Source organism: Panthera onca, chromosome C2, assembly GCF_046562875.1.
Source record: "Panthera onca isolate mPanOnc1 chromosome C2, mPanOnc1 haplotype 2, whole genome shotgun sequence".
NCBI classification, from domain to species: domain Eukaryota; kingdom Metazoa; phylum Chordata; class Mammalia; order Carnivora; family Felidae; genus Panthera; species Panthera onca.
In genome coordinates, this window is record NC_138347.1 from 151,967,123 (window position 1) to 152,111,301 (window position 144,179).

At 44.2% G+C, this 144,179-nt stretch overlaps 1 protein-coding gene and 1 pseudogene across 3 annotated transcripts; both read left to right on the forward strand.

The window, feature by feature from the left end:
• The first annotated feature begins 21,974 nt into the window (after window positions 1-21,974).
• Window positions 21,975-115,567, forward strand: SCN10A (sodium voltage-gated channel alpha subunit 10). Of its 3 annotated transcripts, none has more exons than XM_078432478.2 (27): window positions 21,975-22,244; window positions 23,489-23,616; window positions 26,640-26,720; window positions 46,809-46,937; window positions 47,519-47,610; window positions 49,631-49,822; window positions 50,248-50,314; window positions 53,732-53,873; window positions 54,018-54,215; window positions 54,930-55,100; window positions 58,364-58,657; window positions 61,038-61,149; window positions 71,128-71,366; window positions 73,960-74,133; window positions 85,223-85,582; window positions 87,094-87,567; window positions 88,920-89,060; window positions 90,705-90,828; window positions 91,872-92,026; window positions 95,111-95,284; window positions 99,258-99,380; window positions 100,951-101,235; window positions 101,978-102,031; window positions 102,897-103,034; window positions 105,141-105,245; window positions 110,275-110,545; window positions 113,858-115,567. In XM_078432478.2, exons 1-27 carry the CDS (start codon window positions 21,975-21,977, stop codon window positions 115,069-115,071), a joined length of 5,907 nt encoding a protein of 1,968 aa, XP_078288604.1. In that variant the 3' UTR covers window positions 115,072-115,567. The 3 variants fall into 3 exon arrangements, with proteins under 3 accessions (XP_078288604.1, XP_078288605.1, XP_078288606.1); XM_078432479.2 differs by having other exon boundaries at window positions 88,923-89,060; XM_078432480.2 differs by lacking the exon at window positions 58,364-58,657.
• Window positions 115,568-117,295: 1,728 nt separating this feature from the next.
• On the forward strand, window positions 117,296-119,093 carry LOC144612837 (disabled homolog 2 pseudogene; annotated as a pseudogene).
• Window positions 119,094-144,179: the final 25,086 nt, after the last annotated feature.

Sequence of the window (144,179 nt, forward strand, 5' to 3'; positions counted from 1 at the left end):
CCTTGAGCCCTCCTCCTTGTCTTCATGCTTTGCATGGCTGGGGGTCACTGGTGAAGCCTCTCAACCTCTCTCAGCCCAGTTTTCCCACATATAAAATAGAGATAATTTGATCCACCAGACATCCATCAGGTACCATTATTCAAAAGTAAGGTATAAGCTATTAAGCCCTTTTGTGGATAAGAGATGGTTACTACAGCAGGCTAAGACCATAATCTGTATTCCAAAGAATTAGATAAATGCATGCGTGGCAAATAGATGATGGATTAAAAGGAACAATTCCTTTTAAGTCTTAGCTTGGTGCCTCTCTAGGCAGGCATGGTGCCAGCGGCTGGAGACTGGAGGGACTCCCAGCATCACAGAAGGGTTCCACGTTGGCTCACTGCACACCTAGCGTGAGGCATGCTGAATATGCACGGACACGCACAGAGAGAACTTCTAAGGGCGATGAACACAAGACATACACCTACAAGACGTGGAGGGAGGTTGTAACTTATTGGGGAAGAAGACTTTCAGGGATGTCTTCACTAGGAACCTTCAGCCCAGGGACTATCCTAAAAAGGTCCCTAGGATAAAGTACGGGAAGAGAAGGTTGGGTAAAAGGAAGTGAGATGGGTCTGCATCACCAAAGAATTCTTCAGTTGTTTGGAGAAGAAGAAATCTTTGCAAAGTGTATTGCTTCCTGGAAAATTATTCTTTTCCTTTAATATGCTAAGAGTGTCCTGAACCCCTCCTTCCAACAGCTGGGGGTGTGTGTGTGTGTGTGTGTGTGTGTGTGTGTTGGGGCGGCTCCCTCACAACCGACGAGCAAGCCTCCAATTCTAGCTGTGTGTCCTACAGGGCAGCTCAGTTCTGACAGTAACTGGGGTTGGCAGAAGATTCCACAGCTCAGGGGTTAGACCCTCAAAACTGACGTTAAATAACAAAAATTCAACAGAATAAATTACGAGATCTAATTGGCTTTATTCCCACAATTCATGAGTAGGGCAGCATCCCGTCTCACAAACAGAAAGGATCTCCACTGAGCTGTAGAGAAGGAAAGGTTTTTAAAGGCAACAAGGGGGGCAGAAAATGGAAGATATTAGCAAAGAATGCATTGTTTCAGGCAAGGTCGCCTTCCTAAGGGGAGCAGGTGCCTCGGATTATCGCCCTAGTGCTCACCAGGTAATTCGTGTTGACGGGCTAAAGTTTACAGTCCCGGGGGATGGAGGCTACAATGAGGTTAGGTGTTAAATCCCTGCCTGCTGATATGGGATTTAGCAAAAATGACTCCCTTGTGGGCCTGCTGTCTCCTTTTTAACACTGTCCTCTGCTTCAGATGCCAATTGCGAACCCAGGTCGTCGCCTGTGCTTCTGACGGACCAGCTACCACGCAGAGGTTCCCATGAGCCCCTGCTTGCTAGAGCGGCTCACAGAATTCAGGAAAACAGTTCACTCACTAGATTACCGGCTTATTATAAAAGGCTATAACTCAGGAAGAGCCAGATGGAAGAGGGGCATAGGGCAGGGTACGTGGAGGCAGCAAAAAGCATGGGGCTCCCTAGCATGCCGCTCTCCCCCAATCTCTACGTGTTCACCAACCCCAAAGCCCCCCAACCTCGTCCTTTTGGGTTTTATGGAGACTTCATTACATAGGCGCACTTGATTAGATCACTGGCCATTAAATCACTGGTGACTGGTTCAACTTCTAGTAGCCCTCCCTTCCCTGGAGGTCGGGGGGTGGGACAGAGATTCCCACCCTCCACTCACTGATGGGTCCTCTTGGCAGCCAGTTCCCACCCTTGTGGGGTTCCAAAAGGTACCTCATTAACATCGTGAGAGACTCTCATCACAGGAAACTCCAAGCGTTTCAGGAGCTCTGTGCCAGACCCAGAGGCGAAGACCATGTATGCATTTCTTATAAAAGACAGCACCACATACGTGTTTGTTCATTTTTTTTTTCTGCAATTTTTGTTTTTGTTTTCATGAGAAACTCGAGCCTACTTCCGCGAAGATAACTTTTGACCTGAGGTTTAATGATTGAAATTACTGGCCCAGTGGTAGTTCTCTGGCACAAACACCATAGTATTTCAACTTCCTCTTCGTTAATTTTTTTAATCGTTTATTTTCTACTTCCCCTTCTAGAATGTAAGCTCCATGAGAGAGGAACTCCACCTTTCCATTTTTGTATCCTCAGCACTTGGCTTAGGCATGGCATAGGTTCTTCGTAAGCACTAGTTAAGTAAGTAAGTAGGGAAGGTAGACATTACACAAATATCTTGAAGAAGTGCTTTACATGCTCAGTCATATAAACAGTTCATTCCCTTTACTTTTTCCTGTTGTAACTGGTTGCACAGTACAATCCTGCCATAATGCCTTAAGCGAGGCCCAAAAAGTCCATTCGTGTAGGATGTGTGATGCATTATCATGAGGCTCATGAAGTGATGGGGGTGAGCCAGCTGCTAAGAATGAGAACTGATCACCCGTTGCTGCCTGAATTTGCATTATTATGGCTATGTCATCACAAGACACATTGTCATGGTCATTAGCAGAACTATTTGTTCAGTATCTCTGTCCCACGCTAAACTGTGGGTTCTTGGCACATAGACAGCTCTCAATAAAAATGTGTTGAATGAATGAAAGAATGAATTCATGTGAGGGCATAACATGAGCATCCACCCTGGTTTGGAGAGTCAGGGAATGTATTCTCAAGGGAGCGATGTTTAGTTTGAGGAGTGAAGGATAACCAAATATTAGTAACAAAAGGAGAAGGGAGGAAATTAAATGCAAGGAAACAAGAGTGAACATCATCTTCAAGGACTCTGAGTTGGAAGGTAGCGTGGTGTATTCAAGCATCTGAAAGCAGCCCAATATCCCTGGGGCACAAGGATGGGGTGAGTGGGCCATTGTCACCACTAAGATTACAGGGAGCTCACAAGCTATATCTGGGATCTGGGACTTCATTGTAACAACAATGGCCCGCGTTCATGGGTTTTCTGCAGAGGTGATTTCTGATCAAATGTCTGTGGCACAGAATATTCTAGCTGCTGTATGGAGAGTGTATTGGAGAGTGGGAAGTGGCAATGGGGAAACTGAGGCCCAGAGAAATCAGGTGACTTGTCCAAAGACACAACACTTCTCTGGCATCAACCCCAGGGCTGCTTCCCTCAAGGGTGCCACTCTGAGAACACCGAAGATGATCTCCCATGGTGATGACAGGGTCTAACACACAGCCCCGGGAGCTCAGGGAGCATCCCTTGACTGCAAGGATCCCCTTCTCTCAGGCCAGCATTCCCAGAAGCCCCTTTTTCCCACCCACCAGACCAGGACTTGTGGAGCAGAGATCCTGGGAGCTGGAGCTCTAAACGTGCTCTCTAAAATTGTCTTAGGGACACCTGGGTGGCTTAGTCGGTTGAGCGTCCACTTTCAGCCCAGGTCATGTTCTTGCAGTTTGTGAGTTTGAGTCCCGCATTGGGGCTTTCAGCTGTCAGCATAGAGTACGCTTTGGATCCTCTGTCTCCCTTTCTCTCTGCCCCTCCCCAACTCTCTCTCAAAATAAATAAATAAATAAATAAACATTTAGGGGAGACTGGGTGGCTCAGTTGGTTGAGAATCCAACTTTGGCTCAGGTCATGATCTCACGGTTCATGAGTTCGAGCCCCATGTTGGCCTCTGTGCTGACAGCTCAGAGCCTGGAACCTGCTTCGGATTCTGTGTCTCCTTCTCTCTCTGCCCCTCCCCCGCTTACACTCCGTCGCTCTCTGTCTCTCAAAAATGAATAAAAACGTTTAAAAAAATTTTTAAAGAAATAAACATTTAAAATGAATGAATGAATGAATGAATGAATAAATAATAGTGTTTTAAGTTACCATGCTTATTGTGAAAAAAATAACAAAAAGTTACTAATACAAAGTAAATCACTCCTAATTCCACTATACATATACAAACAAATAAACTTTTGGTGTCTTGCCTCCCAGACAATATTTTCTACAGATAGCTACAATATTTGTTCACAAAGCTAGGATCACGACAGTGTCATAATCCACTTTTCATGTAACAGCCTTTGCATGAGCACCACATTTTAAAAACCTTTTGTTAGAGAAATTCAAGCATAGTCCAGACTGGAGAGAATAGTGTGGTAAATCCTTGCCTACTCCAATTCCACAATTATCTACTCATGGCCAGTCTTGTTTCATTTTCACCCCCCTCTTCCCCCCCCCCCCCCACCGCCTTAGATTATTATTTAGCAAATCCCAGGTAACATGTCATTCTACCTATAAATACAGTTGACGCTTGATCAACACAGGTTTGAACTTAGTGGGTCCACTTCTACACAGATTTTTTTTTATAAATACAGTACAGTACTGTAAATGTATTTTTCTCTCCCTTATGATTTTCTTGATAACATTTTCTTTTCTCTAGCTTCCTTTATTTTAAGAATAGAGTATATAACATATATAACATACAAAATGCATGTGCAGGCCTATTTATGTTATCGAGAAGGCTTCAGGCCAACAGTAGGCTATTAGCAGTTAAATTTGGGGGGACTGAAAAATTTTATGTAGCTCTTCACCTTCAGGAAGGGGTGTCAAAGTACCCCCAACCCCCCAATTGTTCAAGGATCAACTGTATTTCAGAAGCATTGCCTTTGGAGGCACTTCAGATGCCATTGCTTGGATGGACCACAAGGAGAAGCATCTTTTTTTCTTTTTTTTTTTAGTTTATTTATTTGACAGAGACAGAGAGAGAGCACGAGAGAGAGCAGGGGAGGGGCAGAGAGAGAGGGAGAGAGAGAGAGAGAGAGAGAGAGAATCCCAAGCAGGCTCCTCACTGTCAGCGCAGAGCCCGATGCAGGGCTCAATCGCACGAACCGTGCGATCAGGAGCCCAAATCAAGAGTCAGAAGCTGGACGGACTGAGCCGCCCAGGCACCCCCAGAAGAAGCGACTTGAGGAGACTGCAGCGGGCAGGGGGCAAGGAAGCTCTGTCCTCCCTCCCCACCTTCCCATGGAGTTGTCCAGACCCTACACCTCCACCCTTTCTACTGAGCTCTGCCTTAGAGCAGGGGTGTTCCCCCTCCTCTGCCTGACCCTTTGAAAGAGAGGTCAGCATTTCATAAGATATGAATCCTGACTTGAAGAAGCTGCTTTTTGTTTGATTTGGGAGATTTTGAGTAAATGGAGTTGTAATACGATAAAGCATCCAGCCAGTTAGTTTTCTGCAGTACAAACTGGGCATTGAGGGACAATCCCCATGCTGGCCCACAGTGAGCCAGGCAGCCACAGTGGGGTCACCATGGGCTGCGACCTTCTGTCTCACCTCCCCCTCCCTCTTGGCCCCATCGCCACGAGCCTGGGTTATTTTCTCCGGCTCTTTTCTTTAAGCGAACCTGAGGTTTGAGACCTTTTCTATCATTTCATTTCAAACTCTTGTTTCACACGACCTGGTCTATTACTGAGGATGCATGAAGAATATGAAAATTACTCAAATGCTTTTTTCAATTAAATGTCTCCAAAATGCAAAAAAAAAAAAAAATGTTTTTTTCTTTTAGGTTTCAGTCGGGGAAGGGGAAACAACATTTTGATAAACGTGAACGTTTGTTCTGGAACAAGGACCTAGAGACGAGGAAGGCACCATAGGAATGGGTGCAGCTCTGCTCTCTGGGGTCAGTGGTGGGAACCAGTGGGTCGGGCTCTCCCGGGCAGCCTCGTTCTGGGCCGGTAGTCTGGCGTGCATGCCGGAGGCTTCGTTATCTAAGTGCAGCCTCTTCGCTGCCTCGGGTTTCAGCGTTTCCCATGAGACCATTTAAAATCACATTTGTTACTTTACCATCTAATCACACATAAGCTTCTCCCCACGCCCCCGCCCCCGCCCTGCTTCCGTCGGAGGAGTGCACTTTCTGGGGCACCGGCAGCCAGGGTGGGACTCCTGACGGGAAATGGGAATGCCACCCAGGGAAGCATGACTCCTCGCAGTTCCCTGAACATCAGGGAGGTTCCTACCAGACGGGCCGGAGCACCTTAACTGAAGGCACAAACAAGTCTAAGTCTTTGCAGAGCAGGGGGGTCTCCGACCCGCTTCCCCTGCCAGAGCCGCTCACTAGCCTCTCTGCAGAACAGACACAAGACGGAGTCTCTTCTTCTCGCTCCGCCCGAATGTTGACCTGAACTTGTGTTCCAGGAGCTCATGGATTCCAGGGGAGGCGAGCTGGGCTAGAGGAGAGGATCTCTTACCCAGAAGACAAGCGAGATTGAGCCAGCAAAGGTTTGGCTGTGGGACTCGGGGGCCAGTCTATGGCTAATGGTGTAAAGATACATGCGCGGGGTGGTGTGGGAAGAATGATAGGTTTTATCCATGAGCCAAGATTGAAGCATGTTTGTGGGCTGTTTGAATATACGACCTTCCCCAAACACCCGCAGTTCTTAGGAAACTAGTATTATTATTCTGTTGCTATAGAAGACTTCCATGTTTCCCTTCCTCTGAAGGATAAGGGGAAAAAATTATAGCCAGATCCAAAAGCTAGCAAGCTCTACATGACAGATCAGTGTCAAGTTTATGTTCTTCGAAGAGTCACACTCACATAAAGAGATGTCTTATCAGCAGGTGTGATTTCAGAAATTTTACCAAAGCTGAGGTAACAGAGGCCATATATCCTAGAAGTATTGATGAAAATGTTATAGCTAAATAAAAATGGGCATAGAAAGCAGAGAACCCATAGTCCTCAGATAGGAGATGATACACTCCTTCAGAGATGAGTTTTGCCTCACACATGAGGCAAAAGTACTCTCATTAGAAAAGTGGATAAGGTTGAATGCAGTGGTTTCCCCTCTGGTCCAATATCAGAATATTGGAGAATGTTTTAGGGACAGACTCCCGACCCCACTCTAGGCATGCTGAATATGAATGTCCAGGGGTGACAGCCAGGTATCTACGGTTTTTTTCAATGCTTTCCAGAAAATTCCAGTGGACAACAAGGTTGAGGGGCACCTGTTTTGAGATATTTTGATGAAAAAAGACAGACCCAGGGGACCGAGAGTATTTTCTAACCTGCAGGGAGCATTTATACATGAACAGAAAGGTGGCAACAGGTTGGACCTAAGTCATCTATTCTTTGTTTTTAGCCCAACTTTGAAATCCAGAGGAATGATTCATTGAAATATTTCTGTGGTTCTGGCTTTGCTTGGCCCTTTCCCCCCATAGCTGAAGTGCACTTAGTGTAAATTGACTCCTGATCATGATTTTGCTCTTTGAGTTTACCTGATAGGCTCAATGCCAGAAAAAGAAAAGTCGGCTATGAGTTTTTAAATGTAGCTTGAGTCACCTTTACTGGCCGTGCAAAGTGAAGCAGGTAGAGTAAACTGCACATAAGTATTTTGAGTAGCAGAAGCCAAAAGGTTGGACTTTCTAGCCACATGGTGTGGGAAGAAGGCAGAATGACGCAGAGAAATGAATTGCTTTTAGTCTGATGGAAAAATTTGTTTTGAAATGGCATAAAGTTGGTTTGAAATGTTAGGAAGATTTTAGAGTGGTCTTAAAAAGCAATTTCCTACTTCCCTGTCCACTCACTTAGCAGTCAACTAATGTTGATTACAACAATAATAATAATAATGAACAAGCATTGAAGGTGAACACCAGAACATATATGCAAAAAGCTGGTTTGGAGAAAATCATCATCAGAAGGAAATGGAAAAAGATGCTGAGGGTGTTCTGTAATGGTAAATGGTGGATAAAGAGTCTTTCCCAAATAAATATTGCCGAGGAAATGCTATTCTAGGGGGAGAAAAAAAATAGTCATCGCCGACTCTGGGCAGGTGCATGGTCATGCATTCCCTTGTATCAGAAGCCTACCAGGTCAAGAAGATTCCTGAGACCCCGGCTCCATTAAGAGCTGTAGCCCCATGCTTGCCATTCATTCTCCTTCCCTCAGAGCAGACTGGTCCTAGGGTTCCACATACAAACCAATACTATGAGCTTGGAGTTGATGCTTCCTGAGCCCATGGAAGATGCAGTTTCCCTTCTCCCTTTGGAGCCACTGTGTCCTTTCTCATACATTCTTCACCCTTTCTGCATAGTCACTCCCTGCCCAGACCTTCCCGTCCTTCAAAGTCTGGAGAGCCTCCATTCTCTCACAAGACCCTGTGCTCTCTCTCTCTTCTCTGCCCCGGCATCATCTCTTTATTTATGTTAGTGTGTATGAGCCTGTCTCCCATTACAGTGGTGCCTTCTGTTGGTGCCTGCCCCCTCCCAGACTGTGAACTCATGAGTGGCAGGGGCTCGGCCTGCTTGATTCTTATACCTCCATCAAAACTTTGTACATGATAGCAGTTCAGTAAGTGCTTCCTGAATAAAAATCATGGCTTGGCGTCCTGGATCATGTGGGAAGGAGATTCAAATATGACAGACAGCACCTTGTCTCACCTCCCCTTTCAAACAAATGTGGTCCCTTCCTTCCCCACTGGCATCGATTCTGAGAGGCTCAGAACTCTGTCCTGAGGGAGGATGTCACTCTGGTCCATCATGCTCGTGAGAGCCCATGGTCACTCTCCTTGGCTTGCCACTTGCTACTGTGCTTTTCCCTGGCTCTCCGAAGACAACTAGAGCCATGTTTTATGAGCTGGTTCAGAAGAATAGGAAGAGGTGACAGCGGCCGCTACCAGGCGTAAAGGGACAAAGAGCGCAGGCCTGGGGGCTGGACCGGGCTTTAGTCAACATTCCAGCTTTTCTATTTATTAACATGTTGGACCACTCTCCCCCAATCTTTTGGTTTCCTCAACTGCAAAATGGCCATACTAATACCGATTTCACAAGACAATTGTGAGGTTGAAACCAGGGGATGTGTGAAGGGTTCAGCCCAGCCAGTTAGCTACTATTCCCATTATTATTTAGTCTGATGCCCTCATTTTATAAAGAAACTTGGAGTCCTAGAGTTTCAGTTTCAGTGAGTTGGTCAAGGTCACATAGCTGGTTATGGGGACAAGAAGCAAGAACCCTGGTCCCCTGCCCAGGGTGAGAAGCGTTCCCTCCCCCACCCCCTAGGCCCACCCTGCACACCGTATGGCACTGACTCCTGGGTGAAAGAGGAAGGCCATGTGGGAGAGGCCTTGTTCACATTCTGTAGGAAGGGGCCGAGGCACCCAACGTGAATTCCGTGAACTTAACCTTGCATTAGGTTAAGTTCGTAGGGGACAGTCGTAGGGGAAAGGAGGTGGAGCGAGTTGTGATCTTATTGTTTTTATTAGTTGTTGTTATTATTATTTTGAGGTGTTTTCAAAGCCAACCAGCAGGACAAATCAGAGGATCCTTCAGGGAGGGCTTGAATAGCAGCTGGGTTTTAGAGAAATGGAGAAGAGGGGGGAAGTTGCTGTGCCCTGGGTGTGGTGACATGGGCAAAGGCTCAGAGACACCTAGAAAGTGCTGGCGTCGATGACAGAAGTCACAATAGTGGTCATCTCCAGGTGGGACCTGGATAGCCACTGGGAAGGCATCAAACTCTAAATTTAAGGTCAGTGGAACTCACTTATTTTGTATATGTATATTCTCCTTCTATTTAAAAAATCACCAGTAGTGTCAATCCCCAAGAATAATCAGCGTTCATATTTTTATTTTTTACCTTCTGGGATAGAAGACATAAGAGTAACAACTTAGATATCCAATAGGCTATGACCTTGGCTAAGCTAGCTTCAGGGCTTTAGTGCCTTACCTGTGGAAACGGGTTAATAATAGGATACATTTCCTATGATGCTGTGAAGATTAAGTGATACGACGTATGTAAAATACCCAGCATCCTCTACAGACTGTATATATGCAGCCCCACATATGACAGCAAACAAGAAAATGTATTTATTAATAGGACAGTCACCTTTTTTGGTTCAATTTTTAAACAGGTGAAGTTGTGACTACTTTTTTTTTTAAGTGCTGGCTGGCTCAGTGGGTGACCATAGGTCAAGCGTGGGTCAGCGTCATTCAGAGGCTGCATTCAGAGTGCCTCAGAGCTTGTCAGCAGGCAGGCACTGATCCGGGTGCTCAGAAAATATTAGCTTATTCTTGGCTCCGTGCCCAGCTGCAACCAAGTGAGCAGAGAGGGCTCAGCATGTCCTGCCCTTGGTTCAGTGCTCGTCCAACACGGCTCTATGTCTCCTGCTTCAAGTGATTCCAATCCCAGCTTTGTGGGAAATCAGGATGAGGGCAGGAGAAAGGGAATCCTGAGACGACTGACAGCATTGATGCTGGAACGTGGAAAACACTGGAAAATCTGGGTTAGTGTCCCAGCCCTGCCTTTTTCTAACTGAAGTCCTTGAACAATACCCATTGTCCACCAGGACTGTAGATTCTTCATCTGTGGATTGGAGATAGCCATCTAGTAGTTTGCACAGTGGCGACTTAAACCCAGATAGTCTGGTTCCAGAATCCAAGAGTGTAACCGTTACACTCTGTTGCCACACTTTACCTCGATTTCTTGACCAGTGGAAAATATTTTGTTGTGTTGGGGGAGACAGGTGATAAGTGCAAAAACGTGTACAGATGTGTAAAAAAAAAAAAAGGCAGAGGACCAGGTATTAGATGCAACCACACAATGCATTTTGAAAACTCTGAAACATAAGCATATGCTCCATGATCTGAAAAATGTGACTATTTCACTGAGTCCCTACTTTTCCTTAATGATGACATTTCATGCTGTACATGGTGCCAGACACTAGGGACACAGAGCTGTGGACGGAAGAAATTTTGCTTCTGCCCTCACAGGACTGACAATCTAGTGGGGCAGACAGATATTGAATAAACACACAAATAAATATAATTATAAACTGTGACAGCATCAGGAAAGAACAGGATTCTCTGGGGGATCATCCTGCAGGCTCCTAATTTAGAAAGGCAAGATTGAGGAAGGCATCTCCGAGGAAGTGACATTTAAGTGGTGGCCTAAAAGGAGATACGTTGTTTTTGTCATAATTTGCCTTTTGGAAGCAGAGTTTCGGGACCACGTCACAATGTGATTTGTAGACAAAAGATGATTCCTTCAATGTTGGGAGCTGGGCAGCCGCGCTGGAGTTTCTGAGTACACTTTGCTTTCCTGGAATAAACCGATGGGCTGCATTATGTTGGTTGGCATTTATATAATATTCACAGTGCTCTTGCCTTAGACCTTGTCCAAAACCCATTTCTACCTGTCAGAATTGGCATGGTTTTTCTTTAGAAACTTAGCAAAGAAAAAGCGGGATTATTGTTCATGAGAAACATATTTGGCTCTAAAGTAATTAATGTTTAAGAAGATTAACAGCATAGAATTGCTTCATGAAAAAGGCCTCAAATAGGTGCCTCTGCCTTTAGCAGGTGTTCAATCAAGGCCAGAAAGTGCCCCAGAGGGAGCATTCAGCATACCCAGTGGGCGTACATTTGCATATTCTTCAGGGTTCCAGACCCAGAGGGTACTTATGCCTCTCAAGCTAGAGCATGTGGATCCATATTGCAAAATATACAGTCATAAAGACACTGTACAAACAACTTCCTCCAGGAAGGCTTCACTGAGCTTCTCTTACTGTTTCGGCCCCTCCCTTCTTCACTTTGAGTCACTTGTCTTTATTGCTTAAAAATCCATGGTCAGAACCACATAATGTAGCCCTTATTTATTTTTCTAATTATTTCCTAGTCAGGAAGGTTTCTTTTCTCCCCGAGAAGACTCAAAGGCCTCCAAAACAGGAAACATGGCTTCAGTATAACCCCAGACCAGTCCCCTCATTGTACAGATGAACAGTATGAAATGCAGAGAGAGAAGATACCCAAAGGCTGAACATGGCTCATTACAGACCTGTGGCTGGGACTCCAGTCTTCTGACTTCTGCCCACTGCTCTTCCCTCTACACCACACCATCTTCCATGACACTTGATAGTGCTAAATGCACAGTAAGCCCTTAGCAATTACTGAGAGTGAGAGAATTTCTGAATATTTGACAGAATGAGGAAGAGCTCAGTGCTCCTGACTCACCCTGCAACCTCCGGCAGGCTCAGCTGGGCACTTCCAGGCTGTGGCAGTTTGAAGGGAGAAGCCTCTGAAACTTACAGGCACAAGGTCCTGTTCATATTTGAATGTAGCCAAGAGAACACAGTTCTGTTGCTTCTCCTTCCCTCAGGAGGCAAGAATCAGAACAAATATGAAGGGTAATTGTCTTATCCCTCCAGGAGTTGCAACCAGAAGGCAATTGAACAGGGAGGGAGAAATGCTGGTGCCAGGTCATGATCAAACCCAGTGCTGTTGCTGCAAAGCCAATCCATCTTCGTGGAACCTACCTAGTCTTTCATTAAACAGAATCTTAGTTTCCTCACAAAATCAGAATCAGAACAAGTCACAGCCGTAGCATTACTTCCAGATTCCTGAGGCAACAGAGCTCACAAAGGACACCTGAGAGCACTTCCTCATCTTTCGCTATGGTGATTGCTTCTCAGAGATCAAACAAACAAACAAAACATACTCAACATGAGAAAGCAAGTCGGCAGAAGGACCAAGGGCAAACTCAGGTCTCCTCATGCCCCAGTCATAGTTGTTTCCATTGCATCACAAGGACTTTCTCTTAGTGAATGTCCTTGAATTCTCCTCCAGTCATCTTTCCCCCCATTTCAGTTTTCTTGCATCCATGTACAGCTCCAGGATTCTTTTTCTATACCAAAGAAGCTCAGTCATTGGACAGTGGGAACAATCTTTTTTACACTAAGATCAAATCAGGTACACTGACAACAGAAACTCTTGACTGAACAATCATAGGTCATATTCATCATGCTCCTCTAAAATATTTTTCTCTGAGAGCCACCCTCACTCGTGTATTCCTCTACTCAACAAATATTTATCAAATGCTTAAATGTGTCATATTAACCTAAGTGCCAGGGATACAGCAGGGGGAAATAGACATGGTCCTTGGCATCAGGGAGCTTACTTTCTACCATAGGAGCAGACACTGAGCAGGTCATTACTGAAATAAATGAAAGTACAGGCTTCCATACAAATGAATGACAAAGCAAACTAGTCTAGTCTGGAGGGCAAGGAAAGAATGCTATGAGGGAGTCATACTTAAACTAAACTGAAGGAAAAATAGAAGCCAGTCAGGGGAAAGAGATAGAAAAAGCATTATTGAGAGAAAAAAAATGTGTTTGAAGCTACCAAAGCAAAAAGGAACTCAATGAATTTGAGTAAGTGAAAGAAAACCAGGGTGACTATGAGGGAAAAGCAAGGAAAGAAGTGATATAGATGAAGAGATGGGCAGGGACCAGATCTTGCCAAGACTTATGTGTCATGTGAATGAATTTAGGCATTGTCTGAAGAGCTTGGGAAGCCTTTGAAAGGTATAATCAGAGGGATGATATGATCAGATTTACATATTAAAAGTATTATGTTTGTTGGTACACATATAGGTAAAACAGAATATGTGGAGAGACCCATTAATAAGCAAGCATAGAAGCCAGATAAGAGATGACTGAGGCTCGGTGATTGAGGCCTATATGGACAGTGAGGGGGAGGGAGAGTTTATGAGTTTATGATGTAAGCAACCATAAAGGTACTTATTTAATAAAACATGGAACAGGGAAGAAGCCAATTTAGATGAAGGAACTAGAAACACAAAAGCAAAAACAGGCAGATAGTCAGGTCTGGGACAGAAGAGATGTCTGAGTGGAAGTTAAAAGCATGGAGATAAGATTCCCACGAGAGGGAGTGTAGGTGGAGTCTAGGACAGACCCCAGAGAAGCTCAGTATTTAGTAGCCAGATAGAAAAGAAGCCTTCCATGATGTCTCAGATGGGACAGAGAGAGAAGATTTCAAGAAAAACGGAATGGCCAACTGTGTCAAATCTCACTGAGAAGTGAAGTAAGTAGAGATGCAGAAGTTTGGATTTGGCATCCCCGAGGTGATTTACAACTTAGTAAGAGCTTTGATGAAAGGGGCTGGGAGAGACATATTAGAGCGTATTGAGGAGTAATGACATGTATGAAAGGGTGCATTTGTCATGTACGCCCTTTGCGATATCATGTCAGTCATCTAGTTAAATCTGATGCTGATTTCCAGCCTCCCTAAAAATATTAATTGACTGTCCAAATTCTACTGTCCATCAGGACTTTACAAATGGCAAAGAATTATCTATATGATGATTTCAGTATTCTGGTTGAATCAAGCTTACACCTTATCCTTAAAAAATCTTTAGCTTACTTAAATAGACTTGGGCAAAATTAAGCCACAGTTTTAAAAATCATAAGAACTGCCTGGCCAGACCACGTCCCTGAAGGTGAACATGAATTCTGAAGGTCTGTTAGTGACATATTCTGATAGGATCCTGTTAAATAGGACAGGAATTCTGTTGGGGGAGAGAATAAGAATAGGGAAAAGGAAGTAGATTCTACATGTTTTAAATAAATAAAAATTTTTATCTGCAGCATAAACCCCCTTCAAATTATTGAGTCTATTGTAATTTGTATTACTTCATTAAATAAACACTTTTATTTGGGACAGCAGAACCATATTCAAAAGTATTCACACATTAAAGGTGGAAATAGAGAAATAAAGTAACAACATTATGAGTTCCTTATACTGCTTAATTGTAAATGATCTCCCAGCTTATTTCATTTATATGCTGAGAGCTAGTGGCGTGGAATTGAAATAAGCTAAGTGGCTATTGGTTATTGAATAGCATGTGTAATGGGAAATATTAAAGTCTATATTGTGCATTTGCACAGCACTTAGCTTACAAAATGCTTTCACATACATTTGATTCTCCCGACAACAGTGTCGGATTAGCAGGGCAGATGTTATCATCACCAGCTTTCAAATCATAGAAATGAGAGTCAGACAATCAAAAGACTTAGTTAGTGTCAGAACTAAAGCTTTCTGTCTCCAAGCCTAGTGCTATTTTGACAAAACCACACTACCTCCCTGGGTCTCTTGAATAATTATAACTTGACTTGAAGTCTCTAAAGCTGACTCAATCCACCATCCTGAGTTTCTAAGTCCACAACACTCCCAGACTATGTGATGAGGAACTTGTTTTCTTCCTTAGTGATGAAAATCTTTTTTCCTCTTTCTAATCCCATTTTCAATGGGTTGGAGGAGATGGCAGGGAGGTAAGGATCCTTTATAAAGGAATATTTTCCTCCTCTTTAACTTCATTTGGATATTCATTCTGGTGAGCAGAGATGTTTTGATTAAATGTCTTTTGGACACTTTCTTCCCCAAACTCCTAGATTTCTTTCTTCCTTTAATTATTCCTTTCTTCCATTTTAGCTCCAACAGAAACTCGTTTACTCTCAGCACTTCAGCCTGGCACACTCATTCAGCATTACAAACATATCAGTTATTCACCAAGCTTCACAGAAAATCATTCCCACTCAGCTTTCACCCATCCCCACCCGTCTGGTTTAGCACCACAGACAGCTAAAGACCATACTAGACACAGCCTTGCTCTTTCAGAACCACGGACAGTACACGTACTTTCCCCTCTTCTGTGAATACATTTGTTGTACTCCATCCCTGGACAGTAGATTAACCAGCTATTATCTCTGAATTATTTGGAAGTAAATTATGTTCAGCAAGGGTTTCCATAACTCCAGTCCATTAGCACCAGGGGCAACTCAGGACTATTCAGTTTCAAAGATGGTTTAGTGATATTTTCCTGGTGCCATGGATACCTGAGGCTCAATCTTTGACTACTGGGCAGTGGCATAAGTACTTCAAATTCTATCTTTTCCCTGGACAACTTGCTCACATGTCCAGTGCCCTGTTTCTCCAATCAGGTGCCTAATGATCAAACATTTCAGGGCAATGGATTTCTCAGATAGGCACATGCCAGTATCACTGCTGATCTAAAATGCTGAAATCTCAGGGACTTTTCTAAGACTTGAATGGTTAGGTGGCCACATCCACCTAAACAGAGATTGAATTCCATGCTCCCATTGTCATAGATAGTCCAGAAATCATCCCAGTGCCAAAGCTAGCTTGGTGTCTCATTCCATGAATTAGAGAGCCTGACCACACTCTCAGCACCATGTGCAACAACAGTTTCACACAGATGTTTCAGTATCTTGGCTACTATTTCTCACCACCAGCTCATCATATTCCCAATCCAGTGCCATGAAAGGTCCAACTACATTCTCAGTCTTAGTGACATCCTGACAACATGCTTGCTATTCCATCAGGCAGGCAAGTGAGGGCAACAAAACCTGGATAAGTTCATTATCATGGCCCTGCTCTTTGGGTACCTCATGTAATAATAGTTTATCCAAGTTTCAGTTACACCCATATCACAACTACTCTCTTTCAACAACACAAACAATCTAGTCATATCCTCTGCACTTCATGATGCTTATTCACTTTCTCTGACTAAAACCATTCCCATTACTAGAACAAAACTCAACAGTTCTTAGAACTTTTCTTCGTGTTATTTCTACAACACCAGTATTTTCTTGTTCTTCTTCCTTTTTGGCTGGAGCATCTCTATAATGTTCAGTGCTTCTCTGCCCCCATAGCCTTCCAGGTTCCAGCCTTAATTTTTCTCCTCTCACCTTGGATAACAAATTTTATCCAAATAAGAGTGGATTTTAGGAAAGCTTTCAGTTGTTACTGAGCAGACAACCTATTTTTCCCCCAGCAACATGGGAAATGGTTAGTTTCTACCCACTTTGGTCTCATAGTTTAAGTACTGGTGCTTGTTTTCCCAAAACTCAGTTCTGCTGCAGATGAAAATCTCTAGCAATGTTCTGTAAATATCTGATACCCGTTCAGGATCCTTTGAGTTCATTCACTCATGTATTCCACAAATGTTTGTTGATCATCTAGTATGTGCACTGTTCTCAGTGTTAAGGGTTCGTTAACCAAACATACAGAATCCATATTTTCAGGAAGGAAAAATTCTAGTTTAAGGAGATAGTAAATATATCAAAATGTTAATATTAGTTATAAGTACTATGAGGAGAAGTGAAGGGAGGTAAAGGGATGGAAAGTGGCCAAAGGTTGTTGTTTGGGAAAGAATGGTCAGGGAAGGCTTCCCCAACAGGTGATGTTTGAAGGAGCCATGTGTTTACAAATGGGAAGAAAATGCCAGGCAGAAAGAATAGCAAGTCCAAACACCTTGAGACAAGAGCATGCTTGGTGTGTCCAATAAACACCAGGTGTTTATGACACTAGGTGGTCTATGGGCCTGGGTTTCAGTGAGCAAGGGAGATAATGATATGAGGGGAGCTCAGAGATGAAGTTTATGGAAACACACTTCAAAGGATCACTCGTATTGCTTCCAAAAGTGTAGACCGCAAAGATTTGAGAGGATCCTAGCAGTGAGACATGTTGAGAAAATATAATAGCCGCCCAAGAAAGACATGACAATGGTTTGGGCTATGGAGGTAGCAGTGGAAGTGGGTAATAGTGTTTGAACTATGGAGATAGCAGTGGTGGTGAGTGATAGTGCTTGGACCATTGCAGTAGTCATGGAGATGAATGATAGTGGTTTGGACTGTGGAGGTAGCAGTGGCTGTGATGAGAAATAGACAGCTGTACTTCACATGTAAGGTCATTGGTTTTCTGATCATCCAAATGTGAGATTTGAGAGAGAGGAAGTGAAGTGATACATAATTCCAAAGTATCAAGACTCGGGGTTTGAGCCACTGGTAGGATGAAGTTTCAATTTACTGAAATAAACTTGACAAAGAGAAGAGCACATTTGGAGTAAGGTTATCAATAATTAGGCTTTATACATCTATCAAAAATCCTTGTGAGGGGCTACGAGTGGATAACTAAATATAACAATTTAGAATGTAGGTGAAAAGCTGGAGATATAAATTTAGGTTTATGTTTCAAATGTGACTCCAGACTTCCCATGATGTCATTGTAACTTCAGTCTTTTCCGTAAAGTCTCTCTCTAGGAAGCTGGCCTAAGTTGGCTGAGACCCAGAGCTATATTTAAGCCCCCAAAGGTCTATAGTTTTTTCATTGTTGTATCCCTGGAGTTGAAAACAATGTCTGGCATAAGGGAGGAAGACTTGCAGGAGAAAAACATGTAAAGAAGAAACCCTAAGCTTCCATTTTGGAAAAATGGTTACACAATTTATTGAGATAGGGCACACAGGAAGAGGAAAAGTGGGGGTGGAGAGAAGATTGAGAGATCATGGGGGAAAATGACTTTGAGGTGTCTCTGGAGCATTCAAAGGGATATGTCAAAGGCATTGAATTAGTAGGTCCAGAGTTCAGAAGGTCCAGACTTAGGACATACATGAAAATGATAATTTTGGTTGTATATAGATAAATGAGAGGAACCATAAGCAGTGTGAGATGCAATCAGAAGATGCAATCCTACATTGATACTTTCACCTGGAAAAAGTATAATTATCTGTACGCTATACATCATATCTGCCATGCAGAGGCAAAAGCTACATTAATGGGGAAAATCCTCCATTGTATTTTAAGAGCATCAGTGAGCTACATAACACAAAGGGGCTGCTCTAAGGCCCCTTGAAAACTTCATCAAATCTGAATGCATTCAGATCAACCTATACCTCTATTAAGTCCAGAGCCCTCCAATGATTCCCCAATCAGTAGGATTCCAGAACTGCTCCAGCCAGTGGGACCCATCCCAGAAACAGAAGAGCACTGGGTATGGAATCAAAAGACTCAGAGACAAGCTTGTTTAGTCCAATAATATCTTTATAACCTATAGTATTCACTGGTTATTAATTGTCTTGTATGTAAGAAAATGCTTTCTACTTACTCTTTAGGACTTCTGTGGGGATTAAAAGAGATAATTGTGTCCACTTTTGGTGTTGCTGTAGGCTGATAACTCAAGTAGTTCTTCTCATGAGGTTCAGCTATCTTTGTGGGCAACTCAGACTTGCTGCATGACTATAGAAACATCTGTTCTACTAATAACAACAGAAACTGGAAGAAAGAACCCTCTGTCCTGTTAAGATGTTCTAATACCCAATCCCAATGTGTGTGTGTGTGTGTGTGTGTGCACGCACGTGTGTGTGTGTGTGTGTTTTAGGAGGTCCCCCACTCCACCAAGGTGCAATTCTCCAGACACCAGATGTGTGTTCTATAGTTCAACTCAATTCTGACACTATCTACCTGAAGATAACACCAGATCTCACAGTTTAAGAGCTCAGTTTTATAAGACTGCCCCTTGCTCACATACACAAAACTTCAGATGCGAATTGCAAGCCCAGGTTGTTTCCTATGCTTCTGAACAACTGGCTATAAATCAGAGGTTTCCATGACCTCCTCCTTGAATTTGGTTAATTTGCTAGAACATCTCACAGAACTCAGAGAAACATTATACTTACAGATTACAGGTTTATTATAAATATAAATAAATAAATATAACTAAATAAATATAAATAAATATAAATATATAAATATATAAATATATATATATATATATATATATATATATATATATATATATGTGTGTGTATATATATATATATATATATAAAACTCAGGGACAGCCAGACGGAGGAGATGCATAGGGCAGTGTATAGGAAAATAATGCAGAGTTTTCATGTCCTCTCTGAGGTCATCTCTCTCCCCAAATCTCCATGTGTTCACAAACCCAGAAGCTCTCCAAATTCTGTTTTGTTCTTTCATGTTCTTATAAAGGCTTTATTATATAGGCATGATTGATTAAACCATTGGCCATTGGTTATTGAACTCAACCTCCCTGGGAGTCAGAGGTGAGGTGGGGAGCTGAAAGCTTCAATCCTTTAATGGTTGGTCCCACTGGCAATCAGCCCCCATCCTTAGGTGAGTTTCAAAAGGCACCTCATTAACATACACAAGACATCAATTAGGAAATTCTAAAGGTTTTAAGAGCTCTGTGCTAGAAATGGGACAACGACCAAATACATATTTCTTATTATAAACCACATCACACCTGCCCTATCCTCTATCATCTCAAGGAGACCCTCATTTGTACCCTTATTTATATCCACCTCCATTTAGCAGCCCTGAGTCTGCTCGCCCGCCTAGACCATAGGTCTTGGCTAAAGACCAACCAGGTATTTCGATCACCAGTGAAATGACAAATGTGAAACACCCATTATCAATTCAATCACCTTTGGTTGACTTTGTTTCTTCTTAGAAACTGCTTACTCACCACAGCTCAGAAATCTGAGTTAAGATGCCTTTATGGCCCATCCAGAAGAGATCCGGTGGGTCCTTTTGTAGCCTAGAAATCCCAGATACAAGGCAAATACCTACAGAAGCTTAACCCTCGGAAACAACCAAATTCCACTCTTGTTCCTGTCCCTTGAGTACGAGCTCCCTGAAATTTCTGGCCAGTGGTTGCCCTAATTCTGATAACAGAAGGGTGGAGGTCCCAAGGACTCAACAAAACCTGTGAGGAGTCAGTTTCTTAGGATGGTCACTCAACAATAACACCCAGCCACTTGATGCCAGGTCACTTCTTGCCTAATACACTCAACACTGGCTTCTGACTTGCCTCCAGAATCCAGGAAGACTTTCCTCTAGACTGTAGAGCTGTTGGAGCAGGTCATCAAATCCTACCCTGATCTTGTAGCCCTGACCTTCGCTCCATCTCATGTCCACAGTTGCACTGGCTTCCATTGCCTCTCAAAGATAGAACACCTTCAACAGCTTCAGCTATGAGCTTATCAAATGCAGCTCCTAGATCTCACCTTAGACCTATTGAATGAGAATCTTTGCATGTAGAGTCCAACAATCTGTATCTTAACTCACGCTCCCTATGACAATGATGCAGCTGGTACAGCACCATACTGTGCCCTGGCATTTGAAGATCACTGCACTAGAGCAGGTGGCAAAGCGAGATTATCCACAGAGCCGATGGTGACTGCAGAGGACTAAGAGGATGGATGACTCTTGCAGGACTTTCAGATCTAGCTTCCCTAGAGTAAGTAGAAAGAATGCCACATACACTGCTCTACCCATCTGTGATGGCAAACATTCTGTTTGCTTCCAGACTAGTGCTAGTGGTGGCAAGCTTCCTGAGAACATCGCAGCCCATAGAAAACCTAGTCATTGGAGTACCTTTCAGGCTTTGTATGGACCGTGGTGGACCAGAGTCCCAAAGATCCTGTCTGGCAGCATTAGAGATCGTGTATTAGATCAGGATTTTACCAACTTATGGGGCCATACGACAGTTTTAAAATCATCATGACCTATTAAGTCATCGATAGGCTATCAGGGGATGTGGGTGCACTTAGATTAAAACAAACGGCAAAAAATGGGCCCATGAATCAATCATTTGAAGAAATAAGCAAACTCTTATTCATATGATTTTTTCAAAGAAGAAAAAAGTGTTTAGGAAAATTAAATCTTGTGATTTATTAAGAACAGAAAAAAATACAAATATGCTGCCAAGCTTAGAGCATTCAGCTGAGAGCACACTCTCAGCTGGCAAATGCAGCCATGTGCCAAGGAGCTGGGCTTTCTTCTCTCTCTTGCTGTCACATCTAGGAATGGTTGTCCCTTCTTAAAAGCACCCAGTGCATAACAAAAGGACAATAAAACATGCTAATGCCTTCCATACTTTTAAACAAATGCTTCTCAAAGGGGGAACTTTTTACTAGCATTATTTTTGCCACAGATCACATGAGCCAGTCTTTAATGAATGCAGGAGAGTGCCTACTGCTCAGTGGTGATAGAAACAAGAAGAGAGGGCAGTATGGCTAAATCATGCAGTGGTGATGGTGGCAGTGGTGGTGGTGTTACAAAAGACGAAGGAGTAATGCTTTATAAGCTCATGGAGGGCATAGCTTGATCCTGAGATGCCTGGAGGAGGATGGAATAAACAGTCTCCCAAGAGTTCCACAGGGCAGTAAGGCTCTGGGGAGAGCTCTGTGTGAGTTACTGAGGAAGGAACTGGGTCAGGAGGCTGTTCTAGCAACAAAGTGTCAGTTAGGAAAGAACTGGAGGGAGAGGGCCAGTGGGCAGGCTGTTACCTCTCTGTGGTGATATCCACTCTCATAAGAGTATAAATTCTTCCTGAAAAAGAATGAGAAGATGGCATTCCCCTTTGGGTCCCTGGAAACTACCAACTTCCGTCGATTCACTCCAGAGTCCCTGGTGGAGATTGAAAAGCGAATTACTGCCAAGCAGGCAGCAAAGAAAGCCAAAGATAAGCACAGAGAGCAGAAGGACCAAGAAGAGAAGCCTCGGCCCCAGCTAGACTTGAAAGCTTGCAACCAGCTGCCCAAGTTCTATGGTGATCTCCCTGCAGAGCTGGTTGGGGAGCCCCTGGAGGATCTGGACCCCTTCTACAGCACACACCGGGTAAGGGTGACTGGCTTGAAAGGCTGTTCTCAGTTCTAGGAGAGGAAGCCTCTGCCCCACTCAGCCTAGGGAGTTCTCCTGCACCTGGATGATGTGGCTATCAGCTAGACTCAGTTAATGACAAATATACCCAACTCATCTCTTTGACACTCTTTGCATCTTTATAATATTTATGGGAGAGGCTAATTAAACTCAAATCCTCAAAAGCAACAATTGCTGTAAATTTTTCAGAGGAAGCTGGCTATTCTCTTGGATGACCACTGGCCTAGGATCTCCTGTTGGGTCTCTTTGCAAGTGGGGAGCAGAGATCCTGAGGTTGCAGGTGGGGGTAGAGTATGGAAGGGTAACAGAAATTAGGATGGTTTAAACCAGTGGTCCTCAAAGTATTATCTCAGAACGCCTGGGGTTCCCAAAACTGTTTCAGTGGGTTCGGGGGTAACACACACACACACACACACACACACACTCACACACGCAGTATAAGCAAAAGGGTATAAACAGTAACAAAAACTCCTTGGGGTCCTCAATAATTTTTGAGAGTGTTAAAGGGTCCTGAAATCAAAACATTTGAGAACCACTAGTTTAAGTAAGAGCTGGTTCATGACAATTTCCCTGTTTGTATTGTGTCTTAGATGTTCCACACAGCCAAAAAAAAAAAAAAAAAAAAATGTGTGCATGTTTGGGAGTTGAGGGACATGAGTTAGCCATCTCAAATATGATCTACAGAGAAAATAAAAAGGCACTGGAATGTCTTTCTCCCTCTTCTCATGGGCCAAGAGCCCTTACCTTCCCAGATGCTCACAGGGAACCAGTGGAGGGTTTCAAAAGCAAGACCTAGAAAATGGAGAGTAGAGGGAGTACCCCAGCACCAGGGATGATCCACTGATCAGAAGAGGAATGTAATGCAGCCAGACCCACCTTCCTGCTGCCAGAATCCTGGCTGTGGGCCTGATGCATCCTACCAGCCCCAGGTCAGCTGCCTGCCCATTGGGCACTATTAATGGGCTCATCCTGATGCACAGTCATCCATGGGGACTGGGGTCTTGCTAGGAAGGTGAGGATATGGCTCTTTATCCCCGATCCCTTCTAACTCTACCCTTCCACTTGGCTCTCCACTGATGGATGCATGGTTCCCAGAACCCTTCTTGCTCACAAGCCCGAGATGACAACATGCATGCTTAAAAACCTGGTTGTGTGAAGACCATGCTTCTCACTGTAGGTCCTTCTGCTTTGTTTTGTTGTAGACGTTTATGGTGCTGAACAAAGGGAGGACCATTTCTCGGTTTAGTGCAACTCGGGCCCTGTGGTTATTCAGTCCTTTCAACCTGATCAGAAGAACAGCCATCAAAGTGTCTGTCCACTCATATCCTTTGCACTGTTGCTTCTTCCACATGATTCCTTTTAGAATCAGGCTTTGCCCAGTGTCCAGTACCTTCTTCAGAGGTTAGCAGTCGAGGTTTTCTCTAATTGAATCCTGAAACAATGAAATCATTAAATTGGAAGGAAAAAGTGTTTGTGGCTTTAATGTGTTCAATAGCAGTCCCAAGACAGAGGAGGTGCTCATGCAAGCCACAGGTGGGTTTGGGTTCACCTAAACTAGTTGGGACACACCTATGCACGCACGACCCCAAAAATGTCCTGCTTATGAAGGAGCTTTGCTGATGCAAAGCCAGGCACATTTTTGCCATATGAGGCCTGCTCGTCTCACGACATAATAACCAGTCAGAAGAATAACCAGTCTTTGGGCAGATGAGATAAGCATGGGTTGTTACTCTGTGCCTTAGCCGTGCTGGGAAGTGGCTGTTTATTGGGCAAAAAAACAAGACCTGCCAGAGGACAAAGAGGACAGACCACAGTGGGTGGAGCATAGATTGTCTCAGGGGGACCACATTGGTCATGGGGCACGGCCAACATCCCAAGCTACCCCAAACTGCAAGCAGGTTAAAAAGGTCAGTAGACCAAAAAAATGTCAGTAGTCCAAGGTTCATGTCACTGGGGAATATGGTAATGGTTAGAGACAAATCAGTCAAATGTCTGTGTTTTATTAACTGCTTTTAGGGAGCTCCAGAATCTGCCTTCAGTTTTTGGTTTATTTTGTTTTGTTTCTCAAGGCAAGCCAAACTAGGTCAAAAAAGAGACTTTGGCTCGGTTTCCAAGGATCTTCCCTGGTGACTGTCCAAATTGGAAGTTCCTAATGACAAATTCAGCCCTGGCTTCCAGGAGGTTGATTTGCAAGAACAGCCTTGCCTCAGCTGCCTGACAGATGGTAACCAGCCTCTTCTTGGGAGACTCCAGTAAAAGGAGCTCTCTCCCTGCCATTCTGGGGCAGCTTGCTGGATTGCTGGACAGCGCTCAGCCAGCGGGTAACTGGCAAGGACTCCTCTCAGTGTGAAACTTTGCTGCTCCGTGTACTTGCATTATATTTTCTTTGCCTTTGTGGCCACGTGGTGGGAGTTATATTTTCTTAATTCAGTCTTGGATTTTCTGGTCCTATATAAGGATATGTAATGGTAACAGTAGGCTGCCATTTGCTAAATACCTCCTAAGCATCATCACGGTCACAGGTACAGAAACCTTTGAAGAAGGGACTAGCATCCCCATTTTACAGATGATGCAACTATTATTCAAAGGCATTAAATAAATTGTCCAAGGTCACACAGCCAGTTAAGAGGTCCAGCCTGCATCCTGCCTAGAACAGTATCAGCGATAAGTAAGTAGGCAGTTAATGGAAATGAACTGAGGTAATTTATTCGCTCAGTATGTCGTCTCTACTTGGGTGTTTTTTTTTAAATACATATCCAATTACATAAAAACTACAAATAAAGAAAAACGGCAAATATACAAACTCCTCTCCACGCATCCTGGTTGAGTTACATCTTAATCAGCTGTAAGAAACAGCTAATTAGAAATAAAATCCCTTTAAAGAGCCAAGTGACCAGTGCATATTCTTTTCATCTTGAGGTTTGATGAATCAAAATTGCTGGATGGAGTCATAGCTGGACAGAAAAGCCGTTGAGAGTCTCCTTCTCGCAAAAGCCTGCATTTGTATATTTAAATCTTATGAACTTGGTAGCTGCACTCCCAAAAGATATTCTTCAAGCTATGGAATTCTCCATGTCTTATTATTAATATCTCACCAAAACTGTAATTCTAATCAAATTTTCTATGCATGTTTCCACAAGTAACGTTATACCTAATACATTACTTTTAAAGGTTTGTGGAGTTGGAGATACAATTTTAATTTAATCCTTGGGTTAACATTTTCCCCCCATGTGAACACATTTCTTAATTTAATTGCAAGTCAACAGGAAAATATGGTTTAATTAGCAGAATTTCCCTTTTCAGAATAGATGTGTTCCTAAGTAACTGTAAAACAGGGCACATTAAAGACATTTACAGAAAACTAAAATAGCTTTAAATACTTCTGCTCAAACTGAAATGATGAAAGATGAGTCGTTCACTCTCTCTGTAGGTCAAGCTTATCTTTGGGCTTTGTTTTTCTTTAGGAAGTAATTGTTAGGAACCCACGCTAGTCCTGAGAAAAAATGTCCAACGGGAGAAATTGATCTCTGGGTTTTCTCTACCAACCTTTCTTTCCATCTATTTACCCCTTTCCACTCGCCTTCCTCACTATCTCCTTCCCTTTGTGGTAGTCCCTTGGTGCAACCTCGAAAATTCTTCTCTCTGTTTATACAGAGTTGTCTACCACAGCTTGATTCCATCTGGAATTTTCTCCTGGAAATTTCCTCTCTGGAATTTTCTCCTGGATCCAGCATTTTCCTTCCTGTGCCTGCCCCCACCATTCCTAGCCAGAGGTCTGTTTCCTCAGTGTGACTGATCTCAGCTAAGTCAGGAAAACAATCTGACTGAATTAATTCCCATGAAAGCTGGTAACCCTCCCTTTACCTCTGACTTCTTAGGAGTATTTTCTTTATCTTTTGGGAAAAAAGAGGCATTGGCTGGATGTAATTCCAGAATATATTGTAGAGTGAAATGAAGGTGTCTGGGCAGCAGGCCATTTTGGAGAAAGGATTCTTGTTTCCTTCCTTCTTGCTCAGGGTTCTGTTATCAAACAATCTGAGGTCACATCTCAGCACCATGGTTGACTGGCTGTATGACCTAGGAAAAATTATTTAAGCTTTTTCAGCCCATTCTCTTAGTTCCAACATGTAGATAGAATAGCTCCCTATAGGTTCAGTTGTATTAGAAATAATGTGGATGAAGTAGCCAGCCCAGGATAGGCACTCAGTAAATGCCAGCACTTGCTATGTGACAAGGCCATAAAGCTGATCCTAGCTAAAAGCTATGAATTTAGTAGTTCAGTGTCAAGGTGATCATGGATGATGTCAGAGAAACATGGTGACTCTCAGCTTTTCCTTAACGCAGCCCTCTCAGGTGGTTCAGTTTATTTATTACGGTCACTATTTTGGTCAATTGTGTGGGCATGACCCAAACCGAGCTTCCAGAGAGAATTGAGTAAGTAGATTTGCTGTCACTGTCCTTCCTGTGCCTCCTCTTTCTGTCCTCTTTGTCTCTTCCTTCACTTGGTGGCTTTTTTTCTTGTCTTTTTCCTGCTGGTCTCGTTTGAGTATTGCAGACTTTATGATGGTTAGATACTTCCTTCTTCTGTGGACTTTGGTTCATAAACACACATGTGATTGTCAGCTTTGAAGAACTGCAGATTAGTGGTTCTCAACCTTGGAATCCCCTGGGGGAGATTTTTAACATATTAATGCCTGGGTCTCAGTCCCAGAGGGTCTGATTTCATTAGTCTGGGGTGGCCTGGGCAGATGAGCCTTGCCACCACCCACTCCCCACATTCACCTGCTAGGTACACACATCAACCAAGTTTAGGGAAGGCTTACTCTGAGAGGCAGGAGCAAAATTGAGATGGAATGAAGAAAAAATGGTTCCGGAACATATTCAGAAAATTACCCGTGAATGAAGCTATTTATGTTATCATGGCTCATACACTTCAAAGTGCCCTTAATATTCCTGAGAATATTCTATTTCCCTGGGTTAGCAGATGGAACCTCTGTAGTTTCAGAACATAGCGGGGCCTTTCCAGAAACATCCTGCACCAACAAATCCGAGAGAGGTGCCCCTAGCTCAGTGCAAGACTGACGTACCTTTGGTATAATAATAGGAACTCTGTAGAGCTTTGTCTTTTTTCACCTTTTAAATTTAAAAAAATTATTTTTTCTGATTATAACATTAATGCATGCCACAATAGAAAATACAGTTAACCCTTAAACAATATAGGTTTGGTGCGTGTTCACTTTTTACATGGATTTTTTCAATAAATATAGTATAGTACTGTAAATGTATTTTCTCTTCCTTTTCTTAATAACATTTTCTTTTTGCTAGCTTACTTTACTGTAAGAAGATGGTCTCTAATACATATCACATGCAAAATATGTGTTAATTGACTATTGATGTTCTCGGTAAGGCTTTCTGTCAACAGTAGGCTATTAGTAGTTAAGCTTCTGGGAGTCAAAACTTATATGTAGATTTTTACTGTGCAGGGGGTCAGTGCCTTTAACTCCTGTGTTGTTCAAGGGTCCAATATATGCTTTATTTCTTTCTTTTAATTTTCAAAAAATCTTTATTTTCGAGAGACAGAGAGAGAGTGGGAGTGGGGGAGGAACACAGAGAAAGGGAGACACAGAATCCTAAGCAGTCTTCAGGCTCTGAACTGTCAGCACAGAACGTGATGTGGAGCTCGAACTCGTCAACCGTGAGATCATGACCTGAGCCGAAGTCAGATGCTCAACCGACTGAGCCACCCAGGTGCCCCTGTGTTTTATTTTATGAATAGATTAGAGAGAATAATCATGTAGTCATCTTAATTGATGCTGAAAAATCATTTGATAAAGTTTGATATGTTTGTGATTAGAAATATCTAGAAAGGAAGGAATATAGGGAATGGCTGTGCTCTGGTGAGGGGTAATGACACTGAAGGAGGTAGAAAATATCATACTTAATTGTGAAACATGGCCAGCTCTCCATTTGAGATCAGAAACAAAAAGAAAAAAAAGAAAGATGTCTGTTTCATCAGTTCTATTTAACTTTGTAAAGGAGAGCCTAGCCAGCATAGGAAGGCAAGGAAAAGAAAGAATAAGAAAAGAAGTAGCAAAGATACCATGATTTGCAGATAATACAATTGTGTGCATAAAACAACCAACATAATCTAGAGATAAACTATTAAAGTTAACAAGACAGCATAACAAGGTACCTGGGTACACATTAATATACGTAAATGAATTGCATGTCTATATCTAGCAAGAAACAATGGTTTTTTAAAATACCATTTACAAAAATAAATAAAAAATAAATTTAAAAAATACCATTTACAGTGGCATTTTACAATAAAAGTATCTAGAAACAAGATTATCAAAGTATGAGTAAGATCTCTACAAAGAAAATTATGAAAAATACTGAGTGATATGACAGAAAACCCAATACATGGAGAGATGTATTATATTCCCGGATTCAAAGTCACAATATTGTAAGACTCCTCAAAATGACTAATGAATTTAATGCGAGCCCAATCAAAATCCCAACAAGTTTTTTTTTTTTATTACTCAATGAATTGACTTTAAGATTTATCTAAAAATGTAAAGAGCAAATGATAGCCAAGACGCTTTTGAGGAAGAAAATCAAGGTGGGAGAAGAAAACTGGCCCTACTGGGTGTACGAATGTACCCTAAAGCTCCAATAATTGAAACCAGGTGCAGTGGAGGGTAAGATTAGTCAGACTAGTGGGACGGAATAGTTGGCTCGCATACAGGCATCGAATTTGCGTTAAAGGCAGCACCGCGGAACAGTGGAGACAGGGCAGTCCTCAACATGAGATGCTGGAGAATTCAGTATCTCGATAGAAAAATTACTTTGAACATCCAACTTTATGCTGCATACAAGAATCAACTCTAGGTGGGTGAATAAAGTTTTTTGCGAAAGACAAAAACAGAAGGCTTTTAGGCAAAAACAAAAGGAGAATTTCTTCATGACCTCAGGTTAGGGGAAGATTTATTACATTCCCACAAGAAGCACTAACCACAGAGGGGAAAACTGATACAGTGTAGCTTACTAAAATTAAGAATGTCTGTTCATGAGAAGGCAACTTTGTAAGAGTGAAAAAGCAAGCCTACTGAGTAAGAGATATTTGCAACACATATACCTAAAAAGTGTTTATATACAGAAGACTGATCCTGCAAGTCAATTAGAAATACATCAGAGCAACCAATTTTGAAGTGAGCAGAATATTTGTATAGATATTTCACAAAAGCAGAAACCCAAATGGTCAATACACATATGAAAATATCCTTAACCTTTTTCTTAACCAAGGAAATGCGAGTTAAAATTACACGGAGAGAGATTGGGACACCTGGGTGGCTCAGTCAGTTAAGTACCTGACTCTTGATTTCAGCTCATGGTTCATGGGTTTGAGCCCCGCATGAGATTTTCTCTTTCTCCCTCTCTCTCTGCCCTCCCACATTCTCTGTCTCTCAAAATAAATAAATAAACTTTAAAAAAAAACACTTAAAAATTGCACTGAGAGATTATTATCTACTCATCAGATGAGGAAAATTTTAAATTGTGACAATAGCAAGTATTAAGGGTATGGAACAACAAAAACTCATATACCGCTGGTGGAAATGTAAATTTGTACATCTTTGGAAATCAGTGGATATCCTCAAATAAAGGTGAAGACACACATATACTGTGATTCTTAATTATACTCTTAGGTACATAAACTCAACAGAAATATGTATGGGCACCAGGATATAGCTACGAGAAAGTTTATGAACACTGTCCATAAAAGCCCCAAACTGGAAACAACCCAAATGTCCAAAAATTTTTGGTGCATTAAATATCCTTCTTATATTCTTAAAATGGGATAATGTATAGCAATAAAAATGAGTAAATTACTGTTCCACAAAACAAGGAGGAAAAAAGCCAGACATAAAAGATTACATAAGTATGATTCCGTTTATACAAAATTTAAAAACAAGCAGAACTTAACTATTTTGTTTAGAGGTGCTTACTTGGAGGTAAAAATATAAATAAAATCTCTAGGGCAGGGGAGGGAGGACATAGTTGGGAAGGGGCTTATGGGGTGCTCATAATGTTCCATTTAGTGACATGAGTAGTTGTCACACAGCCACTATGGACTGGATTATGCTACCCCCCCCCCCCCCCAACCCATATGTTGAAGCCCTAACCCAAGTAACTGTATTGGAGAAGGGACCTTTAAGGAGGTGACAAGGTTAAATTAGGTCAGAAGGGCAGAGCCGTGATCCAATAGAACCAGTGTCCTTGTAAGAAGAGGAATGGATTCCAGGACTCTCTCTCTGTCATGTGAGGACATAGCAAGAAATCAGTCCTTAGCCAACCAAGAAGAGGGTTCTCACCAGAGCCTGGCCAGGAGAGACCCTCATCTCCAATTTCCAGCCTCTGGAACTGTGAGAAGGCAACTTCTGTTTGACCACTCAGTTTATGGTGTGTTTTTGACCACTCAGTTTATGGTGTGTTTTATGGTAGCCCAAGCTAATGTGCAAGCTTCCATTTTACAGTTAATTTATGGTCCATGTGCATTTTTATCACGCACATTACATATCATACTAAAAAGCTTAAAAACAAAATGATTTTTTAAAAACGGCCATTGCGTAAAATACAGACTACTGAAAAATATAAATCAGAAGAGAGTAATTAGATCGAGAAATGTTGGTATTTTAGCTTATTCTCTCTCTCCTTCTCTCTCTCTCTCCTCTCTCTTTCTCTGTCTCTTCCTCTCTCTCTCCCTTTCTCTCTCTCTCTCCATATATATAAAGTTGGAGATCTAATTGGCTTTATCAAATGATTGGTGAACCAGGCAGCAGCCTATCTAGCAAGTAGAGAGGAGTTGTACAAAGTAGAAGGTTTTTATAGGTAGGGGAATGAGGGTAAGAAAGTTATTAGCAAAGGAAAAGGATTCTTCCAGAGGAGGCAGCTTGCTAGGGGAAAAAGCAGGTGTCTTCTCATGTAGATCACCTCACCTTTCTTTTGGGGATGGAGATGACCCCAGTGACAGACTCTTCGGTGCTGATAGAAAGAACAATTTCCCGGCTGACCAGTCAAGGGGAGATGGAAACTCCGTAAAGATTGGGTTTTAAGCCCTGGTTTGAGAACTCTAAGTGGCACCATTTGGGGCCTGCAGTTTTCTTAACTATATATAGGCTGAGATCATATAGCATGTAAAAATCTCTATCCTTATTTTGAACTTTTAAGGCAAAGCATTTTCTTTCAAAAGTAAGAGTTATTTGGGGATTCTGGTTAAATATGGAAGATGGCATACATATGTTTTACCCCAACCCTCTCAGAACGCCAATAAAATGACAGCATGGGAATAAGAATGGTATAAATATACAAGAACAAAGAGAAGGAGAAAGAAAAGCACGGAGGACAAAGATGTCAAAACAATCTCGGAAGGCCAGAAGTGGGCGGAGGCCTGGCAGAATGACTCAGCTCATCAGGACTTGTTAAAGGAGATGCCCGCAGAGAGGGATAAAAATGACGATGGAGGCATTTTACCCCCTAAAACCACAGAGGCCCTGAAAATGTGGACACAATACAAGTAACAATAACTGGGAGTGGAAGGAGGAAAGAACGTGGGAGCGGGGTACGCTCACTTGCTGCTGCTTCTATAATAGCAAGAAGTGAAAGAGTATTCTTTAAAGTAGACAAATCAAGGAAGGAAAAATGATTCTATCTAACAGTATAAAGGTAAGCACCAAAAGCGTACGATTAAACACAATCAGGTGATGCATAAAGTGGGTGGGAAAAGAAAGAGAGTTAACAAATGGAAACAAGAGATATTATATAGATAGTGTACTAAGGAAAATGCACTACACGGTTTTAGTTATAATTATGAATTTGTACTTATAAAGGCAACCAATAGAACTAAAATAAACACTGTTCTAAATTTAGAATCATCTGGGCACAAGAAGCAAATCAAACATGTCACACAATACCATATTTTTAAAGAACTATTAAATATATAACTTGAAGTTATATAAACAAAGATCAAGCAAATCTGTCGTGTCAATAAATATAAATGGATTTGACTCCTCTGTTCCAAAAACAAATCACACATATTCACAAATATGTGACATAACAAAGCAATATCCAGTATGTTGAATAACCAGTATACTGCTCCAGGTCATATGGAGAAGTCAAAATTCAAGAGTGCACAGGGGCACCTGGGTGGCTCAGTCGGTTAAGTGTCCAACTCTTGATCATGGTTCACGAGATTGAGTCCCGCGTGGGGCTCTGCTCTGTCAGCTTGGGGTCCTCTCTCTCCCTCTCTCTCTGCCCCTCCCCCACATTCTCTCTCTCTCTCTCTCTCTGTCTCAAAATAAATGAATAAACTTAAAAAAAAAGATGGACAAAGATATAAGCAAAGGCATACAGGAAGGAGGGACATGAGGTGTGAATATCAAAGAAGGTGAAATTTGAGCCAAAACTCATTAAACAGGATGAAAATGACACTTTGTAATGCAAAATAATCCAAAAGAGTAATGTGTGTCTTTGCAACAAATAATGTGGCGCCGGTGTTCATAAATCAAAAATCATAACAGTATAAAGGTAAATAGACAAAAACATTACAAGGACCAGAGAGTATAATTAATTTCTGCCTATGACAGACCAAGTGTTTAAAAAGTATGTAAAGATATAGATGACCTGAATATGTAATTCATAAACACATCTGATTAATATATATCAAACTCCATTTTCCCGGAAAAATGGAGAATATACTGCCGTACATATTGACCAAATGTTAAATCACAACAAAGCTTCAACAATAATACAGGCAACATTCTCCCATCACACTGTGATAAAGTAATAATAAAATTAGAAGAAAAAAAAAAGAAAGGCCTTTCCATTTGGTAATGTTGAAAACCTTTAAACTCTTAGATTAAAAAATACTACTAACTCAAATTATAGAATTTCTAGGGAAGAAAAAATTTAAAAACTATACCCAGCACCTATAAGGTTAAAGATGTATTTAGGGGTTAATCCATAGTATTGAAGCAGAGAATATTTATATCAGTATAAAATGAAGAGAATTATTTAAGCACCTGATATAAAGCTAAAAAAAGAAAAATAAAATAAATGAAAGGAAAATGAATTAATAATGTAAAAGAAAAAAGAGCAAGTTAAGAAATAGAAAAACAGTAGAAATAATAAATCCAAAAGCTGTTGTAAAATGTATGTGTAAGACATTTATACTGAAAGATGACAACACACTACTGAGAGAAATTTTAGAAGCATCAAATAACTTGAACAACATCTCAGGGCTCCTGGGTGGCTCAGTCCGGTAAGCATCCAACTCTTGATTTCGCCTCAGGTCATGATCTCATGGTCACCGGGACTAAGCCCCACATCATGCTCTGCACTGACAGCACAGAGCCTTCTTAGTATTCTCTCTCTGCCCCTTCCCTGCTCACACACGTATGCGCTCTCTCTCTCTCAAAATAAATAAATGAATATTTAAAAAATTAACAATATCTCATGTTAAGGAAGGGATTAGAAGACTCACCAGCTGTTAAAATGCCAGTGCTACCCAAATTAATCTACAGAGTCAATGAAATCCCAGCAAAAATCCTACCAGCCTATGTTCCATAGAAATTGAATAGATTTCACTTACATGGATGAGGCCAAGTTTATTTAACTATTATCCTATTAATAGGCATTTATGTTGGCCCTAATCAAGATAATCCTCATATTTTGCCATCACGATTCTTCAGTGAGTATCCTTCCTTACTCATATCTTTGCACAGTAACATGGGTACATGTGAGGGACAAATTCTCAGAAGTGGAATGACTGGGTCAAAGGGACATGCGGTTTTAATTTTTGAGATATCACCAAACTGTTTTCCAAGGTTGTACCAATTTCCATGCCCACTATTATTAAATTCATTCTTTATCAGATTTTGCATGAACTGAATTGTTGACAAATCTTCTTTTATAAACACACGTTGAAAAAATATATACATATATAAGAGATAAAAATCCACCTCTCTGGTTTTATTTCTAGAAACTTATGTGGCAGGTATTGGAGGATGTTCAGCATCCTGGCCTCATGAAAATTATCAGATTCCAGATTTTATTTTTGAAATGCAAACTGATAACAGCCATTGGTTGCTGGGAGCCCAAAGGAAAAGGATAAATGTCCCTGGGATAGACTGGGGCTACAAAGATCATGCTGTGTATTCTTGAGGAGATCATAGCCAGTGAGGAATCAGAAGCTGGTTCCTACCACCCTGTTCTTGATACAATGTTTTGGACACAAGCGTTTCCCATCTCTTATCTCCCTCCCCAGACATTATACATCCCTGAAACATTAGCTTTATACTGCTGCCTGCTGGTAAAGACTGCCTGCCTGCCTATCTATCTGCTTGTTTCATATATATATATATATATATATATATATATATATATGTGTGTGTGTGTGTGTGTGTGTGTGTGTGTGTGTGTGTGCGCACACGCACGCACGCTCAGAAATAAACTGGAGGGACGCCCTGGTGGCTCAGTTGGTTAAGCATCTGACTTCAGCTCAGGTCATGATCTCGCAGTTCGTGAGTTCAAGACCCATGTCAGGCTCTATGCTGACAGCTCAGAGCCTGGAGCCTGCTTTCTAGTCTGTGTCTCCCTCTCTCTCTGCCCCTCCCCACCCCCCTCTCTCTCTCTCTCTCAAAAATAAATAAACATTTAAAAAGTAAAAAGAAAAAAAAAGAAAGAAACTGGAGATACACTGCAGTCAGAGGGGAAGGATATATCAGATTGGACCCCAGTTGGAGATGAAAAATGCAGGGGGATATTCTATATTCTCTCTATATTCTCTCATAAAGAGTCACTCCAAAGGCCCTTTGAGGCCCTGGGATGCCCGTCACTAACCATACTGAGAATCTGGGGAAACGTTTGACAAAATACAGCAATTTGGTTGCAGGGAAAAGCACAGCGGAAAGATACATATTTTCTTACCTAGAAAGGAACACACGAAATGAAACTAAACCCATGGCAAACAGGGGAATGTTTCCCTGGCACCGCACACATAAAGTACTGTTTCGTGTCTTTTCAAATGAATATGAATGATGCCATGTTGTGTGCACTTTAGCTGATGCTTTTTTAATTTTTTTTAATTTTTAATTTTTAGTTTTTTTAATTTACATCCGAGTTAGTTAGAATATAGTGCTGTAATGATTTCAGGAGCAGATTCCAGTGATTCATCCCTATGTATAACTCCCAGTGCTCATCCCAACAAGTGTCCTCCCTAATGCCCCTGGCCCATTTAGCCCATCTCCCCACCCCAAACCCCTCCAGCAACTCTCAGTTTGTTCTCTGTATTTGAGTCTCTTATGTTTTGTCCCCCTCCTTGTTTTTATATTATTTTTGCTTCCCTTCCCCTATGTTCATCTGTTTGTATCGTAAATTCCTCACATGAGCAAAGTCATGATATTTGTCTTTCTCTAATTGGCTAATTTCACTTAGCATAATACCCTCTAGTTCCATCCACGTAGTTGCAAATGGCAAGATTTCATTCTTTTTGACTGCCGAGTAATACTCCATTGTATATATATACCACATCTTCTTTATCCATTCATCAATCAATCGACATTTGGGCTCTTTACATACTTTGGCTATTGTCAGTAATGCTGCTATAAACGTTGGGGTGCATGTGTCCCTTCGAAACAGCATACCTGTATCCCTTGGACAAATACATAGTAGTGCAATTTCTGGGTCGTAGGGTAGTTCTATTTTTAATTTTTTGAGGAACCTTCATGTTTTCCAGAGTGGCCGCACCAGTATGCATTCCCACCAGCAGTGCAAAAAATATCTTCTTTCTCCGCATGTTTCTCCGTAACATCTGTTGTTACCTAAGTTGTTTATTTTAGCCATTCTGACTGGTGTGAGGTGGTATCACTGTGGTTCTGATTTGTATTTCCCTGATGATGAGTGATGTTGAGCATTTTTTCATGTGTCGGTTGGCCATCTGAATGTCTTCTTTGGAGAAGTGTCCATTCATGTCTTTTGCCCATTTCTTCACTGGATTATTTGTTTTTTGGATGTTGAGCTTGATAAGTTCTTTATAGATTTTGGATACCAACCCTTTATAGAATATGTCATTTGCAAATATCTTCTCCCATTCCATCAGTTGCCTTTTAGTTTTGCTGATTGTTTCCTTCGCTGTGCAGCAGCTTTTTATTTTGATGAGGTCCCAGTAGTTCATTTTTGCTTTTGTTTCCCTTGCCTCTGGAGATGTGTTGAGTAAGAAGTTGCTGTGGCCAAGGACAAAGAGGTTTTCGCCTGCTTTCTCCTCGGGGATTTTGATGACTTCCTGTCTTACGTTTAGGTCTTTCATCCATTTTGAGTTTATTTTTATGTATGGTGTAAGAAAATGGTCCAGGTTCATTCTTCTGCATATCACTGTCCAGTTTTCCCAGCACCATTTGCTGAAGAGACTGTCTTTCTTCCATTGGATATTCTTTCCTGCTTTGTCAAAGATTAGTTGGCCATACGTTTGTGGATCCATTTCTGGGTTCTCTATTCTGTTCCATTGATCTGAGCATATGTTTTTCTGCCAGTACCATACTGTCTTGATTACAGCTTTGTAATACATTTTGAAGTCTGGGATTGTGATGCCTCCAACTTTGGTTTTCTTTTTCCAGATTGCTTTGGCTATTTGGTTCCATACAAATTTTAAGATTGTTTGTCCTAGCTCTGTGAAGAATGCTGGTGTCATTTTGATAGGGATTGCCTTGAATATATAGATTTTTGGGGGTGGTATTGACATCTTAACAATACTTGTTCTTCCAGTCCAGGAGCATGGAATATTTTTCCATTTTTTTGTCTTCTTCAATTTCTTTCATAAGCTTTCTATAGTTTTCAGTGTATAGATTTTTCACCTTTTTGGTTAGGTTTATTCCTAGGTGTTTTATGGCTTTTGGTGTAGTTGTACGTGAGATCAATTCCTTAATTTCTCTTTCTGTTGCTTCATTATTGGTGTATAGGAATGCAACTGATTTCTGAGCGTTGATTTTATATCCTGCAACTTTGCTGAACTCATGGATCAGTTCTAGCAGTTTTTTGGTAGAATATTTTGGGTTTTCCATTTGGAGTATCATGTCATCTGTGAAGAGTGAAAGTTTGCCTTCCTCCTTGCCAATTTGGATGCCTTTTATTCCTTGGTGTTGTCTGATTGTTGAGGCTAGAACTTCCAATGCCATGTTGAATAACAGTGTTTAGCTGATGCTTTTTAAAAATCAATACTGTGATTTTGAGACTGGTCTAAGTGGATACGTGTACTTATTTCATTTATTTTTTTTTACTGCTATATAGTATTCCATAAATGTATTCTGTATTTTCTGCTAAGCATCATAATATTTCTTTCTACATTTAGATATTTCACACCACCCCCTAGACTTGAATGCATACACACATGGCTTGAGATAAGCTTCTAATATTTTTCTGTGTGGATTATCCCAACACCATTTTTAATGGATCATTGTTTCAAAGTGATTCCTTCTACTGCCTCCATCTTGCACCAGATTCTCATGCATACTCAGGTCTGTTTCTCCCGATTATTTATTTGTTACTCCATCAGTCAACACCACACTGATCTGAATGCCACTGATCCGAATGCTTGATAATCTGTTGATCTGGTTGATCTGGTTTGATCTGGTTGATCAAAACACCCATCCTTATTTACCTTCTTGAAAATCATTAGTGCTTGGGGCGTCTGGGTGGCTCAGTCAGTTAAGCGTCTGACTCGGTTTCAGCTCAGGTCATGACCTCACAGTTCATGAGTTCGAGCCCTGTGTCAGGTTTGGCACTGACACAGCAGAGCCTGCTTGGGATTCTCTCTCTCCCTCTGTCTGTCCCACCTTCCCTCAAAATTAATAAATAAATAAATAAACTTAAAAAAAAAAAGAAAATCAGTTCTTCCTTCTCTTTACTTTTCTATATCAATTGAAGGGTCATGTTTTCAAGCTTTTTTCTTACCAATCTGTTGAAACTTCGATTGTAGATCCACTGAATTTATTTATTACCATTGGGAGAATCGCCACATTTATGATAAGCCTTTCCTCACATCAGCATGGGATATCTCCCAATTTATACAGGCCTTCTTTTATATTCCTCTATAACATTATGTCTTATGTAAAGTACTTACATTTCTTATCCTTAGGTACATTATCATTGTGGTTGTCCTTTTGAGTGTTTATTTTTATTGCTAAAATATGTCAATGTTATTAATGTCTGCATATTGGTTTTGTACCCAACAACCTTGCTGAGCTCCTGAACAAGTTCAACATTTTCCTGTAGATTCTCTTGGGTTTTCTATTTAAACAATTATATCATCTGCAAATAATGATGAACTTGTTTCTTTCTTTGTGAGTCTTATACCACTTGTTTGTTTTTCCTGTCTTACTGAACTGACCAGACCTTCAGCACAATGCTGGATTGAATCTACAGTAACGAGTGTTATTTCCTTTGCTCTTGATTTTTAAAAGTATGCTTCTAATTTTCACTATTATCATGATGATTATGGGATTTTTATAATTAGCCTTTATCAAGTTATGGAAATTTCGTTCCACTTCTGGTGTGTTAAGAGTTTCATTATGGGGCACCTGGGTGGCTCAGTCAGTTAAGCGTCCAACTCTTGGTTTCAGCTCGGGTCACGATCTCATGGTTCTTGGGATTGAGCCCCATGTGGGATTGTGGTGTGAGAACAGTCTGCTTGGGATTCTCTCTCTCCCCCTCTCTCTGTCCCTCTTTTGCTCTTGCTCTCTCTCTCTCAAAATAAATAAATATATTTTTTAAAAAAGAGTTTCACAGTATGGAGGTTCCTCAAAAAATTAAAAATAGAACTACCCTACCACCCAGGAATTGCACTAGGTATTTATCCAAAGGGTACAAGAGTGCTGATTCAAAGGGACACATGCACCCCAATGTTTATAGCAGCACTATCAACAATAGCCAACGTATGGAAAGGCCTCAAATGTCCTTTGACTGATGAACAGATGAAGAAGATGGGGTATATACATACACAATGGAATATTAATCAGTCAGGGAAAGACAAATATCATATGATTTCACTCATTTGTGAAATTTAAGAAACAAAACAGGTGAACAAAGGGGAAGGGAAGCAAAACTAGTATAAAAACAGAGAGGGAGACAAACCATAAGAGTCTCTTAAATACAGAGAACAAACTGAGGGTTGCTAGAGGGGTTGGGGTGGGGGGATGGGCTAAAGGGGTGAGGGCATTAAGGTGGGCAGTTGTTGGGATGAGCACTGGGTGTTACTTGTAAGAGGTGAATCACTAAATTTTATTCCTGAAATTATTATTATACTATATGTTAACTAACTTTGATTTAAATTTCAAAAAATTGAAAGTGTGTGAAGGATGTAAAAAAAGAGTTTCATTGTGAGTGGGTGTTGGTTTTTATCAATATTTCTATTTTATTAAGATTGTCATTAGCTCTTTCATCTGTTAATATAGAAGGTTACATTAATAAATTTGCCAATCTAGTTTTAATGGCTCCAGCTTGATCATTGCTGGATTCAACTTGCCAGCATTTCACTTGATCTATCTTGGTAAATGAGGCTGATTTATAATATTCTCTCATAAATTCTCCCTTTGGGTTGCTTTTCCATGTCTCTGCCTCACTGTCTTCCTTCGGTATTGTTCCCTGGAACTCCAGATTCCTCTCACTCTGTTTTGCACAGTAATTCAGGTCTCTCCCTCCCCTACAATGTCTCTCAGTAAGTTATCCAGGGAGCTCTGTTGGTCACAAGTCTCTAAATCATTAGCCTCTAAACCGTTTGACAGATTGAGAAGGAAAAGCACAGATAATTTAAAAGTCTGAAATGTAAGACTGACCATAATTTTCATAGAATTTCTGTCTTTTCATGTTCTTAAAAACAGTGTGTATGCTTCAAGGACTGAGAGTTCCTACTCGTTAACATGGACTTGATCATGGGTAGTTTATTCTACCTAATGTGTTTGATTACCATCTGACGGTTACTGTTTACATTTGTTAGACTTGCATTGCCTGATATCACAGTTCAAAAAATGGAATCATTTCAAAAGTGGCTTGCAGAAATACAACAATAGCGATGAAAATAGAAAAAGTAAACCTCACAATATGAAATAAGGTCACAAATGTAAATAATGAATGGACTCTGTCATAAATACAAAGCTGGAATCTGCAGGTCATGAGACAAGTAGATGATGGATGTGGATAATCTCACAAAAGCAGATAAAAAATAAATGAGAAAATAGCATGACAATGAAAGATGATCATTGAATGTTATTGGATCAGTGAACCTGTTGTCCTAGTACCCAGTTTATTATCTGCTAATAACATTTTCATCAAATAATAATAATCAGCTACCCAGACTGCCATAGTATTTTCCAACAAAGCTTATTGACCTCACTTCTAAACCAGTTGACTATTTTTAGTACAAAAACAAAATCAGGCTTTCCAGTACAAATTGCCAAATTTGATGTTAAAGGTTGAAAAGAATCAAAAACTATAGTGTGCCCATTCCTCCTATACCCTTGCTGGTAAGACATGAAACCCGCTTCTAAATCAATGACAAATATTGTAGTTGGAAAGAAAGCAGGAAGAAATTGGTAGAATTCCTTTAACAGAACCACTGGATTTCTTATAAGGTGACTGCCATTTAAACTCAATGACTGTTAAAGGGGCGCCTGGGTGGCTCAGTCAGTTGAGCGTCCGACTTCAGCTCGGGTCATGATCCCGCGGTTTGTGGGTTCGAGCCCCGCATCGGGCTCTGTGCTGACAGCTCAGAGCCTGGAGCCTGCTTCAAATTCTGTGTCTCCCTCTCTCTCTGCCGCTCCCCTGCTCCTACTGCCCCCCCCCTTAAAAATAAATATTAAAAAAAATTTTTTTTAAGAAATTAAAAAAAAAAATCAATGACTGTTATGTACATATAACTAAGCAGACATTTTACTTTACAGTTTAATAACACTACGGGCATATCAGTTTTCTGTAGACACGCACCATATATGTGAGAGAGAAGTGCTCAATGACTTTTTGTCTTATTCATCGTATGAAGCTCATTTTAAAAGAAGAGACTTCTGGCTTAATTAATTAAAGATCAGCTTGGAAACTTTAGAAAGGTATGTTAGCTTATACACCAATGTTCATAGCGGCATTCTTCACGAGAGCCAAAAGGTAGGAAACCGCCCAAATGTCCATCGACGGATGAATGCATAAACAAAATGTGATATACACATTGTATGGACAATGGACTATTGTTCAGCATTAAAGATGAATGAGATTCATTCATGCAGCATTCACATGCTACAACATGGATGAACCTTAAAACATCACGCTGAGTAAAATCAGCCAGACACACAAGGACGAATCGTATGATTTGTATAATTCCTCTTAGATGAGGTACCTAGAGTAGGCAAATTTATGGAGACAAAAAGTAGAATTGAGGTTGCCAGGGAGCAGGGGAGGGAGGGATGGGGAGTGGTTGGAGTACAGACCTTCTGTTTGGGATAATAAGTTCTGGAGACGAGAGTGGTAGTGATCACGCAATGTTGTGAATGTACTTAATGCCGCTGAATTGCATACTTAAGATGGTGATGGCTTTTATTTTATGTATATTTCACCACCATTGGAAAAAAAAAAATAGATACATTGAATTGGTACCGAAGAAGCTCCAGCCACACGGTCAGCAAGGAAAGGCATCACTGTACAAATGAAAGACGTTCCTTCCAAATGCAGTACGCCCTTTACTGGTGGAAAACAGTGGGGGTCCACGAGCATGCCTTCAGACCCTGAACTGCCTTTGAGCAACACAGCGGAAATTGTGAATACAAACTGTGGCCTCACAGTGTGAGTTTCCTCAGCCTCCAGGGCTGAAATCAAAGTGAGGTTCTGTTTTCCCACACTGAATTGCTCTGGCTGGCAAACCAAAAAGGCTTATAGTGTTTTCAGACCATGGGGGAAGGGAAGGGGGAAAAAAAAATAGTTACCAACAGAGAGGGAGGGAGGCAAACCACAAGAGACTCAATCACAGAGAACAAACCGAGGGTGGAGGGGGGGCGGGGAGAGGGAATATGGGTGATGGCCATTGAGGAGGGCACTTGTTGGCGTGAGCACTGGGTGTTGTACGGGAGCCGATCTGACAGTAAATTATATTCATAAAAAAATAAAATAAGGGGTAAAACCTTTTTAAATGACCGTTTCTCCAAATACACGCGATGTGTCTTAGTAATACATTCAGGATTTTGAATAGTATGGATCTTCGCCTTTAGGACCTAACCTCGAGATTTTTTAATGAGTAGGCATCAGGATATCTTAAAACTGAGGAAGTGGGGCAAACAGCTCCAGGGCTTAGAGCTTGACTTTTTCTCCATACCCAGTGATTTTCTTCCTTCATCGGGAATATCTTTTGCATTTTAAAAAATCACATCAACATGCCGCAACAGAACACGAAGAAATACCTTCGGGGCCAAGTGCCGCCAGAAAGAGGACGTGACTCCATCGGCTCCTGTCCCCCGGGTTGCGACCTTTAACCCTCCAGCGCTGGGTGGTGTTCAGCCTAGGCTGGCGTTCTCTGGCGAAGCACTGAAAATAGTCTTCAGAATGCTCTCCATAATTTCTGGATCTGCATTTGATCTGAAAAGCCAGAAATATCCATCAAAGCTTCCCAACAACCTATAATTCTGAGTTAAGATTTTCCAATTTAGAAAACATAAAGAGTCGGGGGGGGGGGGGGAACCCACAAGATATGGAAGCTGACAGCTCAAGCAGCCAGCCAGCCCGATATAGATTTCTTCGTGAATAATTTCAAACACTCTTTCTCTCTCGCAGATACGAACAGGCATTACTGCTATTCTCTTTTTAATGTGATTGTTACTTTTATATAAGATACACAGGCTCGTGATTTAAAAGGTCACAGAGTTCTATAAAGATTCTAACAAAAAGTCCAATTTCACGCTCTTCTCTTTGCCCCTAATCCCGTATTTCCAGAGGCGAGTCCTCTCAGATTTTTTACCTCTTTATTCTGATACTTCCCTATCTCTAGTCATACACTCATACTGTATTTTTTATTCTTCCATTTTAGATGTTATCTGTTGGCTTTCTGTTACGGAAAAAAAAAGAATTAGGTCCACGTATCCACACTCCTTTCCTCTCACACTTGTCTCCCTGCTGTAGTTATATTATCATTTTGGGTTAGGTAATCAGACAAGATGTACATCGACTGACTACAGACACGGTTATGTAACAGAATTGCTGAGCAAATGACATGACAGCTGTATCATGCAGTGTCCTTTGATGACATTTTCCTTTAGCACAACATTTTTGCTCTCTCTGGAGTCAATAAGGATTTCATTGCTTCATGTTCTATGTATTTATCACTACTTTGCTCCCAAGCTCTTCTCCGGGGGTTTAATCCTTGCCTCAATTTATTGGATCATGTCAGGTTACCCATCAGTTCCCATTTTTCTTGGGGAAATCACTCCTGGAGCCCTCTAGCTTCCGCCTCAGTCCGGCCTAGGTGTTCTCGAACATGATATGCAGCTCTTGTCTGGAGATTTTTCCTTCTCCATTTTCTTTGGGATTCCGTTTGTCTCTCCCTTGCGTCCCCAGATCTTCCTCTTTATTGGTTGCTTTCTTGTTTGGATGGAGCATCCTATGGTAACTTTCTTAGATGGAAAGCACATTTTCGGAGACTTTGCATATCCATAATTGTCTTTATTTTACCCTCATCCTAACAGTTGAGCTTGGGAAGAAATTCTATATGAGAAATTATTCTCCTCAAAATTTTGAAGGCATTTGTTCCATTGTCTTGTACCCTCTAAGGTTGCCATTGAGAAATCTGATGATATTTTGATTCTTAATCCTTTGGATATGACCTGCGATTTTTCACTCCCTCAAAAGCAGTAGGGGTCTTCTGTCTGTGCACAATGTTCTGAAATTTGTTGACATTCATTCATTTTCTTGACATTTGTGGGTATTTTTAACTGAATACTTAGATCCTTAAGTTTGCAGAGATTTTCTTGAATTATTACTTTGATAATTTTCTCTTGTCTCTTTCTTGGTCTATTTCATTCTAGATCTATTAGTCAGACATTGTACCTACTGGTCTGATCATCTCTAATTTTCATGCTTTTTAACCACCTCTCATCATTTCTTTTTATCCCACTTCCTATGAGATCTCTTTCACCTTTATTTCCAGCTCTCCTATTAATGTTTTACTTTCACTGTCATATTTTTATTTCCCAAAGTTCTGTTTTGTTCTTTGAATAGGCTTTATAGCCTTCTGTTCTTATTCTGCATATCCTGGATCTTCTTAACTCTCTAAAAAATATTAATAAGAATTTTTCCCAGCTTTTCTTCTGCTCCCTGCGTTGTCTTTTTAGCTTTTCTTTCTTTCCTGTTTGGTTGCTTTAGTCTGTGGTGTTAGAAGCATCCTTCCAACTCCTGATGCTCATTGGCTAGCGGTTCACATTAAAAGTACAGCATCTTGGGGCGCTTGGGTGGCTCGGTCGGTTAAGCGTCCAACTTCGGCTCAGGTCATGATCTCACGGTCCGTGAGTTTGAGCCCCGCGTCGGGCTCTGTGCTGACAACTCAGAGCCTGGAGCCTGTTTCCGATTCTGTGTCTCCCTCTCTCTCTCTGCCCCTCCCCTGTTCATGCTCTGTCTCTCTCTGTCTCAAAAATAAATAAACATTAAAAAAGAAAAAAGTACAGCATCTTCTTGGGCCATTAACCTGACTACAGGCTTCTAGAAACTAACTAAAAGCAGAAGTGAGTGGGTGGATGAGCAGGCTGAGTGCCTTTCAGTATATAAAGTTTCCTTTATACTCCTGTTTCGGCATGCAATCTCTCTGTCTCTCTCGTCCAACTCTCGAAAGAACGAACATCCAGTCTATTTCCATAGCAGAAGAGGAAGTTCCTCATGGAATGGCTGCTTCTTGTAAAGCCTTTCAGACAGTATCCAGCCCCACCTGACACCCTTTCCCCAAATCCCACTTTCAGAGATATTTAGCATCTCTAAGTCCTGAGCAGCCCTGCAGTGTGGACTGGCTTGCTTCCGGGAAGTCCCCACTTCCCGGCTCAGGTTTCAGCTTTCTTGGGTCTGCTTTGTTAGTGACTACCCATCCACATGCTCCCTAGTTTCCAAAATGCTGTTGTTGTGTTCTCCATTATCTTTGTCCTCGTGGATTTGTGCTTTAAAAAAAAATCCTTCCACCAACATTTAAGAAGGATTTCAAAAAGGATAGAGGTAAATACGTATGTTCGATCTGTCATAATGGATCTTTCCATTTTTAACGCTGGTGTTTGTGTTTCTGATTTTATTTTTTTTAACGTTTATTTATTTTTGAGACAGAGAGAGACAGAGCATGAAACAGGGGGAGGGGCAGAGAGAGAGGGAGACACAGAATCCGAAACAGGCTCCAGGCTCTGAGCTGTCAGCACAGAGCCCGACGCGGGGCTCGAACTCATGGACCGTGAGATCGTGACCTGAGCCGAAGTCGGATGCTTAACCGACTGAGCCACCCAGGCGCCCCATATGATTTTATAATTTAAAAAACTTACTGTACCCAAAATTACATGTGCATCTGAATCCCTTTGGTCCTAGAGGGGTAATTCTCTCAGTCTAGCAGCACTAACATCAGCTGGAGATGTGTTAGAAATGCACATTCTTAGGTCCTACTCTTGACTGACTAAATATTCTTATATTTAGAATATTCTGAGGGTGGACCCCAGAATTCTGTTTGAACAAGCCGTCCAGGTGGTTCAGATACTTGCTAGAGATTGAAAACTACTTCCACAGGTAACTGAGAGATTCTAAACATTTGAGAAACACTACCTTACTCTCAACCTCAGCTCCAGATCTGTCTTCACCTCCAAACCCACAAAGTGCCCAGCAGACTGAAAGGACTGTTGGATATGACTTCCTCTGGCAAGACCCGTCCTCCAGAGAAAATTTTCATGGATTTAGATGCTTTTCTCTTCCGTGACACCTAGCTGTTTCCTGCCTCATGTGGCTCTTGGACTGGGATTCCTGAGTCCCGAGACATTTGCAGGCCAAGTGCGGTGGGAGAAGAAAACACAGCTGGAAGCAGAGAAGTTTGGAGAGGAGGGATGTAGCAGGACCTTATCCCTGTTCCACATGTCAGTCAACAGCAGGTTGGGAAAGGGGCCTCCAGGTTCCCTCTGGGCATCTCAGCGAACAGGAACATCCTTGTTCTAGACCTTCTGGTGGTTCTGCACCTGCCGTTGCCCTCTGCCCACCTTCCGAGCTGAAGATGCTGTCCACCGTCTCAGCTACCTCAATCTGTCCCCACCCCACCCATCTGTGTGACTGCTCTGAGTTCCCCAGTCTGTGTCTCCCCTCCTTATCTTATCTAGTTCCCTTTCCCAGCCTCCCTGATGATCTTTGCGTGTTTTCCTTTGGAGCCATTCCAGGAGCTCCCCTTTGAGCTCTCTCCATGGCATGGCTAACACTCCTTTCCACCTCCCCTCCCAGGTATGTCTTCACTGTCATTTATACCTTTGAAGCCTTGATAAAGATTCTGGCAAGAGGATTTTGTCTAAATGAGTTTGCTTACCTGCGAGATCCTTGGAACTGGTTGGATTTTAGCGTCATTACCCTGGCGTGAGTATTTTTCTGTGCTGATGTTTATGTTTGCATGGGGCTTCTGGGTGGCTTGTGCTCTGGGGATGTTTCTTCACCTCTGTCCAGCTTCGTCATTTGGAACTTCACGGCCTGGGGTTTCCTTGCCACTAAATGTTGCTTTGGGAGTCACTTTCCAGGGTTAGTCCCATACCTTCGGGGAGAAGTCAGAGTCCTCAACTCTGAGCCGATAAATGGCCTATCAAAGTGAGTAGACACGGTTCAGCCTTGCACCTACCTGGCCTGAAGATGTTTGCCTGAGTGGGTGGAGAAGATGCGTGTCTGAGGAGACCGGCTGGCCAGGCCCACATGCTTGACTACTCATCCATGCATGTAGTACCCAGAATGTTCTAGATCATAATGCATCTTCTCACAGGGGCCATTCTAAATGATATTGCAATAATTAAATCTGTGTTTCAGTCTATAGGTGGACGTGCCATTAGATTTTGTGTCTATTCCGGGTCCCACTGAGGCTCTCATTACCCCCAAATTGTCCTTATTTATGCTGCATGCATTCCCAGGACCCTGTCCTTGAAGGTACTGACCGACTTCTGGTCCCACAGATACATTGGCGAAGCGATAGATCTCCGAGGGATCTCAGGCCTGCGGACATTCAGAGTTCTTAGAGCCTTAAAGACAGTTTCTGTGATCCCGGGTGAGCAGCTTTGAGCACCACATGTATTCATAGAGCATATGCTGGTTTCCACAGCCTGACGTCCGTCTTTGATTTTTGCAAGAGCCCTATAAAGTGCCGGGGCATGAACTGTTGTCCCCCTGTAAAAGACAAAGGAACTGAGGCCCAGAGAGTAGAAAACACAATCCCAAGTCCTCATCACTATTTAGAGGCAAAGTGTGACCTGGAGACCTGATGTCCCGATTCCTAGGCCAATGCTCTGTGCACAGTACCTCACGGACTCACCATCGACAAACGACAAGGTCATGTCCTCATTTTGTGTTCCTGTTGTGGGCTTCAGACAAGCCTCCAGTTGGAGGTCCTCATTTACATCCTAGACCAAAGGTGTAAACTTGGAAATAGGGAGGAAGGGAGCGGGCAGTCCTAGGCTCTAGTGGGTGTGTTTGCCATTTCCATATACCTGAAAGCTTGAGTGACAGGCCTGTCTTTGGGCCCACAGAGAGAAAAGGATTGGGCAATTCTTGATCACAGAGAATTCAGAAACAAAAGTAGTTCACAACGCTCGTCTCATTTGGCCTTCAAACCTCTGTTGTCACCAGTATCTCAGGGATGTGCCTCATCGTCCGCTGAGTTGGTAGAAAGGATAGTGAGTCCAGAGACCAGGAAAAGCTTAAGACAGCTTCCACCTTGTGGCCTGTTGGATTATCTCCCTTCCCTCACCCCTGAGAATCCATGCTCTTATCTGGAAAACAGAAATGCTCAAACTATGGGTGAAGTCCTTTCTACCATTCTCTGTCCGACTCTGCAGGGAAGGATCGGAAAGTCTTTGCCAACTTCTGCTGGATAAGCTTCCTCACTTAGTGCTGCCACTTAGTGTCTCTCTCACCTAGTCTTAGCCAGGAAAACCCTGAGTGTTGTTTACAAGACCTGTCCTGTCCACACTCCGTCTCCTGTCTCACCTCTCTCCTATATCCACCTTGCATCATGTTCTAGAATCCACCTGTGGTTCCATAAATGCTCCCTGCCTTTGCTCATCTCCCAGCTCTTGGCCATGCTGCTCCTCTACCAAGAGAGCCCTTCCCGTCTTCACTCAACTGATATTCCTTCCTCAGGGCTCTGCCAAGATTTGACTTTCTCAAGGAGACTCTCTAGTCTCCCTCAACTTCCCCACACTCCACACCATCCCATCCCATCCCCACCCCAGGCTTCAGTTAGGGGTTGCCTCTGTGTGTGCCCACCTGCTCGATAATGCTATGGCACTTCCCCTCCGTTGTCAGACAACCCCACCACATGCCAGTGCCTTAGCCCCTGCTCAGCTCCTACCCCAGGGGCCAACACAGGTAGTGCTCAATGGGTTATTTGTTAACCAAAATGACAAGACAAGGATCAGTCCCAGACTTCGTCCCTCCTCAGAGTTCTTTCTGCTACCTGTGAAGCTACTCTCTCAAAGAAGCTGATTTCATTTGCCATGGCCACAAATCCTCCCTCCTTAAACTTTACTGCCAGCTGTGCTTGTCCCTGAGGCAGCGCCTTCTGATTAGGTTTCTCCCTCTCTCCCTCTCTCTCTCTCTGTCTCTGCCATCTCTCTCTCTCAACACACACACAAAGGTCCGTGTGTCCCTAGCCTCAAGCTGCCTCCCAGAATTGAAGTGAGTATAGAAAAACAGATGTCAAATTATTAGAGTCATATTAGAAGCGTCATGTCTAGTTTAGTGCCTGAAACATAGCAGGTATTCAACAGTTATTTTTAAAATTGAATTTCTACTGTCAGAAGTGTATTATATTAGCCTTATGATGATAAGAAATATATCACTTGGGTCTCAGTTGTCTCATCTTTACAATGGGACAATAATCTCTGCCTCTGTCTCAGGGCTATTGCGAGGCTTAGATGAGGAGCCGGGCTTGGAACTGCCCCAGGGTCTGTAAAGTACCTCACACTTACACATGGTGAAAGGACAGGATGGTTAAAATGCAGACATGCCAGTGTTCTGTGTGTGTGGTACGTCATCCACGTGGAACTGTTGCTATCATCTTCCCACAGGGCTGAAGGTCATTGTGGGAGCCCTGATCCACTCGGTGAAGAAACTGGCGGATGTGACCATCCTCACTGTCTTCTGCTTGAGTGTCTTTGCCTTGGTGGGCCTGCAGCTCTTCAAGGGCAACCTCAAGAACAAATGTGTCAAGAATTGTACCGCTCTCAATGAGACAGGCAATTACTCCTCTTATGGAAAACACGAGTGGAACTTCTGCCAAGAGGATGAAGGTCTGGTTGGCAAGGGGGACTGAAGCCCCTGCATACCTACATAGAAATATATTTTTGACTCCTCTTTCCTGCTTAAATGGTTCTCTTGAGCTATATTTTACTTTGGGGTCCCCATTTTCTGTTGCCCCTGTCCTATTTACAAGGAAATGAGCTATGAACCTGGGCACAAGTCATTCTGCTGGGGGAGGCTCAGACTGAAGTCACTGCTCCGCTTTTCTCTTCCAAGATGGGACTTTTCTCCTTCCGAATGTCCCAGTGTGCCCACTGAAAGCACATAGCCAAGGGAATGCATCTTGCTCAGGCAGAAGATTTGAGAAGTGTTGCCTTTACCACACAAGGCTTGAGCTAGAGGGTTCAGAAGCATATGCAAGGCTTTCATTTCTTCCTTTCTTCTGCAGATTTCTACTACAATAAGCCAGGCACTTCAGATCCCTTACTGTGTGGCAATGGATCTGATGCAGGGTGAGTGCCCAACCCATGACAAAGCACCAATGCCCAGCAGTCCTTTCTCCTTATCATCATCATTTTCTAGATAGGGACTGGTCTTCAGATCCCAAGGAAGGTGTAGAAATGAATAAGTCATGGCTTTTGTCATCCCAGGCTCAGGGGGAGGGAGTGTATGAGTTAGCTTTTGCCATGTAACAAATAGCCCCAAGATTTCTGTGGCTTAAAACACCAGCTCAGGATTCTGCACATCAGCATGTTGAGCTGAGATCAGCCTGGTGTTTTGGCATTGACTGAGTTTAATCATACATCCGCAAACAATGGACAGATTAGCAGGGGGCCAGCAAATCTAGCTGGTCTCAGCTGGGGTGGCTTCTCTGTTCCATGTGGTCTTATACGCCAGCATGGTCTTATTCTCATGGCAGAGGCAGAGTGCCAAGAGAAAGAGGGGAAGTATGCAAGGTTTCTTGAGACCTAGGTTTAGAAGAGGCACAGTGTCACTTCTACTGCATTCTGTTGGCCAAAGCAAGTCACTGACCAGTGCAAATCCAAGCGCTGGGGAGATAAACTGTACTTCTTGATCAGAGGAGCTGCAGCATCCTATTGCAAAGATACGGGCAGGGAAATCGTCGTGGCCATTTTGGTAATCTACCCCAGGAAGAAACTAATACTCATTAAATATGTTTTGTGTCAAATGTTTTACGTTTAATCATCACAACTCCATCACATGGGTTTCATTATCCACACATGACAGAGGAAGAAACCTGTGTATGACACTTAGCCATTTCAAATTCTTACAGAGGCCAGATACATGACAACAAATGAGAGGATCAGGCTGGGTAGGAACTGAGCGATGACAGTTTGTGCCCCATCCAAAAGGGCCAGCCACCACCCAGTCCGGCTTTGGGTTGCCACGTGGAAATGTTGGTCCATTGCTTCCAGCTCTTCTCACTTTTAAAAGAGAGATAAGGAATTTAGATTTTTATGTGAAATCTCCCAACTACAAACATTGGCTACCAATTCCAAAAAATGTCTACATATTGTGGGCCAAACAAAATATTTCTGCAAGCCAAATTCAGCCTGCAAGCTGCCAGTTTGTGAGCTCTGATGCATATACATAAGGATGCTACCCTGTGAAGAAGCAGTACTGTGCTAGAGACTCCATGGGCCGGGGAAACACAGTGAGGTGATGGCGGGAGGCAGGGCAGGAGGCCAGGGAAGATTTCCTAGAGGTGGTGGTCGAGGTGAGCATTGAAGGGCAGGCAGGGTGTCTCCAGTTTGGTTGAACAAGAGATGGTTTGGATGGAGGCCATTCCAGGTGGCAGAACAGAATGTGAGACAAAGCAAGGGGCTCGGGGTCCCCTCAAGCTTGCCTGATGCTTTGACCACTCAGGGGCGGGCATGAGCAGAAAGAGTTCAGGCCACAGATCAGCAAGGCTCATCTTTCCCATCTCCACAGCTGGGGATCCGAAGCCCTGAGCCCAAATGACCCCACTCCCTGAAGGGCTAACAACTCCATATTGCCCATGTGGAGCTGAGGGAGACCTATATAGAGCTTTGCCTTGATCTACTCACTAGAAAAACAATCTCAGAGCTGAAGGATGGAGGTGGAGAATTTGATCAACATCAGCTCCTTGGCCTCTTTCTTCACAAATGCACTTGGCATTTGGTTCTTTGGCTCAGGGATGGGGTTGTTCTGGTATCATTTGCCTTTGGCTTAAATCTAAACTGAAGGCCCCCTCAATTCCTTTTCTTGTCTGGATAATGGCATCTCTCATGGCGATGGCTCCAGAGTAGCCCAACCTACTGTGGTAAAGTTATGGGGTTCATCCGTAGCCCCCCAACGCAGCTCCAAAAAAGGCCAGACATCCTGCTGGGCAGGTCATGGCCAGGAGATAAAGGGGTGGATAGGGTTGGAAAGGCAAGAGAGGCCCGTTCAGGATGATGGGTGGAGTGAGACTTGAACAGCATCCTGTGAAGACAGAACCTATGTCCTGTGCTGGGCCACAGAGAAGCCAGAGCCCCGAGCAAAGGCCCGCACTGACCAGTGGCACTGTTCTCAAAATGGAGACCAAGTACTAGGAAACACTTCATGATTTCCAGGATTCTTTCAAATATGTTCTTCCAGTCCATTCTTTTGGTCAGTGCAGGTTAAAAATACCAGGAATTTTCATCTTCATTTTATATACAATACTTACGATGCTGAAGGCACCATGAGAGAACCTTTGTACTGTGGGCTCACTTAATTCTCAGAGCAATTCGTTGTTGATGTGTAACAGCTGTAGTGGGGTTTAATGGAAGACGTAGACATACGGCTACCCTCGGAGTTAACAAGCAGACCTACAGGTAACAGGTTGATTAGCTCCTCAGAGGGCAAAACAAAAGACTATCTGTCTTTAAACGTGGGCCTATAGAGTGCAGGAACTCGCAAATCTCCAACCGAGATTGAAGATAGAGTTGGGATTAATCATAGTCAAGTTGCTGGGACCCTAATCAACTGTATGGGTCCCAGGATTATGTGTTTGCATGGATGTCTGGGATAAGGACAGCCCCTGAGACTGGTGTTGGTGGAGGCATGCTGGAGCCATAGAATCCCAAACTCCAAACAAGGAATTACTGTTTTCTCAGCAGAGTCATCCCACTGGGGCGGGTGAGAGCACGTCACATGCCTTGAGCTTAGACAGACTTCTTTACATCAACTTACTCCCTTATCGTGAGAGAGTAAAGAGTCAGTCCATCACTGCCCCCCTCAGTACTCACGTGGTTATCTTCAAGTTGGCCTTTCTTCATCAGTCAGTCTTCATAGGCTACTTGACAGATATACTCCTCCTCTTAAATAAATATACTGGCATCTGTATGGTTTCAGGCAGCTGACTTCCTTTTTCTGAACCTCAGCTTCCACATCTGTAAGAAAGGATTGTTAAGGTAATTAAATTATAGCATTTGTAATGCACTTAGGAGAGAGAGGGGCACATAGTAAGTGCTCAGTAAGTGGAAAGTATCGTTTTCATTATTACGTATAATTGGGGAGTGAGCTTGACTCCCCAGTGTGAGTCCTTTGACGGACAGGTTGGCAGGTGATGCCAGACGCTCAGGTCTTAAGTCTGCATTATTGTACTGACTCTCCCTCCCCTGGTATGAACTTGCAGGGAGTTAGCCACCTTATGGGATCATGTCGAGGCAGTCAGCTGGCCTTCCCTGGCCGTACCCCTCTGCATGAAACTCTGAAGTGAAAGTATTACCATCCCCATTTAAATATGCAAGAGAAACTGAGCCTTAAGGAGATCAAGGTCATCCGACTAATCAGAGGGAGGCCAGGTCTTGAGTTCCAATCTTTGACCTCAACGCCTATGGTCTTCCTACAGCCCAGGGCTGCCTTGCCCCCAGTAAACAGAGGGGCTGTGCAATTGATGACCTTCTCTATTCTTGCTGCAGCCATTGCCCTGAAGGTTATTTCTGTCTTAAAACATCTGACAACCCAGATTTTAACTACACCAGCTTCGACTCCTTTGCTTGGGCTTTCCTGTCACTGTTCCGCCTCATGACACAGGATTCCTGGGAACGCCTCTACCAGCAGGTATTGAGCTGCATGCCCCCCTACGGACTTGGTTGGAGGCCGGGGAGTCAGATGCATGCCTACATTTTTCTTGGAAGAGTCTGGCAATGTCAGGGGCCCACGTACTCTGGATACAGATCTCTCTTCTTTCTCTTGAATCTGCAGACGCTGAGGGCTTCTGGGAAAATGTATATGGTCTTTTTCGTGCTGGTCATCTTTCTGGGGTCTTTCTACCTGGTCAACTTGATCTTGGCTGTGGTCACCATGGCATATGAGGAGCAGAACCAGGCCACCATTGATGAAATTGAAGCCAAGGAGAAAAAGTTCCAGGAGGCCCTCGAGATGCTCCGGAAGGAGCAGGAGGTCTGTGAGGGGTGCACGCTTTGTGAAATCTGCTGCAGGCTGAACGTTCTTGGGGAGGGGTCTGGAGAAGCCACTTACATTAAGGCTGTCATGCTATGGAACTGTAAGAACGATTTATTGTACCTCAAGCACCAACTTAGGTCAGGTTTTCTCAAAAAGGGAACCTGAATCAAGATCTTGTGCCAGTGATTTATTGAGGGGTGCCGTCAGGAAAAGGAGAAAGAAGGAAGCAGGACAGGAGATGAATTAAACTAGAAAGTGGCCTCAGCTAGAGACTACCTTCAGCCTGATCCCATGCAGAGTTCTGGGGCATGACTAGTACCACAACGTTAGCCTTTCTTGAGACAAGGGGGTGGCATTTTACACCCCTATGCCTGCCCCCAGCCAAATGTACAATGAAAGGAAATATTCTGCAGGATGCTGTAGCTGTGATCCATTAACAGCTAACACTCAAGCTGCTGAAGATGAGTGGACTGACCTGGTAAAAGGGATTTGGGCAGGGAATCAGCAGGACACATTACTCGGTGCAAATGAAAGAGATGACCCAGAGGTGGCCCTTCCTGCCATGCCTCAATCCCACCACCACCCAGGTCCTAATCCTGACCCTCTCTGTTCTAGATGCCCTCACCTCTGTGACATCCCACGTCTGAGGGGCACATTTATGCAAAGCTCAAGCACATATTCTTGGCTGCAGCTGCTGTTCTCTCTCTTCAGGTGCTGGCAGCCCTGGGGATTGACACAGCTTCTCTCCATTCCCACAATGGATCACCTTTAGCCTCCAAAACTGCCAGTGAGAGAATGCCCAGGATGAAGCCGAGGGTGTCAGAGGGCTCCACAGATGACAGCAAATCACCCCAATCTGATCCTTACAACCAACGCAGGATGGTAAGGAGCTCAAGTTCGTGTTCTAAAGATTACCCGCCTTTGCAGCCGCCACGGACAATAGGTTGGATTGGGAAGAGGTTTGTGGCAGGCAGACAGCAGGAGGCTCAAGATTGGGAGGATGTTTTAGTAATCCAGACAGCACATCGACCCCCCCACCACATGGTGGCCTAAACTAAGAGAGGGGCATCGTGGATACGGAAAAGGGGTGGATTCTGACTTTTCCTGGGGGTAGGGGACAAGGAGACTGGGACTGTGGAATGTGGAAAAAGGAGAGAGGAGTCCAAAATGACTCCCAGTTTTCAGAATTGGGCAATCAGATGGGTGGTGATTCTAAGGGAGGAGCACCGGAGGAAGAAACCAGGTTTGTAGGGAAAGTGGTGAGCCCATATTGGACATGCTGACCTTGAGGTGTCCATGGACCTGTGGACAGGAAGCGTTAGCTTCCTTCTAACACTCTGATCTGCAATTCTGTTTGTGGTGCTGAAATCATTTACAAGCTTCTTTCTGACTTTTTGCCTCAGCCCCCACAACCCAGACTCTCACCTGTTGCTGGCAAAGAAGATTACAGCCCCCATCTCTGTGATACAGTCCAGCCTCGGAATAACTTCAGAACCTCACTAGACCCTGTAACAATTCTGTCCACCACCCAAATCTTCTGCATCCCACTCCAAGATTCCCTAGCCTCACCAAGTTTCCTCCCATCACCTCTCTCTCCCTTGGAAGTCCTGTGTATGGCAAACACGTCCTTTCCAGAGGCCTAAGAGATCATAATCCCTTTGTGAAAGAGCAGTTCCCACACTAATAGTATGGAAGAGGGGATCAACTGGCTATTTGTCAGGCCTCCTGTCCCTCAGTTCCCTCTCAGTCTCTTTTCTTATGCTCATCTGAAGGACATTCTACTTTTTATAATACTGTCTCTACAATCCCCAGACTTATGTGTGCATATATGTACACAGATATACTCACATGCACACTGGCCTCAGTGATATCCACACTTCCTCATTCATCAGATTCTGTGCCCTTCCCTTCCTTGTTCTGCCTGTTTTAAGCAGCACCTGGCATGCACGGGGTACAATTCAGAAGACATTTCAAAGGGGATTTCACTAGGGCTCTGACAATCACAGGACAGACTGAACCATAGCCTCCATGGAAATGTCGATGATACTGCGAATCGGGCTTTAACTCCCCTCATACAGTCAGCCTCACATAAATTAGCACCTGGCTGTCCAATAATTGGACACAAACACACCAGATGGACATGTGTGCTCATCTCTCCAGCTAGGTTTACCTTGAAATGGGCAAAAGAGGAACTGTGTCTTGTTAATTCAACAATACTAGGTGCATGATGTGCACCTAGAGATGACTGATGGTCCATTTCCCAAGGACTTCCATTTGGAGGAGGCAGATATGTAAACAACTGTGTGCTATATACTATATTAGGGAAACATACATGGTGTTTTGGGAATAGAAGAGGAAGCATCCACACTTATGGGAGTGGAGGTGTATCAAGAAAGACTTCACGGAGGAGGAGATCATTGAGAGGAATAGTAAATAGTGAGTAGGGGTTCCTCTAATAACTGAGGACTGCAGGGGAGGGGGGGGAGGAGTATTTTCCAGGCCTAAAATAGAACGTATATGTGCCAAAGCAGGGAAGCACCCTTTGGGTACCTCTTTCATGCTAACTAAAGGATTGAAATTCATTCAAGAGGGCATCCCCTTCCTCCTTTCCCAGGTGTGTTCCTGTGGTAAACAGACCATCAGCAGTGTTTATATAAAGTCATTTTCCAAACAGCAGCAGTGGGTGAGAGGTTAGGGGTAGCAAACAACAAGAGACACAGCAGAGGTTTCAGGGAACCCCCAGGACACAAGTTGGCCTGCTTGGATGATGCGTTTTAAGACAAGTCTAGTACTTAGATTCAGAAGTCATTGGCCACCATTGGTCAAACAGGTTAATTCTGAAATATTAATTGGTGGCCAGGGAAGCACCACCTGTCAAACATGGGACCAAAATTTTCTTCTTAGTTTGTTTCATTTGTTTGCTTACTGCCCACCTGCAAATAACTCAGCCATCCCATTTTTAATAAGAATTTGCTAATTCTACTCCTTTACTTCAAAAGTGGGAAGGATTCATGGGGTTTTATGAGTTTCGTAATCCTTGGACATATATTCTAGGCAAAGAATGCTCTGTTTATGATACCAGGATTGCAATGATAGTTGCTGAACAGTGTCGGGCTCCAAATAATCCAAAAACGAAACTTCAGTTCTGTGGGATAGGGGGATAAGTAAGGAGGACTCTAATTGACAAAATGTCCCAACTTTAGTAGTTTAGTAAATACGAGGAATTAAGGAAGGGGGGACATTCAGCAGTATGACAAAGTTTGGTAGCAACTCAGCGTGTAGATGTCTAGAAATAGTTCATATGGCTTAGAATAGAACTGATAACTTGTTATGGTCAGGTTCCCACAGTGGTCATGGGCACTGGCCAACCCAGCATACTCACCCTCCAGGGTCTCTAGGCCTGTGAATTAGCTCCTTTTCTCTGGCAACTGTAAGCCTCGCCATTCCCTCAGTGGAAGATTTTGATGGGAAATGTTTATTGATCTGGAGGCATGGCATTATTCTTCCAGGAAATTAGGCTGCAACTCTCCCTTCAATCTCCCCATTGTTGACTATTCAAAGTTTGCCTCAAGGGATCCTGGAAGCTCATTACATTACAAAGCTCTCATCTCCTCCTGCACCACACAAACTCTCACATTTGTATAGGCTGGATCTAATGAATTGCAGAACCTAATTTTCAGACAATAAAGTGCACTTGTTCATTCAACAAACCATTTACCGAGCTTGTTCCAATACTGGTGTGCATAATAGTCTCCTTAGGTCACAGCTTTACTTGTGGAGCGGGGAATTTAAGACAGTTTTGTCCAGTCCTATGGGCTAAGGCTGTAAATAGCTGACTCGTCTGGGTGACAAGATTGTCTTCTGACATCCTTGGCCATCGTGACCTACTTGCTGATCTTAAGCACTCTGTAATCCCTCTTGGCCTTTTCCCAGGCCATGTCAAAAATATTCTTTTCCCCTGTTCTCTTCCCATGTTTACCTAGAATACCCCTTGGATCTATGTCTTAAATTTTTTTTCTGGAATAAAGGCATGAGAATAAGGGCAGGGAAATAGGAATGGGTGGAGGAAGTGTTGAGCCCCAGATATGCCTGCAGGATGAGCTTCCAGTCTGCCTTTTTTCCTGGTCCTTTGGGGCAATGCCCAGTCTTTCCTAGGTCTCACCTCTGGGAGGCGCCGGGCTAGCCACGGCAGTGTGTTCCATTTCCGGGCCCCCTGCCTGGACGCCTCATTCCCTGATGGGGCCACAGATGATGGAGTCTTTCCTGGAGACCGTGACAGCCGTCGGGGCTCCCTGCTGCTGGGTGGGGGTGCCGGCCAGCAAGGCCCCCTCCCTAAGAGTCCGCTGCCTCAGCCCTCCAACCCTGGCTCAGGACTTGGAGAAGACAGACACTCCACATTGCCCACTGGTGAGCTTGCTCCTGGAGGCATGGAAGTCTCGGTAAGTTCGTCAATGCTCCAGATCTCTTGAGCCGCCCTCCAGGTGAGGGCCAACAAACACTGAGTGCCACCCATGGAAGGCTCCTTTAGACAACATTGTGTCCAACATTTCCCCTCTATCCCCATTTTACAGACAGGGCAGGTGAGAGTCAGAGATATTGGATTTACCTGAGGTCAAACCGGTTTTCTGGTTTCCTCTGCAGTACAATAATACAAATTATTTTCCAGCTGATCCTTTTATTTTTTTCTGTGTTCCTCTGTCTCCACTCACTATTACTGCTTTAGAGACAGGCCTGCCTGGTTCCTGGATGAGTATGGGAAAAAGGGAAGGTTCTTCTCTTTCTGCTTGTAGCTCTGTGCAAACTATGCTGGGTTTGGCCCATGGGACCCAGAGAAATCCTGGGAGGTGCCCTGGATAGATATTAGCAGAAGCAAAGTATCCCTTGCTTTACTCAGAGAAGCAATAACTTGCCAAAATGTACAAATTAGGCAACAGTGACTAACTGGTGAGCACTCTTCATAGAATAATCGCAGAGTGCAATGGAAAACCAGGGACTCCTCATTGGATTGCGAGCTGTGATTTAATTTGAGCTCTCCCTTTAGTTTCAGTAATGATGCTTCCAGTGTTTTTCATTTGCCCTCTCTGGCTAGCCAGGGACCCAGAGCAGTTCTCAAACAGACTTGTAGACTAACCAGGATATGGCTCTCCTGACTTGGATAAGTCCTACAGGGTTACCTTAGCTCCATCTCTGATTGGATGCCATGTGATCCCAGCAAGAAACAGATACCACTCCAGCAGGCAACTGGGGGAGAGGTATGCACTGGGCTTTGAACTGAGAAGGGACAGTGAGGCACTTAGAGATGAGCAATGGTGGGAAGCTGTTATATGCGTAGGCTGAAGTGGTGAGGGGAAGGACCAGAACCAGAACCCAGCAAGAGCTGGGTGGTCCCACAGAACTTGTGATCCAGGGGGGGAGGTCAGTCACAGCGCTGCAGGGAAGAAGCCAGGTGATAGTCCCTCTCCTTCCAGACTCTGATCTTCTGTCTGTGCCTCCCATCGGCCAAGCCTGACCAGAACGAGAGAGTACAGACCACCTTCCCCAGGCACAGGGCGGGGTAGAGAAGGCGGAGAGTGGGTCTCCAAGAGCCAACAAATAGTCATCAACAGAGTCCAAAAGTCAAAGCCAACCTGCAGACCTCTCTTGGAGTTGCTTTAATACTCCAGAAAATACCTCATTCAGGAATTTCTCCCTAGATTATCACCTCCCTAGATATTCTGACTTTGATTCATTTTAGTTAAGTTATTCAGCTAGTGTAAGATTAACTCTTTAAGCCCTCTGTGTCACACGGTCGTGGGTTTCAATCACAGGTTTGCCATTTACCAACTGAGTCACCTGTAACAAGCCCCTTAAATTCTTCAGGCCTCCAAGTCCCCCATTAAAAAGGTTTCTAAATGGCTGAAGGGTTAAATGGAACCATAAAGTGCCTGCACTGATACACATTTGCCTGAAAATAACAATAGCTATGCTAGCATCTCTTGTTGAGCCCTCATGGTTGAAAACTTTCGGAACATTCTTTATATGTATTAAAATACTTACTATCTACCTATGAACTTCACCTATGGCATGTGCTCATGCCAGCTGAATGTGGATTCTGAATGTTTGTGCAGTGCCAGAATCAGCTTCTCTGGGCCCCAGACTCCCCACATCTGGGGTAGTGTAGGACTAGAGTTAGAGCACAGAACCCAGGTGGAACTTCCCCGGGAGGGCCCAAAGAGGGAAGGTTCAAAAGGGCTGTGTCAAACAACTAACACTGGAGAATCAAGACACATGAATATTCCCTCAGAAAGAAAAGGACCGGAGCTGGAACTGAGTTATATGCTGGGGAGAGAAAGGGGCCTATCAGAAGGGAGGTCAAAAAACACCTGTCCTGGAAGAGGAATTCTGTCTGAACACCATATGCACAGCGCAGACGAAGCCTTGGAATGACTTCCTGGCCCACCGCTCCTGCAGCTGTCACTTCCCTTTAGTAGAAACCTCAGAGACCCTTGAGGCAGCCCCATGCCCACGCTGCTGCCCAAGGACTCTGTCCTCAGGCAGGAATTAGCAGACCCTCAGGTGAGCCCAGGTTACAATGTCAGCTACAAAGCTAGACTCTGCTTGCACCCCCAACTCTATGTCCTGGTCCTCATGCCTAAGCTCTTACCCCAAGTTCAAGAAGCAGCCCCATTTCCCAAATGGGAAAGCACAGCTACAGAGGAACATAGCTTCACCAGGCAACTCACAACCTCATGAGATGGGCCAATAAGAGGCTGAGTGACCCGTTTTTGCCACTGATGACTTCAGGTTGGGGGAATATCCTGATTGTTTGTGTCCCAGCAGGCATTTGATGCAGGACAGAAGAAGACTTTCTTATCAGCAGAATACCTGAATGAACCTTTCCGAGCCCAAAGGGCAATGAGTGTTGTCAGCATCATGACCTCTGTCCTTGAGGGTAAGTACTGCTCATTGGAATTTCCATCAACTGTGCTGTGATGAGTCTGCATTTGAGCAGCACAGGGGATGCCCCAAATCTGTGTCAAATATATCGCCCATCTGTGTCCTGGGATCCTAAATACTCCTCTTTCTTATGCCCTTGGTCCCATCACCCTTTATCAATGTGTTTTTTTAAATGTGGATAATTTTTCAAAAACAATAGAATCCAATGAGTTTGAAACACCCTATTCATCTCTTGTTTAAATTAACATCAGCCTCATATGTATTCATAAAACTAAATTTTAGAAAGTCATCTGGCAGAAACCAGAGAATGTCAAGCTACCTCAGGTATGCAAGAAATTTTACAGTCCTTAATTTTCAAATATGGTGAAATTATCCTGTCATTTTTCATGGTTGTAACTCGTATGGTTATAACTTAATTTCTGTCTCAAGCCCACATTATGCTGAGCATTGGAAGATAATTTAAGTAAATTAATCAGTCAATTTAACTAAATTCTTGTTAATTTAGGGCTCTATCAATCAAATGGGAGCCCATTCACCCTCCTCAGGGATGTGTCTAAGTTCCAGTTGCTTCTACCTGGAAGAAGGCAACAGCACTGGGTCATGGTCACCTGACACACAGGTTCCCAAAGAGCATGATTGTATCCTGTATAAGGCCTGTCTTCTTATCCGGCCTTTATTTTGCCTCAGGGCATGGAAAATATGGCCTTAGTCTTGTCCAGCCGTGTATCTCCCCTAGACAAATTTAACGTGTACTGGGCTGAAGGAGGGAGGGGGAACTTAGATGCTGGTGTGTTCCTGAGAAAGGGCTCTGTGTGCTCCCCTCCCAGCCCTGTACTGAATCCTAACTGTGGGGGAGGGCATGGCGAAACAAACAAACAAAAAAAGATGTTTGAGGGATTTGAAAACAGAGCCAATCTATGCCTTACTTTCTAGGGGAAGTGAGAGGTGGCAAGTCTTAGAAAAAGACTCACATGCCCAGCATGGTACAGAAACTATACAGTAGAGAAGCAGGTGACCTACCTGGGTAGAGAAAGCCTTAGGCAGCCTCTGAGAGTGCCCCGTGGCCTGCATAGCAGGAAAGTAGCTAGGTGATGACCTTGGCCCACTTGAGGGTTAGGGAAGGTGAGTGAGAGGCAAAGAGAGAACAGCCATCTCGGTGGCTCTCCCACCAGAGACCACGTGGGAACTACAATGACTCCAGTAAAATATACTTGGCAATGACCAAGGACCAGCCCAGCACTCTTCCGACCCTGAGCTCTTCAGAACTCAGATGCAACCTCAGATAGTGATGTAATAGCAGACACTGAATTAACCAAAACAAGATCCCCAGGTTGAGGACTTGTGGTGTATAGTGAATTCAATTATGAATTCAAGATACTTTTCTTGCATGCATGAATTTGTGCTTTGTGAAATGTATACATATTTCAGTAACAACAGTGTGTACATTTTTCTCGTATTATTTATCAAAAATCATTTGCCATTGTAATAATGTCTGTATGCCTAACATTTTTTATGGCTGCATAGAATCTAACCATGCTATCTATGCCCATGACTTTTTGTTGGCCAGGTGGGTTGCTTGGATTCTTTTTCCTTTTTGCTCTTAGCCATCAGACAGTTAATGTTAAAAACAAACAGCTTGCTTTTTCATTTATTCCCCAGAATTATCAAGCTGCCTCCTCCTCTTTTTTTTTTCTTTCATTTATTTACTCTTCAACAAGCATTTGACAAACACCTGCTATGTGTCTGGCATTACTCCGGTGCTGGGAATTCAGTGGTGAACAAGATAGAAGCCTGCACACATGGAATCTACATTCTGCGGGGGGGGGGGGGGGGGGGGGGGGGGGGCGGGGTATACAGATAAACCGAAACAGAGATTCAGGTGGGGATAATAGTAGGAGAAAAAAGAAAGTAAGGTAGGAGATGGAGAATAAGGGACTGCAGAGGGGCTGCTTCAGATAAGGGGGGATGTCGAAGGCCGTTCTCTCTAGGGAGACCAGAAATCTCAATGAAGTAAGAGAAGCGGTCTTATGAGAACCTACAGGACAGAGTTCCATGACAGGTGAAGGGCAAATGCAGTGTAGTTGTTGGGAATGAGACAGGAACGAACAAAATGAATGTTCTAAACACATCCCGATTCAGGTAAGAACAAAAGAGATCTCTGAATCAATGAGAAGCAACAGAGGATAATAGTTAAGAACACAGACCCTGGAGCCTGACTGCCTGGGTTTGCATCTTGGGCCTGCCACGTTGGGTAAGCTGTGCAACTTTGGAGCTCCGTTAACTTCTCTGTGCTTCCGGTGCCTAACCTGTAAAAGAGTGAATATGTGTTTATCTTCTAGGGTTTTGTGAGGATTAAGTGGGTTAGCATAAGTAAAGTGCTTAGATCCATGACTGGCCCTTGGTAAATATTCAGCAGATGTTGGCTATTCTTTTTCTTTTCTAATATTTATTTATTTATGGGGCGGGGGTGGGGGGGTGGCAGAGAGAGAGAGGAAGAGAAAGAATCCCAAGCAGGCCCCGCGCTTTCAGCTCAGTCTCACAAATCATAAGATCATGACCTGAGCTGAAATCAAGGGTCAGACGCTTAACTGACTCAACCACCCAGGTGCCCCAGACGTTGGCCATTCTTATTTGCTCGGTTGTAAATAAGGGCAGAGATGTGTCTGTTTTGCTCACAGCTGGATTTCCAGTACCTGAAAGGACAGTGTGTGGCATATAGTAGGCATTCAACAGTTGTTGGTGGATGAGAGTGACGTTTGGGTGTGGTGCTCATTGCAATGACCTGAACTGATAAACAGGAAGAGGATAAGGAATGGTCAGATATCCTGAGGTAGGACGCACTTCCCCTCAAGAAAGGTGCTGTGAGAATAGACTAGGAAAAGCAGGAGACACACGGACATCTTTAAGAGAATCTGGGTACAGACAACCTTAGATTAGGGCAAAGAGGTCAAGGTTGTTTGGGCATAGGGCAGATGACCTGTGATCTTCTCTGGTCTGACATTATAACCACTACACTCACGGAATACAGGAGGGATGCATGGGACTGTCAAGGGTTGTGACGAGGGACACAGAAGCCACCTCTTTGGGAATGATCGTGCCCGGGGAAGTTTGACCCAAGCCAATAAGAACTTGGCAGTTCCCTGAGCTCAGGGCACGTGAACCATCTTTGTCTGACACACCAGCAAGCACTTGACAGTTGTCCAGACCAGAAGACCAGAAGCAGGAGCACAGTGTGAGCACAACACAGTCTCTGCCCTCGTGCTGAGTGGGAGAGAGGGACGTGGAACAAATTCTTACCAGGCTGCTGAGTGTCTTGAAGGGGAAGTGTAGGATGCTAAAGGAAATACAGTAAGTTTAGCCTGGGGTTAGGGGAGTATTCCAAGCAGAAAGGACGGCAAAATCTCCGAAGCAGAAGACAGCATAATATCTGAAGAAATGAAAAGGCCTGATGTGGCAGGAACACAGAGAGCGAGGAAGAGAGGGGCTCAAAATAAGGCTAGCGAGATGGACTGGGGCCAGACCCGCAGAATTTCCTACACCAAATTAAGGATTTTGGACTTCATCCTAAAAGCAGTGAGGTGCCATTAAAGGATTGGAGGCAAGGGAGCTACATTTGCATTTTATAAAGGTTACTCTGAATACGTGTAGAGAATGGAATTAAGAGGGGAAGAGTGTTGGCAAGGAAACCAGTGGGGAGGAAACCAGCTGAGAGATGGCAGGGCCTGGACTCTGGGGTGGTGGCAGTGGGGGTGAGAGGAAAAGGGAGGATTTAAGAGCTAAGAGATGTAGGATCCAGGACTTGGTGGTTTGCATGGTTCTGGCATAAGCGACTGAAGGGATACTCATAAAGGAACGTGTTAGAGGGGTTCACTGGGGAAAGATGAGAGGAAAGATCATCAGTTGAGTCTGGGATATAGTGGGTTTCAGATGCCCTTGGGATATCCAGGTGGGAATGTCCAGTAGGAAGTCAGAATTATAATAAATGGGTCTAGAACTTAGAAGATGAGGGTGGCCTAGAGATACAGATTTTAAAGCTGTTTGAATGTAGATGGTAATTTTGGAATGGTGCGAATGGATTAGATGACACAGGGAATTGAGTAAGAGGAGAAGGTCTGGGGCAGAGCTCTAAAGACCCTGTAATGGTTGGTCATTGAGCAGAAGAGACAGAGCCAGCAGAGGAGGCTGAGAAGGAATGCCCAGAAATAGGAAAAGACCCAGAAGAACCCAACACAGACCCAAGGGTCTGAATTCCTTCAGGAAGAATACAAAGGTCAAGAGGGACCATGCTATAGAAAGATCAAGTAAGATCAAGCCCAGAAGGAATCCAGGACTTTAGTCACATGGATCTCTTTGGTGATCTGAGCAAAAGAGGATTGGCAGGGTAGGGGAGGAGGCTGAAGAACGGGGGTGCAGTGGTGGAGAAGGACATATTGTATACAGACACATTTTTCAAAAGTTTGCCTGTGAAGGGGAAGAGATAGAAAATTACACCAGCGTGTAGGTAGCTTTGAAGGAAGATTTTTTTTGCTTCTTGTGTGGAGTTTTTAAAAAGCATATTTGCAGCAACGTGGATGGAACTGGAAGGCACTATGCTGAGTGAAATAAGTCAGAGAAGGACAGATCATGTTTTCACTCATAAGTGGATCTTGAGGAACTTAACAGAAGACCATGGGGGGGGGGGGAAGGGAAGGGGAAAAATAGTTACAAACAGAGAGGGAGGGAGGCAAACCATAAGAGACTCTTAAATACAGAGAACAAACTGAGGGTGGATGGGGGTGGGGGAGGGGGGAGAGTGGGTGATGGGCACTTGTTGGGATGAGTGCTGGCTGTTGTATGTAAGCCAATTTGGCAATAAGTTATATTTAAAAAGACAAAAAAATAATAATAATAAAGTTCATCTTGACCTGAATGAATAAATGAATGAATGAATGGATGGATGGATGAATGAATGAATGAATGAATAAATGCAAGTAAGCATATTTACATGCTAATGGGGAGGATCCATAAGAATGGGAAAGAATGAAGATAAAGGAAAGAGAACATTCCTTCAATTCCTGACGTGGCAGGAGAGGATGCACAAGTGGAGACTTAACGGGAGGAGGGACATCTCTTTAACTGTAACAGAAGGAAAGGAAGAGGTTCTTTCTGGATTAGGTTTCTGCAGGAGGTTCTTTTAGGGCAAAGAGCTGTCTGTGATCATGTCCCAAGCTGGCAAGTGCATGATTCTCTGAGACTCTGTATCCCCCCAGATAATCAAGGTCAGCAATGTTCAGGCTATTTACAAGGCTGAGGGTTTTCCTGTGCCACCTCACAGACAGGGGCTTCCTGCCATAATGGCGCATCCTCAGGATTCCTCCTGCAACACTGCTTCCCGCGCTTTTTAGTGCCAAAATAGGTCCGGGGAAGCGCCTGCTTTTGTTTCAACTAGAAATGATTGATTTTGCGCCCCCCCCCCCCCCCCCCCCCCACCGCCCAGGGTATGCCAACTGCGTTAGAAAACCATGCTGTGCCAGTTTACATATCTGTCATTTAAAGTGCCCTTTCGGAGCACTCTCCTGTACCCTGACTGACCTGTGCAGTATTTGAAAGCCTTTGCACATAACTTATGATTTGAGTTTACAGATGTTTTTGACTTTCATCAAAAATAGAGTTTGCATGTCTGTTTCTGAGTTTCCTTGATGCCTTTAGTGGTTTCTGGAAGTCGAAGGACGGCACATTCTTTTTTTTTTTTTTAATCTGTGAAGATGTTTTTCAGTTTTTTAGATATAATTGACAAAATTGTAAGATATTTAAAGTGCACATTGTGAAGATTTGATACATGTATACATTGTGAAAGGATTTCGCTAACTAGTTAATGACCACACCCCTCACAACTCACACATTCATCTTTTTTTGGAAGATTCCACATAGGTACATGATACTATATAGTATCGGTTATTTATCTTTCTCTGTCTGACTTAATTTCACTTGGCATAATGCCCTCAAGATTGAGGGCAGACACCAAGATTTCCTTCTTTCTCATGACTGAATAATATTTTAATACATGGATAGGGGTGTGGGGGTGTGGGTGTGTTTCACATCTTTATCCATTCATCTACTGGTGGACACAGATTGTTTCTGTATCTTGGCTATTGTGAATAGTGCAGCAATAAACATCAGGGTGCAGATGTCTCTTTGAGATAGTAATTTTATTTCCTTTGGATATATACCCAGATGCGGAATTGCTGGGTCACATGGTAGTCCTATTTTAAATGTTTTGAGGAATCTCCATACTGTTTCCCAGAGTGCCTGCACCAATTTACATCCCCACCAGCAGTGCACAGGATTCCCTTTTCTCCATATCCTTGCCAGCACATATTATCTCTTGTCTTTGATGATAGCCATTCTAACAGGTGTGAGAATACTTCACTGTATTTTGAATTGCATTTCCCTGATGATTCGTGACGTGAGCATCTTTTCATGTACCTGTAAGCCATTTCCACATCTTCTTCAGAAAAATGTCTCCTCCGTTCCTCTGCCCATTTTAAAATCAGGTTATTTGGTTTTTTGCTACCAATTTGTAGGCGTTATTTACACATTTTGGCTATTAACTCCTTATCAGATATGTGATTTGCAAATATTCTCTCATTCAATAAGTTGCCCTTTCCTTTTGTTGGTTGTTTCCTTTGCTGTGCAGAAGCTTTTTAGGTTGATGTATTCCATGTGTTTATTTTTGCTTTTGTTGACTTTGCTTTTGGTATCAAATCCAAAAAATCATTGCTAAGAATTTGCATTTCTATTTCTCAGTCTCCTTGATGCTTTTGTTGATTTCGGGAAGTAGAAGGGGAGCATATTCCTTACTCCGTTGCTCTAAATAAAATCTCTTTATCAAATTTTTATTTAGAATGCTTTTGTTTGAATAAGCAATATGTTATATAGGATTTAAAAGATACTAAAGGGCACATTAAAAAAAGGGGAATATTCTTCTGTCCACCCAACTCTCTTCTCCAGAAACAATCTCCAAACCAATTGTTTTGTGTTTCCTCCCCAAAATAATTTAGTATGTTCAATCAAAAATATATAGTCTTTTTTTTTCTCCCTTGCAAATGGTAGCATATCACATATGCTATTCTGTGCCATAATTTTTTCAGTGACTATATTTTGAAAATCATCCTACATAGTACCCTTACACTTTCTGGTAACTGTTAGTATTACATTGCATAGATGGTACCGTAATTTGGTTAATCATTCCCTTCTTGATGGGAAGTAAATTCTGCAGTCACCACATCACTTTCTACACGTACTATATAGGTTAAATGCCTTGAAGTGAAATCGCTTTGTCACAGGGGATAGGCATTTTCAGTTTTGACGGACAATGGATACTCTGCATAAATGTATCAACCCTCACCCACCCAAGCAATGGATGATAACTGCCTTTCAACCCACATCCTCCCGAACGCAATTATCAAACTGTCTTTATCTTTGCAAATCTGATCCATGAAATAATGTCTTAGTATAGCTTCGTCTTGCATTTCTCTCATTTTGAGTATTACTGGACATCTTTTTGAATATTTATAAACCATTTGAATTTTCTCTTTAGAAACTGCCTAATCATTTTTCTGCTATGTTGATCTTTTCCTCATTGATTTTTAAGAGTTCTTACATATTAATGAAATGAGCATTTTGTCTGCGACATGAGCCACAATTATTTTTCTCAGTTATTTTTTTTACTTTATTTGACAAAATGTTTTGAAGATTTTAAAGGCTTACAAGATGATAAGTCATTACAACAGTGTGATATTGAAAATAAATAGCCTGATCTATGGAAGAGAAATGGACATGTGCATATGAAAATATATGGATATGCGGAAATAACTTATCAAAATGAAATTTCAAGTCCTTTGGAAAATGAGGTATTTTGCAATAAACAGTGTTGATACAAATAACAAGAGGTTGGGAAAAATAAACTGGCTCAATATCTTACTCCTTATTCAAAATAAACTCCAAATGCACCAAAATTTTAAGGGAGAGGTGAAACTACAAAAGAACCAGAAAGAAATGTGAATAGGCATTTTTCACATCTTGCGATGAGACTGGCTTCTGTGCAAGGCACGAGAGCAAGGAAACATAAAGAACAACGTGGATAAATGTGACTACATATGAATTTCTTATCCACCTACGTGAAAATAAAACAGCAAAATTTGGGAGGATACATTTATTTCTATGAATTAATTTCTTTTGAAAAAATGTATCTAGCAAAAAAATTCAAGTACTCCAAATACATATACAATGAAAACTTCTTTCCCACTAAAGATCCTTCCTGCTCCCCAGTATTCCAGGATTTCAGTGTACTCCCCCACTTTCTCTTACATCCTTCACGCCATATTCTATGCATTTATACTCATGCACACGTCACATATACGTAAGGTTTTTTTACATCATCATAAATAAATCTGCCTCATCATTTTTCATAATGGACTTTATCAATTGTTGCTGTTCTTACTATTACTATTATTATTATTATTATTATTATCGTTATTACTATTATAAATAATGGACATCATCTTTCCTTGCCATGTGGGCTGGTGTATCTGTAGAATGCATAACTTACAGGTACATTTATAGATAGATCTAAAGCTATGCAGTTGCCTTCTGTAGAGGTGGCCCCAGTTGCACATCTACATGGAGATTTAATGGAAGCAGCTAGAGATGAGCCGGGTGCTTAGGGGAAAAAAAATCAGTAACTCAACATATAATCTGGGGGGAGATAGCATGATGATGGTTTTTTAGGGCCATGGGGCTCAATGAGATTACCTAGAGAGGGAAAAAAAGAAATATCAAGGAGAGAATGCTTGAGATCTCCAACATTCAGAGGGAAGAAGAGGAAAGAGAGCACCTGAAATTGAGAAGAAGCAGTCACTGATATGGGAGAAAAACCAAGAGATAATGATGTCCTGGAAGCTAGACAAGGGATTTCAAGGACCGTGTTATAACTTCTGTCAGATGCTACGAGAGGCAGAGGAAGGGGATAATTGGGAAATGATCATTTAAATGGGGAAGAGGTAGAAGCCTGATTCCAGGGGTCAAGGAGGGAACAGGAAGTGAGAAAACAGAGAAAATTAAGTGTAGAAAACTCTTACAAGGAACTTTGCTGTTGAGGGGACAGTAAATGAAGGATAATATGTGGTCCAGGGAGATGTTTTGAAAAGTGGACCTACACTTCAAGCATGCTCACGTGCTGATGGGAACAGTCCAGAGAGGGGAGAGAGGGGATGACACAAGCCTTGGTCAGGTGCGCAGTTAGGAGTAGAGTGAGCTCATGTGCTGGGGGCGGGACGGGGTGCAGAACATGGCGGGGGCGGGGGGACTTATAGATTCCTTGGAGGAAGAAGAGGAAGTTCTTTTGTGAGTGATTCTTTATTCTGAGGTAAGTCAAAGGGAGCTGGTCAGCAGAAAGTGAGGACTAGATGTGGGGGAGGTTGGAGGAGAGAGGGGAAAGTGAGAAATGCTGGTCTGGAAGACTGAAGGAGTGGACTGAAATGAGAAACATGGCAGAACTTCTGACAGTGGGACCAGTCAGCACGGCTGTGTAGTTTTTCTAACCAGGTTCACCTGGTTGGGTGCAGGTGGAGAGAAGTCTGCCTGTTGAGGGGGAGCGAGGAGGGGAGAAGGGCAAAGGAACTGAGGGTGTCTGCAAAGGAGTATATAGAGGAGTGGACATGAAATCTAAGCCAGGTGAATTAAGAACTAAGAGCATGACATAGGTGATGGGCAGTTAAAAAGTCCATGCTTTGGGACACTGAATGGGGACAGATATTAGATTTGCTGGACTGAAGGAGCTCAGAAAGTAGGAAATGGCCATCTGTGCAAGGTGCTGGGTTGGAGATTGCAAGTGGCAGTTATTGGTAATGACAAAATCTAGGGGATGGCCAGGGGATGGGAGTCTGAGGAGACACATGGCTGACAACTGTCATTGACCACTCCTGTGATACAGAATTCGAGGAGTCTGAACGGAGGTGCCCACCCTGCTTGACCAGCTTGGCTAAGAAGTATCTGATCTGGGAATGCTGCCCCACATGGGTGAAGCTCAAGACACTTCTCTTTGGGATAGTGACAGACCCCTTTGCGGAGCTCACCATCACCTTGTGCATCGTGGTGAACACAGTCTTCATGGCCATGGAGCATCACCGCATGAGCCCCGCCTTCGAAGCCATGCTCCAGATAGGCAACATTGTGAGTGACTGGCAGCCTTCGCCCAGCTGTCATGGCAGGGGACTTTGGGTGGGGTGGCCGCATACCCTCATTCATTGGAGTGTTGATCCAGCTAGCAGAGGGGCAGTGCTGGAGATGTGCGCACACTGAGGGCAGGAAATCAAGCCTGGAGGGCCAGGCTGAGCTGGTGGGAATTGCCCTGGGACAAACCAGCACAGGGAAATGGACCTAGAGAGTCCTGCCCAAGGGGCAGCTGGCTCCCTCTTTTCAGATCCTAGGTCAGGCTCTCGAATTCTCTGGATCTCAGCTGCCTCTACCTTGAAACTAGGATAAACGTCACTTGCCCATCTTAAGACAGTCTATGGACTTGCAAGGTTTCCTCCTAGTTTTATTGCTTTTATGACTGTAAATCACAGTGGTGGTAGTTTTTCAGTGATGTCATTTAAGGGCAGACAGTCGGAGAGGAGTCGGGAAGGCAGCGAAAGGGAGGGAACAGGGAAATGTGGTTGCTGTTGTAACAAAAGCACCAGGGAGTCAGAACTTTTCTTTTGTATCTGGTTTAGATAGGATACTACTTTAAATTGTCCTCTATTTTTTTTTTTAGTATTACTTGCTTGTAACAAGATAAAATCCGTGCTAGACTTTGTTACATGATAAGCAGAAGCTGGAAAGGTCAGGGTCCTGCCTCCAAGCCCACTGCAGTGTCCACCCCACTAGAGATGGCCTTCTGGGTCTACCAGGACCGTCCAGCTCTTCTGACTCCTTGGAGGCTGCAGACAAGTGGAAGGAGGGGTCTCAGGGGCAATGGGACTACTCTTCCCTAGAAACCCACCCTTCCCCTCGAATCCGGGGAAGCGATAAGGACTCCAGCAGGTTCTGGGACACTGTGGCCCCAGCATGCCTTATGTTTTGGCAGCACTTGGGCTGAGAGCCCACATTCTATTCCAAGTTGATATGAAGAGGGGAAGTGGAAAGAGAAGGAAGGCCGTATTTCCAAGAAGTCAGCACAGACCACAGAGGGTCTTACAGAAGAGACCTCTGAGCCCCCACCCTCATTTTATAGCTAGAGAAGTTGAGACAAGAAAGAAAAAAGGCCTTTACTGCTGGGCCAGAGCAGAGTGCCATGTTTTAAAGAGAAAGCAAGACAGGCAGGCAGAGTTCGGTACCTTGTAAGAGTTATCTCTAAGACACAACAATGTTATGAGGCTCTCACCACCCTCACAGCCCCAAAGAGGGCACTGAGACTAAGAGAGGTTAAGTGTCCTGCCCCATATGGCACAGGCAGTAACAGTGGGGCCAATTAACCCAGGACCCAGGTCTCTGTAGGACACAGGACCTCAGCCTCACCCCTACCGCGCCTCACTTGCCTACAAAGGGCACTCAGTGCATGCTCTTTGAATTTGTACGGTTGCAATCTGTGGCATTAGGCAGGTCACTTAAACTCCCAGCCTTTCCTCGTATGTAGAGGGAATGACAGCACCTGTTTCCCAGGCTGGTGAAAGGCTTTGCTGAGAGCAAATGAGAGAACCGCACCTGACCCATCTACCTTACTTTTCTCCCTTCCCTGTTGCTTGTCCTGTGACCTGAGCCTGGGCCTGACCTCTTTCAATGTCAGAATCCTCTCCTGTTTATGACAACTAAAGACACTCAGAGCTGAAATTAGAGATAATTTCTTCTCCTCCTCCCCCTCTCCTCCTCCTCCTCCTTCTTCTTCTTCTTCTTCTTCTTCTTCTTCTTCTTCTTCTTCTTCTTCTTCCCTCCTCCTCCTCCTCCTCCTCCTCCTCCTCCTCCTCCTCCTCCTCCTCCTCCTCCTTCTTCTTCTTCTTCTTCTTGTTTAATAGCTATTATTTATTAATGAGTTATATTGGCCAGGACCTTTGCTAAGAATTGTGTATGCATTATCTCATTTTATGCCCATTATACAGATGAGTAAATTGAGGTAGAGAGAAGATGCATTACTTGTGCAAGCTTTTATAAACTAGGACATGGCCGAATTGAACTTTTTTTTAATGTTTATTTACTTTTGAGAGAGAGAGAGAGAGAGACAGACAGACAGACAGAGTATGAGCCAGGGAGGGGCAGAGAGAAAGGGAGACACACAATCTGAAGCAGGCTCCAGGCTCTGAGCTGTCAGCCCAGAGCCTAAAGAGGGGCTCGAACCCATGAACCGTGAGATCATGACCTGAGCTGAAGTTGGATGCTTAACCGACTGAGCCACCCAGGCATCCTTGAGTTGAACTTTTATCCAGGTCTATGTTGGCCCACAATCCAAGCTTTTAAACAACTGAACCGGATTGACTTCCCATTTAGATAATCATATAATAATTATTATCCCAACGATTATCCACCCCTATGACCATACGTATGGAAACACTGAAGCGTGGGTTCTAATGCATATCCTGAGCACTGGTCCAGAGGTTACTCTGTGCTACCACACTGAGTGTTCCCATCCCCAGTCCTTCAAGAACCCGCAGACTACAGAGAAACTGAATAAAAACAAAGTCAAAGGATTGGCTATTTTATTTTTAAACTAGACATTTCCCTGTTGCCCTATTTGTCCTTACCCCCTGACCCCACAGACCCTGATAAGATGGATCCTTGTTTCCAACCACAGGTCTTTACCGTGTTTTTTACTGCTGAAATGGTCTTCAAAATCATTGCCTTCGACCCCTACTATTACTTCCAGAAGAGATGGAACATCTTTGACTGCATCATCGTCACCGTGAGCCTGATAGAGCTGGGTGCAGCCAAGAAGGGAAGCCTGTCAGTGCTGCGGACCTTCCGCTTGGTAATGTTCTCTCTTAGCGCCTTGGGGAGGCTCCCCCCGCACTGAGGGAGCCACACCCCTGGGAACAGACCCTGTCCTTTGGGGACCCCACCAGCCAGAAAACTTTTCCGTTTCTGTGCCTGGGTAGGGGAGGCAGGACACGGCTCCAAGGGGCTGGAGACTTGGTCCTTCCTACTTATTCAAAGTGGGGGTGTGCCTTCTCCTCTCCAGGCCTGGGCTCCCTCATCTGTGCCCTCCTGTTCTCTTATCAAATAGCAGTCACAATGGTAATCGTAGCAGCTACTCTTTCTTGAGCATGGACAATGTGTCAGGCACAGTGCGAACCCCTTGACATAACATGGCATGGCTCGTTAGCATGGGCTCACTGCCGTCCTCAGCATTGTCTCAGTGCCTCCGGGGGCCCAGTGTCCAGGTCTGGAGAGAGAGGACAGAGTGAAGGAGACAGGGCCTAGCAATCTCACTTCTAGGCCAGAAAGTCTGCTTGGGGCCCCAGTGTGGGAGCCAGCTCACCAGAACGGAGCTCCCAGACTTAGTGGGGTGGCAAACCCAAAGGCCTGCAGGAACCAAGAAGGCGACAACAGAAAGCCGGCCAAGGAAAAGATCCTGGCACTGGACATCTGTCTCAAGTAAACAGGTAGGCAGACCCCGCACCAGAGCACGACTCCAGGGAGGGGCATTTACATGAGACTCAGGATGATGTAAGCCAAGGAGGCGGCCCTATCCATTGTTGTCAGAGTTTGCGATTTTTCACGAGAAACCAGAAATCCAGATTTTAATACTGACTACTCATCCGATTTTTAAAAAAGCAGTCTAAAGGCCAAAGGAAGCATGTCCTGGGAAACACAAGCTTGTGTTGTGTCCCGCCAGTTTGGGACATCTGCTTGATGTGATGTCTCTTGCTGTACTAAAGGAGAGAAGGGCGCAGTGGGCCTATGGGCCCTTTACCCATAACCTGAAAACTTGAGAAGGTAGGAATTAAAACATGTTTTTAGAAGGACAGATTTCTCTACGTATCTAGAAAATGATATCAAGGGTCAGGCACCTAAGTTAATGGCCAATGTGGGACACCCGTGTACAAACATTGAGGGAGCAAGATTCCATACTCCCTATGCCCTGAGAGGGCCTGAAGTCAGTTTCCTAATAAAATACGGACATTTTTGATAGCCTTGGGGAAACACAAGCTTGGTGCTTTAACGTCTACATGCTTCTTTTGCTCTGGTTCCACGAAGCCTGTATTCTCAGACAACTACAAATAGGCAGGTTTACTCTCAGCTGGGGCCGACAGAATTCGCCAGGCACCTGCCCCCCTGCCCCCACCTTCCTGCCCCTGACATGTTGTTCAACCCACCATTCCCTAACCACGGCCACCACCCCCATCCCTTTCTGGGGGTTCCTCCTCCGCCATCTCCCTATTCCTCATTACCCGGCTTAGATACCGTGGTCCTTTAGTATTAACACACCTTGGAAACAAACTCAACCACCTTTTGCCTCTGGCCCTTCACATTTTTGTTTTTGGCAAAATCCTACCAAATATTGAAGTTAAAGCCAAATACTCCCTCTGCCGTGCCTGTACCTGATCTAGAGACGTTACCACAAGAAACTCACACAGCCCAGATCACCAGTTTCGTAGCTTTTATACAGGCTGTGTTTCTTAGAACTGTTGTAGATTTTTTCAGAAACATTGAGCGGACGGAACACACAGTTGCCATATACTCCCCCCCACCCCACCCCCGGCCAGCCACACACACACGTGCACACGGTTTCTCTTAGCATTATCGTCTTACGTTCGCGAAGCACATTGCTTACAAGTAACTCCTCAGTGGTCTCCCATTGCTCTGAGAATAAAACCCAGAGTCCTTGTGATGATCTCCAAAGTTTGGCGTAATCGGGGCCTTGCCTACCTCTGCAAACAGTCTCATCTTTGCTCCAGCCACAGAGACCTCTTCCTTCACCACATGTGACAGAGCTATTCCTGCTTCTGGGCCTTTACCCATCCATTCCCCGGACCCGGAATGCCTTTCCCCAGTCTTTACTTAGATCATTCATTCTCGTTTTTCCTGGCTCAACCCACAGGTCACCTCCTCAGAGAGGCCCTCCCTGGCCACATTATCTAAAGTTGGATTCTGCCATCAGATGAACCTGTTGTATCCCAGTTTACCATCATCCTGATATCCCATGAGACAACACCCAGGGTTTCCTCGTCCACCATTCTATCCCAAGGCCCAGCACATAGTAGGGACTCAGTAAACACTTGTTGATTGAAGGAAGGAAGGAAAGAAAGGAGGGGAAAAAAGGAAAGAAGGAAGAAATGAAAATGCTGTGTGTCTTCTTTCTTGCTTTTTGCTCCCTCTCAAAGTAGCATTGCCTCCCTTCCCATCATTTAAATTCTTGCTCCGTTAATCCACTGGTCCATCTTTGTAGCAAAACCGCATGTCCTAATTACTGCAATTGCCTTGATCATGTCTGTGTCTTTTAGGCAAGTCGCCCATCTTGTTTCATTTCTTTAAGAATATCTAGGTCCCTGTACCTCCATATTCATTTTAGAATCAATCTGCCAAGTTACATCCCCACGTGCACACAAAACTGTTGTTCTTTCCTACTGGGACTGTAAGAATTTATATATCAATTTGGGAAGGAATGCAACCTTTACCTTATGAAGTCTTCTGACCTATGAAAACAACACACTCTCCATTTTTTCAAGCTTTCAATAGTTGTATAATTTCTCCATAAAGTTTTATAATTTTTTCCGTAAGGAATTTTCCCCATCTTTTGTTAGATTTATTCCTGATATACTCTAGTTCATTATGCTATTCTAAATTAAATCTCTTTTTAAATGTCCTTTTCTAGAGTTGTTGTTGTGGGTTTTTTTTTCCTATTTAGCATTTTTACATCCAGACGATTCTTATTAATTCCGATTTATCTATATAACCCCTTAAATTTTTTAACACAATCATGTCATATGCAAATAAGGAGTTTTGTTTCTTTTTTTTTGTAATCATTACACCATTTGATTCTTTTTACCACGCTATTGTGCTGATCAGGACATCCAGTAAGCTGTTGAAAGGAAGTATTAATAGCAGACATCCTGGCTGGTTTCTTGATTTCAAAGAGAGTGCTTTCAATATTTCCCCAAGTCTAATATTTGTTTTTCGAGAGATAAGAAGAAAATTTTATCAGTTTAGGAAGTTTCCTTTGTCAAGAATACCCATCATGAAGGCATGTTTAATTTTATCAGACAATTGTTCTGCATGTATTAAGATAATCAAATGATTTTTGTCCTTTAACGTGTTAAGGTGGCGAATTATATTAATTGATTTTCTACTGTTAAATCAACTTTGTCTTCCTGGGATAAACCCGATTTGATTGTGATACATTTTTTTTTATATACATTGGAAGATTCAGTTTGCTAATAATTTGCTTAAAATGTCTGCATCTGTATTGATGAGTAGTATTTGGTCTCTAATTTTCTTTCCTATACTCCCTTGCCGGGTTTTAGCATCTAGGTATCAAGGCTGGGCGAATTCCCATAAAAAGAGGTGAAAAATGGTCCTCTTCCTCCACACCCAATCTTTGGGTGAGATTGGAGTGATTTGTTCCTTCTAGGGTTGGTAGGATGCACCAATGAGGCCATCTGAGGTCAAGGTTTTTCATTACTGACTTAATTTTCTTATTGGCTGCGGGACTAGTCAGGTTTTCTGTTTCTCAAATTGGATTTGGTAGGTTATATTTTTCTAAAAATTTCCCTTATCTAAATTTTCAAGTTTTTTTGGCATAAAGTCATGAATGCTATGCCATTATATTTTAAGGATCTATATCACCTGTACTTATGTTACCTTTTTCTTTCTTTAAAAATAGTAAAATACCACCAAGTGGGCTTTCTCTCATCTTATTAGCCTTGCCAAAGGTCATCAATTCAGTCTTTTCAAAGAACCAACTTTTAGTTTGTTGATCTCCTCTCCTTCATTGATGTTTTCTATTTCAAGTAATCCTGCTTCTTCTTAATTGCATCCTCTGTCCTACATATTTTATGCTTTTCTAACTTCTTAAGATGGAATTTCCAACCTATTTTCCTTTCCAATATATTCATTGAAGACTTGACTTCCTTCTAAGAACTGCCTTCATATGTAGAACTTTCCTTATTGTTTGGTTCTAAATATTTTCTAATTTCAAATCTGACTTATTCTTTGACTCAAAGGTTAATTAGAAGCTCAGTTCTTAATTTCTGGGTATCTCTATGCCACCGAGTTCTAGCTTCATTTTATTATAGTCAGAGAACATACACTGCATGTTTAATGCTTTGAAATTTATTGTAATTTTCTTTTGGCCCAGCATGTTGAAAATGTTCCTTATTCACCTGCAAAGGTGGCTTCTGCAGTTACAGGGTACAATACTCTGCGTATGTCCATGGGGTAGAGAAAGTTCATTGTGTGGTCCAAATATTCTAAATCCCTGTGTATTTTTATCTGCCTGTTCTAGCAATTACTGAGATGGTAGTGTGTAAAAATATCTCCCACTATGATTATGGCATGGTCTGTTTCTCCTTATGGTACTATCTTGAGGCTGTGTTATTAAATGCATACATATTTTAAGTTGTTATATCTTCCCTGTAAAGTGAAACTTTTATCGGTAAGAATTGACCTTCTTTCTCCCTCAAAATGCGTTTTGCCTTAAAAGTCCCTTCTGACTCATGTTAATTAAATAACCCTGTTTTCTTTTGGTTCAGAATTTGAAAGATGTATCTATACCCACCCTCTACTTACAACTTTTGTATATCTTCAGGGTTTTTATATGTGTCTTATAAATAGCATACAGTCAGATTTTGGATACTTATTTAGTTCTGACAATCCAATCTTTATCTTTTAACCAAAACATTTAGCCCACTTACTTTATTGTGAATACTGATATGTTTGGATTTGTGTCTATCTTTATATTTTGGGTTTTCTACTTGCTTCATCTGTCCTAGTATTTTTGTTCTCTCTCTCTCTCTCTCAATTCTTGATTTATTTTGAACTGTTTTTTTCCTGTTCCATTTTCTTCCTTTATTGGTTTGAAAACTACTCTGTTTTTATTCTTTGAGTGGTTACCTTAGAAATTACTCAATTAAAGTCAAAAGTGAGCTGAAACCTTTACTTTCCAAGACCACTTTTCACTCCAGTTACCCCTTCCCAACTTACCACTGTGTTAATATTAAGCATTTTCATTTCATCTTGTGTTTAAAAAGCCATATGACTTAATTAGTAATAAGGAATTCCCATCTTGCTGTTGTGCTAAGTATTTTATTTTTACCTTGTTTAAAACAAGCTATGTGATGTAATCAACGATAAAAACCAATGACTGTGCAAGCAATCCCCAAAACTCTATAGCTTAACCCAGTAAAGGTTTATTCCTCACTCACATCATCGTGTGATGCAAGCCAGTCGGCTCTAAGTAGAACTCCTTTAAGAAATGATGTTCCTGGGGCTCCTGGGTGCCTCAGTCCATTAAGCATCTGACTCTTGCTTTTCGTTCAGGTCATGATCTCATGGTTCCTGAGTTCAAGTTCCTGAGTTCAAGTTCAAGCTCTGACAGCGCAGAACCTGCTTGGGATTCTCTGTCTCCCTCTCTCTCTGACCCTCCCCTGCTCACTTGCATGGTCTCTCTCTCTCTCTCTCTCAAAAAATAAGTAAGCTAAAATAAAAAAAATTTAAGAAGTGATATTGCCACATTCGAGGAAAGTCCTACAATCTTCAAAGCTTGCCTCCTGCTTGTGGAAAGATGGCCTTGTTTTCAGGTTTACATAGTCAAGGGCTTTTTCAGTCAGGGCTCATGGTTTCTTTTGCAACGCAAATCCTTCAAGATGGCTTCAGATCTCTCTGTGGCCTGCACTCCCACAGTGCTGTCTTTGACAAAGTTCGCGATTGCCCTTTATGTTTTTGCTTTCTCATCCCCATGTCTCAGCTTGTGGCTCTCAAATGGTGGCTACAACATCAATATAATCTTTGCTAAGATTTGCTTTATTTCATTGAAAAATTTAGTTGGTCCTCAATACTTAAAGGCTTGATCCTATTGCTTAACTGATTGGGATCTAAAGCAGTGTACTTTCCTAAAGTTTCCAGGCTCTAAACATCTGGATTCTATTTCCATTTATTTCTTATTAATCAGCCAGTATTCTCCAAGTTCATCCCTTTCTTGTAACCTCTTGACAAATGTAACCAATTGCAACTGACCCGCAAGACTAAGGTTCTGTTTTATAAAACCTTCCCTTGGGGCTACTGGTCCCTGAGGCTCATGACCTGCCCCAGAATTATTGCAGGCAACAGTTCTGCCATTGCAACATGGATCAGTGCTTTCTAAGCCTCCAGTTTCCTTTTTGTCCATGACAAGACCACTAAGCTAGTGCCACACATTTGATGTCTTGAAATGGCAACAGCTCTTTTCAATGTACCAATTTCTACATTGCTTAAGGTAAGTACAACGAGGGGGCACCCGGGTGGCTCGGTCGGTTAAGTGTCCGACTTTGGCTCAGGTCATGATCTCGCGGTTCGGTTCGTGAGTTTGGGCCCCGCATTGGGATGTATGCTGACAGCTCAAAGCCGGCAGCCTGCTTCAGATTCTGTGTCTCCTTCCATCTCTGCCCCTTTCCCACTCGCACTCTTTGTTTCTCTCAAAAAATAAATACACATTTAAAAAAATTTTTCTAAAAGATACGTTCAACTAGTTACGGTGACAATCTCTACATCTGTGAGCTAACATGAGAGAGGTTTCTGTTTCACAACATATTTAGTGCTAGTTGAGAAGCTCTCCTGGAGTGGCTGCTCCAAGAAGTGACTCGGGGATCCAGGATGGTGTGACGTCACCATCTTCGACAGGTGGCCTCTACGGAGGCCATGAGAGGGGATGCGAAAGTGCATAGTGTTTCCTGGTATGCCTGAAAGTCATGTATACTACTTCTGTCTCCGTCTGCATTGCCTCAGCCAGAATCCAATCACGACCTCAACTGTTTGCAAGTAAAACTGGGAAACTGTCCTCCTTTGTGTCTGAGATGAGCAGAAGCGAAGTGTGACCATACAGCCAGTCTCTGCCATGCCCTGTGAGACATTATTGCCGTATCCAGATTCACACTCATGCTGGCTCTTTTTACATTCGTGCAAATAATACTTTCCTTCTGGGATCACTTTCCTTCTGCCAGAAGCAGAGTTTTTAGAACCTCTCAATTTTGTTTATCTGAAACCTACCAATCAGTTTGTCCTTATCTTTAGGAAAAATTTCTAATGGATGTAAAGTTCTAGTTGATGGCTACTTTCACTTCATTGAAGATGTTATTCCACAGTGTTCTGGCCTCTATGGTTGCTGATGAGCAATCAGCTTTCAATTTAACCGTTGTTCCCTTCTGTCTGGATCCTTTTAAAACCTTCTCTTTGTCTTTGCTGTTCTGTAATCTCATTAGGATGTCTAGGTATGGGTTTATCTTTTCATTTATAATGCTTAGGATTCTTTGACTTCTTGAATCTATAGATTTGTGCTTTTCTTCAGTTTTGCAAAGTTCAAAGACATTATATGGGCAAGTCTAGCCTTCACTCCATTCTTTTTCTTCTCTTGGACTTTGACTAGATGTATATTAAACTCTCCCACTCTATTCTCAGTGTTCTTACACCTCTTTGGTATTTTCCATCTATGTCTTTCTGGGCTCCCTTCTGAATATAGGTGTGATACATTAATTCTTTCCTAAACTAGATCACATCTGATGTGAAACTCGTCCATACAGTTTTTTAAGGTTGTGTTATATTCTTCATTTCTAGAAGTTCCACTTAGTTATTTTTCAAAACTTATTATTATTTATAGTTTCTTGTTCTCTGCACATACCTTCCAGTTTGTGGTTTATTTCTTTAAGCATATTATAACCAATTATACTGTCATCTCTGGCTAATAATTTTATTACCTAAAGAAATTGAATGACAGTTTCCACATGCACATCCCAAATCTCATTTATTCATGATGCCTCGTTATTTAGGTATTTGTTTTACTGCAACTCTTAGACACTTTTGATGGGGTGCTTTAAGACCTGGGATGCAGGCTGGTTTCTTCAAAGAGTATTTGCATTTATTTCTGTAAGACACCTTGTAGGACTGCTCTAAATTAAATTCTCAGCTGGAAATAACTAAGTAGTGTGAATTCTACCTAAAATTCTGTGTGAGCCCCACTTCGGGGGTCCAAATTCTCAGCATCAGTTTCCCCTCCTCTGCCTGGTATCTGACACCAGACATTTAATTTTCATGGCATTTTCCTGCATTTATTTCTGGTTTGTCCTTACGTGAAAGTTATGGCTCTTTAGGATCTAGTCTTAAAAGGGGGAGAGATTCCTCTTAGATCTTCTACCTTAGACGGCCCTGAGATATGTTTCCTGCTCTCCATACCTCATGAGACCATTAAAATCTATGCCAGATTCTTTCAGTTTTGCAAAGGTCTTCGGTGGAAAAGCTAGCTTCAACAATCTGCTTATATATCTGAATTCCCATATTTATTTAGTTTTTGGCTGAAGAACCTACTTACTTTATTGATAGATCATCAGTGCGCCTTAGAGGTTATTATCCAGCATTTTTAGTAACTTTTTAATGGAAAGGTGAACCCAAGGGGGACCCAGTATACTCTGCCATATTACCCTGTCTGCCGATATTTGCCACAAGGCCTATTTCATCACCAGGGGTTAACCTCCCTTGTAGAAGACAGACTTTCCTTTAGACTTACTTTTCATTCTGTTCTAAAAGTAAAGCATCCTCATTAAAGTAAGTTGGAAATATATAGACAAGTTTAACCCTGAGACTCAAAATACTGGGATGTATTTCCATACGAATATGCCCATGTTACCAACTTGGTTTGTTTCCGTCCAGTTTTTCCCTCCAATTAGAAGTTTTTATATTAATTATGAGATTAACTAGAGAAATGGCTAATTAAATGTGAAGTAATATTTAGCAGCACATCAAAGAAACAGTTTATAAATATTATGTGACATTATAAAGAAATTATTTTTGATATATTGCTAATCTGGCCAAAGTGTGCAGAAAGCAACTGCATGGGGGTGGAGGTGAGGGTCACGGGAATCATGGATGCAAGTTGGGCTGCTCTCCTGGACCACTTGTTCTAAGAACCAGCAAGAGCCAGCCAACACGTTCTGGGGCTCTACAGCAGGCACTCTGTAAATGTGTTTTGACTGATAGCTAACGCTAGAGGCCCCCAAGCCCAAATATCTCTGGAAGAGCAAGTAAAAATATCTTGTTTTCTTGCCCTCTATAAAGACTACAAAAGCATTCATAGAGGACCACTCGATTTGTGCCCTGTAATGACAATTACACACAATTTGCTTACAGTTTAATATAAGCTTAATGGTGGACAAAAACTGCTACATAACTGGACTCTAATATTAATTTCTAAACTCTCCACCCCCACGCCAACTAACTAAGGAACCAGTGGAAACTTAGTCAGATTCAATTAATGCAAGAGTCAACACCTGGTCCTTTTGCTTATGTGCCAGTGAGCACACCCATATGTCCCTCGCTGTCCCCATTCGTGCCCCATAAGGCTCTGTGGTATGGTGAGTGGTGTTAGGGCCCCACTGCAGTCTTTGCCTTATCCTTTACACTTATCCAGAGTTTGCTGTGAGAGTGGAAACCTGTAGCAATCGTGTTGCCAGGGAAACTTGGCGTTCTCCCAATACCCTCTGCAAAAGGGCTCCATCTAGTTTCCAATGCTCAGTGTTTATTTGCACTTACTTCCTGCCTCTATGTTTAGTCAAGAGAACTGGTGTTTTAAGCTCTGCTTCCAGTATGAGGAGAATAACTACCAGGTTAGGCCTAAGGTGAACATAGGCCATCACAACACCCCCCCCCCCACCCCCTGCCCCTCATCACTTAGGGAAGTGGGTATGGAACTTCCTGTATAAGAAGATCAAACCTTCCTTGGGGCTTACTGCTGTGTGGCTGATAAAATTATTGCACTGTTCTGTTCAGCATTGCATTTTAACCCCTAAGTCAGAGCCAGGCTCGTAATAGATGCTTCATAAGTACCCATGACAGCTAAACCCAGATATTTCTTTCCAACATGATTAGAGAACCACACAAATGTATTTTTTAAATGTTTAGACATCTTTTTTTTTAATGTTTATTTATTTTTGAGAGAGAGAACAGGGGAGGAGCAGAGAAAGAAAGGAATCAAGGATCTGAAGCAGGGTCCACACTGACAGCAGAGACCCCAATGCAGGGCTCAAATTCACAAACCATGAGATCATGAGATCATGAGATCATGACCTGAGCTGAAGTCCAACACTAAACTGACTAAGCCACCCAGGCGCCCCTAAATGTTTAGATATCTTTATGCATAGTGTTAATGCTCTCTTCTAGGACTTAGCATGTTCGGGCTTACAATGAAGGCTTTTTGCATCTTTGCTTAGTCTTTGTAACTAAGCCATTAGTTTCATGAGGGAAGGAGGCCGCATATCTCTGTCCATACACCCAGAGGTTCACACAGTGCCATGCACATGTGTGGCTGGCATTCAACGGCCTGAGAGGTTTGGTTGGTCAACTAAATAAATATATGAATGCTGGGTCTGTGAAATCATATATTTGAGTTGCAGACTAGTAGGGGCAACCGTCTGTGGCCAGTTGTCCATGGCCCCAAGATGAGAAAGGACCTAAGATACGGTTCACCAATACCTCTCGGATGCAGTGGGTCCTGACCTACCTGAGGAAGGCTAACATTTCTTCAGGTCAAAAGTGGGCCATCCTCACTTATTTGTGAGCTCCATCATACCCCGCTGCACCCCCCAAAGAATAGGCCAACATCCAGGAAGCCCATGGCTACAGAATAGAGTATGTATGGCAAGACCACCACCCCAAGTATAAAACTTGCTGAAGCATGTTGACTATATATATAAAGATCGTAGAAGGGTATTCATATTTTTGAGTGATGACAGAAAGAAAAGTCTCTAAAAGCAGCATCCTGGAAACATCCCATACCAATGAAATAAGCTGCCTTGTGGTTTTCCCATATCAAGACTTGAGATGACAGGTGATGAGAACAGCAGCCGGGACCCGACACAGTCTCTGTCTCTCTGCAGCTGCGGGTCTTCAAGCTTGCCAAGTCCTGGCCAACCTTAAACACGCTCATCAAGATCATTGGGAACTCAGTGGGGGCGCTGGGGAACCTCACCATCATCCTGGCCATCATTGTCTTTGTCTTCGCTCTGGTTGGCAAGCAGCTCCTGGGGGATAACTACCGTGACAACCGGCACAATATCTCTGCGCCCAACGAAGAATGGCCACGCTGGCACATGCACGACTTCTTCCACTCCTTCCTCATCGTCTTCCGGATCCTGTGTGGAGAGTGGATTGAGAATATGTGGGCCTGCATGGAAGTTGGCCAGAAATCCATATGCCTCATCCTTTTCTTAACAGTGATGGTGCTCGGGAACCTGGTGGTGAGTGCTGAGCCCCTCTGGGGGCGCTGTTTCCGGGGCGATGGAGGAGACTTCCGGGTTACCCTAAAAAGCTTTGACATGGCACATTTTTTTCCGCCATCACACCTCCCTGACCGTAAAGCCTTCAAGCTTTGCAAAGTCACGTGGGACACGTTTTCAGAACTGTCCCTTGGCCGGCTGCCTGACTTGTTTGAGTGAGCACATAGGATAGGGATGGAAGAACCTGTTTAGAACTCCCCAGCTCCACCACTAGTAAGGCTGGACGACCCAGCACAAGCTTGAGACAGTCTCCTCAAGCTTCAATTTCCTTAAAATCAAGAAAATAGTGCTTACTCATAGGCTTACCAGGGGAATTAAATTACAGGAGATGACATATGAAAATTGCCTAGTGCAGTGTCTGGGCCACAACAGGAACTCAGCAAATGTTAGCTGTTAGTTATTGAAGAAAAATTTCCTTCTCCACTCTGGGGTGTCTCAGAAGATAATTTTCTCCAAGGGAGGAAGAGCTGACTGATTTCTCTAAGCTACACAGGTCCCAGCTAGGAGCAGGGGGGCCGGCGTGGTGAGGCAAGATGAAGGAGAGAAGCTGGGTCCTGGACAATATCCAATGCCACAGTGTCAATAACAAAATCCACTCCCACATTTGGGGGAGCCCCCCTGGCGGCTTTCCTGCCAATTGGCCCCAGCACCCCTTCTCTGTCCCAGCCTGGCTCCTCGCTCCCAGCTTTCCCCCACCCACTGTGGTCCCGGGCACTCTTGTTGCCCAGTGCTGGCTGTAGGGGAGGATGTGGACTCCCAGAAGCCTTTCCTACAGCCCTGGAGGTCAACCAGTTTGGATGCTTTTCCCGTAAGAGTTTTACAGACACAAGGAAGCTAAACCAAGAGAGACAAAACAACAAATCCAGGCTCTTCAAAGTCTTTCCCACTCGGGTTGTGGGGGCAGAGATGCCTTTCCCCTCCATTCCCAAGTTGGAGGCTGGCTGAAGATCCTTTCTTCCAGGCTGAGCTCACCATCCCTGCAGAGCCACAGGGGCCCCTAACCTTCAGGCAGGAAGTTTGCCTCCCTGAGCACTTTTACAGCCCTCAGATCATTTCCTCTTCACATCCACTCCCTGCTTACACTCACACTTACAGGTGAAGAACATGAAGTTGGAAGCAGTGAGGAGATGACCCAGGATCCCCGAGTGAGGATCCCAAAACCCAGTGGTCCCAGGGCAGACCCGTACATGCTCCTCTCCGTTGTCCCTGAATGTCCCTTGGGTCGGTAGGGGTGATCCTCCTCTGTGGTGGAGAATGTGCTTCTACGCCTTGTCCACGTGAGGCAAGTCACTTGGGACACCCCAAAGGCTCCCATTGGTGGCTCTCAAAATGTCCATTCCCCTAAGAGGGGAAGCATGAGGTAGGGAGAGGCCCAGTTGTGGCCACCCTGCCGTCCGGCTGCCGAGCTGGTGGGCCATGTAGGTGCTCAGTTCTTTGGTTGGACCATCTCCGCTTCCGCTCCTTCCCTCCAGGTGCTCAATCTGTTCATTGCCCTGCTGTTGAACTCCTTCAGCGCTGACAACCTCACAGCTCCAGATGAAGACGGGGAAGTGAACAACCTGCAGATGGCCCTGGCACGGATCCAGGCATTTGGTCATCGTACCCGGAAAGCCCTTTGCAGCTTCTTCAGCAGGCCCCGCCTGCTACCCTGGCCCAAGGCAGAGCCCCAGCTGGCGGTGAAACTCCCACTGTCTAGTGCCAAAGCTGAGAACCACATTGCTCCCGATGTAGCCACGGGGAGCCCCGAAGGGCTCCCAGAGCCCCGAGGCCCCAGGGTCAACCACAGCGACTTCATCACCAATCCCAGCATATGGGTCTCTGTGCCCATTGCTGAGGGTGAATCTGACCTTGATGACTTGGAGGAAGATGGTGAGGAGGATGGTGAAGAGGTTGGTGAGGAGGATGGTGCTCAGGGCTCCCAGCAGGAAGTGACCCCTCAAGAGCAGGTGAGAGTTCTCCCATAGGCAAGCCACAGGAAGTAGGGAGGGGCCTCAGGGATGGAGGGACAGGGGCAGGAGAGAAAGTATAATATGGAGGGTTTCCAACATCGTCAATGGCACAGCCTTGATAAGCGCCGGGCAAGCCAAGCATAGAAGCACTTGACATCAGGAAGCAAAAGTCATGCCAAGCTTTCTGGGGAAGGTGGTATTTGAGCAGGGCCTGGAAAAAAGGATCGGAGTTCCCCAGGCAAGCATCGGGCAGCACTTTAGTCCCAGGCCACTTAGTGGTGCTTGGGATTGTCTTTCACACGGTTGCCCCATTCGCTTTGCCCAACCCAGGCTCTGTGCCTAAGGCACTAATGAGACTCCTCTAAGAACAGATGTCGTCCAAGAGCAATACTCCTCTGATCTTCGGTAGAAGCCTAGGGATCATTGTGTGACTCACTTATCCAGCTTTTCCCAACAAAAGATGTCACGGGGAAATGACACTTGTTCCTTTTGGCACCAAAGAATTTAAAGCACTTTTAAGCCTTTTGGCAATATATATATATTTTTAAATACTTTGCACAATTCTCTACTACCTTTAGCTGACATATCAACTCTATTAGCCTCTTAGTGAGTCAGGGCATGCACTTCTGACAATGTGGGAAGCCAGGGATCCATATGGGGCCTGGGGACATGCAGGGCTGCCGGCCAGGCCACTGAGTGGCCTCAGACAGCTGTGCTTTGAGTCCGTAGCTCTTCCATTGCCTTCTTCCCCTGCAGCTGTCACTTCTCTTGTGTTCCAGCAGCTGCTATTATCAGCTGCCATATTTTACATGCCTTTGTGTGGGTGACAGCCGAGGGCAGGGTGTCACCATCCCCAGAATAAAGGCCATGAACTCTGACGGTTGTCTCCACTCAGAGGCATTTTCAGTTACTTTGGGTCCTTGGGAGACTTCAGATGGCCACGTTCACTACCACTCCGACCTCTGGACCAGAAAGAATGGTTATGGCTAACATCTATCGAGCCAAGCACTTCATGCAAAGTGTTTTACAAGCATTCGCGTATTTAGTCATCAGAATCACGGAATAAAGTCGATCTTGCCTTCTCAGTTTTGCAGGTGGGAAAAATGAAGATCAGACAGGTTAAATTCACTTGCCTAAGGTCACATAGCTTGTAAGCAATGGAGCCAAGAGTTAAACAGATCTGGATATAGAGAGTCCACGCCTGCTTCACGCAAGTGTGTATGTATGCATGTTGTGCATATCAGGTCCTTAGCGCTGGCAGGCTACGACGAGGCCCAAGATCTCTTCAAATTGAGAAGTGTTCAGCTGAGGGCGGGAACAGGTACCCAGATGGGGCTGTCTCTCGCCAGCAGGAGCAGCCACAGCAAGTTGGGAGATATGAGGACCACATGGCACCCAGGAGCCCAGGCTCTGGAATGTCCTCTGAGGACCTGGCTCCACACGTGGGTGAGAAGTGGAAAGATGAGTCTCCCGCCCGGGGCCCCGCAGAGGTAGGTATGTGAGCTTCCGGGAGACGCTGAACAGCCTGCCGGACACCGACCGGCGGGATGATAGGGGATGGGGCGGCGGGGGAGGTGGTATTCCAGACTGCACTCAACCACGGAAGCTCACGTCTCATCCTGAGAATTGTTACGGTTTGTCCTAGCCTCCGGGCTGGTCAGCACTATTTTCAGAGTGAGGTTCCACAAGTTGGGGGGTGGGGGGGGGGGGGTGACAAGGACCAGATCCCCAACTTCCCTGAGTCTCCTCGTCTTCATCTATGAAACTGAATCCTAATGCCTCCCCGCTAGGATTCGTCTGAAGCTTAAATGAGATGCTGCTTGTCAAGTGTCTAGCTCCTGCCTGAAATGGAGTAAGTGCCCAGAAAATGACAGCCAGGAAAAAAGGGAACAAAAGACAAGACACAGAGAAAGTGCCTTTCTGAGCCAGCAGACAGAAAGTCAGAGTTGCTCGTGGGTGAGGAAGTCTTCCCTGTGACTCCCCCCACCCCCACTTTCTTTTGTCCACATCATGTTTTCCAGCCAAAAACAATTCTGGTGCTCTGGAGAGGCTGTCTGTATGAGTAGGGTACTGACAGCCTTATGTAGACTGAGCAGGAAGCAAAAGTGGGGTTTAGGAATGTATTATAAGAGGCAAAAAGAAACTTGGTGGTTTCATCACAAATCTTTGACGGAATCAAGCTACAGGGCAGAGGTATCTAGAAAGATTTAGCATCTTTAATACCGCCGCATTGAGTTTAGGAATTTAACTTGACATCCAGCCACTGAGAGCTGAGGTCGTGACAGGCACCGGGCTGGGCAAAGATAAGGAAGGCATCATTCATGCCCAAAGTTGCCAAGCCCTTCAGCTTGAGGAATGTCAAGCCACTGGCTGTGTGCCCCTGGGCAAGGCTGAGCACAGCAGGGAAAGCTAAGAGGGTGGGCTGAGATGGGGTTGGGGGGTCCTGGGTGAACATAAGCCACTTGGTTCCTTGCCGGGTGAGGGCTGCTGCCTTCCACGCGTGGACATCCTGCTTCCTCCAGAGCATTCTAAGAATCCCCCTGGCTAGTTTTCTCTACTCAGTGTTTTCACTACACAGCTGCTGGGTATCGGTTTTGGTTTCGGTTTTGGTGTTTTTGTCCATGACCCTGGCCAGGCAGAGAAGGGCCTGACGGTGACAGATGGGGACCCGCCCCACCATTTGGGTCCATTAGCCAAGCTATCGGGTTTACTAATATGAGAGCAGCTTCCACTCCTAATTGAATTCATCTGGAGACATTATAAGGCAGGAGCTGCCGGGAGGGCAGCAGGGCCCCTGCAGGATCGCTCCGTGATTAAATATTCAAGCCCAGTGAATGCCGAGAGTCTGTATGGGTGTAATCACCATGTCTCGGGCCCTCGCCAGCACTCCATCAGCGGCCTGGAGGTTTAAAGCCTCACAGAGCTGACCTCTGGGGCTCCACAGACAGCACCCCTGTTCTGGGCCTCAGCCGGCAAGGCACCAAACACACAAGGGCCGCTGTGGTGGGTCCAGCCCTGAGGGGCTCTCCCTGCATCTGGGAGCCCCGGGCCGGGCAGACCTGCAACGACCATGTGCAGACTCACCGGGCCCCTCAGAGGGCCGAGTTCACTGCCCCCAGGCTTCTGCCCTGCAGGGGGTGGACGACACGAGCTCCTCAGAGGGCAGCACAGTGGACTGCCTGGATCCGGAGGAGATCCTGAAGAAGATCCCCGAGCTGGCGGATGACCTCGAAGAGCCGGATGACTGCTTCACGGAAGGTAAAGCGGCCGCTGCCCGCTTCCTCGCGTTGCCATTAATTCGGGCCAGAATCCAGTGCAGCACACTCTCATCCGGGCACCTGCGTGCCCAACGCCCCGGCCCGGGGTCCGCAGGAGACAGACAGACAGGACCCCTCGCTGCCTCATCCCCCAGTTTGAGGGGCCAGCGCCAGACACGAACGCCACAGCTCACAGCAGCCCAGCGGTGCCACGTCAGATATGGCCACTGACGCCAGGCCTCCCTCCTCACCTTTGAAACACCTCACCGAGTTATAAACCAGCGCTCTCGAGGTGGAAAGGGAAAAAGGCAAACACTCTTGTTTGGGGACATAAACGACCCAGAGGAGGGCCATGCCACATCTGTGTCCCTCTACCTTTCGTGTGACTCTTAAAGGGAGAAAAAATGTCTACAGCTGTAGCACCCTGAACACGCCCCGTGTTGTCCGGAAGGCAGAAAATGCATCTTACTCTCCTTTTCTCTCAGTGTTGAGAACAGGGAAGGCACACTGTGTTCTCGATAGATACACGTGCAGTAAGTGAACATATATGCATAGCTCATACTGTGAGAGTAATTGTGGCTTCAATAATAAAAGCTCTGTAAATTCAGAAACGACAACACTTGGTTGAGTTTCCAGTTCCACACGACGCTGGGCTGGACTGGACCCCGGCCCATGTGCTGGCCCCTCGGGTGAGCACAGGCTCAGGGCATAGCCCCTCAGCACCAGGCCCGGGCCCCGTGGCTCATCAGCCTTCCAGAAGTGGGTGGGTGTAGGACAGGGATCACCAGTATCCTCTCCAAGAAGGACAACAGTTGGGGAGGGGTTGAGAGTGGGTGAGGCCAATGGCGGGGAAGAACCCCCAAAGGGCAGGATCGGGAGGCCACCCGAGAGGGCCGCCGCATCTCTCTTATTCCAGAGAAGAATTCCTTCCTAAGGGGTGGCAGACGGGTTCCCCTGCAGAGCGGTGTCTCAGCGGGGCTAGAGCAAAAATGCTCCTCCCGCCCCAGGTGGACACCATTCGTCATCAGTCACCTCTCCCCACAGGCTGCATTCGTCACTGTCCCTGCTGCAAAGTGGACGCCAGCAAGTTTCCATGGGCCGTGGGCTGGCAGGTGCGCAAGGCCTGCTATCGCATCGTGGAGCACAGCTGGTTCGAGAGCTTCATCATCTTCATGATCCTGCTGAGCAGCGGGTCTCTGGTAAGGGGAGGCAGGGTCCCTGCCCCCGAGCCCTCCAGATGGCGTCTCCCACAATCCCAAGGTCCTAGAGCCGCAGTAGTGAACTCCCCCGGTTCCTAGCCTGGAAGCCCCCAAGCTTGGCTGGCGGGAGAGCTGCAGCCCAGCATGCGGCTCCTCTAGCAACAGGGCGGGGTGGGTACTCGCTGTGCCCACGTCACGGCCTGCTGAACCCGGCGGCTGGTATTTCAAGCAGCAAGGGCATGCGTCCCACTTTATAGACGGGGCAACTGACGCTCAAAGGGCTTGAGGCACTTGTCCCAGGTCCCCCAGCTTGTCAGTAGCAAAACCTACCTTTGCCCTCATTGGACCCCCAAGCCCCTGGCTTTCTACCCCCCGAGCCTCCCAAACACTGGCCTTCTCTGAAGGCCCGGGACCAAGACGGCCATCCTTCTTCATCTTGCAAGTTGAAGCCCCTTGCAAATACTATTACCTGTTCAAAGCTCACAGCAAATGATCACATCGGCCCTTGTCAAGATGTAATTGCCTGGGGAGCTGGTCTGAAGGCGGATTCCGAATCGGAGCTCGGGTGAGGCCTGAGAATTTGCATTTCCAGCAAGTTCCAGGAGATGCTGATGCTGCACACCGCACTTTGAATAACAAGGCCTGACAGGCACAGAGCTTCTGAGGAATTCCTAAGTCAGGGATTTTGAGTTAGGCCTCTGAAGCCCCTTGCTGAAAGCCCAGCTTTGAGGGACGAGGAAGGATGCTTCTGACAGTGCCTTGGTCTCACGCTCCCTGCACAACCTCAGCTAATCTTCCTGATGGACCAACGTAGATGTAGACACAGGAAGGGACTCATCGTCCCCAGGTGTCTGCACCTTATGGATGAGGAAGTCACAGCCCAAAGACACAAAGGGGCCTAGCTAATTAGTTAAAGGTAGGACGAGAGGCCCTCTCTCTTGACTCACGGCTCTAAGCGTTTTCACTTGTTTTGCCCTTTGGGTGTCACTTACTCCCTAAAAAGAATCTACTGGATATCTGGGCACCTACTTAAATGCCAGATTTCCCGGGAAGGGTGCCAAAACCGCTGAGTGTGTGTCCTCAGCCCTGGGGGGGGCGGGGGGTAGCAAAGGCAGGTGAGAAGACACGATGACTAGAAGACAGGTGACTAGGCAGGCAATGGCACCAGTCCCCCAGAACAGGACTGCTCTGCCACCGCGGGGGAGGGCGTGGCAGCATCGGAAGGTGCCACTGGTGGTGAGGGTCCACTGCTGTCGCCGGCTCTGCAGAGCATTGGGGCACAGGCCACGTTGCAGGGCCAGAGGGGGCTGAGCAGTGATTTCCCCTACCCTTCCCTCTTTCCTGTCCTCCCTGAAGAGGACAACGGTCACATTTGCTGTTGACAAGGTACTTTCCTTATTACCTCATTGGCTCCTGTCTTTCCCCATGGGCCTTCTCTCCTCATTTCTCTTCTCCACGCTCCTCTGCTCCTTCCCTTCTTTCTGTTCTCCTCCACTCACCCCAGCTGCTCCCCTCTCTCCCAGCAGGGAGCGCGGATCCTACACCAGCTGCTGGGCCCTCACCTCCCCATCTCCTTCCCCCAACGGACTGAACAGGCTGGCACCAAATTTAGTCTTCCTTATGCTTTTACTTTGAGTACTTAAAAAAAAAAAAAATAACACAAGTTTTCATCTGACAAAGTAAAGTGCAAAAAAAAAAAAAAAAAACTTGGAAATTATGGCAAAATGTAAAGAAAAAATATCACCCATTTTCCTATCACTCAAAGAGAATCTCACTTTGAAAACATTTTGGTATACTTCCTTCCCATCTTTCTTATGCATATAATACATAAATATTACAAAACTGAAACCACATTTATGCATTCTGTAATTTCTCAGTAAATTCTCACAGTAAATATACTCCTACTATCTGATTTAGTGGCTACAGTGCATTCCATTACGGACGGTGCCACCGTTTATTTAAATAATCCCTGGGTTCACTTCTAATAAGCATTGAATAGTCTATGTAGCCTCCTTTGAAGACACTGGCTTCTTTCCTGTCTTAGGTCCGGTTAGAAGCAGAACCAGAAGCAGGGCTTCTTGTACAAGCAGTTTGTGGAGGGCACACTCCGGGATGGACCCCAGGAGGGAGGCAGGACGGGGAGAGGAGCTGCAAGGCTCCCATGAGGTCCAGCCTCTGTCTGATCCCACGGGAGCGACGGAGCATTAAGGGTGTCACGGAGCTGTCCCACCTTGATGCAAAGGGGACAGTCACTGGCTGCGGCTGTCTGCAGATGTCCCAGGCATTTCTGCAGGTGCAGGCAGTTCCCCTCAGGCCAAGGAGGTCCTCAGGAAAGGGGGCATCCACCAGCCGTGGGTAGCCGACCTCACAGCAGCTGGGGGACGGGTGCACTGGCCCCTTGGACCAATAACGTCTAGTGTCCTTCGGCTAAATTCTTGAAGGCAGCATTGCTGGGTCTCTTTGATTCCCTTTGCCAAATTGGCCTCCCAAAAGGCGGAACCAGATTTCAGCCCCCAGGCAGGTATGAGAGGAGCCACTTCCCCACAGCCACGGCAACACTGGCCTCACCCTCGTCCTTTTTTTATCTTCACCAGTCTGATAAGAGAAAAAACGACATCTCTTCCTTTGAAAATCCTTAATTACCAGTGAGATAGAACATTCTTTTTCAGAGGTTCATCGGCGATTCTTACTTTCATTTTTGTGAACTGCCTGTGAACATCCTTTGATGCTTTTATTTTTAAACCGAGTCGCTGTTAGGTTCCCTTTGGTTCACTTCCAAGCCCCAATTTGAGAAGGTTTCCTTTCTCCTTTGCTCTCAGCATCCCTGCAAAGACTAAGCCAGGCTGTGTGCCCCGTCGGTTCTAGGGGCTCCTGGTTTATCTGTCACAGTGCCTCCTCCCCTTATGGCACCAAACCCCCCGCACCCACGCCAAGCAGAGAAAACAAAACAATATGGGCAAGCCGGTTCCCAAAGCCCTCCTAGGGGCTGAGGGCAGGGCTGGCTGGGTCCTTCCCTGTCACTGGGCTCCAGTGCCGTGGGTCCAGGAAGCCTGCCATTCTGCCCCCTTTCATTCTTCCTTCCAGGCCTTTGAAGACTATTACCTTGACCAGAAGCCCACGGTGAAGGCCTTGCTGGAATATACTGACAGGGTGTTCACATTTATCTTTGTGTTCGAAATGCTGCTCAAGTGGGTGGCCTACGGCTTCAAGAAGTACTTCACCAACGCCTGGTGCTGGCTGGACTTCCTCATTGTGAACGTGAGTGGCTCATTGGCACATGTGGGGACCGGGGCCCCGACTTGTGACGACGGATGGCTGCAGCTAACACAAAGAAAGCTTGAGGCCTTGCTTCACGGGCCACTCCAAAGAAAAGTCTCGAGCACTTAGCAAGGCATCTGAGAATAACCCTGCACACCTGTGAATGGTTAGATCAGGCAGTAGATGATTCTGGCACAGTGGTGGTGCTCAGGTGAGTCGTCAGTTCCTAGGTCTCCATCCAGAAAGACCACTTGCTGCCCTCTGTCTTCTATGTCTAAAGCAAGAGGACACATGTGGCTCTCAAGGGTCTTATGCCCTTGCATCCCTTGACAGGACTTTTGGACCTAGGGGAGCCGAGGACTGCACAGCACAGGGAATCTTCCCACCTGCTGACTCAGTGGTCCTCAGCCCTGGCTATACTTTAGAATCGCCCGGGGAACTCTTAAAAATACAATGAACAAATGCCACTACTCCCAGAGATTCCGATCTCTCTGGTCCTGGGTGGAGTCCAGGCATCGGTGTCTTATCAAAGCTCCTGGACGTGTCCAATGTGTGCACAGCCAGACCGAGAATCACCGTGCTTGTCCCACCGGCTTCTCCCCATTGGCGCTAAAAGAGACAAAGGGTCCCTTTGGAGAGGCGCTGAGCAGGAAGCTCATGTGTTCAGATTCATACTAACCTTTGGCCACCAATCCCTGCATCAGAGGGGTTACCAAGTGCCTCCCATCTGATAGACTTATGTCTCCTCACAGCTGTGAAGAGACCGTCTTCAGTGAAATCCCCTAAGAGCCTTCTTAGCCCCCAAGAGCCAGGAGTGGTCTGTCCCTCGTCCTAACCACCACAGTCCTCCAACTCTGTCCAGGCCCTTGCCCTCTCGGCTTTGCAGGATGGCTGCCTGAGTTGCCTGCTCACTGCAGCACAGCTACGGGTCCCCGCAGGCGGGGGGAGGCACGTGCTGTGTATGTCTCTGCCTCCCACACTCCAGCAGCCACCAGCACCAAGGGCTGCACATCAGAGGTGTCAGGAACTGTGTCTGTATTTGGTGCTTGCCTCCTGAAGCTGGATGGGGTCCAGTACAGAACATTCCGTCCAGCCTCCTGTGCTGGCAGGTCCCCCACAGCAGGTCTGTGCACTCAATTCTCGTCTTTTCCTGATACCAGCGTACTGGAAGCAGCAAGACACAGCACTGCAGGGATTAGCTAGGAGGCCTGAAATCCGAGTCATGGGTGATAGCTTTGTGCATATAAAATTATTACTCGTAAGTGAAGGAAAAGTGTTTTATTCTGGCTTCCCACCTCTGTTAGGGGCACAGTCGCTCTGACCTACACTAGTTTAAGCCCCCACCACCTTCAATGGTCACCCACTCATTCCATCCATCCTCTTCCTAATTCTTCCTTATGACCATCCATCCTTCCTTCCATACATCCCTCCTTCCATCTATCCAGCCATTTGCTCTTCCTTTTTCCATTCTTCCAAACACCCATTCACCTTTATTTCTTCCATTTATCTTCTCTGTCAGTCCTCTCCCTCTTTCCATCTATTCTCATACTTCTTTCTTTCTTCTCTTCTGCCCATGCATTCATCCTAACCTTTCTTTCATTTATCAACTGGCCCTTAATCCTTCTATCTTTCTACCTTTTGATTCACTTTTCTATCTGACTGTTCAACCATCTAGCCATTCTCCAATCTCTTTCATTGATTTATTCTATCCAACTCTCTCTTCCCATTCATCCATCAATTTACCTAGCCATCCACTCTTCTCCCTTTCATCTATCTCATCCACCCACTATTCTATACTTCCATATTTTATCCTTTCTTCTTTCTTCCATCCTTCCCTTCAACTATCTATTCTATCCATCTTTGATCCTTTTTTTTTTTAATTTTTTTTAATGTTTATTTATTTTTGAGACAGAGAGACAGAGCATGAATGGGGGAGGGTCAGAGAGAGAGGGAGACACAGAATCCAAAGCAGGCTCCAGGCTCTGAGCCGTCAGCACAGAGCCCGACGCGGGGCTCGAACTCACGGACTGTGAGATCATGACCTGAGCCGAAGTTGGACTCTTAACCGACTGAGCCACCCAGGCGCCCCCAATCTTTGATCCTTTAATTCATTCGTCATATCCAAACATCCTTCCATCTTCCATCCATCTTCCTTCTTTCTCTCCTTCCTCTCATCCATCCCAACATGTTTCTATCTCTTCTTCAATTTATCAAATGTTTATTTATGACTACTGAATATAGTATTGTCTTATGAAGTGCTCTGGGAGAGACAGAGGCCAAGAAATAAGAACTCCCTATCTCCAGGAGTTTAGGCTATAATCTTCCAGCAGATAAGACACACAGAGAGAAATAAACCTATTATGGGGCAGGGGGGAGAGGTGAGGAGGTGAGCACTGCTGGAAATAATTAGTGTCTTTGGGACAGAGAGACATGAGCCTGTGGGGGTGGGGTAGTTGGGAAGGCTTCATGTAGGAAGTGACATTAGACGTAGGGCTTAAAATGAACAGGAGCATTGAGGTGCAAAGAGGACTGGGGGGGTGCAATCTTAATTAAAGGGTGACTGAGCAAAGGCACAGACACAGGCACATTTAAGGAACAATCTTATTTGGGTAGAATATATAGGTGAAACATGACTGAAAAAGGAGTCTGCAGCTATGGAGTCTGGAACCTAACCCGAGGGTGATAAAGTACCAGTAAATGTTGGGAGTAAGAGACACACACGATTATAATAAAATTTACAGTGGAGAATGGATGGAATGGACACAATCCTAGAGACCAGTTGGGAGGCTAGTGGCCTGAGCAGTGGGAGTGGTGGTGGGCTTGGATAGAGTGACCCCAGATCTTGAATCTCCAACTATAGATTTTGCACGTGAGGCAGCCCTCCCAGGGGGCTGAGAAAAAAAACTGAATAGGGCCCAGCATGAAACTCCCTACCCTTTGTCAGCCAGACAGCTGGGTGCCATCTGCTGGTGTTTGGAGCCTTGCATGGAAGAAGAAAGGGGGTTCTTTCCATTCCAGCTTTCTGTGCTGGTGGAATAAGCTACTTATTTCGAGAATAGACATTGCTTGAGGCTCTATGTAATTCATATGTAAACCCCTTCCTTTCTGAAGGTCTGGTGTACATCCCCACCTAGCTTCCAAGATAAGCCAAGCCTGAATTCAGCCCACCAATCATAGTGCAGTTGGGGTCTTCCAAGATTGGGTCACAGTCTCTGGCAAGCTCAAGCCTATGCATACGGTACCACCCTGGCAACTTCAAAGTTTCTACAAGGTGTGACCATTTGTCCACATCAATTTGTGTCCTTTGTAGCCCTTGGTCAACACTTAAAAAAAAGTGAAAAGCTGGCAGACCAATAGGGAGTCACAACCCAGTCATTATATCTCAGCCCTCTGTCAAACCTGGATTTCATGGACCATGCCACACTCTTACTCGGACTCTAATTTTACACAGGGTGAAGGTATGACCTGGACTGGCAAGGCACTGACCCAAGGCCACAAAAAGAATCAGGGGATGAGAGGGAATTAGACCCCACCCAGAGCAGGACTCTTTCCACTCTACTTTTCTGAGAAAATACAGCCGGGGCTCACTTTGTATTCTTCAAAACAGACTTTCAGCATAGCCCGCATGAAGGGATGTCATCTCTCCAAGTCTCTGAAAGTTGAGTTTCAAGGCTATTGGAGCCTGGCTGGTGCCTCAAGGGAAAGGGAAGGTAATATACAGGGAGCTTGACCACCTACACACCATAGGGTCATGGTGTGCAAGACTGTTTTTCTTTCTCAGAAGTTCAGAGAAGTGATGAATGAAATCTTTAATAAAGGGGAAGAGATTGAATTCTCTCTAGACCTTTCACTGGAGTTCGGAATAAGATGGAAGTCAGGATGATGACTTGGACAGAGACAGGGATTTCCTGTCTCCTTTTACCAGGACCTTCTAGAACCTAGAGTAATACTTTTGCTCTCTGCCTGCACTCAGATCTCCCTGGCAAGTCTTATAGCGAAGATCCTGCAGTATTCTGATGTGGCATCCATCAAAGCCCTTCGAACCCTCCGTGCCCTGCGGCCCCTGCGGGCTCTGTCTCGATTTGAAGGCATGCGGGTAAGATCTACCTCCAAAGTGCTCTGGTCTGCAGCGTTTAGTACCCCCTTGTCCCCACCATGCCCTCCATGCCCCTGACCCAACTCTGGGCCCACCCCCACAGGTGGACTCTGGGTCCTCACCTCCTGCCAGGACTTTGGTGGCACTGCCATGTCCTAATGCTCTGGTTCTCCTTCACATCCCTTTATGAGCTCTCTTTCCTTCCCACCTCAAATATCACATCGAGCAGCACTCAGACTGACCCCTTCCTGCTCTTAGTGAAGTGATCCTGCCTCAACATCGTTTGCCTCCCATCTCTCCATCCTGCCTCTTGTCCTTATTGCCAAAATTTTGGAGCACTCCAAACTCTTCATCTTTCCAAGGCAAATGAGCCTTCCCTCTGACACTCCATTTAAATGTGGTGGCACCATCAGTTCAGCACCATGGCCACCACCCACCAGAAAGCATCCTGTCCCACCCAGTGCAGCCATGGGGTCCTATGGATTCTTCCCTTTCATCCATTCCTTTCTTCACCTATTGCTGTCACCTCCACCTTGCCCTGTCTTCCTCACAATGGAATACTCATAAGCCAGACCCTTGAATTACGGGGAGGTACAAGGGACCTTAATTTGTCCTCCTCCTCTTCCTCATAATTACAAAAGTCTCCAGGTACTGAAAGTGAGGTTTTGCTTTCTTCCAACACTGACTCAAAGAAGACATTCTGTCTTCAAAAACAAAAGTAGACTTTATTTTTTTAAAATCATTTCTTCTACATTTTTTAGCATGGAATCTTCTGTTTAAAAAAAAAGTAGACTTTAAAAATTCATTTGCACCTTCAGAAACACTAGCTTATGATTGAAATAGTTTGAAATTTATTTTATTTTATTTTATTTTATTTTATTTTATTTTATTTTATTCTATTCTATTCTATTTTATGTTTATGTATTTTTGAGAGAGAGAGTGAGCACAAGTGGGGGAGGGGCAGAGAGAGAGGGAGACACAGAATCCAAAGAAGGCTCCAAGCTCTGAGCTGTCAGCACAGAGCCCGACGTGGGGCTCAAACCCATGAACCAGGAGATCATGGCCTGAGCTGAAGTCGGACGCTTTACCGACTGAGCCACCCAGGTGTCCCTGAAGTTTATGTTACCTCAAGGTTGCTGCTTTACAAATAAGCAAGTTCGTGAATATGGTTTTCAGTGATTCTTGACCGAAGCACACCTTAAACTGTATTTGTTAAAGCTCCTTTAAAATTGCATTTAAGAATAAAGCAAGGTCCTAGAAGTCTGTATGTGCAAGTACAACACACACACTCACACCCTTATATGAACATGCGTGTACTTGTAAGTTCACCTGTCTTCTCAGTCCTGGAGAAAGATCCTAAAACCTGCTTGGAATGAAGTTTAGGGAGAAGATCTAAGTCCATCTTCAGCTACCAAGAGTCTCTCAGTCTTCTGAGTCTGAATTATTGCCCTAATTAACCCACTTCTCTTTCTGCTCCCAAAAGCCTCTGGTCTTGAAGCAGGCTGAGTGAGTGTAGACAGAAGTAGGATCCAGCAAGAAGGGTTCCATATCCTTTTACATTCCCCCCCAGGTGGTGGTAGATGCCCTGGTGGGCGCCATCCCCTCCATCATGAACGTCCTCCTCGTCTGCCTCATCTTCTGGCTCATCTTCAGCATCATGGGCGTGAACTTCTTTGCTGGGAAGTTTGGGCGGTGCGTCAACAAAACCAATGAAAACCTTTCTCTTGTGCCTTTATCTATCGTGAATAACATGTCTGACTGTAAAGATCAGAACCACACTGGCAGCTTCTTCTGGGTCAACATGAAGGTCAACTTCGATAATGTTGCAATGGGTTACCTCGCCCTTCTGCAGGTGGTGAGTCCTGAGATCAACCATGTTTCTTCCTTTGGCTGCTTGATAATGTGGAAGGTCTGGGGTCTTCCACAAAATGCTATGTAGAGACTTTGCAAGGGGTAGCACTCAGTGTGAGCTGAAGTCACTCCCCATTCCTATGGACTAGCATGAGGCCAAAGAGCCTCACCAATTGATTCAATGTCACAGTGGTGCACAGTGGTGCAATTAGACAAGTGTGGGATGGTAGAATAGAATGGAGGGATGAACCTTCAATGGGATTGTATCAGGTGATGACTTAGAATTCACTACTTATACAAAATAGACATGATACAGCCCCCTGTTCAGTCTTCTACTGCATATCCTCTCCTAGATGGTAATACTCCAGTCTATTGTAAGGATAGAAAGTGCTGGTGGTGATGACAGGCAAACACATTTACACTTCCATTCACTCATGCATTCATACCTTGCCTACATCTTGTTCACTCAGTCCTCCATTCAGTCAGGGGTTGATGCAATTGCTTATATATTTGTCACGCAGTTACCCACACCTTCATGCATCCCACTATTTGTTCATGCATTTGTTCAACAAATAATCCCTGGGTAGCTGTGGTGTGCCGGGCACTGTGCTTAGCCCTGGCACACATGGAGGATTGGTTCCAGGGGTCCCATGCTTTATGAGAAAAACAGACAAATCAGTGAATCAAAACAGAGTTCAGTGTAGACGATAGGCAGACACTGAGTGGCCTCTGCTCCTTGTTTCCAGGCAACCTTTAAAGGCTGGATGGACATCATGTATGCAGCTGTTGATTCCCGAGATGTGAGTCTCAGCCTGCTATGACGACTGCCTGCCCCTCCGTGCATCCCACTCACATCAGTCTATTTGAAATGGACTGAGGGTGGCCTTGGTACCAGAAGAGGCAGTCCCCCAACAGCCTGGCCCTGTCCCTCCCTGGAGCAGTGTCCAGCTGGCCCTCTACTGAGTGTTTAAGCCAACCGCACCTGTTCCCCTACCAGGCACACTACCCAGGCTTTCGAAGCTTTTCTGCTCACCATTGAGGAAAGTATCAGATAACCACTCCAGAACGGTGTACGAGGGCACTCTTGGGCAGAGGCAGGAACAGCGTGGTGGCTAGGACAAGGGTACTGTCACATCAGCCAGGTGGAGGAGATGGGTGCTGCTGGGGCAAGATGCTTTGCTGCTGTGGCAGACAGTGCCGATGCCCTGCCCCAGATCCCCTCAGCCTGCCTCTTGAGTCCACCAACGTGCTACATTTCTGATTCTCATCTGAGACTTGACTTTCTTCAGTGCCTTACGGCTCGCTCGGCAACCCCTCCCCCAAGGGCGGGGTTTGAATGTCCAAAGGGGCTGCCTCACAGATAAGTTTTGGGAGTCTGTAGAGAAGTGTTCCAGTTTCCCTGTGTCTTAGAGGTACAATTCTGAGGTGTGTTCCACACAGTTTATTGGAGAACCCCAACAGGATAAAGTGCCTGTTGTCCCCCAGTGCTGGCCTGCTTAACAACACCCCCTTCATCAACTTTTCTCCTGCTTAACCTCCCCCTCCCTCATTCCTGCTTCCTGGGATCACCTCCCAAATAAACCACCCACATCCGTGTCCTTGTCTCAGGGATGAGCACAAACATACACCCACTTGCTCTCCATGCCTCACTTTGTCTGTTCACAGGTGAACTTGCAGCCCAAGTGGGAGGACAATGTGTACATGTACTTGTACTTCGTCATCTTCATCATTTTCGGTGGCTTCTTCACACTCAATCTCTTCGTTGGGGTCATAATTGACAACTTCAATCAACAGAAAAAAAAGATAAGTGGGGCTCAGGTGTTTTTGCGGTGGTGGTGAATCTTCCACTCCTTGTCCCCTGGCCTCATGACCAAAATCAACACTACTCACAGCCCTCATGCCTGACCGGGAGCCCAATTTTGACCTTTAATACCAACTCCCACCTTTGCACCCTGAGCACAGCCCTCACCCCTGCTGATGTCCTGGGGCTGCTGCTAGAAGAGTTACATTTCTCTGTGTCAGCAATGACCCTGTTCCTGCCTGAGTCCCCAACCTGTCTCCCAGAATGCCAAGGTCTTCCCAGCTAAAACCAGGTGCATTGGATATGTCCCAGGTGACCGTAGGGAAATATCAACAGGGAAAGAAATGGCCCCAGCACTTGCGGCCTCTGTCTGGGGCTATGACCCCCCAGAGCACTGAATCCAGGAGGCCTCAGGAAGGGCCAGAGCTCCAATGTTGGCAGAATCCCAACCTCCTTGGGAAGGGTAGGAAGACCCTCACCTCCATGGATGCTGACTCTGATGAATAGGAATCCAATCCCAGATAACCTTTCATGTTTCCATTACAATATGAGGGCATTAAAGGTATAAAATGCTTTCTTGTTACCCTCCATTAATCCTTTCATTTAATCCCCTCCATTCCTTTGAGGTGTATAGAGCAGAACTTTAGACTTATGTAAGCCAAGATCCAGAGAAAAAAAGGGTCATGGATAAATCACATAGCACAGCATTGAGAGCCCAGAATTGGTTGTGACATGACACAAACCTAGGCTTGCATTCCCTGCTCAACTATCACTATATGGCTGACCCTGGCAATATTAAAAACTTCTCTGAGCCTCAGGTTCTTCATCCATTCAATGGAGTTAATATTACCTACACAAGGATTCTGGTAAGAGGTAAATAAAACTCTGTACAAGAAGCACCTAGTTTAGGGCTGAGCTACTGTATTATTATTGTAATTTAGAATAAATGTCTAATGGTGCAGGCATCCCACCTGCAGAAAATCCTCAACCAGAGTTCTGGGGATAAGAAGTGGGGCCCTTCTCTGTCCCAGAGGGGCTCAGCAAGATAGCTGTGAAGGCTGACCAGTGTCATCAGCACCCTAGAGGGTTTTGAGACCATTCAAGCAATCCCTTCTCTCATTTTACAGATGAGGAAACTGAGGCCTTGACAGGGAGCTGGCCACGTTAGGTGATAGAATGAGAAAAGCCAGTGATCAAATTGGGGGAGAAACTGTGTTTGCTGACTCCTTGCTCCAAATTTTCAGTGTGTCCCCACCAAGTGCTCCCAACCTCCTGACCCTGCCTCCAGCCCCACCAAGATATTTCTCCCCAGAAGCCCTCTGTGCCCACAAATTTTCTGAAATCCCATAGATCTCCACAGATCTCAGCCCGCATCCCCACATTTGCAGTGACTAATTTACACGAACATGCTATGGAGATGGGAAGATTTCAAATTATGTCAGGAAGTGAAAGGTGAGGGGTTGAATGAAGGAGGTCTAGAGGGTCCTTAAAGAAAACCCAAAACTAAGGGAGGAAGGCATTTCCAACAGTGGAATTTAACTGTAACCGCAGAGGGCAACACACGTGGCGGGGCCTTAAGAGAACCAATCAAGAATTCTCCAAGGAATTCTTGGATAAGTCAGTAATAGTCCTCAGCTCCTCTTCAGAAAGGGGTTAAGCGGCTGGGTCTCAGGGTCTTTGTTCCAGAAGGCCCTGAAGGAAGCTCTTGCCCCTGGCAGGAACTGTGATTCTAGAAGCCTAGTGGATTTGACTGTAATGAGCAGGCTAGATTTAAGGCTCAGATTTAAAATGATATTTACCTTCTCCTGGGGTTCTACTCTCAAATGCCCCCTACTCTGTTGAGGAAACACCTCTGGGTTCTTGAAGAAGAGAAACAGGCTTTGTTCCATAGTCCCAGGCAGGGAGTCAGAGCTGGGGCTCAGTCCTATCCACTCTGTCACTGTTTGTGGCACCCGGACAGGACGCTGCTTGACTCTGGCCTTGACATGTCTTTCTACAGAGAAGGGAGTAGGAGGAGATGTACTTCTTCTCCAGCCTGCTCTGATTTTGGTATCCCTGGAAATTTCCATTGCTTTAATAATAGTGGTGTGTGCTATCCCCTCTCATACTTAGGGGGCCAGGACATCTTCATGACAGAGGAGCAAAAGAAGTACTATAATGCCATGAAGAAGCTGGGCTCCAAGAAGCCCCAGAAGCCCATCCCTCGGCCCCTGGTAAGCCCCAGAGCTTCCATCCAGAAGAGTATGTCTGGAAATCCAGGTGACAGCCTGTGCCTGTACCTGTGCCTGTGCCTGTGCTGCGTAGGGGTTGACCAGTGCTCTCTGTGAAGCAGTAAATCTGGGTTGTGTTTGGGGACAAGGTAACGAGAGTTCCAAGACCCAAGGAATGAGGAGACTGAAAGAAGCAACTGTGGTATTCTGGAGTGAATATATCTCCTACAGTTACTCCAAATTGACCTGTTTAAGGAAGTACTGAGTTCCTCAACCAGTTTAGGGTTCAATCACAAGATTGGGAACAGGTTAGGCTAAACGATAGTAGAGGTGGTTAGAGCCCTGAGATGAAGGGTTTGTGTGGTTGTGCATCATGATCTAGCCTCCATACATAAACCTCCAGCCTCACCCTACATTCCACCCCACCCCTATAGTAGACAGAGAGGAAATGGCCAAAACCCAACCCCCCGGGATCCTGGCCCCAGTGATGGTCATGGTCAAGTGGCACAATAGGAATAAAAAGTTGTGTTTAGACTAACCAAAACTTAGAGCCATACTCCACTTTTATTCTTTATTCACAAAGACCCTAAGAGACATGCCATTTTATTTCTCCATTAAATGCAACACCCAAACCATGCGTGTTATCACCTAAGTTCTTCTCAGTCCTCCACCAGAAGATGGAAAATGTCAAACCTCTAGTTGGCCTCTGTTGAGACTGGATGAACAGGTTTGGGAGTGGGAGTATTGCTATGCTGGAAATGTACAACTGAACTTCTTCCAAGAATTTCTGAGCCATCCACTCCAGTGAATGGAATTGGCATCTTGTCCCTTTACATAACCTTTCTGTGGTTAAGATGTGGTATTTGTGAAGAAAACTACAGGTGCTGCATAGGGCACAATGCCATTAGCCTTTCCCCCCACCAGGGCAAAACCTAAGAACCTGCAACAAAGGAGTGGACCTTTCCCTAGAATTAGAGAGACATACATTCTGTTGGCCATGGCATTAGGATTTCTAAATCAAGGCATGGGGTTTGCATAAGTGACTAAAAACTTCATGAGCACACAGCCTTGAAAACATTTACAGGAGGAAAAAAAATGGTTTTTGGATGTATTTTACTTGGAAACAGTGGTCACAAATGTATCACTATGCTCAATTCTAACAAGAAGTGTTATAATGGAGGTGTCTGGGTGGCTGAGTTGGTTGAACATCTGACTTTTGATTTTGGCTCAGGTCATGATCCCAGGGTTGTGGAATTGAGCCCCATGTCAGGCTCGACACTGAGCATAGAGCCTGCTTGAGATTCTCTCTCTCCTGCCCCTCTCCCCCACTCATGCTCTCTCTCAAATAAAATAAATAATAAAAAGAAGTGTTACAACGAGGGGTGATAGGATGTTCAGACCTCTGTAGAGGCAGAGATTTCCTTCCAAATCCCCATAAGGATCAAGATAACTGGGGTGGAATGAACCTAAGGGAAAGTCCTTAAGGCTCAGGGAGTATCCCTCTGTCGGCCAGGTTAATGGGCAGGAAGGGGCTCAGAATTAAAAGATGTAGGTAAATGACTGAGCCCAGCCAATCAGCATCAAGTCAGGGGAGAAGGATCCTGAGACTTACAGACAATAAAGCAGCTGAGTCCCTGCTGGCCATCACTGGTGGCTAGACCAATGCTGAGTCCACAGTTGAACTAGACACTAAGGAGTCTGTGCTAGGGACATCCCTTGGCGAATCATGTTGGTACCTTGCCCTATACATTGCTCAATCTCTCCATAACATCTCAGCTTCTCCCCTTTTATCAACCAACCCCACAGGCCACCATACCTTCCTCCTGTCAAGGAGGACAATTTCCCTGAGATAGGATTAACTGAATTTCAGAAAAGGGCCCTGGAGAGGACACTATCTTAATACAAAAGCAGGAACATAATGTTGAAATTCCAGGCACTACAATAAGAGTGGAAGACAATGGTTGGGCAGGAAGACTTACAATGAAATCACCATTTCTCCCGCTTAAGCCATAACCAAGACCCTCCAAGGTTGGCACTCAGGGAAGCCCTCACATGGATAAGGAAAGTGAGACATCACAGCCCAGCTGTATTTCTGAGATTCATCATCCCTTTGGATGGGAAGGGGGTGTATTACTAATTAACTATCAACACTGTCCTAGCTTTAGTGGAAGAACACGGCTCTCTCCTTAATACTCTGTTCCAAGCACAGCCAACATAATTTTCCCTTTGTTCCCCTTATCGTAGCTGAGGCAAGACCTGAACATTTAATTAAGACTTTGAAGTCTTAGAGGTCCCAAAGGGGAAACTAACAGAGCAGGGGCCCAAGCAACAACTGCATATGGCTGCTCTCCAGGGCCCAAAGCCTTCCCCTGCCCTCCCTCCTGGCTGGCATCCATATGGCAGGCAACATCTTGGTATTCACCACCAAGTGGGACAAGCCTGATCATCTGCCCTCCTCAAAGGCCAGACCCAAGCCAAAAGAGAAATTCCCACTCCCACCTAAGACTCACCTTCCCAGATCCAGCTCTCTTTTCACTAGACTATTAGCACTGGAATGCTCACCTTCTTCCCTTAGTAGTCCCAATATGTTGACTGGTCAGATAAAAGCTGAGCATTGACACAGTAGTTCTGCCCCATAGGTGCATGGGTGCCATTTCACAGCAGGGTCAACCTGGGACACGCACGCGTGTGCATGCGCGTGCACACACACACACACACACACCTCCACACTACTGGCAAAGCTCAAGTTCTAAATTTTATGCTTCATCCATAGCAAAGACTAAGACTTCCACAAGACTGGGAAATCTCATTCTGTAACATCCCCTGCTATAGAAATTACTAAAAGCAGGTTTCACATACTCCCCTTTATAGGAAAATAATAGGCTCTAGAATATCACATCATCAGTCACCCACTTCATCATCTCTGAGAGCACTGAGGGTTGCAGAGAAGTGATCCCTGCCCACAGGCTAAGCCAAGAGCAGCAAGCCACTCCATTCTCCAGCATACAAATATCTGGGGCGAACTCAATGCCCACATCTCAGTAATGCTGTCACCTGCTCTGTTCAATTACAAGTTGTGTGGTCATAATTAGGCCTTTATTTTTCTTGCCATTTTCAGTGATGAAATGGAAGTTATTCGTGGCTCTGCAATCCCCCTCCCACTCCAGAAGAGACACGGACCAGCAGTTATGCCAAGATCCAGGCCCATTTGGGTCTGATCCTCTACTCCAACCCCACAGAGTAGCAACCCCTCCCCACCAGGAAGCAGAAAACAAGATCCAGCCTCTGTCACAGCCCTTCTCCTCTCTGTCTGCTTTGCAGCTTCTGTGAGCTCCCTGGTGAGACTCATGACAGGGTCCTCTCTGCCTCCACTCATGCAGAGCCCCAAACATAGTACACATTCAGTAAGTGCCTATTATACACAATAGATTGGCCTTCTAATTTTATTTGAGGTATGGGTAATTCAGAGCTGTCCGTTCTGTCATCCATTCATTCATCTATTTATTGAGGATCTATTTCATGTCAGGTACTTACTAATTCACAGGCTGGAGAGATTGCTAAGAGAGAAAGAATAGGGTGAAGAGTCCTGCCTAGACTGAGCCTTGAGGTGCTCTAACATCTATGGGTTGCATAAAGAAGACTCAAAACAGAGCAGCCAGAAAGGCAAGAAAAGAACCAGGAAAGTAAGGCATGATGGAAACCAAGAAAGGATAGTTTCAACGTGGCATGTGTGGCAAGCAATGCTGAACAGGTGTCCATGGACTTACATTATGGAGGTCATCGGTGATCTGAATGAGAACCATCTCAGTGGCGGGATGGGGACAAAAGTTATGTTGGAGTGAGTGGGAAACAGTGATTGCACAACATGCCTTTAAGAATTTACTGTAAGAGTGGAGGGGAGGAGTAGGGTGGTAGGTTGTAAGGTTCAGGAAGATTTTTCTTTAAGCTAGGAACAGCTGGGTTATTAGAGATTTAGCTAAGGAACCAAGAGGTAGTAGCCAAGAGAGGCCATATCTGGCCAAAAGCCTCACTCCTCAGTAATGAAGCCAAAGGACCAGGAGGTTGGCAAGTGTCAGCAGTGAAGAAGAGGTAAAGGTGGGCTACATAAATGACACAAGCTTCAGAGGAGGAAGGGTTTTGCAAGCTGCAGGAGGAGCAAAGTTCCGAAAGATACAATGGGAAAAGAGAAGGACCCCAAGCCTGTCCCTTTGACCTGGGGTACCTGGGGTGGGGGAGAATAGCAGCCACTGAGTTTGCAGTTCTTTGTTTGTTTTTGTGAGAGAGAGAGCGAGAGAGAGAGTGACGCATGAGCAAGGGAGGGGCAGAGAGAGAGGGAGGGAGAGAGAATCCCAAGCAAGCTCTGCACTAATAGTGTGGAACACAATGTAGTGCTTGACCCCACAAACCCTGAGATCATGACCTGAGCTGAAATCAAGAGTTGGACGCTCGATTGATTGTGCCACCTAGGGGCTCTGAGTTTGCAGTTCTTGAACTCATGCTATGCAGGCACTGTGGGAACACAATGTTAAATGAGACATGGCCCCTTCCTCAAAGAGTTCACTGTCTAGCAGAGAAGAGAAGCACACATGAAATGCTAGAACTCAAGACTGACTACAAAGGCTGTGGGAGGAAAGAGGAAATGAGCAATGTGGTATGATGTGATTAGGGAGATCTCCCTGGAGGAAGTGGGGCTTAAGAAAAATGGATCACTCCAGACTATTTGGATTTAGACAGCCAAGAGAAGGGATGGGAAAGACTTTGCAAATGGAGCACCAGCAAGGACAAAGTGCCTGATGACTTCAAAGGGGTGAGAAAGATAACAAGGACTTGAATCGAGGCATTGAGGTAGAATCAACTAAGGATAAGATTCTGGAAGGAGTAAGGACAGGACTTGGCTTCTCTCTGGATGTGGAGTGTGAACAAGACAAGAGAGACAGGCTTTAGAAAGCCATCTGTGGAGAGCACAGCCTCTCTAGATGCGTTGTGTATGTTGGCCAGTAAGGCCCTGATATACCATCTCTTGTTTTCTCAGAACAAGTACCAGGGCTTTGTCTTTGACGTTGTGACCAGACAAGCTTTTGACATCATCATCATGGTCCTCATCTGCCTCAATATGATCACCATGATGGTGGAGACTGATGACCAGAGTGAAGAAAAGACAAAAATCCTCAACAAAGTCAACCAGTTCTTTGTGGCTGTCTTCACGGGAGAGTGTGTCATGAAGGTGTTCGCCTTACGGCATTACTACTTCACCAATGGCTGGAATGTGTTTGACTTCATTGTCGTGGTCCTCTCCATTGGGAGTAAGTGGGCTCACAGCTGGCGGGGAAGCCCAGCCTCTGCTTGGGGTTGTTTGGGTTGTTGTTTTCAAAACCAAGAGGGCAACCAACAAATTTGTCCAATACCTATTACATATTAGAGGAGCCCAGTATTTGCTGCTTTCCAAGAGCAGCAGGTTTAAAATGCCTCTGGGCCTCTCGGTGAAATGGAGAGTTTCCATCGGCCTTCTCCATGCAGTCATGAAGGGTTTTTAGGCACCTACTGTGTGCATAGCCCATTGGCTGAGCTTTGGGGGATGTTAGGGATAATCACTTCTCCAGAGAAAATAAGATGATGGAGTTTCCTTTATCTTGATGGCCTTCAAAGTGAAGAATGGGTGGTGTGATGTGAGATGAGTCATAAAATACTTTCTGGAAAAGGAGGTGGTTGCCCGAAGAGTGGGAAATACTAAGAGTGTTCAAAGGAGATTTTTTTTTTTTAAGTTATATGAGACCTTTATTTCAAAATGAAATTTCTTATAAAACAGTGATTGTCCAGGGACGTCTGGTGGCTCAGTCGGTTGAGCGTCTGACTTTGGCTCAGGTCATGATCTCACAGTTCGTGAGTTCGAGCCCCGCATCGGGCTCTGTGCTGATGGCTCAGAGCCTGGAGCCTGCTTCGGATTCTGTGTCTCCCTCTCTCTCAGCCCTTCCCCCACTTGTGCTATGTTTCTCTCTGTCTCTCAAAAATAAATAAATGTAAAAAAAAAAAATTTTAAACAATGATTGTCCAACCCTAATAATTTAAAAATCAGGAAACATTTATTCAGTGCTACTCTATAGTGTAGAAACTGCCTGTACAAAGGAGATTCTTAAGTCAAGGATCTAGAATTAAATATCTATAAAACTGTCCACTTAGGGAATGTGAGTGATAGAAAAATCAAAGGGTCAATGCCAAGAGATCAATGCTCTTAGGGCCTAGTGTGGGTGTTGAATGATAGGCCCAGTTTTGGAGGACCAATGAGTGTTCAGAGAAAATTAATAAAGTCAGAAGCTAAAGTGGGGAATGGAGCCACCATAGCTGGGTACTTGCTGACATCTGAGAACTGGGATGCATTCCTTGGATCTTCACAATAGCTCTCTGGAGTGTTCTTATCCTCATCTTGGAATTTAAAATTGAGCCTCACAGATTAAGAAAGTGATACAAGGTCACAGTTTGTAAAGGGCAGAGCTGAATTTAGTCCAGGCTAATGTTCTTCTTCTTCTTTTTTTTTTTTTAATGTTTACTTATTTTTGAGAGACAGAGCACAAGTGGGGGAGGGGCAGAGAGAGAAGGAGACACAGAATCTGAAGCAGGATCCAGGCTCTGAGCTGTCAGCACAGAGCCAAAGGAACCTACGAACTGCGAGATCATGACCTGAGTCGAAGTCAGTCACTTAACCGACTGAGCCACCCAAGCGCCCCAGACCAGGCTAATGTTCTTCTAATGAACTAGCTGCTTTCCAACAATAACTGAGAGAGTGTTCCTGGCCTTCTTGTGGTTTAGGCAAAGTTTGGCTCTACAAAGGCCAAATCCCACGCGCCAGCTTTACTTTGCATTATAAATATATCCTGACCTGTTATATCATAACTTGCTTACTTTTCATGTCAGGGCATAGCTGTGGATTTCATTTTCCATTGATTTACCATCAAAAGCTAACAGCATCTAAATACAACTTGGCAGCATTTAATCAATCTCCCCACCCAGGTGCTGAAACACAGCCCTGGGTTGTGTTTATTTGTTGGTGAGTTTACGTTTATTTTTGTGTTTCGCTTTGTTTTCCTGCTGCTGGTGGTTTTTGTGGGAGGTTTGTTTTGTTTGTTTGCTTTCCCAAAGTGGGAGATTTTAAAGGCCATTTTGATTTTATAATAGAGAAAAGAGCTTGCTTATGTGGGCTCCCATATCAATTCTATAGAAATAAATATACTCAAAGTACTCCAATCTATGATGGGGACACCTTAACTGCTAGTTCCTATGACCCACACAGCAACACCATCCACTGGTTAGAAATAAGTCATAGAGGCAGCTAGAAAACTAGTGAAAGAACCCACCTCTTCACCCCCCTGCCCTCCCTCTCTCCCTTTCTTCCTTCCCACCAGCAAGACATGTATTGAGTACCTAATTGCTATAAGTATGAAGACTCATTATCCCTTGAAGTACATGTAAACTGGTTGGCTGGCAGAATCTTAGTAGATTATATAGAAACATAATGTACCCCACACTGTAGAAAAATATCCCAGTTAAATTGACTTTAAGAGAGGGGCTTTCATAAAGATTTTATAATATAATATTATAATTGCTTCTTGAATCTCTTCCCATTTCCTTCCTCCTTCCAACACAATACTGTGACCACCCGTATTCATATGAAAAAAGGCAAGTAGGAGACGAAGGTCAAGGGAACCCTGGCAAAGAGAGAGAGAGCTGGCCACCACACTCCTCATCATTTGTCCTAAGAGGTTTCAAATCCTGTCTGACCTAAAGGCCTCGCCTAATCTTTGGTGGGCCCTGTGTCCGTCAAATCTTCAAATTAGATATCATATAGGGAGACATATACATTCTTCATCTTTCCAACTTTGTTCATAGTTGGGGGTGGGAGGGCTGTAACTGACCCTAAACAAGCCTATCTGCAGGCCCTAACATACAGTTCAAACGCAGCTGGAAATGAAAGAAACAAATACAAGCCATTATGTAGACAGCTGGCCATTCAAAGCCATTCTGCTTTAGCTGTCAGCAAGTTGCCCGACTCCTCAGGCCCCCCTTGTAATTAACACCAGGCTCTGTACAATTATCCACAGGACCATGTGCCAGGAACTAAGTCAATCTTCCCAGTAGGAGATGGGGAAATGAGTCACAAGGGACCCTGACCTTCACAGAGCACAGGGCAAGGGTGGAGGAAAAGGCATGTCCCAAGGCTGAATTCTCAAGGAAGAGTAGGACCTGTGTCATAGACAGAAATGGACCAGGACTGTGTGTATGTGGAATATGGTGCCATCACTTCCAGCTAGGCTGCAGAAGGTAGGGCTTTGACCATGGAGGTTGACTAAGAGGAAGACATTCCAGATGGAAGGAAAGAAAGATAAGAACATGGTGGGAAGGATGGGACTTACTTCAGAGACAAACGATTTATGCAGTGAGCATGTACGGAGCCCCTACATTATGCCAATCACCATGCGATGCTCAGAGGGCCCAGAGTTCTTGATTACAGATCCTCACATGGAGGTCCACACAGAGCAGAGACGGGAGAGCGTGACTGCGGCCAGCTTTGTCAAGGCTCATGCTTGTAAGTACTAATTAGATCATTTTCCTCTCTTCTAAAGGCCTGGTGTTTTCTGCGATTCTGACGTCACTCGAAAATTACTTCTCCCCAACGCTATTCCGAGTCATCCGCCTGGCCCGAATCGGCCGCATCCTCAGGCTGATCCGAGCGGCCAAGGGGATCCGCACGCTGCTCTTTGCCCTCATGATGTCCCTGCCTGCCCTCTTCAACATAGGGCTGCTGCTCTTCCTCGTCATGTTCATCTACTCCATCTTCGGCATGGCCAGCTTCCCCCATGTAAGGTGGGAGGCCGGCATCGACGACATGTTCAACTTCCAGACCTTCGCCAACAGCATGCTGTGCCTCTTCCAGATCACCACGTCGGCCGGCTGGGACGGCCTCCTCAGCCCCATCCTCAACACGGGGCCCCCCTACTGCGACCCCAATCTGCCCAACAGCAACGGCTCCCGGGGGAACTGTGGGAGCCCGGCCGTGGGCATCCTCTTCTTCACCACCTACATCATCATCTCCTTTCTCATCGTGGTCAACATGTACATCGCAGTGATTCTGGAGAACTTCAATGTGGCCACACAGGAGAGCAGTGAACCTCTGAGTGAGGATGACTTTGACATGTTTTATGAGACCTGGGAGAAGTTTGACCCGGAAGCCACTCAGTTTATTACCTTTTCTGCCCTCTCGGACTTTGCAGACACCCTCTCTGGCCCCCTGCGAATCCCAAAACCCAATCAGAATGTATTAATCCAGATGGACCTGCCCTTGGTCCCTGGAGATAAGATCCACTGTTTGGACATTCTTTTTGCCTTCACTAAGAATGTTCTGGGAGAATCTGGGGAGTTGGATTCTCTGAAGGCAAACATTGAAGAGAAGTTTATGGCAACTAATGTTTCAAAAGCATCTTATGAACCAATAGCAACCACCCTCCGGTGGAAGCAAGAAGACATTTCGGCTACTGTCATTCAAAAGGCCTATCGGAGCTATGTGCTGCACCGCTCCAAGACAATCTCCAGCCCTCCAGGTGTGCCCAGGGCTGAGGAGGAGGCTGTGTCACCCCCAGATGAAGCCTTTGCTGGATTCATGGCAAATGAAAACTGTGCCCTCCCAGACAAATCTGAAAGTGTGTCTGCTGTATCTTTCCCACCATCCTATGACAGTGTCACGAGAGGCCTTAGTGATCAAGTCAACCTGAGCACATCCAGCTCAATGCAGAATGAAGATGAAGCTACCAGTAAGAAAGCAACTGCCCCTGGGCCCTAGTGAGGACACTCTAGCATGGACATAACCAGTTCTGATGTGACCTTCTGCTCTGTGATAACTCTTTCCCACTACAGGTGGCACCCAGCTACCCCCTCATCGATGCATGCCACCGGTCAGTGTCAGAACCGGGAAGAGAACGCAATTGGCACCCACCTTTGCAGAAACCGTCATGTGCCCACAGGAGTCAGAAGCCTAGAGCATCTCCACTGTGACTACCCTTTTGAATTTCAATGTCAGATGATGTATTCTCTTACTTTCCAGAAAATGTCCCTGGTCCTCTTATTTTCATTGTGACCAGAGCTTACATCTACTGTGACAAACTTCTCAGGACCAGAACTTCCAAAGATCTATGGCAAGGATGTTGCTGAAGGTCCAAGGTAGTCCTCTGTGAAACACCACATAGGGATTGGCAATCTTATTCAGGATTCTGCATGACTGCATGTTGAGAGTTGCCAGACAATTGTTCCTGCCCAGGGTAACATCTGTGGTCTATGTCACGAAAGGCCTTTGAGATATCCATTAAAATTAATATTTTTAAAGGTATATCAAGGCCAATGTTATATCTTAAAGCATCATTTTAAAAAATTGTATGATACTGACATTTGTCATAAATCACTTCTTCACTTTCAGGTTTCCTGATATTATTTCGCAGTTTGAGCTTGAGTCTGGATGGGGCAGGAAGTAGCACTGTCCTGAAAGTTTGTTCTAATCCTAAGTACTCCACCAACTGCCATGCCACCTGCACCACACCCTTTCCCCTCTGAACCTCAGTTTCCCCTCTTGTAATATTGGTGGGAGGCAGGAGACAAAATGGACACTCTCTATAGCCCTTGCATTTCCTGTTGTAGAACTCAGTCGCGCTCTGTTCCAATTTAGACGAGGAAAACACTCTCTCCTGAAGCTGCCAATGGTCAGACTTTCCTGCTGTGTGGCTAAAGAGGCAGCTTTTGGATACATTCCAGAACCAGTTTCACATCTCATAAGCAGACCTTAAGAAGGAAAGTTTTCACATTTCCCTTGGGCCAAGTTTCCATTATTAGTATAATCAAAAGAAAAGGGACATTTTGAAAAAGATGAACTGAGAGATAAAAGGTATGGTCAATATTTTCTTAAATTCATCCTACAAATGTGATTAAGTAACTATTCTATGACAGGCATGCTCTAAATACAAGCGATAATGGGAACTAAGCCCCAAACAATCCATTGGACTTAAGCAGTGGGTGAAGAAAGGGTTGTCAGAAGATAATATTCAGCCCAAAGAATGTGGCGGGTCTTAAGATGAAGGAGAGCAAAGAGTTCATGTGACAACATAGGGTATAAAGGATCTTAATGACAGCCATGATCTTCTATTAGCCCTTGGGACATTTCCTGCCACAATAACAAGGAACAGGTAAATTTGCTGATATATATATTTAATCACATCTTAAGACTTCCCATTTATACAATTACAAAGCCTAGAGACTAGTCCGCCATACATGCCTCATGGATACAGATTTTCTGAAACCTTGATCTCCTTTCTCTGTCACTGTTGGCCCATCAGAGGCCAAAGTGGCTTTCAAGATGCTTGTTGGGGGTTTGTCAGCACCCACAGATGGAGGTTAATATGGTGATGATGGAATAACTGAGGGCATGGGCTATCCCAGGACAAATCAGATGTTCTCTGGATGCGTGATTGGTATCTTAAGGATGAGTTCAACAAAATGGCTGTTCCTCCCTGGTTTCTCTGAACCAGGGAGCACAGATGTTGATGGTGCCACTTCTCCAACATCTAAATCCCATGAATTTAATTAAATACCATCTAAGACAGCTGGATGGACAGAGAACTTGGGGAATGGCTTGTTTTTATATGTTATGTGGAAGAATGAAATGTACCCAATCATCAGACTAGTTTTATTAAGTAGATGATATTATTCTCAAAGATATTCCTGATCCATTTTTTGCCCCAGGTTGTGACTTGAGTTGTTCCCCCCGACCCCTGAAAAAGATATGTTGAAGTTCTAAGCCATGGTACCTGCAAATGTGACCTTATTTGGAAATAGAGTCTTTGTAGATGCAGTAATAGTGGATTTAAGTGGGCCCTAATCCAGTGATGAATATCTCTAAAACATGAGGGAAATTTGAACATAGACACACAGAGAAGAGAATGCCATGTGAAAACACACACACACACACACACACACACACACACAGAAGCTTTGTGAAGACAGAGGCAGAAATTAGAGTGATGTGGCTGCAAGCCAAGGAATGCCAAGTATTGCTGGAAACCACCAAAAACTAGAAAAGGACAAAGAAGGATTCTTCTCTAGAACCTTCAGAGACAGCATAGACCCGTCAATATTCTGGCCTCCAGAACTGGGAGAGAATACGTGCCTGTTATTTTAAGCCACCTAGTTTGTGGTACTTTGTTACAGCAGCCCTAGCAAACTAACACACCCCACCTTTTTTCTATACAGATGCATTTCCCAAATTATTATGGGAACCACTGGAAAAGTAATTCAATAGACACAGCTTGCATTGCACAGAGTTTTCAGAAATCTATTCACTAAAAACAGAAGCTTACTGATTAGAACCGTATCTCGCCAGGAGTGGCCGCACGGCTCCCCAGGTTCCTGGGCCGGCGGCTATTTAAGCGCGGCCCACCGTGTCAGCTGCGTGGCAGCCTGGAGGCTCCGCACCCAGGAGTCATGCTCGCTTCGCGGAGGCGCTAGCTGGCCGGGGACCTGAGTCTAGAAGCAAGACTTCTTCCATCTACTGCTTGTCAAATGGTAGACTGGACATTCGGAAAGCCTGTAATGGGGGGTTTGCTTTTTAGACCTTGGGAGAAAGAAATAATACCTTGCAGAAAAGTACAATATTAGGCTCCAAAGATGGCCAACGAACCCTTTTACCCAGATTATTTTAAGCTGAACTGGAGGGGACGTGGGGAGGCTTCAGGAAGAGGTCTTACCTACTGTCTTCAGGGACAGATAGGTATCTGTAGCAGGTTATGTTCATCTGAGACTTCGGGGATTGCCTGGTGTCACTAAGCGTCTGCTGGTGCTGGAGGTGGCTGTCTGCCTTCTTGCCGTGTCTAACGAAGTAGAAACGAGCACAACTAATGGTCAGCCTGACCAACAGGCTGCACCAAAAGCACCATCGAAGAAGGAAAAAAAAGGCTCTGAAAAGACAGATGAGTATCCTTTGGCCAGATTCAAAGGTGATGGTGTAAAATACAAGGCCAGGCTGATTGGCACTGATGATGTGCCTGATGCAAGAGGGGATAAAATGAGCTAAGATTCCATGATGAAACTAAAGGGAATGGCGGCAGCTGGTTGGTCTCAAGGACAACACAAACAAAGGATCTGGGTCAACATTTTCCTTTCTGGGATAAAAATAATTGATGAGAACAACTGGCGTGATAGAGCATGAACGCCCAGTAAATAAAATTTCTTTCATTGCCCGTGATGTGACAGACAACCAGGCGTTTGGTTACGTGTGTGGAGGAGAAGGCCAGCATCAGTTTTTTTGTCATAAAAACAGGACAACAGGCTGAGCCATTAGTTGTTGATCTTAAAGACCTCTTTCAAGTTATCTACAATGTAAAGAAAAAGGAAGAAGAAAAGAAAAAGATGGAAGAAGCCAACAAGGCACTAGAGAACAGGAGTGAGACCCTACTGACCCTTGATGACCAAGCTAACAAACTAAAATTGGGTGTTGACCAGATGGATTTGTTTGGGGACATGTCTACACCTCCTGACCTAAATAGTCCAGCAGAAAACAAAAATACCCTGTTAGTGGATCTAAACTCTGAAATCGACACCAAGGAGAATTCTTTAAGAGAAAATCCATTCTTAACAAATGGCATTACCTCCTGCTCTCTTCCTCGACCAAAGCCTCAGGCAGCTTTCTTGCCTGAAAATGCCTTTTCTGCCAATCTCAACTTCTTTCCCACCCCTAATCCTGATCCTTTCCATGACGATCCTTTTGCACAGCCAGACAAATCCTTTTGCACAGCCAGACCAATCGACACCCTCTTCGTTTGATTCTCTCAAATCTTCAGATCAGAAGAAAGAGAATTTGAGTAGTTTGTCTACTCTACTGAGTAACAGGCCCCTGAATGGGGATGTTAACTACTTTGGTCAGCAGTTTGACCAAATCTCTAACCTGACTGGCAAACAGGAAGCTCAGGCAGGCCTGTGGCCCTTTTCAAGTACACAAACACAGCCAGCAGTGAGAACTCAAAATGGGGTATCTGAAAGAGAACAGAACGGCTTCCATGGCAAATCCTCCCCGAAGCCTTTTGTGGGAAGCCCTCCCAAAGGACTGTCCATACCGAATGGCGTAAAGCAGGACTTGGAAAGCTCTGTCCAGTCCTCACCACATGACCCTATAGCCATTATCCCACTTCCACAAAGTACCAAACCAGGACGAGGCAGAAGGACTGCTAGGTCTCCAGCAAAAGACTTGCCTGCATCAGACATCTTTACCCCTCCCATCTCAGAACTTCCCAGCCAGACATCACCTACAGGACAATCTGCAACCCTACAGACCAACCCTCTGGATCTCTTTAAAACAAATGCTTCTACCCCAGTGGGACCCCTTGCGGGTTTAGGTGGTATACCAGGTAGCCCCCCCCCCCCCGCCCCGCCCCAGGCAGGACCATGGAATCCAACATCTTTAGTCTTCAATCAGTCCGTGTCAGTGGTACCGGGAGCCACGATGAGGGGTCAGCCTTCAGGATTGTCAGCCAGTTGTTTTTACCAAAAGCCCAGGTGTTCCAAGTTGGAAGTAGCCTTCATCTTAGCAGCTTTAACTCCAACTCCAGGCCCTGTTGTTTGGGGCCCATCAGCCTCTGTGGCACCCAATACTTGGTCATCAACAAGCCCTTTGGGGAACCCTTTCCAGAGCAATATTTTTCTGACTTCTACTATGTCTGCCCAGTCCCCTCCTATGCTCTCCTCTGTCCTGGTCACTCCTCCTCAACCACCTCCCAGAACTGGCCCTCCAAAGGACACCTCCAGTGATGCCCTCACTGCCTTGGACCCACTTGGGGATAAAGAAGTCAAAGAAGCGAAAGAAATGTTTAAGGACTTTCAACTTCGGCAGCTACCTGCTGTGCCTGCAAGGAAGGGAGAGCAGACTTCCTCCGGGACCTCAAGTGCCTTCTCCAGTTATTTTAAGAGCAAAGTTGGCATTCCACAGGAGAATGCAGACCATGATGACTTTGATGCTAATCAACTGTTGAAAAAGACCAATGAACCACCAAAGCCAGTTCCCAGACGGGATTCCCTGCCAGTTACCAAATCTGCTGACAATACATTTGAGAACCCTTTCTCTAAAGATTCTTTCAGTTCATCGCAAACCTCTATGGCTTCTCAACCCACATCTCCTGATGTATATAGGGATCCTTTTGGAAACCCTTTTGCCTAACTTCTGAACTTGATATGCTGACTCTCCAGAGGAACAAAAATTTTGGCCTTTTTGCTAATATCCAAACACCTTGACCTCTGTTCTTGTTCCAGCTTTGACATATTAACTGTTGCTTTATTTCTTGCTATCTCTTCCACTTGTAAAATATCTTTCACTTTCTGTTTAGATTAAAGCTAAACTGAATCTATGGCTTTAAATAAATAAAGACTCTAAATTCTCTTTGAAAAAAAACCCACAAGCTTAGTCCTTGAAAATTTCACTAGATCTACTTGAAAGTTCAGCCGGTGGTCCAATTACAAGGTTAAGCGAATCTTAGAGGTCCAGGGCAGATGGAAAATCAGAGCTGAAGGGAAACAAGAAACAGAACAGCAGTGTTGACTGTATAAATATCTGAAACCTTAAAATATGCCTCCACTATAAACACTACCTTGACTTTTTAATCCATTAAACTGTGTAACACAGAGACATACGTAGCCAAGAACATTCAAGAACATCCAGCCAACACAGATGAGAAGATGTAAGCAGAGCCTCGGTGTGCTAGAGCGTTTGCCTTAAGACAAAGGTGAAGTCACTTTCCCAAGCACTGGGGATGTAAAATTAGTAAGACACATCCTCAGCCTGGAGCTGAACACAGGCTGAGGTTTAATAAAAAACAAAAAATAAAGCGATCCCAAGATTTCCAACAGTGACAGGCTAGTAAAAGTTTGTATTATTATTAAACTTTGCTAAGTTAAGAATTCATGAGTTAATTACTAGGATTGCCACTAGCAGAATAGAAACAAAGTATATTCCAAACGAGGATCGGGGATATAAGCTAATAAATAATTAGACAATCAAAAAAGTAAGATAGGGAGGAAGATATAAGAGAAATATAGAACAAGAGGAACAAGTAGAAAAGACAGAGTAATGTAGTATATTTGAAAACAAATATATCAACAGTTGTATTAAATGTAAATGGACTATGTGCTCCAAAAAATCAGCAAAGATTGTAACACAGAATTTTTAAATGCCAATAAACAATGTCTATAGAAAGACAAAACTAAAGCCTCAGATTATCAAAAAGATAAAAATAAAAAGAGGGAAAAGATATACCATGTAACTATTAATCAAGTAGCTGCAAAGTTCATGGTTTTTTCCAAGTATTTAGGGAACATTTACAGAAATAGTCATTATAACTAGACATAGGGGTACCTGGGTGGCTCAGTCAGTTAAGCACCCGACTTCAGCTCAGGTCATGATCTCACAGTTCGTGAGTTAGAGCCCCGCATAAGGCTCTGTGCTGACAGCTCAGAGCCTGGAGCCTGCTTTGGATTCTCTCTCTCTCTCTCTCTCTCTCTCTCTCTCTCTGCCTCTCCCCCACTCACGCTCTGTCTCTCTCTCCCTCAAAAATAAATAAACATTTTTTAAAAATTAAAAAAATAACTACACATAGAATAATATTTTGAAAGTTTTCAAGACACTAGAAGTATATAATGTGTTTTCTGACCACACTTTGACTTAGCTGAGAATCAAAAACAAAAGGAAACAGACCAAAGCATATATGGATATTTAATATATGACAAAAATGGCATAACATAGCAGTGAGAAAAAGATGACCTTCCTACAAATGGCATTAGGACAATTGTATTTTCATGAGAAATGAAACAAAATTGGACCCCAACCTAAGACGGTATTTTTTTAATGTTTTTTTTTTTAATTTATTTTTGAGAGAGAGAGACAGAGTGCGAGCCAGGGAGGAGCAGAAAGAGGGAGACACGGAATCCAAAGCAGGCTCCAGGCTCTGAGCTGTCAGCACAAAGCCCGAAGGGGGCTTGAACTCACAAACAGCAAGATCATGACCTGAACCAAAGTCAGACATTCAACTGACTGAGCCACTCAGGTGCCCCTAAGACTGTATTTAAAAATCAATTTCAGGTATATCCAAATGTGAAAGGCAAATCTATAAAACTTTGAGAAGATAATGAAAATATCTACATGACCATGGAATAAAGAAAAGACTGATATGTTTGACTACATTAAAATTTAGGACATCAGGTCAATAGATATTAACAAAGTGAGAAGGCTGGGGCACCTGACTGGCTTAGTGGGAAAAACATACAACTCTTAATCTTAGGGTCAAGAGTTCAAGCCCCACATTGGGTGTAGAGGTTACTTAAATAAATAAAAAACTTTTTAAAAAAGAGCAAAAAAGCAAAGTATAGAGTGGAAAAAATATTTAAAACACTTAGATCCAATAAAAATCTAATATTCAGAGGAGGCTTTCATTAATTTCTAAAAATCAATACAAAATAGACAACAACCATAGAAAACTGGCAAGAGACTTAAAAAGGTACTTCACGAAAAAAGAAATCTGAATAACTGAGAAACATTAAGGTGCACAACCTAATTAGTAATCAGGGAAATGCAAATTAAAACCATAGCAAAATACCATTTATCAGACCTGCCAAGCTTTTAGAGTCTAACAAATATCAAGTGTTGGCAAAGATGTCAAGAAATAAGAACTGCGTCTCTAGAAAGTAATTAAATTGACACAGCCATTCTGAAAAAGTTTAACTTTGTCAGAAGAGTTGAAGATATACCTATGACTCGGGTTTTCCACCCTAAAGTCTGAAACCTAGAGAAATCTATGCACACATACTCTAGGAGACAGGTACAAGCATTTGCAACTGGGTCTTTGGCAATGTTCTAATTCATCGCCTAGGTGGCTGTCTTTTGAGTGTCGCCCTTATAACTAAGTGTTAAGATAAACATACGTATCTAATGTTCTTTTCTGTGTGTATGTTATATCTCATAATTTAAAAAAAATTAATGACTTAGCTTAGATTCTCCTCCCTCTTCACAGAAGTAATTACTATCTGCTGCTCTGAATCGTGGTGTTTCTTAAAATTTTTTTTTTTTTTCAACGTTTTTTATTTATTTTTGGGACAGAGAGAGACAGAGCATGAACGGGGGAGGGGCAGAGAGAGAGGGAGACACAGAATCGGAATCAGGCTCCAGGCTCTGAGCCATCAGCCCAGAGCCTGATGCGGGGCTCGAACTCACGGACCGCGAGATCGTGACCTGGCTGAAGTCGGACGCTTAACCGACTGCGCCACCCAGGCGCCCCTGAATCGTGGTGTTTCTATCTTGGACTTGGGTTATCTGAGCTGAGTTATAAAAGAAGGAGTAGGAGTTCAATACAGACATACCTTGTTTTATTGTGTATTACTTTATGGCCCTGCACAAATACTGTTTTTTGCAAATTGAAGATCTGTGGCAATCCTGCATCAAGCAAATCTATTGGTGCCATTTTTCCAACAGCATTGTTATTATGTGTGTTATGGTGATCTGTGATCAGTGATCATCAATGCTACTATTGTAATTGTTTTGGGGTGCCACAAACTGTGCCCATATAAGACAGCAAACTTGATAAATGTGTGTTTTCTGACCACACCAACTGGCTACTCCCTCATCTCTCTCCCTCTCCCTGAGACACAACAATATTGAAATGAAGCCAATTAATAACACTTCAGTGGCATCTGAGTGTCCACGTGAAAGGAGGAGTCACGTGTCTCTCACCTTAAATGAAAAGCATGATTAAGCTTAGTGAGGAAGGCATGTTGAAAGTCCAGATGGGCTAAAAGCTAGGCCTCTTTCACCGAACAGTTAGCCAAGTTGTGACTGCAAAGGAAAAATTCTTAAAGGAAAAATTCTTGAAGGAAATTAAAAGTGCTATTTTGGTGAGCACAGGAATGATAAGAGAGCAAAATAGCTTTGTTGCTGATATGGAGAAAGTTTTAGTGGTCTGGACAAAATATCAAAGCAGCCACAACATTCCCTCCGGCCAAAGCCTCATCCAGAGCAAGGTCCTAACTCTCTTCAATTCTAGGAAGGCTGAGAGAGGTGAGGAAGTCGCAGAAAGAAAGTTTGAAGCCAGCAAGGGTTGGTTCATGAGGTTTAAGGACTGAAGCTACCTGCATAACATCAAAGTACAAAGTGAAGCAGCAAGTGCTGCCATAGAAGCCGCAACAAGGAATCCAGAAGATCGGGCTAAGATACTTAATGAAGGTGGCTACACTAAGTAACAGATTTTCAATGTAGGCAAAACAGCCTTCTCCCCGAAGAAGACGCCTTTTAGTACTTTCATGGTAAGAGAAGAGAAGTCAGTGCCTGGCTTCAAAGGACAGAGTGACTCTTATTAGAGGCTAATGCAGCTGGTGATATTAAGTTGAAACCGATGCTTATTTACCATCCAAAAATGCTAGGGCCCTTAAGAATGATGCTCGATCTACTCTGCCTGTGCTCTGTAAATGGAACGGGGTAGCTTGGGTGACAGCACATGTACTTACAACACGGTTTAACTGAATATCTGAAGCCCACTGTTGAGACATACTGCCAAGAAAAAAAGATTCCTTTCAAAATATTACTGCTCCAATGACAATGCACCTAGTTACCCAAGAGCTCTGATGGACATGTACAAGGAGATTAATGTTGTCTTCATGCCTCCTAACACAATATCCATTCTTCAGCCCATGGGCCAAAGAGTGATTTCATCTTTCAAGCCTTATTATTTAAGAAATATATTTCAGTGCGCCTGGGTGGCTCAACTGGTTGAGCGTCCAACTTCAGCTCAGGTCATGATCTCACGGTTCACAAGTTCAAGCCCCACATCAGGTTTGCTGCTGTCAGCACAGAGACTGTTTCAGATCCTCTGTCCCCCTCCCTCAACGCCTCCCCCCACTCACTTAAAAAAGAAAAAAAAGGGGGCGCCTGGGTGGCTCAGTCGGTTAAGCGGCCGACTTCGGCTCAGGTCATGATCTCGCAGTCCGTGAGTTCGAGCCCCGCGTCGGGCTCTGTGCTGGCAGCTCAGAGCCTGGAGCCTGTTTCAGATTCTGTGTCTCCCTCTCTCTGACCCTCCCCCGTTCATGCTCTGTCTCTCTCTGTCTCAAAAATAAGTAAACGTTAAAAAAATTAAAAAAAAAAAAGAAAAAAAAGAAATACATTGTGTAAGGCTATATAGCTGCCATAGACAGTGATTCCTGTGATGGATCTGGGCAAAGTAAATTTAAAAACTTCTGGAAAGGATTTACCACTCTAGATGTCATTAAGAACATTTGTGATTCATGGGAGGAGGTCAAAACATCAACATTAACAGGAATGTTGATTCCTGGAAGAAGTTGATTCCAACCCTCATGATTGACTTTGAGGAGGATGTACCAGCAGATGTGGTAGACATAGCAAGAGAACTAGATTTAGAAGTTGAGCCTGAAGACAGAGCAAAATTGCTGCAATTTCATGGTACAACTTGAATGAGTGAAGAGTTGCTTGTTATGAATGAGCAACGAAAGTGGTTTCTTGATGGAATCTACTCCTGGTGAAGATGCTGTGAAGATTGTTGAAATGACAGCAAAGGATTTAGAATATTGCATTAACTTAGTTGACAAAGCAGCAGTAAGGTTCAAGAACACTGACTCCAATTTTGAAAGAAATTCCACTGTGGATAAAATGCTATCAAACGTATCGCATGCTGGGAATGCAAGCTGGTGCAGCCGCTCTGGAAAACAGTATGGAAGTTCCACAGAAAAACTAAAAATAGAACTACCCTGCGACCCAGCAATTGCACTACTAGGTATTTATCCACAGGATCCAGGTGTGCTGTTTTGAAGGGACACATGCACCCCCATGTTTATAGCAGCACTACCAACAATAGCCAAAGTATGGAAAGAGCCCCAATGTCCATTGATGGATGAATGGATAAAGAAAATGTGGTATATATATACAATGGAGTATTACTCGGCAGTCAGAAAGAATGAAATCTTGCCATTTGCAACTACGTGGATGGAACTGGAGGGTATTATGCTAAGTGAAATTAGTCAGTCAGAGAAAGACAAAAATCATATGACTTCACTCATATGAGGACTTTCAGAGACAAAACAGATGAACACAAGGGAAGGGAAACAAAAATAACATAAAAACAGGAGGGGGACAAAACAGAAGAGACTCATAAATATGCAGAAGTGAGGGTTGCTGAAGGGTTTATGGGCGGGGGTATGGGCTAAATGGGTAAGGGATCTACTCCTGAAATTGTTGCACTATATGCTAACTAATTTGGATGTAAATTTAAAAAAAAATAAAAAATAAAACAAGTTATAAAAAAAAGTAAAGTAAAAAAGATTCTCAAAAAAAAGTTAAAATGCTTCAATGAGCAGCTGCAAATAGATTTTATTAAAATAAATGAATAAAAAGCACAACACTCAGTAAAAACCAGAAGATATAAAGAAGTAAATGGAATTTTTAGAATTGAGAAATTTAATCTTCAAAATAAAAATCTCAGCCCATGGACTTGACAGCAAGATGGAGAACCAAGGGAGGAAAATCAGTAAACTTGAATAATAGTACAATAGAAATAGCCAATATGAACAATGAAGAAAAAGCAAACAAAAAAGTTAAAAGAGACTCAAAAAAGACCACATATTCACAGACATAAAAATGAAGGGGTAGCACAAGAGATATTTTTGCGGTGTCAGTATAATTTTGTATTTCAACTACACCTATGAATATGAATATGTATCTATAGTTATTCCAAAATAAAAGTTTTAGAAAGAGGAAAAAAAAAAGTATCGCATGCTACAGACCATTCATGAAAGAAAGTCAGTCCATGCAGCTAACTTCACTGTTGTCTTCTTTTAAGAAATCACTGGGGCGTTTGGGTGGCCCAGTTGGTTAAGCATCTGACTCTTGATTTCAGGTCAAGTCATGATCCCAGGATGGTGGGATTGAGCTCCACTCAGTGTGGAGCCTGCTTGGGATTCTCTCTCTTTCCCTCCATCCTCCATCCCTCTCCCCAACTCGTGCTCTCTCTCTCTCTCTCTCTCTCTCACTCCCTTTCTTTGAAAGAAAGAAAGAAAGAAAGAAAGAAAGAAAGAAAGAAAGAAAGAAAAGGAAGGAAAGGAAGAAAGGAAAGAAAAGAAAGAAAGAAAAGAAAGAAAAGAAAGAAAAGAAAGAAAGAAAGAAAGAAAGAAAGAAAGAAAAAATAAATCACCACAGTCACCCTGGCCTTCAGCAACCACTACCCTGATCAGTCAGTGGCCATCAACATTGTGGCAAGGACCTCCATCAGCAAAAAGATGACTCACTGAAAGCTGGAATGATGGTAGGCACTTTTTAGCAATAAAGTATTTTTAATTAAGTTATGTACATTTTTAGACATAATCTTATTGCACACTTAATAGAGTACAATATAGTGTGAACATAAGTTTTATATGCACTGGGAAACCAAAAAATTAATTTGACTCACTTTATTACAATATTCACTTTATCATGATGTTCTAAAACCAAACCCGTAATGTCTCTGAGGTATGCCTGTAATGGGCAATAAAAAAGGAAATTCTAGAGAAAACGAATAGCAAATGCAAAAGACAAAGAAGATGTGCAAGAGTCTGAGCAAATGTAACCAAACTATTGTGAACCAAGCACAGCAGGAAGTGGGGGAGTGATATGATCACAATGGGAACAAAATTTTGTAACTCTCTGAATTCTTTTGGATGGCACCATGGGTGATATTAAAACACTTAACATCCTGTCTGGCACGGGGCACCAACCAGGACTGACCATATTGCTAAAGCAGCCGGCCTTCTGGAGGCCCCCTGTTGTGCCAGGTCCTAAGGCTTCAGTTGTTGCATCAAGAGGTCTAGAGAGGGGTCCCAAAGGAAGGACCAGGGCAGCTGGGGAAGGGGTGGGGAGCACTTGAGGCAGCAGCTATTTACCAATCAGTACAGAAGTGTTTTGTTATACTCATGCATACTGGTAGAATATTATTAACCCTGGTTGCAAGTGATAGAAATCCAACCCAAATTAGTTTATGGGGATAAGAAAACTTATTTTCATCTACCAAACAGGAAGCCAAGAAATGCAGTTGGATCCAGAACTACCTGGATCCGGGAGCTCAAATGATGCATCAGGATATTATCTCTCGCCTTCCAGGTTCCGCTTTCTTCTGTATTGGCTCCATTCTCAAGCGGTCTCTCTCCGTGTAGTGGCAAAAGAATACTCTGCGAGTGCTTTACATCTGTGATCTCAGATGGGAAATGACTCTTTTCCAATAATTCCAGCAAAATTCCCAGGGAGGCATGTCCTTGGCCAATATCATATGAAATCCCTTTCCCTAAGCAAATACTGTGTCCAGACATGCAACTCATTGACCAATCCTGGATCATGTGCCCACCCTGGGAGCCACAAGCTGAGCTGGAAGCAGTACCCAAATAGAAAAGTTAGGTGGCCATAAGAAGAGACAATGTCTGATGAACAAACAGGGTTAAACAATAGCTCCCACTCCATCCACCCCTGAACTACCCAACGTCAACACGCATTCTTCTTTCCAGGCACGCAGTGTCAAAAATACCTTCCTAACATAACGTAGCTATCCCACATACAGCCGCACTCCCCCTCTTCCCGACGAAAGGCAGCCCAGAACCAGCCAGCCTCCACTGAAGACTCTTTGAATAATAGATCAGCAAATCCTGACAACTTGACTTTCAAAACATATCCAGGATTTGACCACGTCTTACCACCTTAACTACCGTCAGCTTTATCCAAATGGTCATCATCTCTCACAAGTGTTATTTCAATAGCCTCCCCCCAGTTGGTCCCCATTTCTACTGTTGTCCCGGACAGTCTATTCTCCTCAAACAGCAGCCAGAGTCAAATCCATCCATGGTACCTAGGTTGGTTCTCTGAGTAGATGTCATTACAATGGTTTTACATAATCTGGTTCTCTCTCCTCTCTGACTTCATCTCCCCCCACCCACCGCCCCATTCTCTGTGTTTCAGCCACACTGTCCTTCCTGCTGTTCCTTAAACACACCAGGCGTGCTCTTGCAGGTAAAAAGGCCCTGGGAACTTGCTTTTTCCTCAGCCAGTGTATCCCCATGGCTCATTCTTACACTTCCTTCACTTCTTCCCTGACCACCCTGTCAAATTACCAGCTATATCCATGCACTTATCACCCTCCCAGATATCATATATGTACTTGCTCATTGTCTGTCTTCCCCACTGGAATGTGAGCTCTGTGGGACAAGGACTCTACCTACTTTGCTCACTGATAGATCCCCTAGAATGGTGTCAAAGTAGATTCACAATATTTGTAACATGAGTGAAATGCTTTCTTCTTGATCAGTCCATAGCTAGCTTCTCATGGCCCACTACCCAAAGGTTAGTCATCTGACATACAATAATGTAAGATAAACATGTTAGCTTCAATGAAAAAAAAAATCCTATTCAGAAAAGAATAAACCATATTCAAAAGTACAAGTTCACAGTATACCTTGACGCAGGTACTCCTTGTTCTGACAGTGGAGGGATTTGTTGGTTCTGTTTCTAGGAGAATTCCTCACCCACTGTCCTACTCCGTCATAAGAAGGAGCATTGGAAAGAGACTCCTACTAAGGAACGGGCAGGATACTGAACTTCCCATGACATCAGTGGACCGTGGAAATCGTCTTCAGGTTTGAACACTCATGAGCCACCATTTGCCTGGAATGAAGTTCCTCTGACAATACAATTCCCTTAAAATGCTGCTATGATTTCCACCTCTTGCATTTTACCAACTCGGTAGTTTTTGTTGGGCTGTGGTCCTTCAGTCTAGGCTTGGGACCGGATATTACTGCCTTTTAGCAATAGATATCTTGCCTCCCCCCATCACTGCCACCAGCAGTCCTCAGCTGAATGACCTTCAGCCTAGGCTCAACCAGTCACTGCATACAGATGTTGTTGAAAAACAATGGCTCGGGTGTGGAGGCACATCTCATCTGCCCCCTCCCGGTTGGTATCCCACTGGGCAGCTCTATAAATTGGAGTCATGCCTCCTTTGCGCTACAGGGAGTGCAGGGACAGAACCATTCAGGGGAGGCGATGGGGGGAAGGGTGCCAGGCTTCTCCCAGCTCCCAGTCTTTCCCTCATCTCTATGCTCCCAATCACTGGTATGCTGGTAAATATTTAACAATTAGCTCTTCACAAGGAAAAATCTCTGATTTGTAGCACTTTCTGATTTGTCTGGTATAAATACTCTCACTGTGGCCCATATCAAGATACTAACATGACATCCCTAAAGGCAGAATCGGGAAGAGATGTGCACAGTCAACTTGAGTAGTATGAACTGGCTCCAGCACACCCCAGTTTCCAACCCCCCTGCCCTTTCTCTAGCAATATTAGCCTAGGACAGAAATTTGTTTTTCCACTCTCCAAGGCCTAAGACTCTAAGACCTTAGGTTACTAGTCATAGCCAGAAACGGCCTCCCTTTCTGCTTTCACAAGGACCAGTTGAGGCAAAGTTTGTCTTTCTTTACTACAAAGTTTACTTTTCTTTATGAAGCCTTCAGGAAGGATCCCAGGTTTTTCCAAGTCCTAGAGTTTTTCTATGAAGTCCCTTAAACTCCTGCTGCAACGGGCAGCTGATCTGAGTCTCCACATACAACATGGTATAGCTTAAAATCATAACAGAAACTTCCAGATTCAGATCTGGTCATAGGAGAGTCTCAGTATCTCACCATATCTCAACCTGGCCAATGCCACACGTTTACGTCTGTTAATAGTAACACCCATCTCCAGGGGTCAATTTCCATGTCAGAGTTATTTGGTTACAAGCAACAGACATCAATTCCAACATCAAACAAATTTCCTGGAAGGCCATAGGGAAGCTCAGAATGGAAAGTTCAATGCTGAACAATTGGCCAGGATAAGAGCCAGGTCTGAATAGGTTTCTGGGCAATAGGCACCTATAGACAATCTCTTCAGGGGGCCAATCAGTTCCAGCCTTTTTCCTGTGGATGTCCAGCCAGGGATTTGATTGGCCCAGCACCAGTAAGGGAAGGCAAGAGCATTTTGACTGACAGCTCCAACAAGATGGCAGTCAATTACCTCCTCCCACCATCATGCCCCACCCCTGAAACACACACCAAAAACAAGTTAAGGCACCCTTACCAAATAGGAAGAAGGTAGCTAGGCAGGCAAAAATGTCCGATGAAGGTTACAAGTTAGGAGGTGGATTTGTGTTTTGTAGAAATCCCTCTGGCCACGGTCATGAACCATGGGGAAGCTGAAATTGGGGACAGAGAGATTGGGAGGAGGTTGTGCCAAATGGGAAACTGAACTGTGGATTTTTGAGTCTCTCAAACAAATTAACTAAAGTCGCTAAGTATGCTCAGATAAAACCACCCACAAATGGACCAGGATGTCAGCTCCCATCTTCATCTGTGGTGACATGTGCAAGTCCTTCACCTCCAGACAAATAGTTCCCAGAACCCCAATATCAACAGTGTACTCTGTCTCCAGAAAAATCACTCATACCTTCCCTGAAGTGGAAATATGAAGTGTGTTCTCTTCAGGGGCCCCAAATGAATCATCTTCCGAGAGAGTTCAGGCAGAGAAAGGCAGGGTTTCTATACCAAGAAAGTTCACGTCTACTGTTGACCCTTTGGAACACCAATTATGACAACAGGACCAACACCAACAACAAAACTCGGTCTATATGATTCATTGTACAAAGATCACAAATTCTAAAGGGGTGTGTAGGAAAAGGACCCTTTCTTTTTCCTGACCAGAACTAAGTTATTAGTCATGTGGCTGCTCCTGCTTACAGATTTAATTATATCATAAAGCAATATAAAGGCATGTGTGTGTGCCTGTTGAATAATGAGGCTTCTTGTAGCCAGAACAGGAAGCCCCAGAACCACTTGGAAGCTGAAAATGTCTGCAAATGATCCACACAAAAACACCTAAATCACTAGGTAAGCAATACGGGGCTCTGGACTGAGTTCTGGAAGTGAGGGTGGTGGGCTCCAATTTGATTCCAGGCCTTCCCTTGCTCATACGGCACAACCTCTCTGAACAACTTTCCTTGTCTGTACAATGGGAATAAAGATTCCTGCCCTGAAGAATCGACCAAGGAAGTTTGAAAGAGATAAAAATGCCCTCTCTGCCCACTGAAAGAAACAGGAAAGCAACACAGGAGAAAATCAGAGAACCCATCCTGCCACAATGTGCCCTAGGGTAGTTCACAGAGAGGGCAATGCTGCGACCCCTCCCCCATTGAGTCTAGATATGTTGGGCGGGTAACCCTGTACTTCACATGCCAAAGGACATCTAACCACATGCGGGTTCCTCCCGTGATACATTCAGCACTCTGACTGGTACACGGACTGGAGGGTAGCTCCTCCAAAACCCATTTGGGCAGGCCATGCTTGGATCCTACTCTTTTGGCCCTAGAGCAGATACTTCCTACACACTACACCACATTCCTTGCGTCATCTGACTTTGAATACAACCAGGCAGCTTTCTTGTCTCAAGGTTTTCTCCAAAGTCACTGAGATTTTCTGTGCATAGGCACAGCAGCCCAGATGTGCAGGGAGAAGGGAGACGTTGACAGCCTTGAGCGCAACTCTTAACACCATGCGGGACAATGGTTGGAAGACAAGTAAATTCCCAGCCTCCCAGGCCTCAGAGGGACTGTTCCAAGTCAGGCTGAGCAGAGAAGCCCTAGAAAGTCTGAGCTCTGGTTGTAGGGCCAGCTTTTCACAAACCTGAGAGTAAGTGCTCCTTTAATCTTTGTGCCTTAGGTGACTCTCTCAGCTCATCCAACCCCCTGCCCTGCCCAGTTGCCCACAGCACTATCCAGCTTTTTTTTGAGTTTCTCCCTTCCTTATCTCTCTCTGCTTCTTCACTTTGGCCTCCTGGAATCACCTCCCAAATACTACCTGCCCCCAAATCTTTGTCTCAGCTCCTGATTTGAGGGATCCCAAATTAAGATAAACTCCCAGATATCCCATTGCTCAGAATTAAGAAACTGATTTCTCACGCTGTCCACATACCCATTATCCCATATGCAGGCTTGCTACGTATGGGTCCTGGATAAAGGACTGCAGGGAGGGAATCAATTCCCCTAGGCTATGTGAGGCATATGCAGCATCCTACCCAGAAGTGATAATGTCATCTCCCCATCCCAGCTTTCTACCCATCATCCCCCTGCTTCTGATTGATGATGCAGGTAAGGCTCCTCTCCCCATCCTCTCAAAGTGCTACTGAAGATTTGGTTTTGGTGGTAACTGCCCTAGGACCAAGCAGATCCTTGCCTCCCCTTCCAAACTGTTCTGCGATGAAAAGAACGTTCATCACAAGCTCACGTTTTGGTTTCTCAGTGCATCTTGTAAACTGACAAGATTCTTGACAAATCCACGACCACCTATGTCCCCCTTTTCCCTCATTATGTTGTATTGGGCTACTTGGAATTTCACAGTTTGCAACAAGACCCTCCAGACTGAGACTTTACCCAGAAACGGCCATGTGCCTTTTCTCGGGCACGTGGCATTATGGCACCTGGTACATGCTAAGTGGCCATCAGCTAACAAGTGGCTTGGTTTGTGCCACTCAAAGCAGCAGAGAAACTCAAGAGAGAAACTTCCTGTTTTCCCCCTTTGTTGCCCATAAGAGAAGTCAATGAGCATCCGAAGCTCTCTCCTGAACACCAAAAAAATAAAAAGCCAAACGGGTCCCTTCATTCCAGTGGCATCATATGTGTAGACTGTGATGCCCAACTAACCCAGCCACTATCCTGCCTCTGAACAGAGCCTGCGCTGTGTTTTACAAAGTTCTGAACCTCAGAATAGAGATCTCCTTGAGGATAATAGCACTTCCAGACGTCTTTCTCCTGCCAGTTGAAGCATTCCCTATAGCAACAAGTTCTCAAAATCCCTCCCTGGATCTCTCCCATAAAAAACCAGGAAGAGCCAAGATGGCGGAACAGCAGGGACTTTTTTGTGTGTCTCTCATCCCTGAAATGCAGCCAGATCACCACTAAACCATCCTGCACACCTAGGAAGCTGATTTGAGGATTAACACAACCACCTGCACAACCTGAACCCCAGAACTCAGCAGGTACGTGGCGCGGAGAAGTGAACTGGGGGAGGGCAGGGAGCCATTTTTGCTTATGGAGAGAGGACCGAGACAAGGGGGGTAAGGGTACGGGAAAACCACCCCCGCCAAAAGCAGCTGGAGAGAAAGTGGAAAAGTGGAGAGAGCCGCAGGGACAGAACTAAGAAGGGAGAAAGGAGAGGGTTTAAACTCCACTAAGACTCTATAAACAGGGGGAGCGCAGATGAAACTCCACAGCTCCATACCTGGCGGTGCTCTGGTGGGAAGGGCGAGTCCCCGGGAGCAGAGTGGAGTCCAGGGGTCTTCGGGCCACGCAGGAGAGGCGGTTCCCCTGCCGGAAGGACACCGGTAGAGGCTGTGTGCCCTCCCCGCCACAGGCAAAGGTGTCAGCGGACCCCGGAGAACAACCACACCCGCTGGTGCTGGAACAAGGCCGCTGGGGGTGAAGCCTGGCGCCAGATGTGTGTTGTGATTTTCCGGAATCCCTGAGGCGCTGCTGCCACACGATCGCGTCAACTTTTTCCGGGGCGGGCTGGCACCCGGCTGCAGTCTCTGGGCAGCGGTGGCAGCCCGGTCGCGCGGACGTTTCTGGGTGTGGCTGGCTCAGGGCCACCGATCCGTGAGACCCTCCCACAGAGGGGCGGGGCGGGTCAAAGCCGCAGTCCCTCAGAAGTAAGCGCTGGGGGAAAAACAGCCACATCTGACATAAAACTCAAGATGGAAACGCCCCCTGGCAACCCGAGGGCTTGCTCACGGACAATGTAAAAGGGGGGAGAGGGCGGAAGCCGAAGACAAAGGACGGGTGCGCGATTGCTGATCGGGAAGAACAGAGTTCTGACACTAGAGACCAGGAAGCTGGATGACGCCATTTTTTAACGCTTCCGCGCATGCGCATACACACCTACAAGCGCCCAACGATCCACCCTAGTAAGACGAGCAGCGCCATCTAGTGGAGAACGGAGCTGTTACACTAAACCCCGCCCAACTGGGCCAACCTCGCTCTTCAGGAACACAAATCTCTCCGCCTGCTTAGTTTATGGACTATAAAGCGCTTCCTAGTTTGAGTTCTAGGGGAAAATGAAGTAAATTCAATCGTATTTCAGTCCGTTTGCTGGTCCATCTATTCAATTTTCTTTTATTTTCCTTTTTTTCTCTTTTTCATTTTCTTTCTTTTTCTTGAATACAGAAAGAGAAAAAATTTATTTTTATTTTCAATTTTTATTACAAATATTTTTCTATAATTTTTTCTCTACCATATTTTTTACTTTTGTGTCCATTTTTTTCATTCTATTTTACTTCCATCATTTTCTTCTACTTCAGTGTATCCATTCTTTCAAATTTTCAAATAAATTTTTTCTTTCCCCTTTTTTCTCTAATCAATCAAGCCCTTTTCAACACCCAGACCAAAACACACCTAGGATCTAGCATCATTTATTTGATTTTGTGTGTGTGTGTTTTTTTAATTTTTTATTTTTAATATTTTTAATTTTGATTTTTAATTTTATTTTTTTGACCTCATTAATTCCTATTCTCCCTTCAAAATGACAAAATGAAGGAATTCACCCCAAAAGAAAGAGCAGGAAGAAACGACAGCCAGGGACGTAACCAACACAGATAAAAGCAAGGTGTCCAAACCAGAATTTAGAATCACGATAATAAGAATACTAGCTGGAGTCAAAAATAGATTAGAATCCCTTTCTGTGGAGATAAAAGAAGTAAAGCCTAGTCAGGATGAAATAAAAAATGTTATAACTGAGCTGCAATCTTGAGTGGATGCCATGGTGACAAGGATGGATGAGGCAGAACAGAGAATGAGCGATATAGAGGACAAACTTATGGAGAATAATGAAGCAGAAGAATAGAGGGAAACTAAGGCAAAAGAGCACATTTAAGAATTAGAGAAAATGGTGACTCATTAAAAAGGAACAACATCAGAATCACAGGGGTCCCAGAAGATGAAGAGACAGAAAAAGGGGTGGAAGGGTTACATAAGCAAATCATAGTGGAAAACTCTCCTAACCTGGGGAAAGACACAGACATCAAAATCCAGGAAGCACAGAGGACTTCCGTTAGATTCAACAAAAACCTACCATCAACAAGGCATATCATAGTCAAATTCACAAAATACTCAGGCAAGGAAAGAATCATGAAAGCAGTAAGGGAAGATAGGTCAGGTTTGCAACAGACCTATCCACAGAAGCTTGGCAGGCCAGAAAGCAGTGGCAGGATATATTCAATGTACTGAATCAGAAAAATATGCAGCCAAGAATTCTTTATCCAGCAAGGCTGTCATTCAGAATAAAAGGAGAGATTAAAAGTTTCCCAGACAAACAAAAATTAAAGGAGTTTGTGACCACTAAACCAGCCCTGCAAGAAATTTTAAGGGGGACTCTCTGAGGGGAAAAAAAGATGAAAAAAAATAATAGATACATACATACATACATACATACCAAAAGCAACAAAGACTAGAAAAGACCAGAGAACACCACCAGACACTCCAACCCAGAAGCAACATAATGGCAATAAATTCATATCTTTCAGTACTCACTCTAAACGTTAATGGACTAAATGTTCCAATCAAAAGACATATGATAACAAAATGGATAAGAAAACAAGATCCATCTATATGCTGTTTACAAGAGACCTATTTTAGACCTAAAGTCACCTTCAGATTCAAAGTAAGGGGATGGAGAACCATCTATCATGCTAATGGTTGACAAAAGAAAGCCAGAGTAGCCATACTCATATCAAACAATCTAGACTTTAAAATAAAGACTGTAACAAGAGATGAGGAAGCTCATTATACCATAATTAAGGGGTCCATCCACCAAGAAGACCTAACAATTGTAAACATTTATGCTCCAAATGTGTGAGCACCCAAATATATAAATCAATTAATCACAAACATAAAGAAACTCATTGATAATAATACCATAATAGTAGGAGACTTCAACACCCCAGTTACAACAATGGACAGATCGTCTAATCAGAAAATCAAGAAGGAAACAATGGCTTTGAATGACACACTGGACCAGATGGACTTAACAGATATATTCAGAACATTTCATCCTAAAGCAGTGGAATATACATTCTTTTCCAGTGCACATGGAACGTTCTCCAGAATAGACCACATACTGGGACACAATTCAGCCCTCAACAAGTACAAAAAGATCAAGATCATACCGTGCATATTTTCAGACCACAACGCTATGAAACTCAAAATCAATCACAAGAAAAAATTTGGAAAAGCAACAAATACTTGGAAACTAAAGACCATCCTACTAAAGAATGAATGGGCTAACCAAGAAGTTAAAGAGGAAATCAAAAAGTACATAGAAACCTATGAAAATGATAACACCACAGCCCAAAACTTCTGGGATGCAGCAAAGGCAGTCATAAGAGGAAAGTATAAAGCAATCCAGGCCTTCCCAAAGAAGGAAGAAAGGTCTCAGATACACAACCTAACCTTACACTTTAAAGAGCTGGAAAAGTAACAGCAAATAAAACCCGAAACCAGCAGAAGACAGGAAATAATAAATATTAGACCAGAAATTAATGCTATCAAAACCAAAAAAAGACCCTAGAACAGATCAATGAAACCAAAAGCTCGTTCTTTGAGAGAATTAACAAAATTGATAAACCACTAGCCAGTTTGATCAAAAAGAAAAAGGAAAGGACCCAAATAAATAAAATCAAGAATGAAAGAGGAGAGATCACAACCAACATAGCAGAAATAAAAACAATAATACGAGAATATTATGAGCAATTATACGCCAATAAAATGGGCAATCTGGAAGAAATGGCCAAATTCCTAGAAACATATACACTACCAAAACTGAAGCAGGAAGAAATAGGAAATTTGAACAGACCCATAACCAGTAAAGAAATCAAATTAGTAATCAAAAACCTCCCAAAAAACAAGAGTCCAAGGCCAGATGGCTTTCCAGGGAAATTCTACCAAACATTTAAGGAATGTTGTTGCCATTTGCAACTACGTGGATGGAACTGGAGGGTATTATGCTAAGTGAAATTAGTCAGTCAGAGAAAGACAAAAATCATATGACTTCACTCATATGAGGACTTAAAGAGACAAAACAGATGAACATAAGAGAAGGGAAACAAAAATAATATAAAAACAGGGAGGGGGACAAAACATAAGAGACTCTTCAATATGGAGAACAAACAGAGGGTTACTGGAGGGGTTGTGGGTGGGGGGATGGGCTAAATGGGTAAGGGGCATTAAGGAATCTACTCCTGAAATCATTGTTGCACTATATGCTGAACTAACTTGGGTGTAAATTTTAAAAATTTAAAAAAAAAAAAAAAAAAAGAATCTATAACCAAGACAAACTTCTCTTACAATGTGGTGGGGAGAGGACTCCTGTGTCACTTTCGTTCTTCCAAGAGCTGAGATCAAGTCATAACTAGACATGCAAGAGATTTATTGGGGGGTAACTTTATGAAGAATAAAAGGGAGCAGGCAGGAGTCTGCAGGAAGAGCCTCAGACTATGATACAAGGCTGATGTTGTGGAAGGAGAAAGGGAAGAAAGTAAGATTGGACAGGAAGAACCACAGACGGCAGTGTGGCTGTGAGAGTTGGAGGGGAGTCCCAGAATAAAGACTGCCCAGGGGAGGACTACTTGTTGGGCAAGAATGTCCTAACTCTAGTTCGCCCACCATCTTCGGTCGCTGGTGGGAGCGGCACAGAAAAAGCAGAGCTTCTGCATAAACATTGCAGTAGATCCTGAAGGTGCCACAGCTGGAGCTTTTCAGAGTAGATATCGGGCAATGCATTGTCTGGGAACCTTTATCCATGTTGGACCAGAAAAGTTGTTTTCTAGTTAGACCAGCAACACCTCCCACCAAGTGCCCACAGTCCCCAGGGATTGCCTTCAGTACCCTTGAGCAGGGTTTCTGAAGCACAGCCCCATTCAAGAAGCTGGGGGCACTTTTGACCACACAGCACTTTTGACCGTTCACAGTATGCAGAGAACTCAGAGAGTAGGTTTGCCTCCTCCCCTCCTGCGGGGTGTCCTTTCCCATCTAGTACCATCTACCGGGCTGGAACTGGAGCGGGGCAAGCAAGGTGCCCTGAGCACAGAAGTTAGGGAAGCGCTTATTCTCAAGTGCTGATCTTGCACTTGCATTAAGCTGAGAGTGAGGGCACCCTGGCACCTTTCTTGCCTCAGTCCTCATCCTGACCCTGATGACCAGTGCTTCCGATTCATCCACTGAACTCTGGATATCATCAGCAGTAAGTCTAAGCTTATTCTTCACCTTTCACCAATGCCATGGCCTCTGGCTCACTGCTCCCAATCCTCTTCCTGTCCTCAGTCCCAGAGTGATTCGTCCAATACACAGGTTTCCTCAGGCCCAGTGATGATATCTCCACCACCCGCTCGGGCAGTCATATGCTGAACCTTGTCATCACTCATAGTCTCCTGATTCCAGCTCTCCCCTCTCCGGTACACTTACCTTATTATTTCCACCAAAACAATCCTCCCAGGTCTTCTGTAGGTCTTTGACTTGCCTTCACTTCCATTCTATCCTTACCCACTTGGATGTCATGAGCTAGTTTGCAAACACTTTCACAAGTTTGCAAACACTTTCAAATCTTTTGCCACTTTCTCTCTGCATCCTACATGTCTGGTAAAACCTTGACCTGCTCCAGTTAAACCCAGATTGCTACCCTCGCTGCTCCTCCTCCAGATAATTGCTGGTATCACTTCAATTTCACGACCGCAAACTTTACGTGGGTTGTGAATACTGTCCAATGGTCCCATTGCATTTCCCTGAAAAGTTCATTTTCCTTCCCACCAAAATGGCATCTTGGTGGCTCTTCCTCTCTTCTCAAATCTCCAACCCTCCCAGCCCCTGCCTTCTTCCCCTCCTTCATTCTCAGTCTATGCCCCCAACCCTTACTTCCTTATTCAGTAATGCAACTTCACCTGTGTCATTCACTGTCCCTTAAATTTTATATGGGCTGGAAGTTGCAACACTTCTGAATGAAATCTTGATGTGTCCCATAATGTTTCTGATTACTTTTTTGTAAGAAGAAGTCCACTGATCGCTTTAAGTCCCAAAACACAGTTGATTTGATATTTAGGATCTTGGTCCCATGCAATAGCCAAGGCCTCCAACTTCATTCAGAGTTCTGGCTGCTCCCCCTCGCTCAAGTGGAGGGCTGCTGCAGTCAGCTGTCCGCTTCCCCAGGGAGGGGGTGCCGCTTGCTTTCTCACTCACTTGCCACTCCCTCTCTTGTAGATGCTGTGTCTGACTTTTACAGGGCTTGGGATTGGAGAGACGAGAAGTGGAAAATCCTCTCTCGCTGAGCCTGGGCAATGTTTAAAGACGACTCTCTGGGAGCTTTTATGAGTTCATCTAAAAGCTTTCATTCCTGGAGATCTCTCAGCTGCCGTTCCTTTGTTCAGGGTAACATGCTCTTCTCCAGCTCATCTGCCCACTCACTTCTTTCCACCAGCCCTGAGAAACCCTGAGGAGGTCCACCTCCAGATTCGGTCTGCTTAGAGGCCCTATCTGATGCATGGGAACACACAAGGTCCTCTACCTGGACAAATCCTGGGAGGTATGTCCACACCACAACACGATCACCCCTCCTTCAGCTTCTCCGTCAGCAGCGAGACAACCCGTCTTGAGCTGTTTAATGTCCCAGGCAGGAATCCAACCCTGACCACTACCTCTCCCAACCACCGGACTCTCAAAATGACTTCCTCACAAAACACGTCTCCAGGGCATGCGTCCCTGTACACTGTCTCTGCACACGTTAGCCTCCCCAACAAAGAATCGTCCTCAAGAAACCTTCCACCTTCATCCTGACAACCTTACGTCTTCATCCCTCGGTGTGGGTGGAGTTTCAGAGTCATGTTACAATTTCTTCAGAAATTTGCATCTGGGTCTAGCACCTCACTTTAGCGTGTCAGCTCTATTACATTTTGGTGTTGCAATCAACACTTCCAATGGAACATCCTGTTACACTTCATTGAAAGAATAAAGTTATCAGCTATCGTCCCATCGGCAAGTAGAAGGGTCTACTCGGCTCTTTGAGCATATTCTCTGCATACTCTGCTCTTAACTATAGGGTTGTCCCTTCTCCTTCATCAGCAATGCTGTCATTCCAATCAGCCTTCCGGTATGTTCTATATACCCCCTCTTAAAACACACACACTCAGGGTGCCTGGATGGCTCCATCGATTAAGTGTCTGACCCTTGATTTTGGCTCAGGCCATGATCTCATGCCGATCTGCCCTTTTGGGACTTTGGGTGAGCTATCTAACCTCTCTTGTCTCATCTGCCTCTTTGCAAAAAGGGCTAGTTGCTGCATGCACCTCATAGTATTATTATGTATACTCAGGGACTGAATCAAAGACTCAGATCTGTGCCTGGAACACTGATCGTTTAGCAAATGTTAGCCATCCCATTTACTTCAGATCCCTTCCCTCATTCTTGAAAGAATTCAGATGTTAAAGATGAGCTGAGGTGCCCTTTGGTACCCACTCCCAATCTCTCCCTTTCCTCCCTTCTCAGAAACAACCATTTTCGGAGATTTAGAGCACATATATTTTTGCTGGGTCTTTATATTTATATTACATAAATTTTTTTAGCGGATGAGATGTGACATCAGGTATTTTTGTAAAATTTGCGTCAGTGGCATAATATTTCATATGACTCTCTGAATCTTACTTTTTCATTCCACATTGTTTTTTAAACTCATCGTTCATTTTAACTGTTGTTTGTAACCTTATGAGTATACCATAATTTGATGAGCCATTTCCAACTGGTGAGCATTTAAATTGGTTCAGATTTTTAGTATTAAAAACAATGCTGCTGAGAACAATTATATACACTTGTTTGCACATATATGCGAAAGTTTCTTTAGGGACATACCCTCAAGGTTCATATATACTCAAACCAAAGTATTCAGAATGCTCAAAGCAAATTCTACCAGTAGTGTAGAAAGTTCCTACTTATCCACATCCTCATCCACACTTAGATGTCAGAAACTTTACATTTATTTATTTATTTATTTATTTATTTATTTATTTATTTATTTTGAGAGAGTGAGAGAGAGAGAGAGCAGTGGAGGGGCAGAGAGAGAGGGAGACAGAATCCCAAGCAGGTTCTGTGCTATCGACACAGAGCCCAATGCAGGGCTGATCTCACAAACCATAAGATCATGACCCGAGCTGAAATCAAGAGTCAGATGCTTAACCAACTCACCTAGGTGACCCCGAATCATTTTTTTTTTACCTTTTTATTTTGAGATAATTGTGGATTCACATGCAGTTGTAAGAAATAATTCCGAGAAATCCCATGCGCCCTTTATCTAGTCTCCCTCAGTGGAAATGTCTTTCACAACTATAGTGTATAATATCACAACCAGGAAACGTACACTGACATAATCTACTGACTTTACTCTGATTTCACCAGTTTTTCCAAGCCTTCATTTGTATGTGTGTATTTTGTTGTGTGCAATTTTACCACTTATAGCGATTCGTAGGGCGGCCACAGGGAAGACGCAGAATAAATTCATTACAAGGATTTCTTGTATTCCCCTTAACGGCACAGTCAGCACCCTCTCTATCCCACCCCCAAACTCTGGCAACCACTAATCCATTCTCCCTCTCTACAGTTTTGTCATGTCAATAATTATGCACAAATAGAATCATGCAATAGTCTTTGATGTGTAATTGGTTTTCTTTAGTCAGCATTGAGGTCCATCCCAGTCACCGTGGGTATCAGTAGTTCATCTCTTTGATTGCTGAGTCATACTCCATGGTATGGATGTATCACAGTAGGTTTAACCATTTACTCATTGAAAGAGTATCATCTAGGAAATGGAAACATCTAGGGTGTTTCCAGTATTCAGCTATTAAGAATAAAGCTGCTATGAATGTTCATGTACAGGTTTTTGTATAAACGTAAGTTTTCATTTCTCTGGGATAAATGTCCTAAAGCAGCCCCATAGACCGAGTGTTTGTTTCCCCCCTAAATTCATGTGTTAAAACTTAATCCCCAGTGTGATCGCTTTTGGAGGTGGAGGCTTCAGGAGGTGTTAGGTCATGAGGACAGAACCCGTCCAAATGGGATTTGTGCTGTTATATAAAAAACCCCAGAGACTTCCCTTGACCTTCCCACCATGTCAAGACACGGTGTGAAGACATCCATCTGTGAACCATTGTGTGTGGGTGTATATATATATATATATATATATATATATATATATATATATATATGATGTGGAGTGAACTACAATGTATTACGCTAAGCAAAATAAGTCAGTCAGAGAAAGACAAATATCATATGATTTCATTAATATACGGAATTTAAGAAACACAACAGATGAACATGGGGAAGAGAAGGAAAAATAGGATAAAAAAAGAGAGGGAGGAAAATCATAAGACTCATAATACATAATCATAATACAGAGAACAAACTGAGGGTTGCTGGAGGGCTATTGGGTGGGGAGATGGGCTAAAGGGGTGATGAGCATTAAGGAGGGAACTTATTGGGATGGACATTGGGTGTTATATGTAAGTGATGAATCACTAAATTTTGCTCTTGAAACTAACTTGGATTTAAATATAAATAAATAAATAAATACCCAAATGATTAATGATGCTGAACACCTTTTCGTGATTTCATTTGCCATCTGTAAATCCTTTTTAGTAAAATATCTGTCCATGTCCTTTGTTCATTGTTCTTTTTTTTCTGGCGTTTTTTTTCAGTGTTGTTCAATGCTTGTCTGCTGAGATTTGAGAATTTTATACATATTCT

Excerpts from the sequence above, each read along its gene's own strand:
- SCN10A (XM_078432478.2), top strand. The coding sequence starts at position 21,975 with ATGGCATTCCCCTTTGGGTCCCTGGAAACTACCAACTTCCGTCGATTC. Across the intron at positions 55,101-58,363 it reads CTTACAACCAACGCAGGATG|TCTTTCCTAGGTCTCACCTC; the intron begins GTAAGGAGCTCA and ends GGCAATGCCCAG. Across the intron at positions 92,027-95,110 it reads TGCTGAGCAGCGGGTCTCTG|GCCTTTGAAGACTATTACCT; the intron begins GTAAGGGGAGGC and ends TCTTCCTTCCAG.